This window comes from Abramis brama, assembly GCF_963993115.1.
Source record: "Abramis brama genome assembly, chromosome: 9".
Classification (NCBI taxonomy): domain Eukaryota; kingdom Metazoa; phylum Chordata; class Actinopteri; order Cypriniformes; family Leuciscidae; genus Abramis; species Abramis brama.
In genome coordinates, this window is record NC_139971.1 from 30,835,747 (window position 1) to 30,979,925 (window position 144,179).

The 144,179-nt window shown below is 37.1% G+C and overlaps 5 protein-coding genes, 1 long non-coding RNA gene and 1 pseudogene across 13 annotated transcripts; 4 read left to right on the forward strand and 3 right to left on the reverse strand.

The window, feature by feature from the left end:
* Window positions 1-601: 601 nt before the first annotated feature.
* On the forward strand, window positions 602-5,458 carry meak7 (MTOR associated protein, eak-7 homolog). Of its 3 annotated transcripts, none has more exons than XM_084124536.1 (8): window positions 602-740; window positions 932-1,097; window positions 1,818-2,048; window positions 2,761-2,905; window positions 3,460-3,858; window positions 4,626-4,744; window positions 4,827-5,009; window positions 5,117-5,458. In XM_084124536.1, the coding sequence occupies exons 2-8, from the start codon at window positions 936-938 to the stop codon at window positions 5,234-5,236; spliced, it is 1,359 nt and encodes a 452-aa protein (XP_083980662.1). In that variant the 5' UTR covers window positions 602-740; window positions 932-935; the 3' UTR covers window positions 5,237-5,458. The 3 variants fall into 3 exon arrangements, with proteins under 3 accessions (XP_083980662.1, XP_083980664.1, XP_083980663.1); XM_084124538.1 differs by having other exon boundaries at window positions 656-740; window positions 932-1,102; XM_084124537.1 differs by having other exon boundaries at window positions 677-777.
* Window positions 5,459-6,821: 1,363 nt separating this feature from the next.
* plcg2 (phospholipase C, gamma 2) lies at window positions 6,822-28,015 on the forward strand. Of its 3 annotated transcripts, none has more exons than XM_084124534.1 (33): window positions 6,822-7,045; window positions 9,214-9,416; window positions 11,380-11,532; window positions 12,028-12,121; window positions 12,245-12,292; window positions 12,392-12,476; window positions 12,720-12,803; window positions 13,464-13,507; window positions 13,612-13,672; window positions 13,990-14,091; window positions 14,178-14,296; window positions 14,390-14,475; window positions 14,652-14,769; window positions 15,595-15,763; window positions 15,861-15,956; window positions 16,067-16,150; window positions 16,249-16,430; window positions 17,593-17,793; window positions 17,958-18,077; window positions 19,444-19,624; window positions 21,283-21,351; window positions 21,688-21,797; window positions 22,526-22,616; window positions 22,766-22,832; window positions 22,927-23,093; window positions 23,385-23,487; window positions 23,985-24,188; window positions 24,954-25,093; window positions 25,221-25,332; window positions 25,750-25,929; window positions 26,036-26,124; window positions 26,628-26,791; window positions 26,897-28,015. In XM_084124534.1, the coding sequence occupies exons 2-33, from the start codon at window positions 9,233-9,235 to the stop codon at window positions 26,943-26,945; spliced, it is 3,756 nt and encodes a 1,251-aa protein (XP_083980660.1). In that variant the 5' UTR covers window positions 6,822-7,045; window positions 9,214-9,232; the 3' UTR covers window positions 26,946-28,015. The 3 variants fall into 3 exon arrangements, with proteins under 3 accessions (XP_083980660.1, XP_083980661.1, XP_083980659.1); XM_084124535.1 differs by lacking the exon at window positions 6,822-7,045 and adding an exon at window positions 7,228-7,615 and having other exon boundaries at window positions 26,628-26,809; XM_084124533.1 differs by lacking the exon at window positions 6,822-7,045 and adding an exon at window positions 7,228-7,615.
* A 2,347-nt stretch (window positions 28,016-30,362) lies between these two features.
* On the forward strand, window positions 30,363-45,996 carry LOC311089401 (1-phosphatidylinositol 4,5-bisphosphate phosphodiesterase gamma-2). Of its 3 annotated transcripts, XM_084124070.1 has the most exons (32): window positions 30,363-30,442; window positions 30,546-30,743; window positions 31,323-31,514; window positions 32,345-32,438; window positions 32,558-32,605; window positions 32,696-32,780; window positions 32,941-33,024; window positions 33,227-33,270; window positions 33,404-33,476; window positions 33,826-33,927; window positions 34,027-34,145; window positions 34,239-34,324; window positions 35,110-35,227; window positions 35,324-35,492; window positions 35,678-35,713; window positions 36,120-36,200; window positions 36,321-36,392; window positions 36,487-36,567; window positions 36,696-36,868; window positions 37,419-37,625; window positions 37,759-37,878; window positions 37,975-38,155; window positions 38,245-38,283; window positions 39,982-40,048; window positions 40,210-40,367; window positions 40,555-40,645; window positions 40,839-41,054; window positions 42,546-42,670; window positions 43,032-43,152; window positions 43,241-43,411; window positions 43,797-43,879; window positions 44,648-45,996. In XM_084124070.1, exons 2-32 carry the CDS (start codon window positions 30,560-30,562, stop codon window positions 44,660-44,662), a joined length of 3,435 nt encoding a protein of 1,144 aa, XP_083980196.1. In that variant the 5' UTR covers window positions 30,363-30,442; window positions 30,546-30,559; the 3' UTR covers window positions 44,663-45,996. The 3 variants fall into 3 exon arrangements, with proteins under 3 accessions (XP_083980196.1, XP_083980195.1, XP_083980197.1); XM_084124069.1 differs by lacking the exon at window positions 30,363-30,442 and having other exon boundaries at window positions 30,467-30,743; XM_084124071.1 differs by lacking the exon at window positions 30,363-30,442 and having other exon boundaries at window positions 30,467-30,743; window positions 34,239-34,264.
* cmip (c-Maf inducing protein) lies at window positions 45,063-82,103 on the reverse strand. Its single transcript, XM_084124072.1, has 21 exons — window positions 81,285-82,103; window positions 65,712-65,837; window positions 65,567-65,617; window positions 64,492-64,653; window positions 63,078-63,119; window positions 62,721-62,783; window positions 61,636-61,716; window positions 61,439-61,542; window positions 60,306-60,410; window positions 59,069-59,440; window positions 57,222-57,287; window positions 55,710-55,736; window positions 54,881-54,929; window positions 54,410-54,517; window positions 54,192-54,308; window positions 50,637-50,777; window positions 50,319-50,366; window positions 50,045-50,191; window positions 49,269-49,374; window positions 48,405-48,475; window positions 45,063-47,860 (listed from the first exon to the last, which is right to left on the reverse strand). Exons 1-21 carry the CDS (start codon window positions 81,606-81,608, stop codon window positions 47,807-47,809), a joined length of 2,364 nt encoding a protein of 787 aa, XP_083980198.1. The 5' UTR covers window positions 81,609-82,103; the 3' UTR covers window positions 45,063-47,806.
* Window positions 82,104-90,574: 8,471 nt separating this feature from the next.
* On the reverse strand, window positions 90,575-103,400 carry gan (gigaxonin). Its single transcript, XM_084125017.1, has 12 exons — window positions 103,275-103,400; window positions 102,976-103,167; window positions 102,004-102,118; window positions 100,942-101,292; window positions 99,697-99,917; window positions 99,472-99,593; window positions 98,035-98,147; window positions 94,549-94,701; window positions 94,328-94,464; window positions 92,467-92,601; window positions 92,233-92,342; window positions 90,575-91,292 (listed from the first exon to the last, which is right to left on the reverse strand). Exons 2-12 carry the CDS (start codon window positions 103,164-103,166, stop codon window positions 91,111-91,113), a joined length of 1,830 nt encoding a protein of 609 aa, XP_083981143.1. The 5' UTR covers window position 103,167; window positions 103,275-103,400; the 3' UTR covers window positions 90,575-91,110.
* A 5,806-nt stretch (window positions 103,401-109,206) lies between these two features.
* On the reverse strand, window positions 109,207-113,958 carry LOC311089933. The gene is made up of 4 exons (XR_014607803.1): window positions 113,823-113,958; window positions 113,567-113,676; window positions 113,135-113,224; window positions 109,207-109,532 (listed from the first exon to the last, which is right to left on the reverse strand). It is a non-coding gene; the product is annotated as an uncharacterized lncRNA (long non-coding RNA).
* Window positions 113,959-131,070: 17,112 nt separating this feature from the next.
* Window positions 131,071-139,373, forward strand: LOC311089519 (calcium-responsive transcription factor-like; annotated as a pseudogene). Its single transcript has 9 exons — window positions 131,071-131,157; window positions 131,310-131,430; window positions 131,853-131,937; window positions 134,430-134,619; window positions 135,501-135,621; window positions 135,720-135,885; window positions 136,819-137,061; window positions 139,117-139,228; window positions 139,330-139,373. The product of its transcript is annotated as a calcium-responsive transcription factor-like (transcript).
* The last annotated feature ends 4,806 nt before the right edge of the window (window positions 139,374-144,179 follow it).

The following is a 144,179-nucleotide window of genomic DNA, read 5'->3' on the forward strand; positions in this document are numbered from 1 at the left end:
GTATTATGTTACTGTGTTGTGGTATTACTGTGCTGTAGGTGGATTATTTATTAATTTATTTTTAAAATAAATTGATTTGCTTTAATCAATGTTTTGTTAATTTTATTTAATGCATTTATTTATTGGGTTATTTTTTAGTAAATTTAGTTTATTTATTGTTACATTTTTACACTTTTTATCTTTAGACTTTTCCACAGACCCCATAGGACTCACTTGTGGCCCCTTGGGACTCCCCCTAAACCCAGTTTGAAAACCCCTGATTTAGTAAATTTAACACCAATGTATACTTTGTTCTCTGTGTGGTCTTAAAAACCCTAATGCAAATACTTTTCTATATAGACTAATCACCATTTATTTGTAATTAACAGAAAGTAGGCCTAAATATCACACAAATACTTACAGTACCTAATTGTAAATATTTTTTTTAATAAAATATCATATTAATCTACAAAACTATAACAGATAAACGTAGCTACATCAACACCAAACCATCTGGCGTAACAGTATCCTTTGTTTGTATTTTTTTTTTGTGTGACAAATTCCAACTAATTTTCCAGGAAACCAACTATCACTCTGCGGATGACGCAACCTGATCCAGCCAATCACAGCGCGGTTTGAAGTTTCTCTCCAGTCATTGGTCCTCTGCGCGTGATGTAGTGCAGAACCCGGAAATTATTTTTTGTGTGTGTTTACCGGTGTTTACATCGTGAGTCGAAATGTCAAACTGAACCACTGACCAGGTCTGAATATCTCACTTCAGTTTTTTAGAACTCAAGTGTGCGTTGTATTTCAGAGTTTCCCTTGAGCACTTGTTTCAGTCAGCAGTTTAAACTAAGCATGTTTTTATGAATTCATTTGTGCCTATGACAGTCAGACTAAATTCCATTAATTAATTAATTTAAGTTGACATTCATTCGTGTTTTCCCTTCAGGGTGATGGGGAACACCGACAGTGTTGTAGCGCAGAAACGACTGGCCCGTTTTCGTCCGGATGAAAGACCCGTTATAGAGGGGACATTTGACAGGCTTCATGGAACTGGCTCCTCTGCTTCTTCATCTGGAAAAACGGGGAAGGGTTTATCCCTAGACATGCTGAAGGTAAGGTGAGCAGCTGTGGCACAAGCATTAAACTAGTTCTGTTAAACCTAACATTTTAATTCATTTTAATTATATTTGTGTATGTGCGTGTATACATATTCACCCAAAAATGAAAATTCTGTCATCATTACTCACCCTCAAGTGTTTCTAAACCTGTATGAATTTCTTACTTCTGCTGAACACAAAAGAAGATATTTTGAAGGATGCCAGTAACCAAACAGTTGATGACCCCATTGACTTCCATAGTAATCCCCCCACACAAATACAGATGATAAATACAGTTGATAAATCTATATATATAAACAGAAAATATATATATAAAAAAAACAATAAATTCAAAATATTAATAAAAACTATAACAGTATTTCAGTGTTACTAAAATAACACTGTCTTGAACTGAACGATTGAAAATACATGGAAACCGATTTTTATTAAATTTTCACATATTCCTAAGTCTACCACATAATTACTTACCCATCATTGGGACAATCATAAATTATTGATGTCCAGTTTAATGCTGTCTGAAGTCATTTGTAAGAAGGCTGAACAGTATTGTAGAATATCTAATAATAATCTGCCTAATAATCAATAATGTAATTGTTATGGCTGGTGAACAGATGCAGATCTGACAAACATTTTCTCTTTGGATTGCATGTCTTTACAAACTCAAGATACATTGATTTGAACTTTTTGCTGTTTTTATTTATTTATTTGTTTCAGATGACAATGGGAAAGATGGCATCAGAATCAATGATAAAGAGAGTATTCCATGGCATACACAGCATTGATCCAGAAGTGCCACTGCCCCCTGGTGATGGGGTAAGTCGTGAGCAGTTGGTTATTTTCCTGGCAGATATTCTTAGAGGAACTGCAGAGGAACGTGCACCTTTGGTCTTGGCAATGGCAGAGGGTGCAAAGGCTACTGCTACCACAGCTGAGCAGATCAGAGGTGTAAGTATCACCAAAATCTAATTATATAAAGGGGTTCAGTATTAAGTGTTATGTACTATTATTTTTTTAGTTTTCACTTTAATTTTAGTTTACGTTTTAGTTGTTATGTGCTTTTGTCATTTTTATTAGTTTTTCATATTTATATATTTTTTATATATTATAGATAAAAAATATCTCTATATAGATTTTCATCTCAGTTTAGTTTTAGTAATTTTAGTACTTATTTCATTTAATTGCCAGGGCATATTTTCTCATTTTTGTTGTTTCTAAGTTTTTCAGCTAATAGTTATATAGTTATAATGTGATTTTTGTTTTATTTCAGCTTCATTTCAATAACCAAAGTTGATTTCATTAACACTGTTAAACATAGGCCTGAAAATATAAACCAACTAGGCCCGGTTTCACAGATAGGGCTTAGATTAAGCCAGGATTCGGCCTTAGATCAATTAGGACATTTCTGTAGCTTTTATAAACATGCCTTAGAAAAAAAAACATTACTGGTGTGCATCTTGTGACAAAACAATGGCACTGACATATTTTAAGAAAGATATATCAGTGCAGGATGCTTTCTGTTAAAACAGCTCAAATGTGTATTTTTTGTCTAGGACTAGGCCTAAGCTCATGCCTAAGCTCAATTTAACAATGAAGCATCAATACAATTTCCAAATAATTCTTAATATCTTATTGTGGTAATTTAATGTTTATGAAATAGTTTGTGGAAGACCTGGTTTCAGCGGCAGTGCAGACTCTAGTCCACAGGGGGCATCTGCGAGGTTGGCAACCCGATCGCATGGCTGATGGCCATCAAGGGGTAAAACTGCTGTCAGAACAATTGACCTCTGAATTAAAATCTTCAGGTTTGTATCAGAATCACAGTAAATGCTGTTTTAGATTAAATCCAAATGAAAATTAATGAAGTGTATTTTTAAATAATGTGAATGTGAACCATTTGGATAAATCTCTTAAATAAGAGGTATTCTTTTAGTATTATTTATATACTATTAAAGTATTTATTCATATTTTGATAGCTTTTATTTTTATATTTTACAATTTTATGCTTAGTAATTTTTAATAGCTTTTGTTTTTGCTTAACGCTTTACAATAATTCCATTTGTTAACATCAGTTATCTACATTAGTTAACATGAACTAACAGTGAAAAAATAATTCTAAAGCATTTATTAATTTTAGTTAATGTTAGTTTCAACATCAAAAGTTGTATCTTTTAATATTATTTAATGGACCTGAGCTAACATGAACTAACAATGAACAGCTGTATTTTTATTAACATTAATGTATTAACTAACATTAACTAATGGGACCTTATTGTGAAGTGTTAACTTGTTTTAACTAACAGTTGCAGTGCACAGCAAGAGGATTATGTAATATAATTAGTCCTTATCGCTTCAATAGACCAGAGTACGTGTGACATTCCATGTCTGGAAGACTGGCTTTTCCGGATCCCAGCAATGGCCATGTTCTTGGAGCTTCTGATTGGTGAGGGGCTAGGAGTTGGGTTGCCCTCTCGTCCTCCCCCAACTCTCTTGCCCCTGTGTCGGTACGCTCCCTGGAGTGAACTCCGATGTCTCTTGAATCTACCTCTTCTGATGTTCCTGTCCCCTCAGCTACCAGAGGGACATAGCGCCCCCTGGAGGTTGTTATTCTCTACAAACATACACGGGGAAAGCTTCACCCGATTGGTGGGCAACTGCAAAAGTCGGGGTCCCACTGTCATGTTGGTAAAAGACACTAAAGGCCATATCTTTGGTGGCTTTGCGTCTCAAAGCTGGGAGGTCAAGCCTCAGTTTCAGGGTGAGTTCAGAAGGATTAAACCATATACGATGTTATGCTGTGTTCATGCCATGTTATAATTGTGGTAATTATGAGATGATAACCCGGAGTCGGAGCCATTCACATCCTCGGATTCAAAATTATTTGTTTCTATGGCAACACTATCAGCGCCAAAATGGCTCTGTAGCAGTCAGGTGGTACATCGATCACGCAGTACACAAAGGACAAAGTAAACAAAGGACAGTGTAAAAGTAACCCCATTCCGTGGGAAAACTACTGGCTTGAACTATGGGTGATTTATAGGTTCAAATAGAGCCTGCTTTAACGTCGCTATTTTTTAACTGTTAATGCATTATTGTCATGTTAATTTGCCCTAAATTCAACACAAGAGAGATTTTCTTCACACACAGTATGAGTTGCAGTCTGAAGACGTTTTTCCGCACCATTTTGATTGACAGGATATTATTGGCCCTGATCATCAGCTGCTTTTAAATAGTTGGCCGATACATCGGTGCATCTCTACCAAAAAGGTTCTATATGGGATAAATTCAATAAGGAGAAGTGTCTTAAATGATTACAAAAGTCGCTTCTATATATGAAGTGCCTGACAGAGCCCTTTAAGGTTCTATATAGAACCTTTTTTTTCTAAGAGTGTCAGAGTTTGCAAATTGTAATTACGAGTTCTATGAGGACATGAACGCTTACAAAATCTCGTAATTAGTTAATTCTGACATGGTGTGAACACACCTTTATACATTACAATCAATGTTTTCTTCTTTTTGCTCTAGGCGATTCCAGGAGCTTCCTCTTCTCTATTTCTCCCTACATGCGAGTGTTCACCTGCACAGGCTATAACAATCATTACATGTACCTGAACCAGGGCCAGCAGACCATGCCAAATGGCTTGGTGAGATCAATATTAAACAGTGCTCAAGGCTTTACAACACCATGGAACAAAACAAAATTACATTGTTACTTCTCTTTTTTAGGGTATGGGTGGTCAGCATGGCTATTTCGGCTTGTGGTTGGACTGCGATTTTGGACACGGCCACAGCAGGGCTCGACCACGGTGCACTACATACGGCAGTCCTCAGCTCTCAGGAGACGAGGAATTCAAACTGGACACCGTGGAGATGTGGGGCGTTGGGCAGCCACCTAAAGAACAGGAACAGGTCTGATAATATGCTGAATTTTGTAGTTTTTTGGGTTTGCTTTTTTGATACTAAAAAAGATCAAAATAATTATGCGAAATTGAAATGTTCCTGATCTTGACATTCAGGATGAGAAGAAGAAAAGCATACTAGATGCAGATCCTGAAGTACAGGCCATGATGGAAATGACAGGGAAGACCCTGCACAGCCAAGGCCTCCGAGAACCTGAGGAGGATGAGGGAGAGTGAGGATGGAAAAAAGATGAAGACAACATGAAGATCAAACTAGCAGTGTTTCTTTTAAGTGTTTGGTTTTGTTTGTGTTTTTACACTAATATGAATGATGAAGAAACCACACTGTTAAGAACCACTTATTAAGGTGTTATTACACTGCAGTTTTTATGTGGATATGCAAAATCAAGGAGCTGGTTTCCTGCTTTCTGTGAAATATTAAAATGTGCACACAAAGACGTTTTGATGTTCTGCCTGACTACTGTTTAACACTGAGTATTGACAATGTGTGACTGGATTCTACATTTCTTATCAAATATCTGGACATTATGTGGTTGCATTTTGTCTTGACTGATAACTTTAGTGTCTGTAAACTGAAAGATTAGAAAATGGAAATTATTATTAGTGGTGCTTGTCAATGTTATTGCTCACACTTAAACTTTGGCACGCTACTCCTCACGCACCATTTGTCGTAGACCCATCAATGAGGTGTCAAATCGACCAGTTTATTGAGGAGAGGTGTGCTATGACTTTTATAAGCCATTGGGTGTACGATGTTCGTCCATCGGGCGATAAATCGGCCGAAAAAAGTTCCATAGACTTAACATTAGCAAAAAATTTGAAAGATCATAATCTTTGGATCAGAAGGTCAGAGAGACTTGGGGTTGGGCTCTTTTGACTCGGCCTATCAAGCAGCTTCATAACAACTTCAACTTCATAGCCACGCCCTAGCAGCCAGTTACAGGACCCTAGTTACCATTAAACAACATTAACAAGCAAAATCTCAGCACCAGAACATTGTAGAAACACAGAGTTGGCCTTTTTAAATATCAACCCATAAACTGTATAAGCAAACCCTAGTAACCATAAAGATTACCCTAGAAACCGTACAATCACATGAATAAGCTATATCTCAGCACCAGAATATCGTATGACTAGACATATGGGCTCGTTTGTTTCGGTTGGGAAACCAGTCTGTGAATAGGTGAACCCTAGCAACCGAGTGCCGAGTTTTGCCACTGCAAGCACCACTCACATTTTCTTCAGGAAATGTACATTCAAGTTATTATTATTATTTTCTTCTTATGAATGGTTAAAACCCAGAAAGCACCAAATACATAAATGTAATTCTCAGAATGAAATTGTAAAAGAATCACTATTGATTGACAATAGGAAATTACAAAACCATATTATAATAATGGCAATTAAAAAAAAAAGGAACTTTGTTTCCACAATAATTTGGCATTTGACAGTAAACTGTAACTTTGATAGATGCTGTAAGCATACTGGAGTTTCCAGCATGCATCGCTGTATTAATAAAATGTGCAGATTACTGTTTATTGTTTGCTGCTTTTAGTAATGGCTCTTTTGCAGTCACTCACTGTTTTTAATATTATTAAACAATGAACAATCCTAATAATGTACTATACAACATGGATATTAAATAAGTGAACCACTTTGGTTTTGAGGTCGAAATTACACTTTTTCAAGATGAAGTGGGTTATATATTTACAGTGGGTTACCATGGTAGCCTAATACTTTTTGCATCCAGATGATAAATATGTTACCCAACAGTCTTCTAATCTGATTTTTTTTTTCATGCATTCTTAATGCAAATGAACAGTGGAATGCGCGCGCTGGAAAGTAATGCTATAAGAAAAGAACGTGACTTGAATTCGACATTCTAGGCTACGGAGGCTTTTTCTCATTCGCATGTTTAAAGAAATAAACATGAGAATAAGTCCAATCATTCATTACTCAAACATCAACATAATTTTGGACGACAACATTTTCTTCTGACAGCCAGCGCCCAGCTGCGAGCAACAGGTGCTTTCATTTTCATATCACCTCCTCAAAAGTTTACTTAGAAAGTATGTCCATTTTTATACTTTGCTTTAAGGCATTCCGTTTGCATTTAGAGTCATACATATAGTTTTCACAGAGTAATTAATAGGTTGTTAATGATTATGAACATAAAACACTAAATTAGAAGAACTTCGTGATGTCATGATTACGTCAATACGGGCAACAAGCGACTGAAACACAATCTGAATACACACCGAAATAAACGCTTCTCCAGTATCAGGATATCACGTTTTTTGGCACATTTACACAGGCACAAAGACACAAGTTTGACAGCGTGGTACACACATCGCTATCTCTTCCCTGGGGATTTTGCATAGATATTTTTGCTTCCGGATTTTTTTTTTATTCTCAAAATGTTCTCTTCACTTCCTTGTGTTAAGCGAATAGAGGAACTGACCACATTGTGACTAGACTGATCATAGAGATTTTTTCAATACTGCATTAGGCTATTTTTTATTTTTAAAATGAGAATTAGTTAGACTACAGCAGGCGGTTTTCGAAGTGGTCATTGATTGTCTTCTCTAAACTTGGGTAAGTATTTTTTTAATTTGGATGTTTGGATGTTTACATCACGGAGTATTACAGTAGCTGTTTATGTATGTGTACATTTATTTAAAGGCCTACATTTTTGTTTATGAAAAATACACTGATAAAGTATAAGGCGTTTTCTAAAACTAAATATGAGTTGAAGCTCCTTTAGTTTTCCCATTTATCATCAATGGGAAAATTGTTACTTGAAAATCTGCAAATATTTGCAACAAAATGCACAATAAGTAATGCACAAAATTGTTCTATACATATCCGTGGTCTATAAAAAAAGCTAATTCTGCAAAAGCAGGTGTACGTGCCTCCTCTGCCTCTTGTTGTAAATGATAACACTTACGTATTGTACTTACAGTAAAGACAAACCCAGATGTGGCATATACATTTTCTGACAATGTAGAGTAACAGATCTTCACTTATTCTTATCTTGTTATCATTTGTGTAAAAACTTTTGGTTTGTTAACTGTTTTTTTTATCTTGGTGCTTGTCTTTATATGTTTGGAAAGACAAATAGAATGGTCTCTCTTTCACACATAAGCACAAAATGGAAGAATTGAGGGTGTGAAGGTGATGTACAAAGGTTTCTGAATGGAAACCACATTGAGTTTACTGGGTTAATGATTTACTTTTAAAGAGGGACTTGCTTTGGGACACTTCCACAGTACTCAGCTACTCATTTGCAATGCAAATATTGGCTTCTATGGGGAACGAGACATGAAACATCTATTTTGCTTGCCATGGTTCAACAGTTTGGAAAACTGACTTGTCTCTGAAAGGTGTACTGTTTAGTCACAGATAACTGATGGTGATATTCCTCCTTGGGTTTTGATAATTTCTATTATCAGAGCTGACATGCATGATTGGGAAATTACAGCATTAACATTGTCTTCCTCACAAATTGTACTTCTTTAAACCCAAAACTGTAAAGAGGAATCAATTGTTCTAGCAAAGTTTAATGAGCACTTGTTTCATTTGACAACTTAAAAAGCTTCAGTGAATGTATTTGCTGTTGTCTATGAAACAGTAGCTGTATAATCCATTCAATAACTTCCATGCAATTTCACAACACGATGGATTAATTCAGATACAAGTATTTCAAGATATTCATCACTCATCCTCGTGTCGTCCCAAAAAACTAGTTTCAAAACTTGAATGAATTTCTTTCATCTGCAGAACACAAAAACAATATTTTGAAGAATGTTTCAACCTTTTTTGTCCATGTAATGAAAGTCACTGCAAACCATTGAATGGGCAATGAAAACACTGAGACATTTTTCAAAATATCTTCTTTTGTGTTCCAGAGAAGAAAGTCATACAGGTTTTGAAACAACATGAATTTTTGAAACAACAGCAGAATTTTCATTTCAGTTAATGTTTGATTTGTTCCATGCAGTGTCTTGAAAATTTGAATATCAAATACTCCGTTGTGTTTTGATATTCAAAGTACAGACATTTTCAGCTATATAATTCAGTTGTACAGAAAGCATACCTGCCAAGTATCTACATATGTACCATGAGACTACATGTGTACCTGCTGCCACTCAGATTGCAATAAGTAACCACCTGTGGCCGTTTGTTTTTGCCAGTGTGTGACCAAAGGCAGAGATGGCAGGCCGCACTCAGCAGGGAGACCTGACCGAGTACAAGAAGAGTCTCATTAAGCGGGACTTGGAGATGGGGATAGTGATGACCGTGTACAGACAGAGGATGGAGAGGCTTACCGTGCAGGTCATCATGGAGACGCGACAGGTGGCCTGGACGCGCACCGCCGACAAGACAGAAGGAGTGTGTGAGTACCTTGCCTCAAGTTAATTTCTTGCATTTACACTTACCTTTACATTTAAGCTGTACATTGTTTCTGTATGTGTAAAGAAAATAACCCATGTTTGTTTTACCATTTAAGCTACAGGAACTTTATGATAAATGTTTATTAGTAGTGCTGTAAAATTGATTCATTGCACCCAACAGAAAAGTTTGGAAATATATATATATATATATATATATATATATATATATATATATATATATATATATACACACACACACACACACACACACACACACACACACATAAATAATTAATAATTACATACACAGACACATACGCGCGCACACACACACACACACACACGCACACATATATACATACAAACTTTTTTTATGTTAGATGCGATTCATTTTAATTAATCGATTTGACAGTACTATTTATTAGACAATTAATACTTAATAAGTTATTGTGTGTCTTTGGATGTTACAAATATGTGGCCATATAAAGTGGCTTTAAATTCTATAAAAAAAATCTAGTTTTTTTTTTCATTTAGCAGACAATTTTATCCAAAGCAACATACTGTATAAATGATGATCGTCACAAGCAATTTATCAACAATTTTTGCAGTACACATATTCAAGGAATGCATTTATATTTTAAAGGAATATTTATTTTAAAGTTAAAAGCATGTTAATGTGTTCTTTTTAAATTTGGGTTTAAGTTATTGTTTTACAGAAATGTAAATGAATTACTACTATTCAAAGGTTTGGTGTTGGTTAGATTTTGTAATATTTTTTGTCAAAAAAAAAATCTCGTACGTTCATCAAGGCTGCATTTATTTGATGATTTTTTAAATATATATATATATATATATAAAAATTCTGTGAAGCTAAAATTTCAGCATCATCATTACTCCAGCGTTCTAATATGTAGATTTGGTGCTCAAGAGCTATTTCTTATTATTATCAATTTAGAAAACACAAAATGTTTGTGGAAAACCATGATACATGATAAATAGAAAGTTCAAAAGACCAGTATTTATTTAAAATAGAAATCTTTTGTCACAATGTAAAAGTCTTTATTGTCCTCGCTGAATAAAAGTATCACTTTAAACATAAAAAACTCTTGAGTGTATATCACTAACAATTTTATATAAAAATCCCACAGATAAATTTAATAGTGAGATGAACTGACCATCAACTTCAACATTCCAGGTTGATCTGTTAAATAATAGAGAGCTGATTTCAGACAGTAATCATAGGCTGTCTATAAGTGAGCTACCTCGCTGTCTCCATGGGCAGCAACAATCTAAACTCATATGGCACCATGATCTTGTAGGAGGACACTTTTGGGGGTGTGGCCAGTGAACTGACTGTCTGTTGCCAGTAATTATGGTTGTCTGTGGTGCCATCACACCCGTCTCACCCAATGAAGTGCCACTTCCAGTTTCAACTAATCTTCCTTTTTGTTTCTTTTGTACATGACTCCTTGTGCATTTTATACTGTTCATACTCTTATTTCTGGTTATGACGTAACATGTCTTGTGCCTTGTCATGGTGCTTCTGATATTTACATATATTCATATATTTATATATATAAAAACCATACATTTATATTTAATTCAAAACTCTTCCCAACAGGAATTATCTCTTTATCTCTTCAGATCTGGTCCAGTGATGTTTTAGTATTTTGTTATATACTATTATAGTATTTTTATATATTCTAAATGAGCATTTATTTGTATATGTTTTACATTTTTTTTTGTATTTTTTTTAACGATTTTTATCAAGTTTTTCATCTTATATTTCATTTCAATATATATATATATATATATATATATATATATATATTTTTTTTTTTTTTTCAAGAAACGAAAAAGATTTTTAATAGTTTTACTTTTAGTTAACAATAACAACACTATGATTGCTGTCGGTTGATCTGAATACTGTCAGTATATGTTTATGTTGCAATCTCATTTTTGCAGTGGACCTTTTTGAGATCCGGGAAGTACGACCAGGAAAAAACTCCAAAGAATTTGATCGATTCAAGGACACCAAGGATAAAAATACAGACCCCAACACATGCTTTACCATATTCTATGGCTCTCAGTTTGTTCTCAACACTCTCAGTCTGGGGGGTATGTGTGCTTTTTATATATTACATATTCTAAGTTATAAAACCATATAAAGATAAGGTAGGCAATTTTGAACATGCTAGCAATAGCTAACCTCACAGTGCTCTCCAAAGCCACGCCTCCTCAAAACACATGATTTTATAAGTAAAATGCATTTTGTTAGACACCGTTAGACACAGCAGCGTCTGCAAAAAGTCACGAGATGAGAGATGTTAAATTACCCCATGTCTCAAAGCACATAACATTACAATAATAATGAACATAAACAGCTTACAGAGCTCTAGTTGTACCACCTAGCCTAGCCTGAGGGAGCCACTTCCTTTCTTTCAATATACATTTTAGATTTATTTGATATTTTGATATGTATAGACTGCATTAAAACACATTTTGCTTACCTGAGTTAACGGACATTCCATTATTTGGCTGGTTTAGAAATGACTGTTAAAGGAAGAACTAACTGCATTGTTTTTAGCGCTGATAGTGTTTGCTGTTCCACAGCTGATTCAGTGGACGATGCAGATAAATGGCTGACAGGACTGGAGTTACTCAGACAGGAGACACTGGTGGCTCACACACCAGAGATTATAGAGAGGTACACACACACACACACACACACACACATACACACACACACACAGAGTGTACCTTGTGTATCTATGAACCGTAACCCAAATCATTATGTTTGTTTCATTCTCTGTTTTCCCTCTTACTGTAGTTGGCTGAGGAAACAGATGTACTCGGTTGATCAGACAAAGAAAAATAGGTTCTCCTCTTTCTCTTTCACCTGCTTCTCACCCAGTTTCATTGCAGTTTTTGTCTCACCTCTTTACCCCTCTTTAATGCTTTTTCATGTCTCTCACAGCATTACCTTGAAAGAGCTCAAGTCTCTTTTGCCACAAATGAACTTCAAAGTACCAGGTGGACGTTTTTTGAAGGACAGAATTTCGGTATGAATGATTCATTGTATACACATCATTTTGACGGAAGTGAATGCTTTGCATCATATGGAAAACTTTATGGCAACTGAATTGGAACATTTCCTCTCCTAATGTTTTGCAAATGGTGATCTGTGTTTATCCACAAGTTTTAATATATACATATACTACAGTAAATATATATATATATTTTTTTTTTCAAAGACATGTTTAGTTAATGGCTTTGCACTAAAAATATAAACTTCATAATTTCAGTCAGTGGGAGCAAAGAAAGATGTCCTGGATTTTGAGCAATTTCACAAATTCTACAATCTTCTGATATTTGACAACCAAAAGATGGTAAGAGTGCAGTTTAGTTTTGCTGAATAAAATATGCTTTGGGTGTAATTTTTATATATATATATATATATATATATATATATATATAAATTACACCCAAAGCATATTTAATCAGTAGCATATTTACATTACTGTTCAAAAGTTTGGGGTCGGTAAGATTATTTAAAAAAAAAAAAAACCTCTTATACTCACAAAGGCTGGATTTATTTGATCAAAATACACTAAAAACTGCAATATTGTGAAATGTTATTACAATTTGTAATAACTGTTTTATGTTTTAATATATTTTAAAATGTAATTTATTCCCATGATGGCAAAGCTGAATTTTCAGCATCATTACTCCAGTCATCAGAGTTACATGATCCTTCAGAAATTCTATGCTGATTTAGTGCTCAGGAAACAATTATTATCAATGTTGAAAACAGTTGTGCTGCATGAATTTTTTTTGATTGGCAGATGGCATTATAACCGTAAAACATATATTTTCATTTATTTGAAATGGAAATCTTTTGTAACATTATAAAAGACTTCACTGTCATGACTTAACTGAATAAAAGTATTAACTTCTTCGGGGAAGAACTTTTGGACCCTTAACTTTTGAAATATATATATATATATATGTTACATACTTATGTTGAATGTTGCTTGTCATTTTGTTAGATTCTAGAGGAGTTTAAAAAGGAGTCGTGTGCTTTCATCATGGGGTAAGAAACTGTCCATTATTTTGGTTGAATCAGTTCTTTAAATGTGCATCATGTGGTCATGCTAATGTTCTCATTCTTATTATTTTGTATTTTTTTCTCTTCAGTATCAACGATCTGCCTATTCAACTCTCCGATTTTCAAAGATTCCTTTTATATCAGCAAAGAGTAAGATTGATATGTATTTGTATACTTCCTGCTCATCCATCCATGCATTCAGTTGTTTAAGACTGAAATCAGAATCATATTGTTTATAACATTATATATCATTTATTTTAGCACAGTTTCACAATTAAGTGAACATGGGGTGAATTTTAAATCATTTTAATTTCGCTACTTTAGTTTGTCGACGTGGCATTATCCTGACATTATCACACAGTCAATCTAGCTATATTTATATATTGTATACCTGTCATCTACAGTATATATATTTCATTTAAATTCTATTTGTTTTGTTAAGAAAATTCTGTGAATTTATTTTGTAGGATACATGGGCCAACAATCTGAATCAAGTCAGAGAGCTGATGACTATATTTATCGATGACACCATGAGGAAGACTAATGATCCAGCCTTTACTGTTGAAGAGGTACATCTTATAGAGATCTGTTTACTCTATGTTCATTTATATTTGCAGGTTATGTGTTTATAGAGCTTTTCTCTATATCTTTCTAGTTCCTCAGTTTTCTCTTCTCCAAAGAAAACTCAATTTGGGATGAGAAGTTCTCAGAGATTTGCCCACTGGACATGAACAATCCTCTGTCTCACTACTGGATCAACTCTTCTCACAACACGTCAGTGCTGCTGTTCTTCATGCTCATGACACACATGCCTCCTCGTCATGATGAACTTCCTGTGTTACTTCATGTGTTTTGCTTTTTTCACAGATATTTAACTGGAGATCAACTGCGCAGTGAGTCCTCAACAGAAGCTTATGTGCGCTGCCTGAGGCTCGGCTGCCGCTGTATTGAGTGTCAGTGAACCATACCCTCATTTCTACATAAATACTTTTTAATTCTCTGCTAAACTAATGCAGGTCCCTTTCTGCTTCGCTATTAGAGTATGCATTGATGATAATAATACATTGAAATCTGAAATCAGTGGGAGTCAGTGTGATGACTGTTTTGTTTTTAATTTTTTTTTATTCAGTGGACTGCTGGAATGGTCCAGATGAACCTATTATATACCATGGCTGGACCAGAACCTCCAAGATAAAGTTTAAGGATGTGGTTAAGGCCATCAATGATCATGCTTTTGCAACATCTGAGTTAGTCATCAGCAACACACACATTCACACATTTATTTGGTGACGTTCTTGGGAAATGGGCGAATTTAACAAAACCTTTAAAGAACATGCCTGGGTCATAATGTGTCCCCTATTTAAAAGAAATAAGCAGATATATTTTGCATAAAGACAATTAAGCCTATTTTAAAGATTATTTGCATTGTGACATTATATTTATGACAATAAAACAAACTTTCCCCCTAAATTACTGCTACATGAAAAAAATAAATCATTAAAATATACATTTTAAATGTAAAGTGTTATAAAGCATGGGTAGAATTTGTTGCCTTTTAGTCAGTCACGTTTGACATTACGTCGATACTGACATATTGGGATCTCACTTGGGAGCCCAATCACCGTCGGATAGTAAGAAAACGGGCCAATAAAGATTGGCGAGTGAGATTTGCATGCCAAGGCACTCCCCTGTACATACGGGGATATAAGCTGGCCTACAACTCTTTTGGCCTACAACTCTTCAACAGCTTTTTGCTTTGGAGCCGAGTGGTTGCCTTAACTCGCTCTGCCATTCCTCTTCGCTAGAGAGGAGACATTCTTCCATTGGAGAAAAGCAGTTTTAGCCTCACGACTGCACAGATAAGTGCAGCGATTCCACCCCTGGGTGCTTCAACTTTCCCAGGCCGATGCGAGCGTCGGGCTTGAGAATACTTTCACAATGCACAGACATTTTAATAGTTTTCATTGTCTTCATGCCAAATATAATTATAAAATTATTACACACAGTTTTTGTTTTTTTGGAGATGCACAGAATTTATGAAGAATGTTTATGAACGGGTATACTGTTTGCAGGTATCCTGTGGTGCTGTCCATAGAAGAACACTGTGACATCAAGCAACAGAAAATGATGGCTCAGGTGTTCAAAGATGTTTTCCAGGACAAGCTTCTGATGGAGCCACTGGAACCAGAAGCAGAACAACTGCCATCACCAACCCAACTGAAGGGCAAGATCATCCTCAAGGTAGAAAAGCTTCACTGGATAATCCTGCATCCTTTCAGGTTACAAGCCAATACCAAGCCACAACAATCAATGTTTTGCTACTAACTTTTTCATACAGCACAAGAAACTGAATCTTGATGGGACTTTTGGCAAAAAGGATCTACGCAAAGGAGATAAGCAGGGAGAGCTCTTCATCTGGGATCCAATAGATGAGGTGCCAAAATCCAGTTAACATCATCATGGGCTTGTGTGGTTGTTTCATCTTATTTCAGTTGCCTTAATTGATTATGAGTGTAATTTCTGTGTGACCGTGTCCGTGTGCAGAGATGGTACAAGCACTACTGTGTGATCGAGAACAAGACATTGTATTATGCTGAGGAGAATGATCTAGAGGACGATGTTGGAAAGGTAAATCACTGAGACTCAATTACAGAATGAGATTCACTTTAAAATGCCACAAATTAAGGAAATAAACTGTGTAATTCAAATGTAAAACCTCTCCTCAGTCGCCCCAGGGAGGTACAGAGCTTCATCAGTCAGAGCCCTGGTTTCACGGGCGTATGTCAGAGGGCAGACAGACTGCCGAGCGACTGCTGCAAGAATATTGTGCAGATTCGGGTGGAGTTGACGGAACGTTTTTGGTGCGGGAGAGCGACACCTTCGTCAATGATTGCACCCTCTCATTCTGGTAATGTAGGCCTGTTCTCGTTCTCTTCAAAGAGGGAGGAAAGATTGGTTTTTTATTCCCTATTTTCTCTCTTTTTTATTGTCTTTAATTTAGTCTTTACAAATGGAAGAAACAGGGAAAATGCAGCATATGCAGTTGATATGTGTCATTCCTACTATGCAGTACATTTTCATGTCCCATCATAATGTTAGATAAAATATTAATCTGGCAGTTGTTTAAGACTGAAATCAGAATCATATTATTTATAACATTATATAACATTTATTTTAGCACAGTTTCACATTTAAGTGAACATGGGGTGAATTTTAAATCATTTTAGTTAGTTCGTCCAAAAATGAAAATTCTGTCATAATTTACTCGCCCTCAAGTTATTCCAAACCTTTATGAATTTCTTTCTTCTGCTGAACACAAAAGAAGATATTTTGAAGAATGTCTATAACCAGACAGTTGATGGACCCCATTGACTTGTTTTCCATACATACTATGGAAGTCAATGGGGCCAATCAACTGTTTAGTTTCCAACATTCTTCAAAATATCTTCTTTTGTGTTAAGCAGAAGAAAGAAATTCATGCAGGTTTGCAACAACTTGAGGGTGGGTGAGTAAATTACTGTATGAACTATCATTTTAACTTTAAGTTGACACCTTCTTGTTAGCTAATTCGCAATTAATTTAATTTATGCTTATTAATTTAAATAAGTCATGTATTACAGTCATTTATATTTGTATTGATATTGTACTCAAATTACAGTACTAAAATCAACACAATACAAATACAATATCAATTGTAATCAATACAAAACAAATACAATCAAACAGTTTGAGCATGTCATAATGGCATAAAGTTTTTCATAATGACATCACTGACTCAATGTCTCACTGACCAGTGACTAACTTTAGCACTTTGTTTATCCTGTTAGTTTATTTTTTAGTTTACATTGTGTAAATGATTCATAATTAATACATTTATGTGCCTGATGTTGACCAAAGTATATTTCTGAAAGAAATACCCTTTTATAGAAATACTTCCATTACAATGCATCCATATGGTGCTGCATAACAAGAATGACCCATATTATTCATATTAATTACTTTTTTTCTTTGGTCACAAATATACAGAAATGCACATTTTGCTAAATAAATTCACTGTGTGGTCTTTGCAGGCGCAGCGGACGAGTTCAGCATTGTCGAATCCGTTCCTGCATAGAAGGAGGTCACACTGTCTATTTCCTCACAGAAAACCTGCATTTCCCCAGTGTGTATGCACTCATCCAGTATTACAGGGAAAACCTGCTCCGCTGTCAAGATTTTTACCTGCGCCTCACCGAACTTGTGCCTCGACCAGACCAGCACCTGCGTGAAGGGTTAGTCGATACTTGATGTGCACAAACAACATCATTGGTGTTCACCACATCCCGGCCAGCAGGGCTGTAGAAGACCACGTGGTCAGGCTTGCAGCCTCTCCTAACGCTCACTACAGCGTAGCACTACACGTAGATGTGAAGCTGTATTTTTTTTTTGTCTTCAGGTGGTTTTACAGTAACCTGAGTCGAGGTGAGGCGGAGGACTATCTCATGAGGATCCCTAGAGATGGAGCCTTCCTCATCAGACAGAGAGAAGATTCAGAATCTTACGCCATCACCTTCAGGTGCTGCTCTGTTTTCCATCTCTTCGTTAGCATTGCTTTTTAAGATTGTTTTTCAAAACACGTTACCCCTAGTATTACACTCAAATACTTAAGTTGTCCATCCATTCACATCCCATCATGTGGAGAGATTTGTATTTATATATGCTGTATGTATATGTACTGTATATCAATTCATGTCATTTTATTAAACCAATTAATAGATTTCAGTTATTGATTTAAATACATTATTTAAAAACAACTAATCATTTAATAAAATAATAATTAAAAAAAAAACTTTTTTGATACTTTATTGGGTCACCACTTGATTTCCAATACGAGTCCTGAAGCAAAATGTGCTGTTACTTTTCTAAGACAAAAACAAAAAATCCCATAGACTTGGTTTAGTGTGGATCATGCTTCATGAACCATTTATTATTTAAATTATTTATCATTTATTATTTAAAAACAAGTATTTTAAACCGTTGAAGTGCAGTAAGCAGTGAAAGACGGCTCATTTTGCTGTATGCGCATGCTGTCAGAGAGACTGTTTCTCATCGCTGTCTGAGACGCGCACATAAAAGCTGCTGTTCATAAAGCGCAAGAACTGAACTGAGTGCTTTTTGCCAACTAAATGAGCTTGAACGGTTAAATACACATGCTTATGTGTCAAAGACTTGACCATGTCTTTACAAGTAAACATAGTGATTTATGTCTTAAAGTGACAGGATCCAAATTTACCTGCTGTCATTATTAAAGGGTTAGTTCACCCAAAAATGAAAATTCTGTCAGTAATTACTCACCCTCATGTTGTTCCAACCCCCGTAAGACTTTCGTTCATCTTCGGAACACAAATGAAGATATTTTTGATGAAATCTGAGAGCTGGCTCACTTTTTTATATTTTAAAAGTATCAAAAGCAAAAATAACTATTGTGATATAAATCGTTATCTTGAATTAAAATTACTCATCGTGATATAAGAATTTGTTCATATCGCACACTCTTACAGTCTTTTTGTGATTTATGTGCTGAAAATGAACATCAACATTTGTGAGATTTATTTCAACAGTTTTGAGGTTGAATAAAAACTTTTTTTTGTCACTGCATAATAATGACCTGTGAATTTATGTTGGATATTAAATGTTCTTATGTGTGTTTTTAATGGGAGATTTGTGGATACAGTAATTAATTTAGATTTGTACGGAAATATTTTTTTCTAAATTAACTGTAATTGTTTTAAAAAAATCAACACATCCCAGAAGCTCAATTCATCCAATTCATAGCCTCAAAATTGGGGCAAAAGACCCACAGTAGCACGTTGTTGTTGGTGTTTATATTATTTAATTAAATAATTATTGTAATTCATTGTGGGTTTTATTTGCTGAAACAGAGGTGAAGGGATGGTGAAGCACTGCCGGATACACAAAGAGGGGTCTATGTACGTGCTGGGCACCTCTAGTGAGTTTGAGAGCCTGGTGGAATTGGTGGACTATTTCAAAAAGAAACCGTTATATCGGAAGATCAAACTCCGCTACCCAGTCACACCAGAACTAGTTGATCGCTTCAGTTCGGTAAGAAAAAAATATTGTTTCTTTTGGAATAGAAAATACTTTTTGGTTACTTTATTTTAAGGTGACTGTGTTACAGTGTAAATATAATATTTAACTATATGTACTTACTATTGGGTAAGGATTAGGGTTTGGTTTAGGATTAGTTGCATGTAATTATGCAGAATTTATAGTTATACTATAGTAACTACATGTAACGTGTAACGAGGACACTGTAAAATAAAGTGTTACCCACTTTTTATACAGCCCCATACTGCGGACTGTACTGAGCACTGTGCAGTGATTGTACAACGGTTTTTCTTTGAGTGCATTGTCTGCATACGCTCTTCAAAGTGAACAAGGGCATGTGCACCTCTTCCTTTGCTACGGCCACAGTTTGCATGTCACACTTGCATCCTTTCATCTGTAGTAGCCTAGTTCTTTTGGTCTCTTCTCCTTTTTCCAATCAAAGTTCAGACCAAAAGTTCTGACTTAGTTGAACAAGTATAATATGCACTAAGGTGTCATTGTTTTGTGTAAATGTGTTCAAGGAGACATATAAACTAAAACATGTCTCTTTTTTCACTTCTTGAGGATATGCTAATGTTTCCCCCGCACGCACACACACACACACACACACACACACACGTCGCAAAATCACATTCCTGATGTCACAATTTGAAAGAGCAACCAAACCTGAACAATGACCTCTTATATAGCGAAATATTTTTCACAATTTAAAATGTCTAATTATTATTGAGAACAGATATTTTTGTGGAAACCGTGATAACTGTTTTTCAGGATTTGAAATAGATTTTTTTTTAAACATTATAAATGTCTTTACTGTTACTTTTGATCAATTTAATGCGACCTTGCTGAATGTTTTTCTTTGATCAATCACAATCATGTTCATTATTAATATAATATAATATTATGGAAGCTTGTTTCCACCATGGAATAAAAACTTGTGACTTTTTATCTCACAATTCTGACTTTTTTTTCTCACGATAAGAACGCATGCTATAAAGTCGAGTTATAAAGTTGCGTGATATAAACTCGCAATTGCGTGTTATATTGTCAGAATTGCGAGATATAAACTGTTATGACTTTTTTCTTTTCTGTAAGAATTGCAACTTTATATTGCGCAATTCTGACATAATAACTCACAATTGCGACTTTATATCACGCAATTCTGAGAAAAAAAGTACGAATTGTGAGATAAAAAACTTTTTAATTTTTTATTCCATTGCAGAAACAAGCTTCCATTATTTATATATGGCTGTGTGTGTGTATATATATATATATATATATATATATATATACCAATTAATAAATTTCAATCATTTATTTAAATATTCAGTTTAGTTAAAAACATATATTTATTTTTAAATACATTAATTACAACAAATTACAACATTAAAACAAATATTTATTTACATGAAATGTATTGCTCATTTAATTAAATAACACATAATTCTTTTTTAAAATAAAAATGTTTCAATAAACTTTTGAGTCACCACTTGCTTTCCAATACGGGTGCTGAAGCAAAATCATTTGCGAACCACTGATCTAGAACACAGACTAATCAGACATATAAAATGTGTAGATTATAGATTTTGCTTGGCTTAAGTCTAATGTGCTGGGAAAAATGTCTAAGAAATGCTTTATGTCTTTCTTTTCAGATAACCAAAACTGCTTCACTTTATGATTCTAAACAGTATGTGGAGGCCAACGAGATAGAGCCATCTCTGGTAAGCACTTTGAAGAGCGAACACAGCTCCTGCATGTTAGTATGCACAAGAGGTCATCTCCTGTGGGCTGGGGAGGAAGTGGTGGTGCTGGCTATCTCTTTCTCTCACATAGGAAACTGATCGTCTCGAAAGAGGAAATGCAGCCTGGCTAAAACAGCGATGTCATGTTTAGCCATAAATGCTTCATGTTTCTAGTTCGATGTAATTCACGCTTTCCCTTTAAAGAGAATTTATTTTAGCCTTCGCACTCTTTGAACCACTGAGGTGTTGTGTGGGTTACCTCAGTGCATTTGCAGATCCGTATAGCAAGATTGAACTTATTTTGTTGCGTTGCAGCCCCAGAGCACAGTGAAGGCCCTCTATGACTACAGGGCCATGCGGCCAGATGAACTCACCTTTTACAAGGGCTGTTTGATCCATAATGTGACTAAGGAGGCAAATGGATGGTGAGATTATTTGTATATTATGTCGATAAAATTGCATTGCAAAAAAGCTGTGGCAGTGCCATGATGGAGTGAAGGTATCAAATAATAAAAACCACGAAAATTTGATGAATACCATGGTACTAAATGATTACCACATACATGTACCACAGCATTTACACAAAACTCCAAGGTACGTTCAAAAGTTTGGGGTCGGTAAGATGTGTTTTTAAGATTTTAAGAAGACGTCTCTAATGCTCAACCCAAGACTGCATTTATTGATCAAAAGCATGGTAGAAACAGTAATATTGTTTTTTATTTTTACATGTTAAAATGTAATTTATTCTTGTGAATATAATTTATTAATATCAAGTTCAAAAGAACAGTGTTTATTTGAAATATATATTTTTTGTAACATTATAAATGTCTTTACTGTCACTTTGCTGAATAAAAGTATTACATTCTTTTAAAAAATCTTACCGACCCCAAACTTTTGAATTGAGGTGTACATCAAAGAATACTAATATTTTACCATGGCTCATGTCCATAACACATAGCTGGTATTACCATAGTAAATTGTCCAAAAACCCATGGTACTTTTATTTTATTGTAGCTTTGTGGCACATAGATGCATTATTGCCTTTTTGTGGCAGAAAAAAGATTATCATATCACTCTCTTGTGATTTGAATTGCTTACATTTTGAGAAGTTCACCAACATTTAATTTCCCCGTTTATCTGCTGATGCCTACAGGTGGAAAGGAGACTATGGTGGGAAACTGCAGCACTATTTCCCTTCAAATTATGTAGAAGAAGTGGCCAATACATCTGATGCCAATTACCAGGTAAAGCATATTACAAATGTGGAATTTAACTAAACAGATATGTCCTTTGGTGCTAGTTAGTATAGTATTGTGCATGCTTATTTGCTTACATACATAGAGAACATCTACATCCAATACTCTGAACATCAACATTAGCTGTTCTCTTTCAGCCTGAAGAGGAAAATCCATTAGGTGACTTATGTAAAGGGGTAGTGGACATCTCAAAGTGTACTGTTGGTAAGATGATTTATCTTCAGGGCCATTTAACACCTGTACAGCATGTGGCTTTGTTATGCTCAGACTTATTTTGCACTCATTTCTTCATTTCCAGTTCGCTCAGCCAAGCATAGCAAACCTGTGGTGGTGACGTTGCAGGATAAGGAAAATAAAGAGAACATGATGCCATTTGATTTGGCCACCGAGACCACTGAGGAGCTGTACGAGTGGTATCAGGTGGCCTGGGACATCACACAGAGAGAAGAAAACCGAGAGTTCGAGGTCTGTCTCACTCGCTTAGACTCACACACTCACGTTTGGTTAAGACGTGTCCTAAATAGGGCAAACCGGGGCTAGTTGTCACACGGGGAAGCTGTCACAAGGTTTTGAGTCACTCATTCTATAAATATAGGATTGTTTGTTTGAAGCCAGACAGATGTAGGGGGTGTTTAAATGCTAGGTGTAGCCCTTGAGAGAACATTTCATCTAAAGCATTCTAAGTATCTAGTCAAGTATTTCAAGTATAATGTTGGGCTAGGGTTTATGAATGTTTACAATAATTTCCCATTGCAGAAAATAAAACAGAGGGAGGTCGAGAGCAAAGAAGAGGTGGCCAGCGAGATGTCTGAACTGGTTGTTTACTGCCAGCCTCGCAGTAAAGACAAGGACCGCTTTGGTACAGCTAATTATATAAATATGCATTTATACATATTTACACAAATATGAATACATATGCACTACCATTCAAATGTTTGGGGTCAGTATTTTGTTTTAATGAAATTAACTTTTATTCAGAAAGTATTCATTAAATTAATCAAAAGTGGCAGTGAAGACATTTATTATGTTACAAAAGTTTATTTCAAATAAATGCTGTTTTTTAGTTTCACTGTGTCCACAAAAATATTAAGCAGCACAACTGTTTTTAACATTGATAATAATGAGAAATGTTTCTTGAGCACCAAATCAGCATTTTAGAATGATTTCTATTTTATTAAAATAGAAAACAGTTATTTTAAACTGTAATAATATTTTACAATATTACTGTTTTACTGATTAGACAAATGCAGCTTTTGGTGAGCGTAACAGACTTCTTTTAAAAAACATTGAAAAAAATGACCGACCCCAAACATATATTAACTGTGTGTTAACAATGCGATCACTTATCCCTTTCAGATAATTATACCTACAAAGAGGTTCGCTCCTTTGTAGAAAATAAGGTTCCTTCCAGAAACAAGTCGACTCAATTTATGTTATATAACCGCAAGTCGCTGAGCCGCATCTACCCCAAGGGCCAGAGGGTGGATTCCTCCAACTATGATCCGTATCCTCTGTGGATGTGCGGCTGTCACATGGTGGCACTCAACTTTCAAACTGCTGGTAAGATGAAGTGTGAAGTTGATCAGGTCTGCAAACATATGACCTCACTTTAAGTATACGACCTGTGACCGGCCATTTTTGCTCATGGGCATAAAGAACTTTTTGAGCCTATCACACTAAATCTATTAGTTTGTCAATGCTTTTTGGCAGCATAATGGTGTAGTTATGCCATGCATCTACCAGCAGGGGCAAGAAAACTGCACCACACAAATCAACCAACCCTTGACCTCTTGTGTAAAATAGTAAACAAGGAAGAGAGGAAATTACACAATGAAAGGTTTTATTGAAATTCTAGTTAAAGTTTAAATAAATGTTTGCTTAAATGGGTAGAGTATTAGACGGAAGCAGGGAACATGCAAAATAATGTAAGAATAGTGCGAAGGTTAAACAATTATTTGGTAACACTTTACAAATAAGGTCTCATTTGTTAACATTAGTTAACATGAACTAACAATGAGCAATTCATCTTTGTTAATGCTAGTAAAAATCAAATCGTTCATTGTTCATGTTAGTTTACAAATGTTAACAAATACAAGTTTGGATTTTAAAAATGTAAAGTAAATGTTGAAATTACAATTGACTAAGATTAATAAATGCTGTAGCAATTTTGTTCATTGTTAGTTCATGTTAAACATACTGTATAAACCTTAATGTAAAGACATGGGCTCAAACTGTGAGTGTAAGCACAAGAACAATACAACCTCTTTTAAGTCATTCAATAAAAAAAGAGCATAGCATATATTCAGTATATAAAACTCTCCTCAGATAAGTACATGCAGCTGAACAGCGCTCTCTTCAGTCTGAATGGAGGCACAGGATATGTGCTGCAACCTGAGATGATGCGCAGAGACTCCTATGACCCTCATCAGGAGAAGAAGAATGTCAGATCTACTATCACCATTAGGGTAAGACACGATCTTCATTCAAACAGAATAAAATGAATTTAGTCCGAGTCGGAGAACTGAACAAGAACGGTTTCATTTTAATAAAAGAATTGGAAAAGATTCTTGTTTTTGTTTTTTTGACGCTCAGGTGATAGGAGCGCGACATCTTCCCAAACCAGGGCGAAGCATTGCCAGTCCCTTTGTGGAGATTGAACTGTGTGGCCAAACAGAAGACAACAAAGTCAAGACTACCGTTTGCCGTAAGAAGCAGTCTTATTTTAATATCACTGAGATACTTTTTTAAAAGTTTTTATTCATATTTTGAATTGTTTTACATTTGCATTTCAGATTTAAAGTTTTAGTAATTTTGTTGTGTGTTTTTGTCGCTTATATTAGTTTTTGTTTTAAATATGTGAATAGTTTTTTTATCATTTTCATACTTATTCTTATAGATTTTCTAACTAGAATCTATGTGAACTGCTAACCTGCTAAGCTTTGTATATATATATGTGTGTGTGTGTGTGTGTGTTTAATTTTTTATAAAAATTATTATAGAAATACATTATTATTATATGTGTTACTGTTATTTGTGGACTGCCTTGTAATAGAGTGCACCAGAAGTATTTGTTTTATCTATAGAGATTTTACAAAATAAAAAAAATTAAATATGTCCACAGATGACAATGGACTGAACCCTGTATGGCTCGGGCCAAACTTTCAGCCTTCAGAGGCATTTACTTTCAACGTGTACGACCCAGACCTCACTTTTCTACGTTTTGTGGTCTTTGAGGAGGACATGTTCTCTGACCCCAATTTCCTGGCCCAGGCTACGTTCCCTGTGAAAGGTGTTCGCTCAGGTAAGTCTGTCAACATCATTGCCAAATTAGTTTTTTTTATGAAACATTGTGCAAGTGAATGCAGATTTAAGTTTGAGTACAAGAACTGAACTTGATGCGTTCACAGGGTACAGATCAGTCCCTTTAAAGAATGGATTTAGTGAAAACCTGGAGCTGGCAACTCTATTGGTGTATGTTGATATTCAGCTGGTGGAGGTAAGACACAGCTACATTTTTACATAAGAATTAGGTACTTTTGTTGATGATATAACTGTGACCATGGACCACAAAAACCACAGTCACATGGGTCGATTTTTTTGAAATTGAGATTTATACATCATCTGAAAACTGAATAAATAAGCTTTCCATTGATGTATGGTCTGTTAAGATAATAATCGCCTTTAAAGTTGTCCATATATGTTCGCGATTTTGCTGCATTCACTCACAAAAATATTTCTTTTATATATTTACGGTAGGAAATTTACAAAATATCTTCATGGAACATGATCTTTACTTAATATCCTGATGATTTTTGGCATAAAAGAAAAATCGATCATTTTGACCCATACAATGTATTGTTAGCAATTGCCACAAATATTCCCGTGCTACTTGTGACTGGTTTTGTGGTCCAAGGTCACAATTATAGAATATCTAATTTTGCTTTAATGAGAATACTCTGTAAGTTTAATGGAAATCCCCTGTCTGACTTGTTTCTTCAGAAAGCACAGGAAGAACTCTACTCCTCCTCGAAACAGTTGCAAAAGAAGCAGGCGGAGTTGAGCAATGAGTTCTGCCTCTATGACACTCACTCCAACCTGCAGCGCGCCGCGACTCCTAATCGCCGCGAGGACTTCTCGCAGGAGTTCACTTACTCGGAAAAAAAGTGAGTGCACAAAATTGCGTGAGTGAATTTAAAGACACATCACAGAGTGAATGCGTGAGTGAATTTAAAGAGGATATTCATATCTGTCTATCTTTGTCCATACAGGATAAATAAACAACAGCAAAAAATAAACAACAGCAAGTTCTACTCATGAGGAAAACACGAAGTCTAGTTCCCTCCCGGCCTGGTTCTAATGTTCTTAAGGGTCTCTTCTTCTCCATTCTGCTGCTCTATTACTACTGGTTCCCTAAACAGGCTGCAAAGACAGGAAGTTGCAGCCATCTCACTTTTAATGTCACACTGGAATAAATCAAAAAGTGAATTTTGAGCAATACTCATCTGTAAATGAGAAGATGTTTGACTGAAACTTAGAAGCTGTAAAAAAATTGTGGGCATAAAAACTGCAAGAAGGATTGTTTTTTTTGTGTGTGTGTGTGTGTGTGTGGTAAATGTGAAACTGTTAATCTACTACCTATTGGTTTGTAACTTTTCATTTGTAGCTGTATTAAACTCATCCTTATTGTCTTAACAATTTAAATAACAAGACATGTTATTTATTTGGTTTCTTTCTTGTTTTTAATATGGGTATTAGTAGAGGAAGTTTTAGCATTTGTTTGGATAAGTCAATTCACACTGCACTGACTGACACCGACCAACACGGACAATCACCTGACCAGATTACAGTATGCCACTTCTCAGACATTCCACAACCTGACAAACTTGAACGTTCAATCTGTGAAAACAAGCGCCGACCATTGGAAATCACTGATCTGAAGTGTCAGTTGCCGTTGTTCGCGGGTTCAGTGTGATTTGCCGGTACAGTGTGAATTGGCCTTAAAAGATATAATGTACAGTACGATATTCTTTATTGAAATATAGACCTTATGTAGCCCCGCCCCTTTTCAGCACTGCACTCTTGTGTTCTGTCTTCCGGTTTATATTTCCATGCCATGAAGGTAAGATCTTACGGACTTATGAATGACCCGCTCGTCATCAGCTTCAAACATAATGCTCGTGAGAACTTTCGGTAACTCTACAATAAGTAAATCCAATACACCAGCTAATTGCTTTTAAACTGAAGTTCAGACACAAAACTCTAAAGATGGCAGCAAGCTTGTTTCTCTGGCGCATAAGGTCTGTAAATATTTTTTGCAGCTGTAATGACCGTACATTATCCCAGTTATTACACGGCTACTCACCAAATAAATAAATATGTGCACATGACATATTGTTTTGATTTTCTTTAACTGTATCAAATGTACAATGTACAAAATATTCGGCCTATCAACAAGACAAACACCATAATAATATTACAATAATGTTTAAACCCCTGAAGTCCCCTGAGGTAATTTCTTAAGTATCAAGAATCAGGTATTCCATAGAGCCATGTATTAAAACCTAATAAAACTGAAAAGTGTCAAACAGTTTGACAGACATTTACATTATTCAGCCTCAATGGGAGAATACAACAAAGCTGTCTAGGAAATTGCTTTGTGCAATGAGAACATTACAGTATTGAAAATAGTGTTTGTCTGTGGAGGAATGAGATTGATCAAGATAAAACAACAACAACCCACTTAGCAATTTTGCGTTTAAAAGACTTCTAGCCATCCAAACACAGCCCTGTGGCCAGTTGCATAAACTGTTAAGACTAGTCTTACAAGTTAGTCATCCAATTTTATTCTTTAAGACTGTTAATAACTTTTTAAAGTCAGTAACATAAAAACGTAGATTGGTCTAATTTGACAGCGAACAGTAAGACTGATTACCCCTAACTAACTTCTAGTTGATCATACTAGTTCTTAAGACACAGTCTTAACATAATGGCTATGTTTATGCAACCTATGTCTAGGCTAAAACAAGGCAAAATGTGGGCAGTGAAAATGTAATAAACGTCTAACCATAGCCCAAGAATAGAAGCACAAAGAGCATGTCATAGAAATGAAACCAAACACCTTGTAATCACTAGAAGTGAGCTACTCATAACTGGACTATATCAGGTCTAGTTAACTTAGACTGTGAAATGACGGCTATTGCTTGCTGGGCAAATTTGCTTCCGTTTAAATTTATTTGTACTATATTACCATATAGTGCCGTACAAACCCCCAAAGTGATCTGTGAACTTTAAGGTTTATCAATAATTCGAGTGATTCTATGATTCTAGTTTAGGAGCAGAAACAAACAAAGAAAAACAAAAGTACCAAAACTTTAACATAGATGGATGATTCTTTAACATGTAAAAAAAAAAAAAAAAAAAAAAAATTAAATGGAGCTTTTAATATATGAACAAGTAAAGTTAAAGATTATTATAACTTAAAATATCACGTTTTATTTACTGGTGTAGCGAAAACAAATTTTCAAATGCGGTGATTTTAAGACCTTGAAACCTAAATACCTATAAATGGTATTTTGTGTGTTTAGTGGGAATTTTAAAAACTAATCATGAACTAACATTTATTTTTCTGGGCTAAAATATTAAACCTTTGATTTCTCTTTACAGGCCTAACATTTAACAAACTCTGAAGATATCCTGGTTATACAGTTATGCATTTAATTTTACAATTTAGTTACATGGACACTAACACTAATAATCACAACTGTTTGTCTTTTAGTTAATCATCTCTGTGTATTAAGTTCCTGCTTGTGGTAACGTCTATGTTAGAGGTTGTGCTTTGTTTGTCTGCCTTTTTGGATTGCCAAAGACTTTTGAAACTTGATCATTGATCCTTCAACCTGATCGATATTGAGTAATCAACGATGAAGGCAGTAAAGATTTTAAAACTGAGTTTTCATTTTTTAAACGCTTGAAGGCAAAAAACGGAGAGAAAAAGATGCGTTTTCAAACGAAAACGTATTGATGTGGACAAGGCCTAAGATGAACCAACCCCATGATTTTGATGATTCTAACATCTAAACTTGCTTTGCCGGTAACAGAGGGTGTGGGTGGATGCTGTTTTGCACAAACTGAACCACACTTGACAACTGTTAGTTGAGAAAATTGCACATCAGACATCTCTCACAATCTCTCTCCTTCCAGTAAAATCCACTTCTTTTAACCAATTCTTTTTTTGTTCTTCACCCCCTGGTTTTAAAGCAATGTTTGCGCCACTTACAAATCTTACACGATTTTAAATTTCTGCTTAAAAAGAGAGCTTTCTAAATATTGGTTTGGAGGCCTGCGGTCTCATTAATACGGATGTTTACTTAATATTGCATTTAAATCAATCCACAGGTAACTCAATGAAGATGATTTGGGTATTTATTTTCTCTCATCCTCTGGAAATCTTTGCTTTTCATCATAGGAAATTAGAAAGCAGTTTATGCCATGCACAGGATGTGATTTTTTTCAAGACCTGGTCTGGAGAATAACCAATAGAAATCTTCTTGTTATTTCTCAGTTTGATTTGTGCATTTGAACTGGAAGATAAGTCTGAATATAGGCTACATTACATGAATAATCTAACTTTTAACGCTGTTTTCATAAATATCTTTTTTTTTTTAAGAGTGTAGTTTCTGAAAAGCCTGTGTCGAGAATGATGCAAAAGTGGTTTATGCCACAGGATGTGTTTTTTTCTCAAGACCTGGTTGGACAATAACCACTTGACGTCATCTTGTAATTTTTCAGACTGATTTGTGCACAGAAACTGGAAGGTAAGTGCATCTGGACATAGGCTACATTACATGAATAATCTAACATTTAACACAATATTGCTTTCATAAGTATAAAATATAGATATTTTTAAAACATTATCAGTGTCAGATGCAGTGATGATGGGTGTCAATGAGCGGGATGAGCTAATAGAGGACGAGAGGAGTCGGATTATTGAGCATCTGCAGACAGGTACTGAAATGATGGTGTATCAGCAGAAGGCTGAGAGACTCACTGTCCAGGTCATGATGGAGACCATGCAGGTGGCCTTGATACGCTCCGGCAACAGGATAGTCACAGTGTGTAAGTTTCTTACTTAAATTTAGGCTTGGCACAATGCAGTGTTTAAGCTAAATCATTAAAACAAATGATTGAATCAAACAGAGTAATGCTTTTTAAAATAGCAGTTTTATTATTGTAGAATTACTAAAGTGTTAAAATTAAATTACTTAAGCTCTAATTTCACTAACTCATTTTTCAGAAACCTTATCTCCTGGTTTCACAGACAAGGCTTAAGCATAGTCCCAGACTAAAATACATGTTTGAGCTGAAAGCAACTTGCACTGATATATCTTAAAATATGTCAGTGCCATTGTTTTGTCTCAACCAGTTAAGTTGCACACCAGTTATGTTTTTTTCTTCCCTAAGACATGTTTATAAAAGCTATTATATGTTCAAATTGAACTTTTTAAATGTCCTAATTGAATTTGAATAATTTAGGCCTAATAATGGCTTAATATAAGCCCTGTCTGTGAAAACACGTGATCTTTAAGCTTATATGCAAGCACTGGTATTTAGTTATTAAAAGGAACAATTATAGGCTACTGAGGACAAAATTCACTGAATAATTGCATTATACTATATGTGTTTGTATATTTGCAGTGGACATTTTTGAGCTCAAGGAGGTTCGCCAGTGGAAGACATTCAAGGATTTCCGGCGATTTAACGAGAACAGGGGGAGTTTATTTCGAAGAATCTTTCGGCAGTCTGAAAAAGAGATTCATCAGGACAGCAAAACGTGTTTCACCATCTTCTATGGATCTGAGTTTATTTTAAAGTCACTGATTCTAAAAGGTATGCAAATGTTTCTCACACATTGTAAGTGCACAGCAAAGAGATAGGACTCTTTAAAAAAAAAAAAACCCTTCTATTTAGCAAGGATGCATTAAATTGATCAAAAGTGACAGTAAATACATTTATAATTTATGCTAAATAAATAAATGCTGTTCTTTTTAACTTTGTATTCATTAAATAATCCTAAAAAATATTGTTTTCACAAAATTATTAAGCAACACAACGGTTTTCTAATGAAGTTGGTAGCCTATTTTTGGTTGACCACAGAAGTCTCGCTGGTTAAGCTAGCTAAAAAAAACACAATAAAATGCTGGTAAACAACAGCTTTGCTAGCAAGTTCTCTTACCGGAATGGTCCCCATGGAGTACAGTATGTCTTCAAGTGTACCGTGGGGAACAATCATGATTTGCTTTTTGCAACCGTCTCACCACTTCATTATGATAGTGTTGATGTGCTTATTCTGTGATGATACTCAGCTAACTGTAACAGGGAATGTTCTCAGAACTTTCGCTAGCATTATGGTAAGGTTGGTTCTCTCAAATTTATGAACAAACGTCCTGTAATTAATAAAATATTTGTTCAAAGTTATTTGGTCTTTAATTATGTTTTCATTTATGTATTTAGGCTACATCGTTCATGTAACGTTTTTACCTGAAACGTTAGTTGGATGTTAAAAACCGCCAAACGGTTTTTGAATGTTATTACTGGTTCAGAGAACATTCAAAAGTAACTTTTCCATTATGTTTGCAAAATGATAAAATGGAATGTTCGCATAACCAAAAACATTTTTAAAAGAAGAAAATATTTTGTTGGGCATTTGTCTTCCATAGCTGATTCAGTGGAGGATGCAGAAAAATGGCTGACAGGACTGGAGTTACTCAGACAGGAGACACTGGTGGCTCACTCACCAGAAATTATAGAGAGGTACACACACACACACACACACACACACACACACTTACAGAGAGTGTACCTTATCTATCTATGAACCATAACCCAAATCATTATGTTTGTTTCATTCTCTGTTTTCCCTCTTACTGTAGTTGGCTGAGAAAACAGATGTACTCGGTTGATCAGACAAAGAAAAATAGGTTCTCCTCTTTCTCTTTCACCTGCTTATCCAGTTTCATTGCAGCTTATCACCCAGTCTCACTGTAGTCATCTGTTTCTTTTTCTCACAGCATCACCCTGAAAGAGCTCAAGTCTCTCTTGCCACAAATGAACTTCTTTGTGCCAGGTGGACGTTTTCTGGAGGAAAGATTTGTGGTACAAATAATACTGAAAGCATATCACTGAATTCTACATTTTACGTTAATGCATTCGGCAGCAACTCAAGATGTACATTTTATTTACTCCCTAAAGAGTAGATTTATTTTTTTTGCTTAAAAACACATTCAACATGTAAGTCTGAATGTTGCATTTTCAGGAGGTGGGAGCAAAAGATTATGTCCTGGATTTTCAGCAGTTTAACAAATTCTACAATCTTTTAGTATTTGAAAACCAGAAGATGGTGAGTGCGCAATTACGTTTTGTTTTTGTTTTGTTGTTGTACTTTTTTATTAAATTCTTATTTGATTATCTGTTCCATTTTATATGAATGTTATTTGTATTATTGAATGGAACATTTACTTGTTTTAAACATGATATAAATATTTAAGGGAAGTTAATTGTCAAGGCTAATTTATATTATTATTATTTTAATCATTTATTAGTTGCTAGAAGAGTTTGAAAGGGGGCCTGCCGCTTTCACAATGAGGTAAGTGGTTCAGTTTGGTGCTTTAAATGGGCCATATCATGAGAAATTTAATTTTACTTTTTCTACTATTTAAATAAACAAGTTAATTGTACCATGAGAACCATATTTACTTTTTCTATGTATTTCTCTGCAGTAATACTGATAGGCCTGAATCTTCTGTACTTCCCCTCTATGATTTTCAAAACTTTCTTTTAAATAGACAGAAGGTAAGACTAATGTATATTATCTTTTATCTAGCTAGCCTACTGTGCAAAATGTTTGGGTCAGTAAGATTTTTTTAATGTATTTGAATTAAGCTCACCAAGGCTGTATTTATTTGATATTGTGAATACTGTGAAATATTAAATATTATAATTTAAAATAACAGTTTTCTATTTTTATATATTTTAAAATGTATTTTATTCCTTTGATTACAAAGCTGAATTTTCAGCATCATTACTCCAGTCTTCAGTGTCACATGATCCTTCAGTAATCCTATTGATTTGGTGCTCAAGAAACATGTTGAAAATTAATATTTCATTAAAAATGAGCTCTACTTTTTTTTTCTGTCTGTAGGAGGACTGGGCCAAAGATTTTAATAAGGTACAAGAGTTGATGACCATCTTCATCGATGACACCATGAGGAAGTCCAATAACCCAAAGATTACTGCTGGAGAGGTACAGGCTACAGAGATCTGTTTAGTTTGACTTCCTCACACCAAATAAATCTTTTTCTGCACCTAAACAAATCAATGCAATTTCTCTCTGTCTTTCTAGTTCCTCAGTTTTCTCTTCTCCAAAGAAAACTCAATTTGGGATGAGAAGTTCTCAGAGATTTGCCCACTCGACATGAACAATCCTCTGTCTCACTACTGGATCTACTCTTCTCACAACACGTCAGTGCTGCTGTTCTTCATGCTCATGACACACATGCCTCCTCGTCATGATGAACTTCCTGTGTTACTTCATGTGTTTTGCTTTTTTCACAGATATTTAACTGGAGATCAACTGCGCAGTGAGTCCTCAACAGAAGCTTATGTGCGCAGCCTGAGGCTCGGCTGCCGCTGTATTGAGCGTCAGTGTGTTTCTCAGACATTTTCTTCTAAACTTTATATTTGTATTCCAGTTTTGCTTCATATGCATGTAAGGATTAATGTTGAATAATACAATTTTAGTGGTACCAAGATTTTTAGTTGTTTGGAAACTTTAATATTGTATGGTTATAATCAGTGTTGAGGAAAGTTACTTTTAAAAGTAATGTATCACAATATTGCAAAAATAAACTAATTACGTTACTTATTTACTTTTTATAGAAAGTAATTACTTTTGCGTTACTTTTACTCACCTGGCTGAGGCTCGTTCTCTTCTAGCCCTTGCAGTTGTTTTTTACTTAGAAATGCTTTTTTGCAAGTGTTTAACGCAGTAAACAAAGCCTATATTACATACATTTACATTTTCTTTTAAAAACACATTTAGAATATTATTATTTTCTGACCACTTGGAATATTTCCTGACCCCTAGAGCTATGTGTACCATACTAATGATCTCTTAACATTAAAGGGATATTTCACCCACAATCTCACCCTTGAGATTTGAGGTTGTTCCAAACCTGTATGAGTTTCTTTCTTCTGTTGAACACAAAAGATGTTATTCTAAAGAATGTTGGTAATCAAACAGTTGACGGTAGCCATTGACTTCCATAGTAGGAAAAAATACTATGGAAGTCAATGGCTACCGTCAACTGTTTGATTACGTAATGCATATTACTTGTAATGTGTTACCTCCAAAACTGGTTAAAATTAATATTGTTTTATATCAGGCCCTATGTTATGTTATGTTTTTTTTGTGTGTTTAATGCAGTGGACTGCTGGAGTGGTCCAGATGAACCTGTCATCTACCATGGTCGGACCATGACCTCCAAGATAAAATTTAAGGATGCGGTGGAGGCCATCAATGATCATGCTTTCATAACATCTGAGTTAGTCATCAACAACAACAAAACACATTCAATGACATTGTCACTGTGCATTGTAAATGTAACATTCAACACTCTTATTTGAATTCCTTTTGGCAGGTATCCTGTGGTGCTGTCCATAGAAGAACACTGTGACATCAGGCAACAGAAAATGATGGCTCAGATGTTAAGAGATGTTTTCCAGGACAAGCTTCTGACCGAGCCACTGGATCCAGAGGCACAACATCTACCCTCACCAAACCAGCTGAAGGGCAAGATCATCATCAAGGTAGAAAAAACCTTCAGATTTGTCCGTTCATGTGGTTGAACCAACTTTATTAAAAGGAAAAACTGCTTCAGTTTCCAATGTAACATGATTCATGAAGATTTCAGTGTCATGACAGACTGAGAATATCATTTTTTTAGTTTCATCATTGTTACAGTGCATGATTATCTATTTATTCTCTCCAACAGCACCAAAAAATAAAAGAGAGCGATCACACTGATAAGGTATCTACAAAACACGACACCCTCCCAAATAGAGCTCTGAATGAAAGCAGCTGCTTATCTCATCCATGTAAAAACCAACCTAATGTTTAAACTACATCCAGCTCTGATTTGTTTTTCAAAGCTAATATTCAGTAGATGAACTTGCAAACTTAATTAAATAATCCTAGTCACCTTGGTGATTTACAGTATTTTTGTGTATACACTGATGCACACTGTCGTTGTATGTGGGTGTGACAGAAAATGGAAAGATCAAACTGATTACACATTAGAACGGATCTCATTTAATGTCTTTCCTCTTTCCAGCATATATCTAACTGAATAAATGCACATTTATGCGCATGAGTGTTTTTTGCATTCGTTTTTTAACATACAGTATGTCATATGTAATTTTATTTGCTCTGAACAGCTGGAGGAAGAAAAGGGAAATGCGGCTGTGAAAAGAAAATTAGACAGCTTCAAGAAAATTGGAAACGCTTACAGAGAGAAGGTGCATATGTTTTAAACATCTTTATTTGTATTTTCCGTTAAACCATTTTAAAAATAAGTGTCAAAAGAACTGAATGAGGTTTTACTGGGCGGTTTTTCATATTTTCACATTTCAACGCAGATAAGAAATGCTAAAGAAAACAGTGTAGTGGAGAAGGAAGGCGAGCTTTGCATCTGGGATTCAATAGATAAGGTGTTTTCAATTAATTTAAATGCAATCTGCTTTTTTTGCTGTCCCTTATTCATAGTCAGATAATTCATAATATCTATATTTTTTTCTAATGTAGAGGTTTTACAAGCATGACTGTGTGATCTTGGATAATAAGCTGTACTATTCAGAAGAGAAGTGGGAGGAAGACAGTACTGAGGTATGGGAAGAAGATTACAATCATTGTCTTTGTAAAGACCAATCAGTTCAACTCCTGTTAAAAAACAAGCCACTTTGAGAAATTGTTCACTCATGAACTCTTTTTTTGCTGTTGTTGGAAACATTCAGGACGGTTCAGACCTGTACCAGTCAGAGACCTGGTTTCATGGACGGCTGGCCGGGGGCAGAACAACCGCTGAAAAACTCCTGTGTGATTTCTGTAAAGGGAAGGATGGAAAAGATGGAACGTTTCTGGTGCGAGAGAGTGACACATTCATCAGAACCTACAGTATCTCCCTCTGGTACTCTGCACATCCTTTCATTACTCTTATGCTTTTTTTAAAATTTATTTTTAAAAGGTTTAAAGCTGGGTCCTAATTGCATTTTTAAGTTCTATATATATATATATATATATATAATATATACATACAGTGGGGAATATATATATATATATATATATATATATATATATATATATACAGTATATATATATATATATATATATATATATATATATATATATATATAATATATACATACAGTGGGGAATATATATATATATATATATATATATATATATATATATATATATATATATATACAGTATATATATATATATATACAGTATATATATATATATATATATATATATATATTCATTATAGACTACCATAAAAATTATAGACCCTTAATTTCTTTGTAAGTGGGCAACTTACAAAATCAGCAGGGGATCAAACAATTATTTTCCCCACTGTATACTGTTAAAATGTTCCTTAGACTGATAATTTTCACAAAGAGAAATAATGCAAATAGAAAATGTTGAAATAATAATATACTGTATGCTCTCTATAGGACGAGTGGGAGAATTCGGCACTACAGAATCTTCTGGTCCTCAGAAAATGGTCACACGTCCTTCTTCTTGACAAACAAGCAGTGTTTTCCAAGTATGTGTGCCTTGATCGAGCATTATAGACGAAATCTGATTGAGTATGATGGATTCAACTTGTGTCTTACGAGATTCCTACCTCGGCTCAATTATGTGTCTCACCACCAAATGGGGTAAGAAGAAAACATGAATTTCAAATTAGATCTTTAAAACACTTATTCATACACAGAAATTTCAATGACATAACCTTTTTTTGTCACGGAAACTAGTAGAAACATCTGGAGATGTTTGTGTTGTTGTCTTTAGGTGGTTTTACAGTAACCTGAGTCGAGCCGAAGCAGAAGACTATCTTCTGAGGATCCCTGGAGATGGAGCCTTCCTCATCAGACAGAGAGAAGAGCCTGACTCCTTTGCACTTTCAATCAGGTTCCTTAGTTGTTTTCCTTTTTATTTCCTTACTATCCTCATAGAAACTTACTTTTTTTCTCTGTATGTATCTTAATTTGTTTATTTGTTACTCAGAGTTGAAGGGGATATCAAGCACTATCTGATATACAAATACAACAACAAGTATGTGCTGGCAGACGCCTACGAGTTTTTTAGCCTTGAAGACATGGTCAGGTGTTTCCGTGAGCATGTTTTTCAAGACAAGATAAAACTACGCTACCCTGTAACACCACAATTAGTGGAGCGCTTCTATATGGTGAGAGAAGAGCCACAGAGCCACTTCATATTTCTATAGGAGATACAACAATTGTGACCATATACAAACTGTAACTTTTTCCTTTGCAGGAGGATCTCTCAACATATGATAGTGAGCTGTACAGTGAGGTATGTTTGGCCCTAAAAAGTATTTGGAAACTTATAATAAGTTTATAATATCCTACATTTTAAGGGTATCTTAAAATGTAGGATAGTATAACCTTATACATACTAAAATAATTAAATAATTGATATTGAGTATATTAATTAATATGATATATTTATTATATTTCTAAAATAATTATATTATATAAAATAAAATTATATATATAGTACCTGTCAAAAACATGTTTGGAAACATTACATGTTTTGAAAGAAGACTCTTATGCTAACCAAGGCTACATTTATTGCATCAAAAATAAATTAAAATCATCAATATTGTGAAATAAGATTACAATTTAAAATAATTTTCTATTTAATTTTTTATTTATTTTATTACTTATTCCTGTGACCATTTTTATCATCATTACACCAGTCTTCAGTGTCACATAATCTGTCACGTACTGCTCTGAGACAAGGTTGAGGATCCAAATGCAGTTTTATTGAAAGGGTAATCGTAGTCGAAAACAGGCAAGAGGTCAGAGCACAGTAAATCAGTCCAATCAAATCCAGAGGGTGAGACAGGAACGGGAAAACCAGGAAACAGGCAGATATCAAAAACCAGGAACATGGAAAACAGTGGAGTGTAAACAACTAACAATCTATCAAACACCATATAAACAAACAGTCAGGGGGCGGAGAAATACATAACTGAACTAATTGACAGAACACAGACAAAGACAGAAATCAAAACAGACTGACAATATGACATGATCCTTCAGAAATCATTCCAAAATGCTGCTTACCTACTCAAGAAACATTTATTTTTATTACTATTATCATTATTATTATTATTTTTTACTGCTAAACATTTTTGTGGAAACAATGATACCATTCAAACATTGGGGTAAGATTAAAAACAGAAAGAAATTAATACTTTAGTCATCAAAGATGCATTACACTGATCAAAAGTGACAGTGAAGATGTTTAATATTACAGAAGATTTCTATTTAGTAAATGCTTTAATAAATTTAATAAATACATTTAATAAATGCAAACTTTCTATTAATCAAAAAAGCCTGAAAAAGTATCAACATTTCCACAAAAATTAAGCAGTACATCTGTTTTCACCATTGATAATAATAAAAATAAGAAATGCTTTTTGAGCACCAAATCAGCATATTAGAATGATTTCTGAAGGATCAGGTGACACTGAATTCAGCTTTGCATCACAGGAATAAATTACATTTTAAATATATATTCAAATAGAAAACAGTTATTTTAATTTGTAATAATATTTCACAATATTTTACTGTATTTTTGAGAAAATAAATGCAGCATTGGGGAGCAAAAGAGACTTATTTCAAAACCATATATTTTTTTAAATGTTTTCAAACTTTTCACAGTTAAATGTAAAATGTATGTATGTAAATGTAGTATTAACATATTATTGAGTAAAATATTATTATTTGAGAAACTTTACATACATAATCAATTATTTAAATCAATTATTTTTAATATTATTAGGCATCTGACATGCATTTACTAAAAATAATTGATTAAAATCATTGCATCTATTTAATGTGAATTTATATAAGTAACATTATATACTTGTATACTTATATACTTGTATAAAATATATTTATTTACAAAGTATTCAAATACAAATGTATGTAGGCTACTGTATACATATTTATATATTTGAATTGAGCTCAGTGATTGTTTCAGATCGCTGAAGACAATCCCTTAGGTGTGCAATGTAAAGGTGTGGTGGACATCTTGAAGTGTAATGTTGGTAAGAGTTTCTTTGTCACCTGTGTGAATTGATTGTACACACACACACTTTGCTTAGTTGTGACTTGCATAAAAAAACTCACCAATTCTCATCAGATACTGTATGGTTAACAAAATATAAATTAAGACTCTTTCTTGTTGATTTTAATGGGTTCTCCTCAGCTCGCAAAGCCAAATATGCCAGACACCTCGTGGTGACCCTAATGAACAAGGAGAATTTGAGGCAAACCGAGTTCACGTGTGAGATCTTGGAGGAGGTGGACGAATGGTACCAGGTGATTCTCAACATCATCCAAAGAGAGCAGAGTTTGGAGAAAGCGGTTTGTATATCTGTCTTTCACAAAAGATGCCACACAAACTCACATTCATGTTTCTGTTTTTGTGCTTGATTATGAAATATAGTGTACTGTATTTTTCTGCATATATTTATATAGTTTTGATGACTGATAAGTCCTGTGAATAATAGAATATCTGTGCTGACAATATCTTCCTTGCTTCTCAAAATAGAGAATATCAGAAATGGAGTCCAAAACCAACATAGCTATTGAGATGTCAGACATGGTGGTGTACTGTCAATCTGTCAAAAAGAACACATCTGGTATGTAATTTCCAGAACATTGCATGAGCGAAACATGACAAACAAACTACAATGAAAAGCATCTGTACTGTATCAAACACATCAACATTAAGCAAAACAATTTCAAGGCCACATTTAAAACATTCCAGAAATGTTTTGAGGTGAGTGAACCGGACATTTCCTTTCATTTATTATTCCATTCTGCACTTTTAAGACCTCTTAGAAGAATGCAACTACAAAGAGGTTCGCTCCGTCAAGGATAACATGATTCCAAAAGAGGGGAATGAAAGTGGCATCATTCTGGAGTATAACCGCACAGCTCTCACCCGTGTGTATCCCTCCGGAACACGAGTTGATTCTTCCAACTTTGACCCTTGTCCTTCATGGAAATTAGGCTGCCAAATGGTGGCTCTCAACTTACAAACTAGTGGTACGTGAAAGAAGAGAGAGAGAGAAAGAAAAAAGTTATGCTTACCAAGGCTGCATTTATTTGTCCAAAAAAACAGTAATATTGTGAAATATTATTACTATTTAAAATAAATGTTTTCTATTTTAATATATGTTAAAATGTCATTAATTCATGTGATGGCAAAGCTGATTTTTAAGTAGCCATTTCTCCAGTCCTCAGTGTCACATGATTCTTCAGAAATTATTCCAATAGCCTATGTTGATTTGTTGGTGAAGAAAACGTTCTTATTATTATCAATGTTGAAAACAGTTGTGCTGCTTAATATTTGATAATAATACGTGATATATTTGCAGGATTCTTTGATGAATAGAAAGGTCAAAAGCACATTGTTTATTTAAAATATATTTTTTGGAACATTCTAAATGTCTTTGCTGTCACGTTTGATAAATTATTGTATTCTTGCCGAATTAAATGTATTAATTTCTTTAAAAAATTATATATATACTATATACATATATACTATATATATAAAAAATTGATGTGTGTGTATATATAACATGAATGTGTTTGTGGCTCTTCTTATCCGCTTCCAGTTATTTTAGCTGTACAAAAACAGTCCCTTATGCTGCTTGATATTGCAAATGGCTACTTGTTATATTATTTTAATTTATAATCGTAATCATAAACATATTATTTTGTAGCGCACATTTTTTAAACATCTACAGCATTTTGTTGTTTCTTCCAGTTATTTACCTGTAGCGGCAAAATAATCGGAAGTCTCCCCACACTCACAGAAATAGTTTACTTCCGCTTTGAAAAGATGGATACAATGAAAGTGAATGGGTATAGAAGCCCACGATCTCCAAAAATGCAAAAACAATGAAAGTAACAAAAGTAACTCAACTGAATCATGCACAGTTTCCAATGTTCATACATTGATGTGGGAGTAACAAACGTCGGTACTCCAGGGGGCGATAGAGGGCTATGTTAACAATTCTGTTTTGGAAAGAATGAAAGGCATAGTTCACTCAAAAATGAAAACTGTGTCATCATTTACTCACCGTCATGTTGATCCAAACCTACATGATTTTATTTATTCTATTTAACAGAAGAAGATTTTTTTTAAGAATGTTGGTTACCAGTTTTTCCCACTATGCAAGTCAATGGCTATCCTCAACTATCTGGTTACCGACATTCTTCAAATATCTTCTTTTGTGTTCAACAGAAGAAAGAAACTCATACAGGTTTGGAACAACATGAGGGCGAGTAAATGATGACAGTTTTAATTTTTGGATGAACTATCCCTTAACCACATGTGGTATTATTACTCATTATTCAGCTAGCTATAAACGTCTTGACTTTCCTGTAAGATTAATGTGAAGTTATTGCTCCACCATGACTGTACTTGACCTTAGAAGAAGAGTTTACACTAATGTCTGCTCTATGATTGTTAAACTTCAGAACCGGTTCCTATAAATGTGTCTAATAAATCTGAATGGCGTCTCTCTTCAGATAAGTTCATGCAGATGAACAGTGCTCTCTTCAGTCTGAATGGAGGCACAGGTTACGTGCTTAAACCAGTGTGGATTCGAAATCCAACCAAGAAGAAGCCTCCTAAACAAAACATCCAAATCAGAGTAAATAACCATGTTGATTCAGTATGAAGTTTTATCGAGTTCTAGAATGATGGCTGATGATACCATGTAATTTTAAAGGGCTACTGTAGTTCCAACAAAAATGAAAATTCTGTCATCAGTTACTCACCCTCGTGTTCTTCCAAACCCAGACTTTTGTTCATCTTCAGTCATATCTTTATTTGTGTTTTGATGATGAGCGAAAGTCTTCTGGGTTTGGAACGACATTAGGGCGATGAATTATTGACAGAATTTTCATTTTTGGTTGAATGATCCCTTTAAAGGAATAGGAAAGACATCATCATTTGCTAACCTTATGTCTTTCCAAAATTTTCTAAATGTAATTTTCTTTGGTTCCCCTCAGGTGATAGCAGCCAGGCATCTGCCCAATCCAGATCACATCATCAGTCCTTTTGTGCAGGTTGAGCTGTGGCCGTACACTGGAAGTCAAGCAGATGACTACAGTTTCAAGACTACTATATTAAGTAAGGAAGTGGAAAAGAGAGTTCTTGAGAAAAAAATTTGTTTTAGATTACAGTAGTGTTGTTGAATGTTGGTACTGTACCTTTACAGAGGATAATGGACTGAATCCAGTGTGGCTGGGCCCGATGAATCCACCAAAATGCTTTAAAGTAGATGAGCCGGACCTGGCCTTCCTGCGCTTTGTGGTTTTTGAGGAGGACACATTTTCTGATGCTAAGTTTCTTGCACATGCCACTTTTCCTTTCAGAGGTATTCGCTCAGGTAAATCCACCCAATGGATTTGATTTGAGCCACCAATATGCCTTGTAAATATTTCATTCTTTTAGTGAACTGACTATAGATATATAATTCAAGCATTTTGAGCATTTATCTTCCAGACTTCTAAGGGGCCGTTTACACGACACTGTTTTCAATTAAATACTGAAAACTTTTTTGGCCGTTCATTTACACGACAACAGCGTTTTCGGAAACCATTTTTGAAAATGGTGACGTCAAGCGCATGCGTATTATGTGTTCAGTGGGTTATGTGAATTAGGAGCATTGATTTTATTGCCTTTCTTTCGTAATATTGAGGCTCTTTATTTACAGTCTCCAAAGGTCTCCGAGCTGTTGGATTTCACTTCTGCTATTTTTGTCTTTTTATTAGGGTATCGGTCTGTCCCACTGAAGAACGGGTTTAATGAAAACCTAGAGCTTGCATCTCTTCTGGTGCATGTACAGCAGTTTGAGGTGAGAAACACACACAAACTGATTTCTTTCTCTTAGGGCCTCATTTATAAAACGTGCAGATTTGATCTTAGGGTGTGCGTACGCTTAAATCCACGCCAACGTTCATATTTATAAAAACGGTCTTTGACGTCACGCCAGAGTCCAAGCAGACGTACACACTTTTCCTTGTGGCAGTGTCGGTGTACTGCAGGTATTTGAAAATCGAAGCAATTCTTGCCGCTTGCCGTTCTCAAGTAAAGGATTTGGATGTTGACTGGTGCTTTCATATGTTAATGACAGTTTTCCATTTATTGTATGTGAACAGTGATGTTTGCAGCACCCCAAAAAAATAGATACAGCTTCCGAAGACTTTGAAAATAGAGCAGAAGTTATTTATTTAATGCACTAATGCAGGGTGACTGGGCAGACCATGTAAATGTGAGCAGTCATGTTAATGTATTCAGGAGGATTATGTTAGAATAAGCTGTATTACTAGCACCTTGGATTTAATAAAGACATTTTAAGATTAATGAACATTAAAGGGATAGTTCACCCAAAAATTTAAATCCTGCCATTTACTCACCCTCATGTCGTTCCAAACCTGAACGAAAGTCTTGCAGGTTTAGAACGACATGAGGGTGAGTAAATGATGACAACATTTTCATTTTTGGGTGAACTAACCCTTTTTAACCTTGAGCCTGCTGATATAAAAGCAGTAACACCAGTCCAACCTACAATTTTACCACTTCCTCGTTCCAGTCAGTAATTAAAAATCTGTTTTGTCAACAGGTGCAAGGTAAATAGCAAGTCTTTACCACCAGGAAGTAGCCGACCAGTCAATGTAAATATGGACTTGACGGTCACTATGGACTTCATTGGAGAAATATATTTAACTGCTGTGATAAACAAGAATAAGATGTAAATAAACTGTATATCTATTTGTATTACATAAAAAAATATATATATATATATATATATATATATATTTATATATATATGCACATTTGTTCACTGCTCATGTTTTCTGGTTCATAATGATACAGAATTTCCTTTTCTCCCTAATGCATCCTTACATCTCAAAATGACATCACGGTAAAAAACGGGTACATATGTTGGGAATATAAAAAAACCCAATTTTTTCAAACAAATGGCTAAACTAGTGAATGTAAAGGTAAAATGCATCAATAAAAAAAGCTTTGAAAGCTTTCTATTTGAAACATATTCACAGACAGTTTATTTTGATTGAAACTGGTTCACATATTAGGCTTATTTTCCTGTTGAAGGTTGTGTGTTCTCATTACAACAGCCACAGAGCAGCAGCAGCAACCCAGCTGTAGATAGAAGCAGAAAACACAGAAGAAATAAGGGCAGCAGTTCTATCTGCAAAAAAACTCCAGGAGTCATGGATAATGTAGTTCATTCTGTATGTACACGCCTGTGCCGCAGGGGCCGCGAGGACCCCAGCCACATCATATTAAGACTCAGTCTCAATTCAACATTACAAAAAGCACTTTTCAAAGAAAAGAAGAAAAATAAAAGCTGAAATTAATGAGACATTATATGTTGATAAGGAGACATTGGAAACACAGATAGCACAGTGAGCTCCACAGGATATTACAAATTAATCAGGAAACAGTTGACTGAAGTATAAACTGGATTTCCACCCCAATAGATTAGCCATCAGTTCAAAGCGATGGCTTCTTTTTTAACAAAATGAAGGCTGGGGGAAACCCAGCCCCCCTAATCCTTCCCCGCACAGAGAAAAATGGTCCACTGTTTGGACTGAAGACCATTACAAAGTGTCAGTCACATTACCACGGCTTGAGTTTCAGCAGTGCACAGAATGGCACAGTTTCTAGCCACTCACGAACGCACCTTATTAACACACATTCCCAATATAATCCATCGGTTTACTCCATGCACGTAAACTCTGTCCATCTTTCACTTTTAGAAACACGTATTGATCCATATGGTAAGTGGTTGAAGGGGGCTAGTGCTTTTACCCTTTATATTTAAATCCGTATGATCAAATTGCAACATGCAAAAAGAGAATTAAACATACAAAAGAAACAAAACAGGCAACAAAAATGGATTAAACATATCATACAGTCTAATAAAAAAAAAAGAAATAAAAAAAAGACCTGAACGCAATGACAGTACACTTGGCCTGGGGGCGGGAAGGGGAACAAAATTAGGTGACCATATGCACGCACGCATCTCAAAAAGTGAAGGCAACAAAGAGTCTCCCAAAAACACGAGAGAAAGAGAAATGGGAAATTATATACACTCATATGTACATTATACAGTATGCAAGATGGCAGGTGCCCAGTACTGAACGCCCCCCTCTGGACGGCATCTACATCTGTGTGAAATCGAATGCGCACACACCAAGCAGGACCTACAAAAACCGCTACTTTCAAGTCCGGCCACATGGACGGGGCAGCGACTCTATCTAGATATAGTTTAAAGTGGGAGTGGAGACAGACACGCCTTTGTAAACATGAAAAACTCGAGTTAGGACGGCAAATTGATTGTTTTATTTCTGACCGTCTTCATGAGATAATTTTTTTTTTTTACTACAAGATCTGTCTCATTTCTCTACAAGTCAAGATATTGTATGTAACTTATTACAGTGGTCATAAACTATACGTTCGCAGAGACGTTAATCAAAACAAAGCGAGAAAATGAAATATAAAAAGGTTAAACTGCATAACATCGCACAAATCTTGGCTCGATTTGATATAAATATGAGGAACATTGTCAACCGTTGTGGCAGGACACTCTTTGTGGACTCCTATTGACCACTAGAGGCAAAGTCTACAGAGAATAATAAAGCCTATTAATCTGTTTAAAAGTCCATAATGTTTCTATGTACAACTTAACTGACTTTCCTCAGAGTTGCTAGGTGATGCAATCTTTTACAGAAAATGTTTTAGGCACCATCTTGGTTCAGTACGTTTGACAAAAGTACTTAATAAAAGAAAAAAAGGACCAGAAGGGGGGGAGGGGGCTCATAAATACAAAGTAGTCCCAGACTACTTCCTGGACGACGTTCTCTTAAATATGGGTGTGAAATTAAAATTACACTGTACAATGTGGCTAAAAAAGGAGAGATAAGAAAAAAGGAAAAGAAAATGACAAACAAAAACTTTTTTTTTTTGAGAGAGAGAGAGAGAGAAGCCCCTGAAATGTTTGCATTAAAAATGGGGATACGTCGATTTTCTTTACAAACACACATATGAAAGCAGTGTATGGAAAAATATGCTTATTCAAGTTGATAAAAAATGATTTTCAGAGCGATAGAGATATAGAGATGAACATGTCAAGAAGTGAACATCGTTAACAGACACATTATACACAAAAAATCTCTGTGAGGATGCAAAAATGACAGATTTTGATCCGACAGGACCAAGCACACATGTAACAAGAGCGGGAAAAGAAAACGAAAAAACGATGTGGAAATTGGCTTTCCACAAAGGAGGTGATATCAAAACTGTACTGGAATGTGGCTCTGAATATTCAGGCCTTCACCAGACGCTGGTACCACAGGGGAATTGGCTCCAGGTGGTTCAAGGAGAAAGGGAGAAATCAACTGTGTCTTCTATGGGGACAAAAAAAGAGACGCCAGTTATAGGTTAAAACGAGGGACATGGTTCCTCTGAGGGGGTTTGAGATAAAGGCGAGAACGAGATAAAGTCCCCAGGCGATGTCGCTAGAAAGGTTCCTGTGCTGTCTGATGATGTCACGGGACATATTCTTGCATTGTGATGCCGCTACAAAGAGCGTCCTCAGATTCGGATGAGACACTAGATGATTCTTAAACGTTTATGATATCATAAGAAGGTCCTTGTCGTTTGAATGATGTTCCTATAAATACAGTCCTCGTTTCTTGATTATGTTGATGTGTCAGCGATTTCCTGTGTCTATAAACCTCCTCGAGCATTGTGTTCACCACGCCTCTGTGTAGCGAACGTCCACTTCCTTTAGATTGGGTAGTTTCGCCTGTGGGTAGGACCGGAGAGAGAGGTTTAGATATCGAGACGCTTAATGCGACATTCCAGACAGGAACATAGTTTTGGCCCAGATCCGGCCCACATCTAGTACACGTGGATTTCCACAGGTACCGGATCTGGGCCGACACCATGTTGCTGTCAGGGATGTTCCTGGTTCAACATGCTTTGTCGTTCCTGGAAAACATTCCTATCTGCCCATCATTCTCTGATTTTAGGGTCAAGTGTACAATTGATTGATCTATTGTTGAACCAGGTTTTACTTGTGTAAATCACATTGTGCACATAGGCAATAAAAAATCGGCTGCATGATAAGACTTAAAGGTGAATGTGTAATTTATGCACCATTAGTGTCACCAAATGGAATTGGGAAAGTAGAGACTGTCTGTGCTGGTTGTAATGCTCAAACAAATGGATGTTTTGAAAGCACCACAGAATCACAGTATTTAGATTTTTTTGGGGAAATAAACATTACTGATTAAAGTTTAGGGTCGGTAAGATTTTATGTTTTTGAAAGAAGACATCAAGCCTCTTACCTTCAGGTCCTCATAGGTGTCTGCAGTGAGTTTAGTACTGTTCATATTCAGGCTGCACAGGCTTTTCATAGCTGCAAGGTAAAGTTGAAATAAGTTAGTTGTCCTACATGTTAACTAATATAAACCATAAATGTGTCAGGAGTCCGGACACACACTAAAGGCTCTTTACAATCAAACATTTTTTGTTTTCTGCATTTGTTAAATGGATAGTTCAGCAAAAAAATGTAAATGCTGTCATTTACTCGGATGCTTAGACGCATACAACAAAAATAGATGATGGTTTATGTGTCTACGCAAAAAAAGAAAAGAAAAAAAAAAGCTGGGTAAAGTTTGGGTAAAGTGAAAGGACCTGACTGAAATTTGAAAGCTGATGATCTTCTTCTATTAAATCTCATTTGTACTTGCGGTCAAATTGTGGCCAGGCATAACAGCATGTCTGAAAACCCACTGGTTCTTGTGCGCATTACGTGACGTGGCAAAATTAAAAACACGACAGCAAATGACATTTGAGATCTACGGCAGAGAGGAAAATTATCTGCGAACAATGACTGTGGTTTCAGAAGACTTGGACTAGCGTGCATGAGTCACATTTTATGATACTTTGGAGCTTGACGTTATAAATCACCATCCACTTCTGCAACTATATATGAAAAACAGAAGCTCGGACATTGTGTTCTTATTTTTTTCTTAAGAAAGTAAGTCATACTGGTCTGGAATGACATGAGGGCAAGTAATTCATGACAGGATTTTCATTTTTTTTAATGATTTTGGACACCTTTTGGACTCTTCAGTTCAGCAGCAGCTGTTTTTTAACAGTTCAGAATGAAGGTAGCTGGATATAAGGTGTGTGTAATGCGCTCTTACAGCTGAGGGAGAGCAGGCCAGCGTCCGTGACTGGAGTCTCACACAAGTTCAGAACCTGCAGACAGGCCAGATGCTCTGAGAGCAGACGGAGCCCTGCATCTCCAAACTGAAAAAGAAAAAACGAGTCAATAAATGTTTGAGAACGTAACAAAAAAAGTATACTTTTATTCAGCAAGGACACAGTAAATTGAACAAAGGTGACAGTATTATAATACTGATCATCATAATAATTTGTAACATTATAATCCTAACAGTCATGGCCGGATATACCTTATTTTGTGACATTGTGACAATTTTTGGGCAGCCCCAATACCCCTACAAACTTGTATGGTCAGATACTTGTATGAGTCATTATATTATTAACATTCTAATAATTCATCAAAGAATCCTGACCAAAATGTATCATCGTTTCCACAAAAATATTAGGCAGCACAATTGTTTTCAACATTGAGAATAATAAGAAATGTTTCTTCAGCAGCAAATCAACATATTAGAATGATTTCTGAAGGATCGTGTGACTGAAGAAGACTGGAGTAATGGCTACAGAAAATTCAGCTTCATCACAGAAATAGTTTTTACTGTTTTTTGAACAAATAAATGTAGCCTTGGTGTGCATAAGAGACTTCTGAACTGTATTTACAAAGCATTGGGATAGTGCTTCCTGATTCTAAACTCACACAGCTCCTTGTTCAAGAGCACATTTGCTAGACTGTTATATAATAGTGGAGATTCTCTGGAACTATTGGACTGTGGAATGAGCAGAAGTAAACAGAGACCTGGGTGGACCACAGGTTGAGCTGTTTGAGGGATGGCAGTTTGATGAGCTGTTCGGCGCAGGCACTGGTGACGTTGGTGAACGCCAAGCTGAGGTTCTCCAGATTGCCGAAGGAACCGGAGCTCAGCAGACGAGCCAAGTCAGCATCCTATTGTAAAAAATACGAGGGGAAAAAAGCCTTGAGAAAGAATTTATGGTACTGTCTTTCACTAAGAAAACAACAGCATGGATGCAAGCACAAACACGCATTGTAATTTACACAAACACACACTCACCGTAGATTTAGAGGGCAGAGTGAGTCGAGTAGGACCTCCTTTTCTTTGCTAAACAGAGAGAAAGATATTACTAGTTCTGCAGTTTTCAGTTCAAACAACAGGTGGCGCTTGAGAGTCAGCACTATATACGTAGGAAGTTCGTAAATGGGTCACTTCTGTCTTTCTGTTAATGGGAGCACTGCGTTAAACCAACAGTCAGAGCTCGGCCTGTGAAGGCAGCAATGACTGCTCAATGACTGGGCCACTGTGTTATCGAAATCTGCACGTGGCGGTGAAAATATCTCGGTGTTGATTTGTGAAATTGGTTTGTGCACTCACCAGTTCTTTAAGCTCCCTCTGCCTGTCGCACAGCTGCTCGTACATGCGCAGACCGACCTGGGTGCTCTCCAGGGTGGAGATGATTTGTAGCTGAGTGTCCTTGTTCTCTATGATGTTATACTCCAGCATCAAACACAAGATCTGCACGGCAGAAACACAGGGATGAATGTTTTATCCTACATGCACTACTCTTCACAGATAATGTAGTGAGCTGCCTTGCTGTCAACTTGGAAAGGATCTGATCCATTTCAGGGGCAACAACCCTTAACGGCCACTTTCCAGAAACCATGTGCTGCAGAAACTGTTCCTAATGTGACACACTTGTCTAAAGGTCTAAAACTTCAGAGAAATTTTGCAGGCAAAAAGGTATTTTGTCTAATGTCAATACCGTTGCAGTGTATGTATCATAGAAGTCACTTTGTTGGGCAACACAACACACAAATTTGTGTGAACCAGTTGCGAAATCCACGCAGGGAAATGTTTCGCCAAAAATCTCACTCAAAGTTCCCAATTGTGTGGATTCCTACTGAAACAACTGGATTTCACTCGCGAAAATTTGTAAAGCGACGGTAAATGTGACCGCACCCTATCGCTTGCCGTTGATTCCAGTGGAATTTGACGTCTGAACGTTGTTAAACTAGCAAAGTTAAACTTAACTCTAATAAACATAGCGCAAACAAATATCGGATGAAACTGTAAAATATCAGCTGATGTTTAAATTAGACTTTAATCATTGCAATGCATTCTGGGATTGCCAAATACACAAGGGATACATGCAATGTTGTGTTCCTGGATACATCGTTGGCCACAATGTAATCAGAGTGTCGACTAACTGGTCCACTTTACTGTTTATTCTGGTCTAGAACTGCCAACTTAAGACTTTAAAGCCACACCGCGGACTTTGTGACCTAAAGAGTTGACGCATACGAGTTATTTTAAATGATTCCTCAGGCCAATATACAGCGTTTGACACTATTAATGCTCCGAGCGGGGCTGCCCTCTTGAAATACCGCCTATGTAAGTTTGGAGAAGACGGACCGTCGTTGGCCAGGTCATGTGACCTGGAGAACGTATCGCTTTACGGCCATCACGTGACCATAGGCTCTGATATACTCATGGAGCAGACTTTTGCGACAGTGCTGCGGCGCTTGTGGCCTCTAGGGGCGCTAGACGTGAAAGTTACAGGTCTAGCGCCCCTAGCGCCCGCAAAAGTTCCGCGGTGTGGCTTTAAGTGATCAATTACCGTTTATTTTGTTTTTTTCCCATGTTGTTTATGGGCGAGCTTAACTGAAATAGATCATACTACAACAACAGATGGCTGAGGGAAAAAACACACAACTGCAACAGTTTACGCAAAAAAACAGGAAAAAAGCAAAAGCAAAAATGTGCTTAAAATTTCTGTCTGCATTAAAATATAGATTATTTAAAGCAGAATATACAATTCTGCACATCTTGTTTACTAAGCCTAGTTGTTATTTCTTCCTCAGAAGCATTCATTAGTACCTTGTAAACACAACTTTGTTTCTCAGGAAGTTGCATAATGCTTGCCAATCAGATAAAACCGGTCAGTGAACAGACTGTGGGCAATCTTTGGTCATGTCCTTTAAAGCCGAGACTAGAAAAACTGTGTCCAAAATCAGCCTTTAAATAAGGTACAGCCCAGGGTTCTCAAGTCTCATGCATTGGCCGTGAGACACGCAATTCAACCAGTTCACACGACCCATAAATTTTCACGCCACTCCATGTATTTCTCACGCTGAAAAGGCAATGCCAACCAAGTTGTCCTGCAAGCTTTATATATAACGTTGTGTACGAGGCGCACGCACCATACGTTCGTTACTAGGTAACCAACAACATCGCGCGAACGCGCTGGGTTTGTGCTGGTGTAATGCATTGGTCAAAAAAAGTCAGCGTTAGTTTTTTTTTTTCTGACAGACCAGCCCAAACACGTAGATCAGCGGCCCATTGGTTTTTTCTTGATTGACACTGGGCTGGCCCAATCACAACTTTAAACGAGTGAGTGAGCGTGCAGCAGTGTCAGTGTGTATCTGTCAAAATAGTCAGCGAGATGGAGAAGAAACGCAAGGAATGTGCAGAGAAATAGCGTGAAACAATAGAAACAGGCCCTTAAAGCAGACACTGTAAACTGTGTCAAAATATACAGTATGTTTTCTGACCTTCATCAGCTCCAGCGGCAGATGATGATAGTGAGGAGGATCAGGAGAGATATGAGAAAGTGTAGAGTCTGCGGTAAGCAGAACTACTTTCAAAACACTTAGGCTATGTCATGAGTGTAGGAACCCATAACCCAGTTACAGATTATTTCCACATCTGCATAGTTGACGATTACCGCAATTCACTAGAAATTTAATGAGAGGCGTTTGTAAACTACGGTGGCCGAGAGGATGCCAGGGCCAGGGCCGATTTTTTGTCCCAGACGGGCCCACTATATGATCATTGGGGGGGCGGGGATAGGCAGGGGCGGGGCTCCATTAGGGCTCCTCCCCTAACCGCATGTGATCTCACTCCAAGCTTTTGATAAAACTTGAGAACCCTGGTACAGCCATTTGTAGTGGAGTCCGAAACCATAGTGGACGTTATCGAGTGCACTCATTTAATCCTATAATGCACCCCGAACCCCCCCCAGAAGGACAGAGGTCCACCCACCACAGTTTTACCAAAAATCCTGTAAGAAACACGGGTATTGCTATGCCAATGCAGCTTATAGCTTGTTTTTTGGATTCATCACTGTGGAGTATAGTTCAACTGTATTAATAAATGTCAAATTTTTACTTATTTCATCTGTTAACTCTCACTTGTTCCTATACTCACTCATTACATGGCATTAGTGGTTTTAAGGAATAGGAGATGGTATGCATATATTTAAGGGTGTGCAAAGATGGGTGGTGTTTATGATCATATAGTGGGCCAGTCTGGGCCAAAATGCCAGGGCCGATTTTTTGTCCCAGACGGGCCCACTATATGATCATTGGGGGGGCGGGGCTCCATTAGGGCTCCTCCCCTAACCGCATGTGATCTCACTCCAAGCTTTTGATAAAACTTGAGAACCCTGGTACAGCCATTTGTAGTGGAGTCCGAAACCATAGTGGACGTTATCGAGTGCACTCATTTAATCCTATAATGCACCGCAACAACAAGTGTACAAATGATGTACACTCAACAGCAAGAAAATACCCATAATGCACTGTGAGGGTTGTGCTGAACAGATTTTACTACTGTAGCTGCCGGCTTGCTAAGTTTTAATTCATTATTAAACAGCAATCAGAAACTATGTAAAAGCGGCTGCCCTTCAGGCTTCGAATTCGCTCGCTCGTTTTTATTCACTCCTTCAAGTGGACTATATTAGTGGAGTAAAATAGGGAATAGTGAATGAGGTTATAGGAGGCGATTTCAAACACAGCTTAGGTTTTAGATGCTAGCAGTCTACTGTTTTTGAGGAGCCTTTGGGTTGAACCGTTCATGATGCCAAAAATGTGTTACGTAGGTGGGTACCTTAATTCATTTCATCTCAAAGCAACAGTTAGTGATTTGTACCTCCACCATGGTCTGGTTCCCCCGCAGGGCCAAGAGCATGCAGGGTCCAAGTTTATTTTCAGCCAGCGACAGTAGAAATTTCTTCGTCTTGTAGCAGGAGCCCATGAGGATGTGGACCTGTGAGGACGAACAACATCAAACCATTAAAGTAGATATAGCGGCAGGACAAAGACTAAACTAAATGAGACATCTCGTATTTCAAACAAACACTTTCATACCATGCTAGCAAACAACTCTCCGTCATCGTCGCAAGCTACGCCTCCTGGACTGTAGAGCTGGAACCACCCGTCTTTACCAGAGCGCACGCTGAGCAAACAGGAGTGGACCTGTGAGAGACACACACACACACACATGCATTTACAAACCATTACTAAGCCTATAGTGGAAATATTAAGTACACTGTAAAAAAATATTACTATGATTATTTATCACAACTTAAAATTCAATATTAGAATAAGAAATAATGTATTGTTTCAACTTAAAAAATGTTTGTGCTTGACTTAAAATATTAAGTGCAGTTAACTTTAGTTTAGTTTAATTAAATTGGATATATCAGTATTTCGGTTATCTAAACACTTTTTAAGTTGTTATATCTAATTGCAGCAACATTTCTTTTTACAGTGTAAGCATTCGACTGAACCTGTAAACTAAACAACACCCTTTCTGCAAACAGCAGTTTCCTGTCTCACCTCTTGTCTGGGATCTTCAGCAAACCTCTGAATGACATATTTCAGCTCTCTGTTACAAAAATAAAAAACAGCAGATCTGTTAGATGACAAAAATTGCCGAAAACAATTATAACAAACCTGTATTACTTTTTCTCAACAACAGATTGCCCTTTCCCATGCAAATACAATGAAAAAGGACCGGAAGCTTCAAAAAGATGCAAAAGCACCATAAATGTATAATAAAAATGGGTTAATTTTAAAAAGAGCTAGTGAGGATGTCAAAATTTTCAGTGAATAATGACAAAGTGTGTTCCTCAAAAGCTGTAGTATGGATTCAGAAATATTTTATGGTGCATTTGTGTTGTTTAGATTTTGACAAACTCAACATGACTGAGCAGGACACTTTTAAAAACATCTTTTGTTTTCCACAGAAGAAAGAAAGTCATGCAGGTTTGAAACGAAATAAGGGTGAGAAAATGATGACTGAATTTTTATTTTTGTATAAACCATCCCATTAAGTATCATAATGACTCAAACCCCTAAAGGAATGAATTAAAAAAATTTAAATTCCATCATCATTTACTCACCCTCATGTTGTTCCAAACCTGTGTTACTTTTTTTTTTCTCCAGTGGAACATTACGGAAGATATTTTGAAGAACTTTTTGAAGAAAAAAGTCATACAGGTTTGGAACGACATGAAGGCGAGTGTTTTCATTTTTGAGTGAACTATCCATTTAACAAACCAGATTGCTAGTCACTGACATTTCATATCTTAAATCCTTATTTAAGCATCTCTCTAAATAGTTCTGTATACAGTAGGAGGGTAATGTCACTTATAATGTCACTTACTTTGTAAATTTGGCATGTGCGAGGGCCCTGGAGAGGAGAGAGCAAAAAGAGAAAAACATTGACTTGACTCGGGTACACAAAAAGAGAGGGTGTCGTCATTCAACATAATTACACAAGTTGCTTTCTGAGTCTACATGTAGGCGTGCTTGCCTTAACACGCACAGTGATACAATTTCAAGTCATCTAAAGTGTTGTGCATGTGTGTCTGGGAGGACTTCATCAAATGTTTTGCATGTGAGCTCTGGGATGCTGTTGTGTTCTAATGAAGGCTGAAAGCTCGGCGTGGCGTACGAGCGCAGGTGAGCCCCCCACCTGTGGCAACTGCAGGGCTCTGCAGAAGACCTGTAATGATGTGCTCTGTCCTGCAGGGCCAATTACAGGAGCCACAAAGGACCCGAAACGCCTCACCCAATACCCACAATCCCACTGCAGAGCCCTGCTGTGGCTCGCCCACGTCAGTACTCTCCCCTGCACGTACACAGAGAGCCCCTGGTATCGTTATGTAGGCTACACATTCAAAACATGAATTCATATTGTACATACACTTACCGTCCAAAACTTTGAGGTCGAGACGTTTTTAAGTTTTTTTAACGAAGAAAAAAAGGCTGCATTCATTTACCCAAAAATACAGTTAAAATAGCAATATTGTGAAATACGGTTACAATGTAAAATAGATGGTTTCTTTTTTGAATTGTCATTTATTTCTGTTATTTCTGTGGCAAAGCTGAATTCAGCAGTTCATGATAATTTCTTTTCAGGATTCTTTGAGGATTATAATGTATTCCTCAGAAGCATTCATTAGTACCTTGTAAACACAACATTGTTTCTCAGGAAGTTACATATTGCTTATGCTTGCCAATCAGATAAAACCGGTCAGTGAACAGACTGTGGGCGATCTTTGGTCATGTCCTTTAAAGCCGAGACTAGAAAAACTGTGTCCAAAATCAGCCTTTAAATAGGGTACAGCCATTTGTAGTGGAGTCCGAAACCATAGTGGATGTTATTTAATCATTTATTTGAAATGCATCCTTGTTAATTAAAACAATAATAAAAAAAAAATAATAATAAAATGCTTACTGACCCCAAACTTTTGAACAGTTGCATAGGTGTTCTTTGGAGCATAAAAAACAAATTCGTATTAAAATTTTTAATCAATACAGATGCTTTTCAACTTTTCTTCATCTTTTTGAGTGTCAGATGATGCAGTCTTGATCAGACTGGCTAAAATGTGCTCATTAGTTGCTGTTACTGCGGGCCTATAGAGTAATTTAATCAAATTCTGATCCAATTCGCCACTGCAATGGTGTGTAAAAAACAAGTTCTACAGTAAATAGAAACATAAACGCGATGGGAGTGGAGCTAAATTGCAGCAGCTATAATTGTTTTCAGCATTATCTATTCAATTTCAATTTCTAATTGTGTGGCCCTAGTTAAGAGTTAAAACAGACATCATGCAACCAATTACAAAGAAAGCAACTGTGAACAGGATGGGAAGGGAGTAAATGCCCTTACTCTTTCGGGAAGGGGATGGGTTGAAGCAGGCTGGCCAGTGCTGGTCTCCAGTCATCGTAGTCCGATCTGCAGAGAGAAAAGGCCAGAGGAGAAATTAGAGATTCAGAGGCAGGAAGAGCGAGAAGTGGAGAAAATAAGAACCTTATGTAAGATTGGCCAGTAAAAGCTGAAACCTCTTTGGCCCTGCTGTGATCTGCAACCGGATGGTTCATAATAAAATCAGATAAAGGAGGTAAAGGCTAAAAATGGATTCCGTTCAATGAATCTGTTATAAATATGCAGACAGGTTTATGGTCACTCCTCCCTGTGATTATAGTGGAGTCTGCTTTTTTATATACCGAAATGATAATTTATACACCACGTGGGACGATTAGCAGTGTTAAAGAGTAACTAACTAAAAGTAGCATTGCTACACTACATTTTTCAGTGCAAGCTGTTTTTAAAATAGCGTATGTTTTACTGTAAGCTAAGAGTTTACACAATAGGTAGTTGTGCGCTGAGGCTACGCCGCCTTTAACGTGGAAATGTTCTGCGGTTCCTTTCTTCAGTTTAGTCCATCAAGGTCAGATGCGAGTAAAACATGAACATACTATCTGCTTTATAGAAGAAATTGAAGCTGTAATTCTAATTGAAAGCGATACTAGCAATGCTTCTTCATGTTTAATACTGTAAAGCTGCTTGCTTTATAGCAATACATTGTATAAAGTGTTATATAAATAAACGTGACATAACATGACTGGAGTGTCGAATTACAGAGCTTCAGATCAGGTGCTTTCTTAACTGCTGTTTTCTCACCGCTGTCATTTTTGTTGCATGTTTATTTTGTTATTAAGAGGAAAGCGCGGAGCACAGATTTACAGATTCATCCAAATGGCGCTCTCAGAAGCTTTGGCAGCACTGGGATGTTCGCTTCCAATACTCATTGTCCGTAGAATAGACAGACAATACCAGCTGCGCTTTCTCGCTCTCCCATCTCTCAGACGGTGAGTTACACACAAACCCGCCTCCCCTCACTCCCTCGTTTCATTTGTTCTGGATGAATATAGTTGGTGTTACAGGGCTTGATTTTCAGCGTGGGATTGTGCATAATTTTACTCATTCCCGCAGATTTTGTGCTTACACCCAAAGTGCACACATCTAAAGCTGCCTCCGTATTAAATAGAGTACTTTTTTGCGCTTAAACAGTCAAATACACACAAAATAATGCTTGTGTGCGAGTATCCTCATTAACACAGTCAGTTGTGTTTTAAGTGAAGGTACGTACAGAGTTGAGAAACGCATCTGTAATAGTATAATGAATCCGTGCGTCAGTTCTTAAAGGTGACAGCAGCCTAATATACCAGCTGCCAAATTATGAGATAGTAGTAAAAATATCTACATAGCAGGTTTTCCCCATGGTATCGATATCAAAATTGTGGTCAGTGAAAATACTGAGTGACTAGTAACTTCGGAAAACCACCAGCTACAGTGGCTGGTGAGCAAAAAAGTTAAAAAGTCAAGCCCTGTCTATATATAAATCATAATAATCTAATCATTATCTAAATGTGATCATGCCCCAAAAAGCTTCAATGTAGTAGCTCCTTGTTAGTAACTTGTAGTGTAGCTAACTGGTAGATGGTAGTTTAACTTCATTAAATTACCAATAGAATGTACTTTGGCAAGCTCATCAATCAGAATAAAATAAATTTAGCATTATTTATTTGAGGTCCTGTGATGAGGCCATTTACCTCTACCATGTGAGCAGGTTTGACAGCCATTACTGCCTAGAGTAACATCTTAAGACTGGACGGACACATGTATAATTAGAGCGGAAAAACAAAACAAAGATCCAGTGACGGCATACTTACAGCATCTTGAGGATGAGGGCGAAACAGCCCAGCACTCTGTCGGCGTGGGCAGGCAGCTGAATGGACAGGGCATTGAGCGCAGGGCTGACCAGCAGACAGTCGATCAGGTTGGGCTCGCTGTCGCCCTCAGCAGGGGCCTTGCGCAGTGTGTTAGCGGTGTTGTTGTTGCGCTCCAGCTCTACTAGGATCTCGCTGGAATTGACGATGGAAGGTGGGGGTGAAAGGGGCAGGGCAGGGGGGGGAGACAGGGTGGTGGTCAGGGGTGGCGTGGGCGGCTCAGGCCGCAGCAGCCGCAAAGGCATGGGCGGTTTTCTCTCACTTTGCTGCTGACAACCATTTCGGATTTCCTTGAGACTGGGAGAGTTGTCCCGACTAACAGAAAGAGAAAGAAAAAGATAAGACATAAACCACTTTCCATGAATTAAACTATTTTTTGTATTATATACACACTACTGTTAAGGTTTGGTAAGATTTTCTTAATTTTTCTTAAGGAAGCCTCTAATTCTACCTAGAAAACCTCTGGTTGACAGTCAACATTTTCTAAAGGTCAATCACCATTCACTTACCATTAGTTAAAAAAAAAAAAAAAAACCTTTAATAAATTTGAATGTAATATTATTATTATAGAGTATTAGGCCCTTTCCATGGAAATTGCCATATTTGCATGCAGTCATACACAAATCACCAGGTGTTTAATTTGCTATACAGCCACTGTATTTGACTTTATTTGACTAACAAGTAACTATTGGACATCTGATTCTGGAAGAACAAATGAAACTTTGACATGAACTTTACAGTAGTTACAGAAATTTGTCGAAAGACCATTGGAGAGTGAAAGAGAGAACAGATAGCAACAAAAAAACAGAGATGGGGCAGTGCAAGGAAGCCTGGGGAGTGAGCTTTGACATGTCTCACTCTCTTGAGTAATTGTGAATCATGGAAACTTTTGAAAATAGTTCCTTATTCCTCTCAGGTGGGTGCACGCGACACAGAGGCTCAAAGTGACGACACAAACAGGACAGCTGAGACCAAAAATGTCACTACAGCCATGTCGTTGTTTGACAGACCAATAAAAGCAGTTGGAAATGACAGCGCGAGTATTTTAAGACGATTTAAGAACGGCACATACAATTTGGTGCCATTGAGACGGCAATTATGATTCAGAGAAATGTTTTGAGCACAGGTCCCAGGGGTACATCACATCTCATGGGTTGGAAAACCAGTGAATCGGACGCACCTGTTGATGAACTCTTCGTAGCAAGAGTAGATGGCAGCAAGGCACACCGCCACGAGATTGGGGAGAACCCGAGGATGAGGGCACTGTCCGGTGGGACCGTGCATGCTGTAATAAAACATGTAAGAAAAGGTCAGGTTAGTACAGCTCCTGTGTTCAAACGCACACAAAATGACAGCTAAAAGAAAACAAAGCTGTAACAGGAAGTAAGCGCAGGGCTTGGTCCTAAACAGACCATTAAAATGACACAGTCTGATAGATAAAAGGACGTTACAGTTTGTGTAAATATGAAGGCCTGTTCTTTGTACGTCAGTGAGGGGGAGTCAGGATAAGGTAACATTGTGTCCTAACAAGATTCCAAGCTTTTATCGCTTGCCGCATTGCATCGGGTAAGGTCACGTTTTCTGAACTACAGTTTTGCCTGCAGTAGGCTTGCTGCAATAGTCTGTGTTACCGGTGTTACACGGTGTTCAGCCGCAACACCGGTTACATCACTTGCCCCCCCTGTAGTTTAGATTTTTTTTTTTTATAGTAATAAAAATTACTTAGTTCAGTTAGAGAACAGACACTACAATTAAAATGTCTGCTCGATGCAGCAATAGCCAAATGAGAGTCGCAGCACAGATCAGCAGCAGGAGACCGACTTAATTTATCAGGTGACGAGAGTCACTAGCTGACTGACAAGACGATGGCGAAAGATTTGGTTTCAAAGCGAAATGTAAAAGCACCTATTTGCAATATTTGGGATTTAAACACAATTATAAAAGGGAAGCTGCAATGCGTTAGTTGTGTTTTTCATTAAGAATAATAATGAACCCACCATTCAAGCAATAGCCACCCCAGAATTGCTGCTAATTCGTCCGCATGTGAGCGAATTCATAATGGTGCGTGAGCAGAGCTAGTGTTTTCAGTTAATTCCTATGGAAGTTGATCTTAACCGTACACAGTTTATTTTTGCTTAATTAGCGAGGTGAAAAAGATGGAAAAACTCCAACGTCTCCCAGATCTCCTCCCCAATATTACCGGTGTTGTCAAATGGCGATTAACTGGTGGGGAAATTCTCTCACCGTCACATCCCTAGCCTGCAGGAAAAGTGATTTGTGTTTGTATAAGGGAGGAAAAAAAACGTCACCCACCTGTGAATGAACTTCTTGACCACTTCCATGCCAGCGTTTAGTTCATTCAGAGCCAAAATATACTCCTGAGTAAAGAGACGGAGTCTGGGGCATTTCCCAAAGTCCTGGATCGAGAAGAAAAGACCAGGAGAGTCAGTCAATGATGGTGCGGTGACGCGTGAATTCGAAAGCACATCTGGCGTAGTGCGCACACCCACCATGTTGTGTTTGAGGATTCTCTGAACCACAGGAGTGAACACTTCAATCACCACCATCGACCGAGGACGCTCCCTACAGTGCTGCATAGAGGAACACAATAAAAACCAATCTCGATTAATATATATATTATTCTTAATCATCAGAATCATTTAAAAAATGACTTGGTAAAGTGTTGATATCAGACGATATCATTATAATATGTGACCCTGGACCACAAAACCAGTCACATGGGTACATTTTTTTGAAATTGAGATTTATACATCATCTGGATAAATAAGCTTTCCATTGTTTTTTTAGGATAGGACAATATTTGGCTGAGATACAACTGTTTGAAAATCTGGAATCAGAGGGTGCAAAAATAACGAAACATTGAGAAAAAACGGCTTTAAAGTTGGCCAAGTTGGCCGATTTACTCACAAAAATAAATGTTTTATATATTTACGGTAGGAAATTTACAAAATATCTTCATGGAACATGATCTTTCCTTAATATCTTAATGATTTTTGGCATAAAAGAAAAATCAATCATTTTGACCCATACAATGTATTGTTGGCTTTTGCAACAAATATACCTGTGCGACTTGTGACTGGTTTTGTGATCCAGGGTCACATATGCTAATTTGCTGCTCAAGAAACATTTCTTATTACTATCAATGCTGAAAACAGTTGTGCTGCTTAATGTTTTTGTGGAAACCATGCTACTTTTTTCCCAGAATGAAAAGTGCAAAAGAACAGCATTTATTTGAATTTTTTTTTTTTTTTTTTACATTCTAAATATATTTATGGTCATTTAGGGTCATCACTTTTGATACATTTTATGTGTTCTTGGTAAGTATTAATTTCTTTCCAAAATAAAAATTGTTACAAATATTGATAATGCCAAATCCTAGTGGGTAAAATACTTAATACTTAACAAAATTAATGGTACTTTATGACTGTTTTCTCTTTTAATTGAAATGTATTGAACAAGCCATAAGATTTTAAACAGTAAAAAAATGAAAGATTAAAAAATAAACTACTATTTCAGGTTTACAATACTGAACTCATCTGTTCCCCTGAAGAATAGCCAGAATCATCACATTTACCTTGCAGAAGAATTCACACAGGTCGGGGGGAGGGTGGTTATTCTCCAGCAGGGGTGCGATGGCCTACAGACAGATTCTAACCATTAGTCACCTTCCCCACAGACATGTAGAGTCTTGTTTCTTTTCATCCACATTTACAGGAACTGCATAACCTTCAGAGGCTAGTCCAGCACATCTGTGCATGCATGTCTTGTTTCTATGGCAGTACACTACATTTTCAAATTAATTTTATTCTAGAGCAGATTTCACTGAGCCTTAAGACACATCACGTAACCCTGCCTTCGTTAGAAATGGAGTTTAACACTCATGTGTGAATGTCTTTTCATATTTTCTTTATAAAGAAGCAGTCCCACTCACCACAATGATGTTCTCATGGTCCTGAGCGCTGAGGTTAGTGTTCTGGGAAGGAAATGACATGAATGCACTGTTGAGAACTCATCGGCCAGTGATATCACGGCTAAGTGACTCAAAAACCAGCAATCCCTATTTTTAAAATGTTAATGCCTTCTTGGGAAAGCCTGTGTGATATCTATTTTTAGATCTTTTAAAACGTTTTTTTTTTACATAAATGCTTGGTATATGGGATATTAAAAGACTTAATATTAATCTGCTAATCAAAGTACAGATGCAGTCAATGTTTTCATTTCTGCAAACACTCCGAGGAAAAGGAGATCTTCGTTTTGGAGCAGTTGTGTATTGTTGCCATGTAAAAAAAAAGGCTCAATTAACCACAGCTACAAGGGCAACCACAGTAACTTAACCTGAATATACTGAAGACTCAAAATGAGTGGCAACTAGCACCTCAATTTACAGATGACACTCATAACCAGAAAGGAAAGCAGAATGCTGCTCGAGTTCTAAAAGAAAGATGCCAGCTATACTTTAAGGAGAAACTGGCTGAACGATCAAACATTTGACAAATCTGATGTCTTCAAACAGAAAAGGGACTCTTAAATGCACAAAAAAGTTATTTTAGGGTAGCTATCTAATCACTTATAGCCCTAAATTAGGAGCCAACTTCACAGTTTATATGGTATTCTGTTCCCTACATGTGGTTGGCTCTGTCAAATTTGTGAAAAATGTCTTCACTGTCACTTCAGATTAATTTAATGTGTCCTTGCAGAAAGAAATGGTTAATTTATTTAAAGAAACCTCACTGATCCCAAATGTTTATAGTATAATGTATCTGTTATCAAAAGTACAGTGTTTCAGTTTTTGAAGAATTTTTTTTATGTAAAATTATATATAGAAAATAACCATGTATAAAACAACTAAATATTGTACAAATAAAAGGTATTTCTCATTTGGCAATTTTCTCTTCAAATTTCATAATTTAATTGTAATTGTAAACAAAAATATAAAATTTTATTTCAGCAAAAATCACATCTGACCAATCTGATCTCCTCAATAAGAAAAGTGACTAACAAATGCACGCACATTTTTCTTTTTAGAGTTCAGGGTTGCTAACTTGTCACTTAAATTAAGAGGACCTCTGTCAATATAAATCTGTTTTGTTGCCTGTTTAGTTGGTGAAATTTGTAAATACAATCTCTTAAAAAAGTAATAGCTCACTTATCAATAAGATGCATTATTTGAAGTATCATTATCAATGACATGTGTTACACATCAAAATTTTGGGCAGACATACGAGCAATAATAGTGATGCATGCCTTAGCAAGCACAATTAAATAGAGAAACACTCAGTTCTACCTAAATCTATAATGAATCTTACCTCACCAGTTAGACAGGCATGTAAACGTGTGTGACGTACCTCAGCAAGCAGGGTGGAGATAATGTGCAGTGGTGACTGATGGATGGATTCGTCCTGCAGGGGTGAGGTGAGGGCCATGTCCACCAGGGCCCTGATCTCCTTCAGAACCACGTCCCAGCGGCTCGGGTTATTCAGAACCTTACGGTACTTGTAGATCTTTTTCTGCATATGAATCAGATAACCCAGATTACACACACCTACCTTATAACAATGCGACCAACAGTTATGAAACCAGGACACATTTTACCGCCATAACGCAACAGTGGTTATATACTACATTACAGCGTGAAGTATGTTGTGAATTTACCCAGAAATGAGCTGTGATATTCAGGTTTGGGGATTCAGGTTTAAGATTTAAGTTCTTATTTTGTTCCATTTTATTGGCCTTGTGTATGGATGATTTTTCAACAACAAGCATTTAAAAAAAAATTAAAAATTAAAACACACTTTTCGCACTCTCACTACCAGTTAAATTTGTCTACTAGTATTTGTTTTACTAGCAATGTCCAAAAGTATCTAGCAATGTAGTAGAAATAAATGGACTTTTTAAATTCTTGAACATTTCCACCACATCTAAAAATATGTGTTGGTGGCAGTGCAGAAGAACAATAGAGACATATACATTCACTCACACACATTATATTATATTTTATTTTATAATAATAATAATAATAATAATAATAGCAAAAGTAGAAAATTATAAAAATTATTTCTCACAATAATATTCAAATGGTTAATGACCATTTAATTTTTCCTTCCAAAAACGATTAAGTGTGGAAATATTTCTTTGTCTTGCTAAGACTAAGTGATATTTGTTGTTTCCTTTACATATCACGCCTCATATTTCATATCAATCATGCTCTTATTAAGTGACAAGTATTAACTTTTGATAAATCTTTATCGGGGCAAAATTGTTCACAGTGGAATTGAAGCCACAACAGAGGTACTGAATATGTAATTAAGTAGTGGAAGAAACACCCACATACGTACCTCAGATACTCTCGCTAAAACCATGCAAAATGTCCTTACACCAATGCTTTTTGCAAATCTAGCCTTCCTAGACGTGTTACCTTACCTTCCACTGTATAGAGTGAAACCACTGGTCGCGCAGATAGCTGTTAGCAGCCTGTGAGTGCACACAAACATTCACAAAATGAGTCAGAGCGTAATCGCAACATGAGTGTGTGTGAGAATTGAAACCGTGAGGGGGCTGGAGATACCTGCAGGAGGACCGTCCCTCCAGGGAAGCTTAGCTGGACACAGTATTTGGGGGCATTGTCCCAGGACAACAGCTGCAGGTCCTCTATAGTGCTGTAAGACAGAGGGGCCTCCATGTATCCTGTGGGCTACAGAGACAGGAAGAGACACGTTCATATTTGCAGAAAACTTTCAGTGCTTTAACACCTCTCAAGGCGAACTTGAAGAAACCTTAAAGAAAGCTCTACAGATAACGTCATGGAAGGGTGGTTGTAGGGCTGCTCTATTATGGAAAAAATCATAATCACGATTATTTTGGTCAGTATTGAAATCACGATTATGTAACACGATTATTTCACATGACTTTGGGAACGTGTTGCATTTATTAAAAAGACACGGTAACACTTTACAATAATGTTAATTAGTTAACAGTTAATGTATTAACTAACATGAACTAACAATGAGAAATACATTTGTTACAGTATTTATTAATCTTTTTTATTGTTAGTTAATAAAAATACAGCTGTTCATTGTTTGTTCATGTTAGTTCACAGTGCATTAACTAATGTTAACAAATACAACCATTAATTTTAATAACGTATTAGTAAATGGTGAAATTAATATTAACTAAGATTAGTAAATGCTGTAGAAGTATTGTTCATTATTAGTTAATCTTAACAAAGGTAGTTAACTAATGCTAATTAATGAACCTTATTGTAAAGTGTTACCAAAGACACCTTTCATCAATTCTTAAAAAATCGAAATTTGAACATTTATTGTACTTTTTGAACTATTAAAATAAATAATATATAACAGATAATACTTCAATGAGTATTTTAATAATTCCCGCAGGTCTACCACTTATAATGCGGGAAATTCCCCCGCAAACATTGATTCACTTTAGCATGTAGATTGTATGAGTATCCTAAATGAATCCACACAGACTATAAAATCAAATCAATCATTTTAAAACTTTCTCCAAGACGCAATTTCACAAACCGCGTGAGTGTTCAGCGGTGCTGCGTCTTCTCTCTCTCTCTGTCTCTCAAAATGCGCTGGACAAGGCAAGCGTCGAACCTACACATTCGCGTTTAGGAGTCGGCTCGGGACATGATGGAATTGTCACTTGTACAATCGGACCAGCATTGCATCGTAACTAAAGTTTATCATTTTCACTTCTTTTTAAGTTTTATCAGTTTAAACATTCAAGCTGAGAGAGTTTATGGCATCGGGAGGGGCGGACGTGCGCGTCATTCAGAACAAAAGACAAAATAAGAGCGTTCTTTCAAAACAGAACATGGCAAAATAATCGTTTTTACTCGATTATACTATTTTGGTGATCGTTGGGAGCGAAATTCAATTAATTGCACAGCCCTATGTGGTTGTATAATGTATTACTTTGCATAGAATATGGCTGTGCGGTATGACGGTATATATCGTTACCACGGTAGAAAATGTCAACCCTAACAGATTTTTTTATTCCGTGATACCGCGACATGTAAATAAGTGGGCGTGGTTAACTCGCATGCATGATACACTGAGATTTGTCAGAGAAACATGGAGAAAGCAGATCAAGAGGATCCACAAAGGAATTACGTTTTCTAAAGGGTTGTTGTTAACGTGATATTTTCGGGGGAAAGGCGCAGCAGTCAACTAGAGCAGTGCAGCACCCGTATACAGTTTAGAGGAGTGCACGATCGCAACGGGGAAAGCATGAAGCTTACTTGACAACAACAGTTAATATGTCAATATCGTTACGGATAGAAATAACCTTAAATAATGTATAGTTATCTGCATCTTTCTGTCTCTTTATGTATAGTTACTTTTTAAACACGAAACTCGCATTTAGCATGACACGCGAGCGGTTGCCGTGGTAATGAACAACCTGCTTGTTAAAGCAAATGTATAATCCTGTATCTGAGGCAAAATTACTAAATATGCAGCGCGAGTTATATATTTCTAACTCCAAACAATTTGCCACTGAAACAGCTGATAAAATCTTGCACCGATTCAATGCGTGATTACAACTTGTCACTCAAATTAACCGATCGCATTTTACTGATGCAAAAGACGCGCGCGTGCACACGCACTGAGGGAGCAGGGTGTGTCGGTGTTCACCGAGCTATGTAAAATAATGACGCAGTTACAAGGTGTGTATAATTTACACTACTTAGTCAACACTAACAGTAGCTGCTGTTCGGTTTTCATACTATACTGTTCTCCTAGTCACTTCTAAACTTGATGAACTTGACACTTCTGAACCTCTCTTGATTAAAGCTTTAGGTGACGGGTTGCCAGATATCGCAAAAATAACCAACCAAGCCAATTTATTATGAATAGAATAATTCAATATAAAATATTCAGATATTATAAACTGATTGATGAAGTAAAGCAATAACATGAGATTGAAAAATTATTCAGAAACACTTTATTTAAAGTTGAATTGCTATGAGTTGTATTTAATATCAACCAGTTGGGGGCAGTTCATCTAAAAGTTGATGAGAGTGTTTTGTTTACTATATTTACCTATAAAAAATAGTTTACCAAATAAATAATTTACCAAATAAAAGAAAAAGAAAATTCAAACAAAGTGAAGTACTTTTCATTTCTAAAGTATTTGGGTTTATTTATTATACAAAGCCCCTTTTGTCGATTTTTCGAGAATAACTACATATATAAATAACCATATCGTGAAATATATCATTACCGTGAAATAAAATTAGTCATACCGTGAAACAGAATTTTGGTCATACCGCCCACCCCTAGCATAGAATATCAAATGTTAATAATATGATGATTGCCCTTTGAATGTCACGCTACACCTTCGAAGTTGCATTGTACAACTCTTGACGTACAAATATTTGAGGCAAAGTCCCCCACATAATGACTGTTTCAAACTGCTTCAAAGGTCAGTAGCAAACTTGGTTGAAGTTGAAATTGTTTGAACTTGGAGTTTTGTGTTGCTAGTCACAATGCACAGCCTACATTATGGATTTCAGCATGGCAGGGTTATCATTCTTGTTTTATTTGTATGTATAAAATGACATTGCGAATCTCACAAATGAGAATAACACAAAACTGCAGAAATGAATACAGATTTCATACTTCTACACAAGTTGAAACTATTTGAATTTGGAGTTTGGCTGCATTGGGATTTTTTTCTGCGAAGTAGCATGCAACTTTGAAGAAATTTGATGTTGCATCTTCTTATCTATGCCAGTGGACATAGATTGTGGACAACAGATTATGAACAACTCTTTATACATCTGGTTCTCCATATGGGCCACAAATTTACAGAGAATTTAAGGTTCCCCTTCTTAACAATCTTCATTTGAATTTTGTCACACGCGGGCCAGTTCATTTCTCAGTTCCACTCCTGACTGAAGTGTTGGTGATCACATGACCTCAAATGTCAACAGGCTGTTCCCAATCTCCTTCCCTCTACAATAGCACACTGCAGCTCTTCCTTTATTAGCCGCCCTCCCTTCTTTGCAGCCCGGCAACAGGCTCTTCCATTATTAGCGCCACCCTCCCTCGGCTTCTTTGCACAAACAGGCTATTGCTTTATTTGCGCTGCTCTCCCTCTAGACTCGAACCAAACCACAGTTCCTGTATTTGTGTCAGCCACCCAGTTCAAGCAGAGCAAACAAGCTGTTCCTTTCTTTGACTCATTCTCTCTGCGTCTCTCGCTCGCTCAAACAAACAGGCAGCTCGTCTCCGTATAACCGAATAAAACAGGCCTGTCTTTTATTTACATCCCCCACTCTTAGGTGATAGAGCAACTGGCTGTTCTGCAATAGAGGTCCTGCTCCCTCTGTTGCAGATTCAAGAGGGCCGATTTCTCTTCCTTTTAAAGGGTCGGTGTGAAAAGTATCTATTGAATGATATCTCATTTTCCAAGAAATCAATCAAAAAATCTGCTAGCAGGATTGTGTTGGGTGGAATACGTGAAGCAAAACAAGTGGCCAGAGATGGGAGAAACACAGAAAACTACTGGTCTACTTATCTCTCATAAAATCAGGTTAAATAAGTCACCACAGGGTTTTTTATATATATATACACATACACATACATAAAAGGCTGTCATATCTACAATATCCTGTATGACAAAGTGCCGGCAACTTGCGGTGAGCTTGATGTTCTATCTGCTTATCTTTGTCACTGTCCTTTCCTCTCTCTCTCTCTCTCTCTCGCTATCTGTCCTCCTTTCCACATCTCTGTTCCAAGAAGTCCTCTGATTCTTCTTCCTTCGTCTCATTCAGCCAGTTTTTCATGGTGCAATTCTTCTTTAAGGAGGACTTCAATAGCTCTCCTCTCACCATTGCTATGTTGCCATGGAAACAAAGAGATGAAATAGAGACATATGTTTTTTTTTTTTTTTTGTTACCAGGGAGATCCAGATGGAAAATGATGGGGAGAAAAACATCAGTGTGTTCAGGTGGCGTCTCTATAACTGACAAACTGATCTTGGAGATCTTAGTTTACTTATTAGATCATTTATTTGCTTATTTATTTACTTGTTACTTTTTCTTTACTCATTTAATTATTTCCTTTGTGTACCTGACTCAGAATATTCCATTTATTAGGCCTATGGCTGTTGTGTTGTTAATAAAGCATTAAAAACCGAAGAGTATTTCAACATGTCAGCGGGAAACTTACGAACACATAGTATCCTCTCATTTTACAGATGCAGCATTTTGACTGTAGTTCTGCACGAGATGAGAACACATTTGTGTAATATCTTGGGTCAAGAAAGAGCGTTTGAGATAAATTTCCTCCTTCCTATAGCTGCCGCGAAAAGCTTGCTTTATCACGTGCATATGCGCACTTCAATAAGCCCAAAAGAAGAAGGTTAATGTGTTTACATGGCGGGAGAAATCGGGGTAAGGGGTGTCAATCTGTTTATGCTTAAGCCGTTAAGGAAAACGGGTTAACGCGTTTACATGACCACATGAATTGTCGATTTAAGCATAATCGGGTTAATAAAAAGCACATGTGCATTTAAACACACTCACTTAATTCCCTGAAAGTAAAAGTAAAAGCAAAAACTGACCAAACTGTCGCTGCCTTAACGGCGCATTCTCTCAGAGATGACGAGATGTAGCATATCTACCTCAACAAGCTGATAACGGTAGCCTATATCAACTATCTTAAGTCACTGGCTTAAATGTGGACCATACATTAATGACACTGAAAAAATTAGAAGAATCAATATTATTATTATTAGAATAATCTGTAATTGTTATTAGTGTCATTAAATGTTTTGTTTATGTGCTATGGTAACAAAACAAAATGCTGACGAACCAAGATGCCGTTTTCAACTTAAACAACAACTGTATAAGAATGATGCGTCTCTTTTATAACAAGCACTCTTGACAATTTGTGAATAGATCACCTCGCAATTCAATTTTGATGTGGGATGTAGTTTTGTAGTCAGTTATGTGGTGATGTCGTTATGAAATTAGGGAAGGCAAATGAATTGTAGGTCCTAATATTAATTTAATAATTTTAATTTAATAAATTAATGTGAAAACAAGCCAATTATTGAATTTAATGAGGTATTTATGAAGTCAATATTCTCTCTCTATATATATATATATATATATATATAAAAAACCATCTCTAAGTCTTTAATTAAATTGCATTAGCCTATAGGCTAATCACATATATTTTGGCCATCTTGCTTTCTAGTAATCAACATCAGACATTTAAAAACCAATAATAGTTGACTTGACCACTAATGTATATATGTAATACAATATGCCATGCTATGTTGTGACTACAGTCGCGGACAAATGTGTTGCTAGGCACACCATATCATGGATTTTAGCATGGCAGGACCACGAAAAATGGTTAGTTCATCCAAAAAATTGTATTCTGCATTTACTCTCATGTTGTTTTCGCACATCACGCAAGCATTTAAACTTGCGTGTTTATTACATTATGTGCGTCGTTGTAAATCTGTTCATCATATAAGCCATCGTGTCTCTTCAGAAGACTTTGGATTAGACCACTCGATTGATAATTTTTTTTTTTTACCATGCCTTAATAACATTCTTTTGATCTTTTACGTTTTAGAGGAATGGACTTTAAATGGAGGGACAGAAATCGCTCAAGTTTCATAAAAAATATCCCCATTTGTGTTTGGAAATTGAATGTAATCTTATAGGTTTGAAACGACATGAGGGTGAGTACATGATGACAATTGACATTTTTGGGTGAATTATACCTTATAAATACAGTAAGCTGAGCCTTGGATAAAACTAACTAAATCGCAAATTAGGGCTGCACAATATATCAAAATTATTGAAATATTGCGATATGCATATCGCAACGGCTTGCAATAACGGGTCATGAACAAAAGAAAAAGGGAAATATCCCTCACTGCTCTTGGCTGAATAACTTTTGTAGCTTTAATAAGAATCAGTATAGGCCTGTCGCGATAGTCAATAAATCAATGAATCGCACGGTAAAAAAAATTAGCTCGATAATTTTTCCGGCCGCGATAATTCCAATTTGCATGCTTGTTTATTTTCCTCGTCTCTCTCTCTCTCTACCAAATAGACCGGATGACCACTCTCGGTTCCTTAGCGTATAGTAGAAGTGAACTCTCTTGTCAGTTGCATGGTCTTTGTGTGGGGAGGCGGCGCCGCGGCGCTTGTCAGTCACATGGTCTTTGTATGGGAAAGCGCCGGCGGGACTGCTTGCAGCGACTGCCGGGAGAGAGAGAAGACGCTAGTTGTGAGTTGGAGGGGAAAAAGAAAAAGATGGAATTGGTTTCAAACCCAAACGCGACAGCGAGCTCGATCTCATGAAAATGCGTATCTATACCACGAATGTTATTTCTCGTGCCATTTATACGCCAAAAATAGTTTTTGCGTGCATATGATACGCACTTTATGGCGTGTAATACGCACGCACTCCTTACCCCTAATCCTAACCAAGTATTTTCAGTGCGTAGCATATACACGCAATAAAGCGCGTCTCCGTCTTCCCGACAGTAAATTACACAATCACTCGGGCGTTTGTTTAGTCGACAAAGTAACAGGAGGACAGTAGCCTAGAAATCTAGATGCACCCTAGCGGCAGCAAAATGTATTTCGCAGCCAGGTGGGTCTAGCAACTCTCAATAGACCTTCTAGCTGCAAAAACCTAAATTGGGTCAGGCCAATCACGTTGTGTATAGAGTAGGCGGGGGCGGGCTTAACATATGACGACAGAGTTGCGACGGCTGCCACTTGAAAACAAAGAATGACGGCTGCTGATGGAGAACAACGGTCTTTCGAATCGGCTTTGGCCGCGACTCTGGAGGACTTGGAGTTAAGTTTTTCTTTGAGAAAAGAGCAAAGAACGGCACTTAAGTCATTCTTAAAAAAAGGAAGATGTGTTCGTCGTTTTGCCGGCCAGATATGGCAAAAGTTGAATCTATCAACTAAGTTCCGCTGTTGGGAAAACGCTCTGGTTGGTTTAAGCGCTGTCCTATTGCGTGCAGAGGGAATTTGAAAGACAGCCGTTTATCCCGCCCCTCGGATTAAACCGCGTCTATGGTGAGTTTCCAGACCTAACATCTTGATGTAGGTCTGGCTTGCCAGGCTAGGAGGACAGTGCAAAATGCTGTGGTATCCTGTTGAGGCTTTTTTTTATTTGTTTACAAAGGTCCTAACCGGCAGTTTTGCCTGTTATGGAATGCATCACTATTTATGTCTGAGCCTAATGTTTAATATTTTTTGAAGTGCAATTTTGTTTACATTAGGCTTGGCACGATAGTCGGTGTTACCGGTGTTACACGGTGTTCAGTCGCAACACCGGTTTCATCACTTGCCCACCGCAGCACCGCAAAAAATTTTTTTTAACGCAATTACACAGTATCCGTATTTTCTGTCACCACTTGACTAGCGTTGTATGATCACGCTCAACCATTCAAGCGCGACAAAACAAGAGACCGCGCTGTAAGTCCTGCCTATTACACACGCACGCACGCACACACGGAAAAGACGCGCGTCAGTATCGAATTCTCTTTTCGGCCTTGAACAAAACATAACACACACACAAATTATGCCAAAATGTCCATTTTGTCGAGTGTCCTCATAAGAGCAAATTATTTAAATAATATCATAAATGAATGTTGAGATTTGTGAGAAAATGGGACGCGTGTCAGATGGAGTGTCATTAATGTTAATCAAAGAACAAAGGTAATAAGTAAATTACTCACTCAGACCCGGCGACAGGAGGATTAGTATACCGGTAGCCTAATAATCATGAATGCACTCTCTTGTGTGTATGAATTAATCTTTTAACACATCTCCGGCAAACGGCTTCTTCACGCAAAAGAAAAACTCTTCATAAAGCGCAGTGAAACTCGTGTGGCATTTCCTGATGGAACGAGGTTGTTCGTTAACTTCATTTTATACGTGCAATTCACACGAGCTCTAAACGAATGCGAGACTGCTGCGATTAGTCAAACTTTATTAATGAAACAAAATCAGAGTGAATAGTTTCTTTAATGTATTTTTTATTTTATTTTTTACCGGTTGGCCGGTCACACGGCTTTCATAGTTTTCAGTTAGGTTAGTGCGGAGACCAGGGCCGGGTTTCCCGATAACGATGCATCTTAGCTCTTAAGAGCGTTCTCTATGTGCAAGGTTACGCGTTCGTGCTACTTAGAAGTCGCTGTCCATTCGCGAAGTGCTGAAATATAACCTAAATAGAGGACACTGACAACGCGCTGAAAGACAGGACCGAGCAGGTAATATTTAATATGAAACAAAGTCTCAACTTTCAAATTTGGTCAGTCAAACAAAAATAAAATACGCCTACCGTTTTTTGGCTCTTTAATGTGTCGTGACAGATTGCCTCAGTTAAAGCCAAAGCCAAATCCACCGAAGTTAATCAATAACTCTTCTGACTGCTTTGTCGCACAAAAATTGTGGAATTTGATTGGTCAGATCGCATGTCAATCAAACTCAATACGAATGATGAATTGACGCCATGTAAAAAAAAATTACATCACTCTAACACCCCCCACCCCCACGATGAAACCGGTAATACCGGTGTTGTCATAAGTCGATTAACCGGTGGGAGAATATTATCACCGTCACATCTCTAGTTTACATCCATTTTATTTATTGTTTTTGGTATTTATTCAAGTGAATTTTTTTGTTAACAGACACTGAGAGTCCAATGCTTTTGCTTTTATTGTTGCTTTTTATTGCTTTTATTGTTTTTTGTTGTTTTGTTCATTTTTTGTGGATATTTAAAATGTTTTTCCGTTTTCAATGTTTAATATTCTTAAGAAATAAAAGTTTATAGATCTTTGAAAAGGTGTACCTGCATTATTATGCCATTATCATTATATTAGATGAAAATGGTCTCGAACGACAATATTATCGTTTATTGCAATAATTTCTTGGACAATTTATCGTCCAGCAAAATTTGTTATCGTGACAGGCCTAAATCAGTATATATTTAATTTAGTTAAAACTAAGCAGTGTTTTATTTTTACATTTGATTATTCAGTTTCTGTTGTTAAATCAACCTAATGTTCCTCAAACCCTAAAGCCCATGGTTTACACTGATGCTAAAATAACACTTCTTATGCTACAGTAAAACTCTGCTGTTCACTGTCAGAAGTTGTAGGTATGTTTTCTTGTCACAAAAAGAATATGAAACAAGAATAATTTTAAATATATTTTAAAGATAATTTTAGTTTATTATACACACTTTAAGCATTATCGTATCGCATATCGCATTATTTAGGCTAATGAGTTATCGCATATCGCACTTTTCTTCAATATCGTGCAGCCCTATCGCAAATCATATCGTTTACATCAACGATACATAGTCACATTTTTACATCACGATATCTCGATACAACGATGTATCATTACACCCCTAATTCTAATATTGGGTGCACAAGAAACATTTCTCATCATCATCAATATTCAATACAAACAAACAAAAACATGGATAGTCAATGTCCAAGTAAAAAAAAAAAAAAAAAAAAACCCTCATAAAAGGTCAACGGTGCTTTTGTAAAACTGTTGCAAATGCAAATTTTGTGTAAATAGACATTTTTTTACAGCATGGGCATGTAAAAACTGCGACAATGTGCTCTCTCCCAAAGTAAACATGGCTTCTTCCAGTTAAACTCTTCACCCATGATATATTAACAGCAAACCATGGCAGGCCAGGAGGAGGAAGCCAATGCAAGCCAAGAAAAAAGAAAAGAAAAAAAGTCTCCAACCAGTAAAGCCAACTGTACAAGTTTACTTATTCTAGTTCCTGTGCATCTAAAAACACCAAAAGCAAAAGAGAAACTCAGTTACTGTACAGACGGGTACGACTGCATGCCTATGGACTCTATCCAACACTAAAATCCCAAAGACAGCTGGCTTCAATAACGCCATATATGTAAATCTAGCGCACACATTTGCATCCAGATATGTGGTCTGCACATGTGGCACTTAGACTTGCATTATGCTTAAAAACAAAAACACGTCTCTTGTGAAATCTAGTCCAAAGAAATTCTCAGTATGATGCAAATGACTGTGGCATGCAAAGTACAATGCATTAGCCAAAATAAAGTTAAAGTGAAATATCTATTCTAAACCAGCTTTGGCTGTTATTCCACCATGCGTCAATCTAGGGAGTACTAGGAACAAACCATTTTTTTTTTTTTGGTGGGCCGAACGGGCTGAATTTTAGGATACCGTCATCCATTCATGCGTCAGCCTAACCACAAATTTGATGAACTGAGATGGTTTATGCGACAAAAGGAAACTTGACGGCGAGTGTCTACATTACGGATGTGGCAACGTCAGTTCTGTTTTAAAACCTCAACAGCCAGCAGCTGAGCAGAAAAAAAAGCTCACACATAATAGGCAGAACTGATTATCATATGATACATCTAATTGCACGCTACATAAGTAATAGTCAAACCCTTTGTTTACTCTGAGGGTCTCTGCTGGATCTGCACCTATAAACCCAATGCAGTCAGAGTGAAATTTTGTTTTCATGCAGTACAACAGATTAGGGATGTGACGGTGAGGAAATTCTCCCACCGGTTAATCGACGTGTGACAACACCGGTAATTCTGGTATCACCGGGGGTGGGGGAAGGTGCTCTGGGAGACGGAGTTTTTCCCTCTTTTGCACCTCGCTTTTACATGTAAAAAAAAAAAATAATAATTCTAATTAAGCGAAAAATAAAATGCATTGTAAGCTCAACTTCCACAGGAATGAATTGAAAACACTTGCTCTGCTCACACACCATTTTTCTTTCCCTTTCGAATTAGAGGCAGCTCGGGGACGGCTATTGCTTGAATGGTGGGTTCATATTATTCTTAATGAAAAACACAACTAACCCTTTGCAGGTTATTTATTTTTAAATGAATGTTGCTCTTTTGAACTTTCTATTCATCAAAGAATCCAACAAAAACTAAAAATAAATATATCAATATTCACAAATATTAAGCAGCACAACTGTTTTCAACATTGATAAAAAAAGAGAAAATTTCTTGGGCACCAAATCAGCATATTATAATGAACTCTGAAGGATCATATGACTGGAAAATTCAGCTTTGCCATCACAGGAATAAACGACATTGTAAAATATATTACGATGCAAAAAATAAATAAATTGTAATAATATTTCACAATATAACTGGTTTTCTTTTCTACATTTTTGTTCAAATAAATGCAGACTTGGTGAGCACAACAGACATTTTACAACCCCCAAACTTGTAGGCTATATTAAGCAAAACTTTATCAAAGTTGTTCCAAGTCCTCACTACACCAATATGACACTGTTAGCAAAAAACAGAGTTAAAAATGTTGGGAATCCCATTCCAAGATGCCTTCAAACTGCCCTGAAGCTGATCATGTGGACGGCCACAGACAAAGCCGCATACATTGCGTCTTGCACTCTCAAATGCAAATATCTCCAAAATATTTCATCAACCAACCGGTTCCATCCATCCATCCTAACAGCAACAATAATGAAAGATGTCTACGATATCAAGACACAAACAACTCAGTACATGCAAAACAATAAACCCTGCCAGTGTTTGAAAATGTCCTCCTAATGGCTTTTCTGTGCTACAAAAACAAAGCCAGCTCCTACATCTCAATTACAGAGCATATCTGGATGGTAGCCGAAGGGATCTCAGGGAGCCACAATAGTTTATGTGCCCAGTCATCACCATAGCTCTGTTTGTTTACAGCAGAAAGCCCAACAGTACCGTTTAAATGGTTTGTTATAAGTGTAACTTGTTTATTTCCCCTGACCTGTTCATATTTAGCTGAACTCATCACAACCAGACTTGTTCAGCTTTAGTCATCAGCTTTGCTCAAAATGCGGTTTGATGCGAGTTTGTTAACATGTCCTCAAGCTGAACTGAGACAACCAGAATAGCATTTCAAATGTACCGTACCCAGGTGTTCAGCATCTAACCCGATCCCGAAAGGTCTCACCTAGCTGTGCAATGTTTATTCAAAGGATGTGTTATGGTCTATACGGGCTGTTGTCTCATCTGGTATTTCATCTAATTAACAGGATCTAACTTGAACAGCAACTATACCCTGCTTCACAAACAAAATGGTGTGCTTGAGGGCATCGGCATAAATGTGCCTTTAGAGGTAGGGCTTTTGATGTCTTTTTAACAAATGAGTGACAGGAAGTATTTATAATGGCATGCTGCTACGCAAATATGATTTAGACTCCGAGAGCTTAGAGACAGGGGTGAGTCACATCTTTCATATCTTCTAGTGAGATCATTTTCCATGCAGATGACTACACTTATCGAAAATGAGCTATCAAAATGCCAAATGTTTAGTCTTTGCTTAACACAGGAGTTCTCGAGAAAACAGTGGGAAAAAGTCGGCATCTTCACGGAAAATAATGCACTTATCATCAAACAGGCGTCATGTGCTACATCTACGAGGCAGAAGCGAGGTCAAGTATTTTAAGAACATCTGAGCGAGATAATGTAATTTCAACCCAAATGACACCCTGGCACGGTTTGTGCAGGATAAACACCAGGTGAGGAACCCAAACCATCAAAATCAAACAATTTATATGCTTAACATCAACAATAAGGCCTTTCTGCAGATATACTGACCCCTTTCTGAAGCACAATGGTTCGATGCACACTAGAATCACAAACAGGCTAGACTTTGCCAAAAGAGAACATTAGCCACAGACAACTACCTCCATTAGCTACGGTCAACTGAACACGGGTCACTAGCTAAACATCTATTAGAGACCTTGAAACTAGGAGAAAACCAATACTGAGTGACAGGACTGTCAAAGTACAAAAAGTATCCTAACTTTTTTTCTCTCTTTTTTTCTTTTTTTTTTTACACATGACTCTCTGCAAAATGGGCAAACATAAACATACGGTCTGTGTTTGGCTTGGGTTAATCTCAGCTAGCCTCAGAAATCCCAAGGGCCTCTCAGTGTCAGCGGCCGAGCTTCATCCGACAGTCGGACTGTTGTTAAACAAGCAATCTAATTCATTTCTGAAGCATTCATTTCAGGAAGAAGTCAACGGCTAATTTGATCATTTCAGAACGATGAAATATAGCTGTAAAATTTAAACCTTTAATTTAATCAGCCATTTGATGATGGCTCCAATGAGCAGGCTGTCAGGATGTCCTGAACTAAGAGACTCTACGAGATTTCATTGGCACATCTGAGATATGATTTACTCATCTGAAAAAGGCAGAGGGTAAAAAATGACTGTCCTCTCCACATGCGCAATTTCTTATGTTTTCGCTTAAAAAAAAAAAAAAAAAAAGTAACTGCCATCGAGTGGATTCCCAGAAATCTCCCGGGTGGGTAAATCCATTGTGACCGTGACACTACTTTTCCATTGACAAGCCTCTTGAGCAGCAATTAAGATGTATGCAGTTATGTTTTCAAATATCTATAAGCATCAGATCATTAGGTTTAAAATCAGCAGAGACCAAACAAACATTAGCAAGAGAAATAACAAGAATAACATACAGTTCATCATCCAGTTCATCATCTTCTCCGCTGACAATAATTCAATTCTGAAACATTTAAGTGTATATCTAGGCATCTCTACACCGCTTTATTTGACAAAACTGAACAGCTCATGTGATGCAGCTGAGGATCATGCACCTGCAAAAGGATCACATATTATTTTAGTAACTCTGCTGACCTAAAAACAAAAACAAACTTGTCCTGCATACAGGACATAGCTCCAAATCCTTCAAGAAGAATAAAAAATCTCCTCTAGTCAGGGGTTTCAATTGTAATAAAGTGTTTGAACATTGTAATAAAATTAATTTTCCTGATAAAAGTCGTTCTGAAGAGAGTCATGGGGTGGGGGTCTTTAACGTATGAAAACCTACTGTTGACCAGTGATCATCTAAATTGCCTTTATTTATGATTAATTCTCCAATACACTGGCCTCTGATCATGGTATTTGGAAATGACAAGTCATTTCTTAAATTATAACTTGCATGACTTTAACAATGAATAGCTGCCACCAACTTTTACTGTTTGTTTTTATAGCCAACCCACCTTCTCCTGGATATCAACAAACATGGGAATTCAGATTGCAATGGAAATAAAAAGTTGTGCGTCAATCATGTTACCATCAAAACACCCCTACATGAAATGATGTAGAATTACTAAAATAAACAAACTGTCATAATCTCATCATCCTTCCCATGACGTGAACTCTTTAAAAGGCAAGTGTTCTTTTGATCTCTTTGTATGATTTTGAAATTAGATTTTTAGAATTGAAAACATCTATAGAAATATCAGGTGGATTAAATTTTCATTCTAAACACACCTTCGTTTTCTAAAAACACCTTATAGTGGTATGACCTTATTTTTAATATATATTTTAAAATGTTTGATTTAGCTGAGGTGGAGGTTTACTCTTACTTTTCTTAAAGATGTTTACTTTAAAAACATATTTTCAAATTAAATAGGCACACATGTCATGGAATGACCCCCATCAAATGACAAATCACATTATAAACCCGGAAAACAACGAAGAGGAAGCTGTTAAGTTGTTGTTATGACGTCACGGTGTTTCCAGATCTATTTCGAAATACATCCGCTGAATAAGAAACATTTTTTCGAGGACTTGTTTGATTAAAAGTTTCCTTAAATTAACAATTTTCTAGAAACGATGTTGTTTTTGCCATGCTGTTGGATAGTATGCTAAAACAGAATTATTTGTTAATGTAATATTGGTTTCGCGTACATGCCATTCATAAATTAAAATGTATGCAAAAACATACAAAAACTTATTTTCTTTTTTAAAGACATATTCCTTACCTAAATAAAGGGGGGACACACAATCTAACAAACCCATCCACCTAATTTGACAGAATTCATTTTTATTTTAATTAATGTACTGAGGTAGTAAACTATATTATAAAACTGTATTTTGGTTTACTGCTGGTCTCAGAATTACCATTATGCAAGTAGCCTACAATATTTTATGCACTCACTACTTTAGCTATATATTGAGTAGAACATGTATACAATCTTGAGCACAATATGAAACAGTTTCAAATATGGCCATTAAAACGCAAGCCCTGCAGAGAGGTTCTTACCGTGGCAGAGACCAGGCTGCTGTCCGTCAAGGTGAGGTGGTGTGGCTCCCACCTCCGTAAAAATTTGGAGGTGAGGATCTTACTGAGGAAGGTCCGAGGATGTCTGACCACGCACACCTGGATGTCCCCCTCCTGGAGCAATTTGTATCTCATGCCGCTGCTGCTGTGTAAAAGGCTCCTCTTGCTGCAGGGCCCCGCTTTGTGATTATTATTCCCCTCCGGCTGCGGCGCGGACATTTCCCCCAGCAGAGGCTTGCTCTCTTCGAACGGGTAAAAATGATTGTTGTGTAGCTCATTTCCCCCACCGCTCCCGTTAAAATCCATGATTCCCCTCAGCGAAAATCGACGGCGTTGGATCAGATCAGGTGGCTGTCTTTTGATTTCGAGGCCGAATAATGGTCGTTCGCGTGTTTGGCATATAGAGGCTCACGCGATTCACCGTGATTCGACCTCAACAGTGGTACGGAAAAGACAAGGGTCGGTGACGGCGAGGATTGAAGCCATGAAAGCCCTTTAAGATGAGGAAGGTTCGTTAAAGTATAATGTCTTTCCTTTGCGCGACGCAAGCTATTCAATATGTTCGGGCCATTGCCGTATCCATTCCGCCTCTCTCCACTGCATATTATTCCAGTCTTCCCGCACCAAATATGAAACAATAACCAGGTACAAGATCCACAACGTGTTCAATTCGCCGTATTTTATTTGTTCTTCAGATGCTCGGAGTCATGGTTCCCTTTTCTGTCTTTTTTTTCCTCCCTATCTCGGTGGAGGAACCGAGTGCTTCGACAGGGCTGTGTGTGGATTGGTCCGGGCTCGTTCATGTGATACCGGAGTGACGTCAATGGGGAGGCGAACGGATGCGCGTTTCTGTTTGATAGGGAGCGCGCACTTCCCTTCTCTCGCGCAAAATGGAGAAAATAAAAGGGGAGGGGGGAGGGGGGAGGGGGTATGGCAGCCCGTTTTAACAATGATTTCTTACAACTAGCTAGTATCGATTTTACGTTGCAAATACTTTAATTACTGGTATGCAATTCAATTATTAATGGTAGCCTACCTTTTTAATTTCACTACTATTTCAACTATATAGGCCTGCTAGAACTCCAATAGTGGTTAGTTGTTCAATTATTTAATTAATTAATTTATTTACTGCATGTTAGTACTTATTTCTTTGTTACTGCTCACTATCCCAAAAGTGACAAACTATACCATTGTTGTAAACAAATTGCAAATCTTTGCAATTTTATGGGGATCTTCAGATTGTCTAATGAATATGAATACACTTTAAAAATGCTGGGTTATTTTGACCAAATTTGGGTTATTAATTGTTATTAATCAGTGTGTGCCAACTGCCAATACCACTTTGCCTAGAGTAGATATAGAGATAGAGAACTTTACAAATGTGCAGCGAGGAACGTGTTTGTTTAAAACTGGACTGGTGGCATGGTGAGCGGGAACTGAAACTGAAAAGGCGGCTCCTAAAATGAGCATATCAGTGCTCGCTGCGCTTATGACAGGAATATATGTAGCAAAAAAAGAAGAAATCTAATCGAAGAGGAGAAGAGAGAACTTTGAAACTGACTGCAGTGAGGAAGATGTTCTTCTTAAACTAGAGTGTTTTCACTCTAGCGGGGTCTGATGAGAGGGAACTGAACAAGGTGGAATATGGCACTTGAGAGGAGTACTTTTAAACGGAGAGAGTAAAATCGCTACAATAGTTGATTCCCAACTTTTGGTGTTTATTACAGGCTTTAAATCTGTGTTTCTTAGCTGCACAGTGCACTCAGTCTGATGGTTTGGGCTGTAGCATTAGTGTGTTTGTTTGTGGGAGAAAAAATAAATATGGTAAAATTTGTTCTTAAATATAAAAAATGTAGACCGCAATTTCGTTTCACCTTATATAGGCCGTATAACTGTTGAGTTTTTCATTCTTTTCTGCACCTTTTCTCACTCATACATGTACAGTACACGTTGTTTTTACTCTTTTTGTCCGTCCCTGGATGTTCATGCTTATTAATAAATGTTCCTTTTGATTATTACAGTTGCCTGTGTTCTTACTGTAGTAATTTTACATGTATTTTTTAATGTCCAACCATACAATTTTAGGTTAATTTTAACCCAGCAATATAGTAATGTTCAAAAACAGAGTTAAATAAGACAGCCCAGCATGATGGGTGAAACATTTAACCTGACCCAATGCTGGATTTCCAGAAATTTTAACCCATTATTTATTAGACTGTAACTAGTAAAAATAAAATATATCCGTAAAAAATCTGTATAAATATATATTACACCGTAGTGATTCAGGATAAGACAAAATACGGTTTGGAAAACGGATTTATGATGTACTCGCTTATTATATAAATTAAGTAAATTTTGAGCACAAAAAAGTAATGGACTGCAGCTTTAATGTAAAAGAATAAATATTAAAACAGCTTGCCATAGAGGACACGGGGTTTATGTCATACTGTTATTTTCTGTACACATTCATTCTGTAAGGCTTCTTTGTTGCTGAAGATGAGCCATCTGTGCTGTGGTTCACAAGCTTTCGTAATATATAACCAGTTCAACTGAATAAAAAAATGATTTTGGGGGGGATGGGCAACCCATAAAAAGTCACCTAAATGTTTTTTTTTTTTTTTTTTTGTCTGATTGTTTCAAAGAATAAGACATCAAATATATGGGAAAGCTGATTCCAGATATCTTCTGGAAATTCGAAAAATATCTTCTATATTGGTATTCAAAATGTGTTACATGCTTTTTAAATGGCTTTTCAGGAGTCTTGTTTAAACTGCACAAATAAAACAATTAAAATAGAAAAGGAAACATACCAAAAAAAAAAAAATCAAAGCATTGTTTCTGCCAACATAAATTGTAGTTAATTAATTGTATAAAATGTATAAACATAAAATATATGTGACAACTTGCCCCGACCTGACCAAAAAACATTTTAAACTTTTGGTTTAAATCTTTATTTTATAGTTCAAAATACCGTAATGCAGTGGTGTATTCTCTTGTATACTCAAAAAAAGAAAAAAAAAGAAAAAAGATATTAGTCTGGAGAAGATTGGAAAAGAATTCCCAAAATGTGTCATAATTTAGAATAGTCTTGAAAGTAATTGAGCTTGAAACTATGCAAAATTACGCCGTTTAAAATTCCCCTTGTGTTGCAGTTCACAGCCCTCCGTCCGACTTTTGTTTGACTTAAAGAGCAATGTCTGAAAATAAATAGGCCCACATTTGGTCATTTGAGTTAGATATTTATTCAACTGGGACACTACTTCTGACCGCTCGCTCTCATTCCGCATTAAGTGCACAAGATTTCTTGGGAGGCCGAAGCAAGCAGGGCCACCCGTACTCTAAACAAAGGCTCAGTCACAAAAAACGAACACTCCCCCGCCTCTGACAACATTGTTATTGTGCTTGTAATCTTTCCTAACGCATTAGTGACAACATATTTGATCAGAATGAGCAGTGCGGAGCAGATGACCAAAACCAACAGAGATAGTGTTTGTTCATGCACTTCCAAATTCAAGTGGTAAAATCCTTCACTAAAACGCACCAGTGCTCAGATGCAAACAGACTTATGAAACGGCCTTTTGTATCAGCAAGTTAAAGGGAAGTGAGATTCTTATCTGCACTCTCATTCTGAGACTACAGTGCTCTAGCGCAATCTTTTTTTTTATCAACCCTCTAGTATTTTTGGGGGGGTTTAATTTAGACCAAAACAAATTAGCATTTTGAATTTTTTTAATATTTTTTATTTAATCTGAATGGTATGGAATTTGGTGACTTTTGTGGCACTTGCTATGTGAATCTGCCTACTGTCAATGGATTTTAAATACTTTTACTCCATTTCTGTCTTAAATACACAATATTTTTTATAAGTGGAAATGTACGTTTCTGGTAGAATGTCCCAAACAATTCATTACTTCAATGAGCTCATTGTTTCTGCCTTAAATTGGACAGTTATCTCTGATAATAACCTCTCATGCAATTTCTGTAAAGCTGCTTTGAACCGATGTGTATAGTGAAAAGCGCTATTCAAATGAATGCGAACTGAAAATACTGCATTAATTGAAAAATAGCATAAAATGTATTTTATTTTTTACATTCCATAATTTATGTGAATATTGTTTAGTAGTCTGAAATACAAAATATTAAAGAAAATCATTATTGAAATGAAATACAGTACATTAATTTCATCAAAATATAAACATAGATCTCCAAGTGAACAATACGTCATCATTTACCCACGCCAGTCCAAGACTGTAAGAGATTCTTTCCTAGGAATATCCTAGTCAGTCTTTTCCATAGTAAAATTTCACGCTTTTATTATATTCAAAAAACGTAAATGGAACATTCTTAAGAAATTCACTTTCAATGGAAATTAGGACAGTCAAACGGGTTTGGACAAAACACCCTCCATTCCTGATGACATATTTGTTGAGGGTGGGACTGTCATATCTTACACTGTGTTGATGTATGAAAATTGTACGGTCTGTGAAGTCAGTGCAGATAATGAGATCACCACCTCAAGGATTGATACCAGCCTGATTAATCCCACATTCACACACTACCCTGACAACTTTGTTCCATGTATGGTTACTGGGATGAAGGCATCACATCCCTGCTGGGAATATGTGGTAACGTTGTACTGTGTAAGCAACCAAAATGATGAGTAAGAAAGGCAAACTGCATCACTTGACTTCCACAATCAAATGAGCATGCATACCTCCTGACCAGCCTCTCGACGAGGAAGTGAATCAGGCCGAACAGATCATACGAAGTCATTCACAAATCAAAACGAATGTAGAGGAGGAAGTCTTCTGTTTATGGTGTGAGTGAATATGGTGGGTTGATATAAGAGGTGTCAGAATGTGGAAATCATAAATCTTACAGACTTGCATTCAAATGAGTTTTGCATGCACCCCAAATATAATCTGGCCATCACATTCGCATTCCTCAATCTGACCAATGGATTTCGAAAAGTCGCTTGTTTGGACCCTATATGCAACACTCGGTCACATGCTGTAAACTTAAGCTGAAAGTGAAACAGCTGTCTGTGGTTGTTTGTTTCTTTGATGATGTGGCCTTTACAGGAAACCCCTCTTGTATGCAAGGAACTTTTTTCAGTCTATGTAGTGGATTTTGTAAAAAAGTCTTTCACTTCATGCAAAATCTTTAGTTATAACCATTAGTTATAATCAAAAGTAATCAAAAGTTACAACCATTAAGTACCATGGATTTTCAAGCACATTTTCCCCACAAATATGCCTCATTTTACACCCTCATTATCCTCATTAAATATTTTCATCTGAATAATTACATAATGTGCAGATTAATTAATCAAATTAATTGCACATCAAATTTGGCTGAGAAACAACCCCCAAAAGATAAAGTCATTATTGTGTTAAATGAGAAAAGCATCAAATAGACATAGAATTTTTTTATTTGATTCAACATAGAATTTATTACACAAACTTTTAGGCTCCAACAGCCATGATTTGTTTTCGGAAGCTGCATCTGAATTGTCTAAAGATCTCTGAAAAATCTAAAGGTATATTTACAGATGTTTATTGCAGCTCAGAAGTGGCATGAATGCATTTATACTGGAATTACAATTGCATAAATAATGCCATGAGATTATTGGGTTTTAAACGAGTATGAAAGAGATAAAATAATTTCTCCCAAAAATGAAAATTCTTACTCTCCCTCATGTCGATTCAAATTTATATGACTTTCTTCTGTGGAACACAAAAGTAGATAATTTGAGAAATATTACAGTATTAAGAATCGGATGAGATGTGTTTAACTATCATAAAGATAATGTCATAATTCAAAAAAATAAAAATATCCAAAATAGACCCAAAATAATTTTCTAAAAAATAAATAAATAAATAAATATATATATACAGTATATATACAGTATATATATATACAGTATATATATATATATATACATATATATATACATATATATATATATATATACATACATATATATATATATACATACATATATATATACATACATACATATATATATACATACATACATATATATATACATACATATATATATATACATACATGTATATATATATACATACATACATACATACATATATATATATATATATATATATATATATATATATATTGGGGTGAAATGCGACCTGGACATGTTGTTGACATCGTTTATGAATTTTGTCAACTAAAGTGGAGCACACATATTATTGATACACTATTATAGTTTTTGTTAATATTTTGAATTATATTTTCTGTTCATTTTTAGTAATTTCCTTGTGCGTTTTTGAGTTTTCTACATTTTATTAAGTTTATCACTAAAAAAATTCATTACTTGAAATAATGAATGAATTCAATGAATGAATTACAGTATATATTTGAACTGTAAATAAAATAAAATATATAAAAATGCAAACTTATTTTATTTCAGTTCATATTTATTTTATTTCAAGTAATGAAAATGTTTTTTTTTAAATTATTATTATTATTTTAGTTAGCAAGTGTTCAATGTTGATTTTATATGTCTAGAAATCGACACCTGCCCTTTTTCATATATTTTGCAGTCCTAGGTCACAAAGGACTTTAGGATGTCCAGCAAGACCCAGCATGCCTATCTCAGCAGCACTAGCTACCCATCAGTGTCACAGTCACAAGACCTCTGGTTAAATTTAAGTCCTGTCATGTGAGCGGCCCAGTTTGAGTGATTTTACCCCATCCTGTTTATCTTCAGTAATCCTGTTAATCCAATGCCTGCCTGTACTGTTTATTCATACACACGAGACCAAACATGTTCATAGACACAACTTATGATGGCACCCATTACACCACTAAAAAAATCCACTTTGGTAACATACCAGAGTTATGCAACAATCAAGACTTGCTTACAAGAGACTAAATTCCCGGCCGTGTTTCAGTTTTACGAGACGTTATTATTACTTGTGTACTGAGTGAACGGGTGCTATGCTCACTCAAATACCAACCGTCACATTCACCTTCTTGATGGAATGCCTCTTGCTAATTTTTAATCTGTATAACTGAGAGGAATCAATACTAAATACAGGAAGAAGTAGAAAAAACAGAATGTTACTGTTCAAAGTAATGTGTCAATGTGAGAGTTGGTGTGAAAGAAGTGCATTGCATTTAAGCCATACAGCATGCATGAGTGAATGACAAACATTTCAACTCAAAATCAAAAGGAAAAAAATAGTATTATAAATAGTATTTTTTTTATTTTTTTATTTCTATTATCAAATTATGATGTATACTTGTTTAATGCAAAAAAAAAAAGTCTATTGGCATTGTGTCATTATTTTCATGCCATTTCTCTTGCTTGCATTGCTACACATTCTTTGGTTGTTTTGACAAGACTTTGAATTTAAAAAGATCTCTTACTTATAGATGAACAAAAGTTTTTAAATTGACTTTAACTGGACCAAATTAGTTAAGCTAACTTGAAAAGTTGAGTGCGATAGGGTGCCTTGTTTTTTTCAAGTTGGCACAACTTGTTTTTTTTTAGTTGTCTTGACAAGAAATTTATCTTCAGAATAATACAATAATCTTCCGAAGATTACCTGGTACTCATTAGACGAACAAAAGTATTTAAGTTGAGTTGAGTTAATTTAAAAAGTTGAATGCGATAGGTTGCCTTATTTTTTTAAGTTAGCTCAACTTTATTTTTTTATAGTGTAGAAATTCTCATTACTGCCTCCAGACATTTTACATAGTTTATGTATTTATTTTTTGTAGAAATTTTCATTCTCGAATGTGATTCTCACTGTAATTTTCACTCGATTGTACAAAAAAAACGAAACAAAAAAAAACTGAAAATGTAAATAATTTAAAATTTTGCATATAATGCGAATTTGTTTAAAATTAAATTGTGACATTTCATAATTAAATAATTATATATACTGTACTGAATATATATATATATATATATATATATATATATAGTACTGAATATATATATATATATCACATTTTTGATACATTTAAATTCCCTCTTCCATTTCATGCTTTTTAAAAACCACATAAAAGAAACAACACAGACTTCTGCAAGAGATTTTATTACGAGGCAGATTTCAACATTACTGTACTTTAGAGACAAATTTAAGCCTGACTCGCACTCCAAAACATCACAAAAATTGTGTGAAAATTCCATAGTGAAAATGTCCCTTTTATACCAGAACACCAATTTGCATAAACATTATGCAACATTTTATTAATCACAACGTTCTGGCAGACACCAAGTGTTTTAGTGTTTTGTGCAACTGGAGTCATGACAATGTTTATAGTTAAGTGAGTGGGTTGACCGTTTTCATGAGCATGTATTGTGTGTGAAATCTTGGCAAGGAACACACATTACATATCATGCATAGTTGGTATATTCTGCATTCTGCAAGTACAGTTTTATATTAGTTGTCAATAACAACAGCACGTTTTGTGATAATACAGAAAGAACAACTTACACAAACAATGTTGTTCAGTGAACATCTTCAATCTAGTGAGCAGTGACCACATTGGTGCAGACACCACAACTTGGTCCTGTAAATATTTTGTTTCATCTATATTTCTCTTTCTCATAAATTTGGACCAATGTTAGAGTCTAGTGTGTGAAAGTCTGGTATTTATTCCTGCTATTGGTGTGCATTTCTATGGTGGTGAATATGCAATGTTCGTCCCTTCAATTAGAACAGACAGCAGCAGCTGAATCATGCACAGAACAAATGGGGTCACCAGATGCCAAAACCATCCACACTGACAGGAAAGCCAGTTCAGAGGTCATTCACAAAATACATCTCGCCACATAAGGGTGAGACCAGCAACTTGCATCTATTTCTGACATGCTGTGGTGTTTTGAGTCCCTGGATACAAGACCAACGGCAAAATGTGATCAGTAGACAGGAAGACCATCACACATAAAAAGGCAAAGATCCATCCACCTTCAGGTTTTACTTCGACAATAAACCGCGTATGAATTAGTCTAAAATGTAAACTTGTGATATTCTTGTCCAAGAACCTCCGATCAGAAAACACGTCTTAGTTTGCATATTAACTAAGGCTAACTTTTGAGACTAATGAAATGTTTAACGGCATTTATTGAACTAATTTAACATTAAATTTACTAAATTCATCCTGGACAAGGTTAATAAAGAGGCCTTTAAAGAAAGAAGACATTTAGCAAATATATGCAGGAAGATATATATATATATATATATATATATATATATATATACATACACAGTATATGATTTTTTTTTATTGTGTGTGGATTTTTTTATATTATTGTGTGTGTGTGTATTTATATATATCTAAAAATGATAAATATATGCACATAAAAGGCAAATTAAAAATTCGATATTAATCTAATTAACGGCAAAAGAATGAGATTAATCACTCTGAAAGGTCTAATATTAAGACTTATATTGTTTGAATAATCTAACACATGATTGTACAGTAGCTACACAGACACTTACATTAGCAACATAATTGTGCTTGATACTAACATACCACTAGCCCTGATTAGTTCTTGATTTGTTCCCTTACTTACTGAACCCACATTTAAAACGGTATAAAATAGGCAATTTTGACCTCCTTCACCAATGTTCAAAAATGTTTGCGTCAAATAACAAGCTACAACAACTGCCAGGTAAAACACATCGTAAACTATTCAAATGAAGCAGGTAAAATAGTGAGCAGGTCCCATCTAATGTAACAACATATCCTGTGATTAGGATCCCCTGCATCCTCCTTCCTCCAGACCAGCAGATGAGGGAGGAGTGGTGAGGATGCCGGTTGTTTATGTGGCTGGAACCCGGATCTGGAACTGTCCCTGATGGAGCTGCAGGCGGAACAGCTTACAGTTGGCGATGCGTAGGGCGGCACAGCTGATCTTACTCAGATCAGAGGGCATGAGGGGTCTGGTGGAGTGCCAGGTACCCGTACTTCTGCGGAACTCCCGGACATAGTCAAAATTGGAGCCTGCAAACAAAATATTGCTCTAATAACATTTTTGTCACGTTTTATTGTGTGTGGAGCATTATAACTTAACAAGCAAGTACAACTGCAAATTTGTTCAATTTAAGCAGTTGATATCAATACCCTGGTTATAAAAAGATTCATTTAATTTGACTCATCATTCAGTAGTATTCCCAGAAATCAAACAAGTGGCACTTTGTATTGTAATACAATACATTGCTATATTATTATCATGTTTTTTTTTAAATACTTCTGTTAATAATTGTTTTATAATAAAACTATTTAATTTTAAAAGTGTATTATATACAGTAATTTGCTGTAATTGTTGAATAAAGTGTGTTTTTGATTATCATTGATTCATCGAATTCGTCATTTAAAACAGTGTTATTTTAGTATAATTGAGATACTATTATAGGTTATATTATTATTTTTTAAATAATTTTTATACATTTATTTTTATTTTTATATATACCTATATAGTTTGTATTTCGGTTTTAGTTTTAGTTATTTTAGAACATCAAGTTAAACTAAATGAAAATGAGAAATGTTTCCTTGGCAACTCGCTGAAATAAAAAAAATATATATTTTAATGTTTTTTATGGTTTTAGTTTTAACTCTAATAAGCCTGATTCAAAAAATCATGCCTTCTTAATGACATTAATAGTTTTGTGTACATAACTACTTAATCAAAAGGTTAGCTTGACTTAATTTACCTACCTATAATACATTAGTTGCTTGTAACTTTTCAAAGTAGCTTGTGCTTACTGATTTTTGGCCCTTGAAATGTTAAAAAGTTCAAATATGCAGTGGTTGTAGCTTGAATAAAGAGGTTATCACAGTACCATTTTTTGACCTTCTCAAGGACTGAATTTGAAGATATCTGAATAAAAAAGACGTTCTTAGATAGAGGATAAAGTGCGATTATAAGTCCTTATCAGCTTACCAGTGTCAAGTTCTCCAACCACATATATACTGGCACCGATGGGAACGGCTCCATACACAAAAGATGATGTGGCTTGTATGCAGAGGCTTTGGTCATCTAAGAGCACCCACCTGAGGGCAAAGGAGGACACGCATGAGCATACACATTTCCTTCCATTTTCACATTTATTTGTATAGCGCTTTTCACAATACATATTGGTCCTGCTCTGTATGAGTGTTGCATTGAAGAGCTCACCTTTTTAGCTCATCATGGAAGAACTCAGACTTGCAGATGGTCATCTGACTGGACTCGGGATTGTCGGCGTCTCTGTTCCGCACGCCACCAAAAACGTAGAGCTCTTGTCCAATGCCACATGCTACTGCCCCAAATCTGAGGAAAACCCAGTTTAAAATTACTGCAATTTTTAGCAGACATGTTCTCAACAAAGAATAGTGCACAAATCACACCGTCAATTAACAAAGATACGTAAAAGATACATTGCGCTAAGAATATAGCTCAGTGCAAACTGCTCACAAAGGCTGCATTTATTTGATCAAAATACAGTATAAACAGAAATATTGTGAAATATTATTAAAACTTTAAATAACTATTTTCTATTGTAAGATATTTCATAATGATATGTATTCTTGTGATGGGAAATCTAAATTTTCAGCAGTCATTCATCCAGTCTTCAGAAATCATTCTAATATGCTGATTCGGTATTCAAAAAACATTTCTTATTATTAACACTGTTGAAAACAGTTGTGCTTCTTAATATTATTGCAGAAACAGTGATTTTTTCAGGATTCTTTGATGAATGGTAAGCTCAAAAGAACAGTATTATTTTGTAAATTTTTTGTAAAATTGCAATGTCTTTACTGCCACTTTTGATCAGTTGAATGCATCCCTCCAGAATAAAAGTATTAATTTCTTATTTTTAAAAAAAATATATCTTACTGACTGACCCCAATGGGTTCCCAATTGCGACAAGATAAAATCAAACTCTATTGAAATCAATTGTGAATCATGTGTTCTTTTCTACATGCAGAGTTACTGCCAATGCAGAGTCCCAAATCAGTTACTTATGAGGTTTCGTGACAGTTCGGATGCTGCCTTTAAAGGCACTAGGAAGCCCATTAGGTTGTGTAACAGAGAACAGAGCTATAGACAAAGTTATACTCCAAACAAGACAAGAACACCAAGAAAAATGACTATTTATGTTCCCCCAGATGGTGATCAAGTGTTCCCAGTTATATGGGTTAGACTGATAGGTCCCTTGACTACTATTGTACTAAAGACACATCTGTAAGACATCACAGATCGTAGGGCGTCTCTCAGTTTCCATAGTTGTTAGACCCTTATGAAGATGTGCTGCCTTTGCATTTTAAAATGTAATCTGTTTAACTTATGACATTTCTCTGCGTCATACACAGGATGGGAAACACATTCTCTAAATTCACATCTACAAAGCATACTGCTTTGAGCATCCAGTATTTGCGCATATTGAACGCAAGTTATGCTGAATGATATTTCTGCCGTTTCTGCTTTTCCAGTTTCTGCTTTTTGAAAACCTGGTTACCTAAATGTAATAAAATTACATCACCCTCTTTTACAGTTGAAATAATGTTTTGTAACAAATTGCTAGGGCACAGAGAAACACTTGCTGTTATATAAAAATACAGACCCTTACACAAAATGTTAAAGTGGTCATGACATGAGAAATCACATTTGCCTTGATCTTTTGACATATAAGAGGTCTTTGTACCATGAAAACATCCCTTAAGTTTCATAGCTTAAAAAGTCCCCCTCATTATAAATAATTTATTTAATCAAATTCCAAAAACTGCTCATTTTAATATTGCAGGATCTTTGACGTCACAAGTGCAAATACATTTGCATATGACTGGCTCTAGATGACAATCTGCACGGATAAATCATTTATAATAAATGTGGCAATATTCCATAAAAAACAGTTAATTTTGATTTCATAGTGACTTTTGATCATGAATACAACTATTGCCATACTACATGAACAGACTAATAAGCAAGTGTTTGTAAGTTGCTTTGGAAAGCATTTTCTGATAGATAATAGTAAACATCCTTGTGTACACATTACCTCCTCTCCTTAAGAGGGCAGACTGTTGTCCACTGTTGGGTTTTGGGGTCGTAGCACTCCACAGAGTCATAAATCTTCCCGTACGATCCGCCACCCATCACGTACAGTCTCTTTTTCATGGTGGCACAGCTACCAAACTGAAGAACAGAGAGGCAAAAGTATGAGAAACATGAGTATTGCAGTGTGTGGATTCGTGCAATAAAAAAGGAGCTAAATCTCACCTTGCGCACTGTGGTCATTTTTGGTTGTGTTCTCCAGATGTTACAATGGGGGTCAAACACCTCCATCGTGAGAAGGACCTCAGTGTCCTCGTTCTCTCCACCCAAAACATAGATCATCCCATCCAGCTCCGCCATGGCGAAGTGCTGTCTGGCCTGGGCAGACGAGAAAATACAATATTACAATACTGACACCTAGTGGTTCCTTGTAAGAACGGCATCATAATGATCTTTCAATTCACAGGGTTCCTACACATTTTCCATTTCAAAATTCCAAACTCAAATTTCCATATCTCCTTCCAAACTATTTTTAGACCATATTTAACATAAATAGTTCACATAGCATTGTTTAAGGTAAATAGTACAGTCATCTGTAAATATTTGTATTTTCTGTTTTTCATTGTTTTCTCAAAGTGATAACATGAGCTTGCATGATGAGAAGAAACCTAAAAAGCTTTATAACCTGCATATATTCACCTCTGACGCATGACTTTGATACTGTAAATGTGGTTTGATGTTGCACAATCACCAAACAGCACAGTACCATCTGATTTAGATGATCGTTTGCTCCTATACAGTGAGGAAAATAAGTATTTGAACACCCTGCTATTTTGCAAGTTCTCCCACTTGGAAATCATGGAGGGGTCTGAAATTGTCATCGTAGGTGCATGTCCATTGTGAGAGACATAATCAAAAAAAAAAAATCCAGAAAGCACAATATATGATTTTTTAACTATTTATTTGTATGATACAGCTGCAAATAAGTATTTGAACACCTGTCAATCAGCTAGAATTCTGACCCTCAAAGACCTGTTAGTCTGCCTTCAAAATGTCCACCTCCACTCCATTTATTATCCTAAATTAGATGCACCTGTTTGAGGTCGTTAGCTGCATAAAGACACCTGTCCACCCCATACAATCAGTAAGAATCCAACTACTAACATGGCCAAGACCAAAGAGCTGTCCAAAGACACTAGAGACAAAATTGTACACCTCCACAAGGCTGGAAAGGGCTACAGGGAAATTGCCAAGCAGCTTGGTGAAAAAAAGGTCCACTGTTGGAGCAATCGTTAGAAAATGGAAGAAGCTAAACATGACTGTCAATCTCCCTCGGACTGGGGCTCCATGCAAGATCTCACCTCGTGGGGTCTCAATGATCCTAAGAAAGGTGAGAAATCAGCCCAGAACTACACGGGAGGAGCTGGTCAATGACCTGAAAAGAGCTGGGACCACCGTTTCCAAGGTTACTGTTGGTAATACACTAAGACGTCATGGTTTGAAATCATGCATGGCACGGAAGGTTCCCCTGCTTAAACCAGCACATGTCAAGGCCCGTCTTAAGTTTGCCAATGACCATTTGGATGATCCAGAGGAGTCATGGGAGAAAGTCATGTGGTCAGATGAGACCAAAATATAACTTTTTGGTCATAATTCCACTAAACGTCCCAATCCCAAGAACACCATCCCTACTGTGAAGCATGGGGGTGGTAGCATCATACTTTGGGGGTGTTTTTCTGCACATGGGACAGGGCGACTGCACTGTATTAAGGAGAGGATGACCGGGGCCATGTATTGCGAGATTTTGGGGAACAACCTCCTTCCCTCAGTTAGAGCATTGAAGATGGGTCGAGGCTGGGTCTTCCAACATGACAATGACCCGAAGCACACAGCCAGGATAACCAAGGAGTGGCTCTGTAAGAAGCATATCAAGGTTCTGGCGTGGTCTAGCCAGTCTCCAGACCTAAACCCAATAGAGAATCTTTGGAGGGAGCTCAAACTCCGTGTTTCTCAGCGACAGCCCAGAAACCTGACTGATCTAGAGAAGATCTGTGTGGAGGAGTGGGCCAAAATCCCTCCTGCAGTGTGTGCAAACCTGGTGAAAAACGACAGGAAACGTTTGACCTCTGTAATTGCAAACAAAGGCTACTGTACCAAATATTAAAATTGATTTTCTCAGGTGTTCAAATACTTATTTGCAGCTGTATCATACAAATAAATAGTTAAAAAATCATACATTGTGATTTCTGGATTTTTTTTTTAGATTATGTCTCTCACAGTGGACATGCACCTACGATGACAATTTCAGACCCCTCCATGATTTCTAAGTGGGAGAACTTGCAAAATAGCAGGGTGTTCAAGTACTTATTTTCCTCACTGTATCTGTTGCTGGTCAGTCAGTCATGTTCGACAATCAAACAATCACTAAAATTTTACCATGAAAGCACTCTACTTGTAGGGCTGGGTCTTGACAAATTTCACAATTTGATTTAGATTCTCAAGCATGCGTTTCAATTCAATTCCGATTTCGATTAAATTCCATTCAATATTGATTTATAGCGCTATGTATCAAGTACAGTACATGGCAAATTCTACTAAAAAAAAAAAATTCTATATACTATACAGGGAACCACAGTTGGTACATTACTATATTATTACAGGTTGTAGTGGTTTTCCAAAGTTATAGCATTTTTACTGGCCACAATTTTGACGTCGATACCATGGGGAAAAACTGCCATATAGATATTTTAAATATTATCTCATAATTTGGCAGCAGATATATTAGGCTGCTGTAACTTTAAGACCTGATGCACGGATCCATTATACTGTTACACATGCTCTTTCTTTCTCAACTGTTTACTTTGTTTGAAAGCTGAGACTTTGTTTCATATCAAAAGTAACAAAGCTCAAAGCTTATTGCGATTTATTGGATAGGAGGCGCTACAAAGTTTAGTTTGACTAAAATCAATTCTTTGGATTTAAGAATTGATATTGGTTCATAAAACTGAGAATAGATTAAAATAGAGAAATTTATATTTTTAAGCCTGTGTGATAGGCCAACATTTATTTTTTAGACATTTTAGAAAACTGAATAGGGTCAATAGTCTGGAAACACAAATATTTTTCACACTTTTTTTCCATACTTTAATTTAAGGCAGAAACAATGAGCTCATCGAAGTAAAGAATACACGTTGTTAACAAATTATTAGGATATAGAGAAAAATTAAGCATTGGTGCATGTTTCAAGACGTGACTATATAGAGCATTTTCAACCAGCTGAAATCAGTAAACAGGTTCCTTTATTTAAATTGAATATTTATCTTTAAATATCTGAAATAAACTATGCTGGTTAATTTACTAGTCCAACAGTAGCATTGCCATTCAAATTTCCCCATTTACCTCCATTTACCAGACACTGTTATCCACAGCGACTTGCAAATGAGGAACATCACAAGCAATGCCATTGCTTTTTCATTGCCCTTTGTTTTTTTTAATCACTTACATAATTCACAATGCTTCATAGGATAAGTAATTCATTCAGAAAAGTATGTAAATAGTAAAAACATGTCTTAAGATTTAATTCTGTTGTGCGCCGTACCTTTTTTGAATGGAAGAACACACTCTAAATGAGCCTAATACAGGGTTTCCATAAGACCAACTTATGGAACCCACCAACTAGTCAATAATGGAGCATATCACTAAGAGGAATACCTGCATCATTGGTGGGATTTGGGTCCAGCTGTTGGTCTCTGGGTCATATTTCTCTCCACTGCTCAAGACAGTTTTATTCTCATTCATTCCTCCTACTGCAAACAGGAACCCCTCTGTTTGGACAGGCAGACTATCAGTTAATTATTTATAAGTACTAACAGTGATTATAAATGTAAGTAATAGAAGCATAATAATCCTCGGGATGAACTCTGCGCAACAAGTCAGAACTCAGTCATATGAAGTCTAATACAATTTTTGGAAAATGCTAAGGAGAGCATATGATGGATTTATATTGCTGTGGATGCACTAAACACAAGGCACAAGGGTGTTCTACATCTTTTCCAGACTGTATGCTACAACAAATAGCAGACGGAATCAGGAACATTTAAGCTATGGGGTTAATTTCATCTGTATAAGTTAATGACTGAAAATGAAGGGGTTGGCATGATTTTTTAAAAGAAGTCTCTTATGCTGACCAAGACTGCTTTTAATTGATCAAAAATACAGTAAAAAACCTGTGATTTCAAAGCTGAATTTCCAGCAGCCATTACTCCAGAGTCTTCAGTGTCACATGATCCTTCAAAATTCATTCAAAAACATTTCTTATTATTATCAATTTTGAAACAGTTTGTGCTGCTTAATATATGTGACCCTGGATCACAAAACCAGTCACATGTCGCACGGGTATATTTGTGGCAATAGCCAACAATACATTGTATGGGTCGAAATGATCGATTTTTCTTTTATGCCAAAAATCATTAGGATAATAAGTAAAGATCATGTTCCATGAAGATATTTTGTAAATTTCCTACCGTAAATATATAAAACATTTATTTTTGTGAGTGAATGCAGCACAATCGCGAACATAAATGGACAACTTTAAAGGCGATTTTCTCAATATTTCAATTTTTTTGCACCCTCAGATTCCAGATGTTCAATAGTTGTATCTCTGCCAAATATTGTCCTATCCTAACAAACCATACATCAATGGAAAGATTATGTATTCAGCTTTCATATGATGTATAAATCTCAATTTCATAAAATTGACCCATGTGACTGGTTTTGCCATCCAGGGTCACATATTTGTGAAAACAGTGATGCATTTTTCTGATGAACAGAAAGTAAAACAAAACAGCATTTATTTGATGTATCCATATAAATGTCTTTACTGTCACTTTTGGTCAATTTAATGCATCCCTGCTGAAAAGTATCACTTTATTTAAATAAATAAATAAACAAACAAATAAATAAATAAATAAAATTACCACTGACCCCAAACTTTTAAATAGTAATATATATCACAGGAATATTTTGTTTATGATTGTGTCATTATTCATAATCATAAGTCTTAGAGTTCAAATAACTAAAACTAAATAACTAAACAAATAACAGAAGAGTGTAAGCTCTATTGCCTCACAACGCTGAGCTAGTACAAACCTGCTGACACAACCCCGTGACCAATTCGCCTCTCATTCATTGGCTTCAGGTCAATCCAGAGCTGCCTGTTTCGGTCATAAAGTGGACACATGCAGCGAGCCGCTGCCGTGGGCGTCCGAGAGCTACATCAGAAACACAAAGGAATTCAGGGGAAAAACTTCTTACAGACCTATCCTTGCATAATCTCATGATTTAGTTTTATTTTTTAAGCATGTTCATACTCACGCCCTCTCCTCACCGCCTACTGTGACGATACACTCGGAGTAGCCACGGGGTTTAAATGCAGCAAGCAGCGCCTCCCCGTGCTGCATTGCTCCTCGCAGCGAGTCCATACAACAATTCCTTATGACCTCCCTCATCAGGGAGTCTCCGAGCATCTGCTCCTGGAGGTAGCACTGGTCCAGGCCTTGAACCCAGACGGCAGACATCACTTCTTTCATGTGAACCTGGAAAAAAAAAGGCATCCTAATTAAACAGGACTGAATAAAAACAAAGAAACAAACAAATAATAGCATTCAAAAGTTAATACATACAATAAATTAATACTTTTATTCAGCAAGGATGTATTTAAATAAATTGATCAAAAATTACAATACATTTTTTTATAATGCTACAAAACATTTTTATTTCAAATAAATAGGGATGCACGATATATCGGCCACCATATCGGTATCGGTCGATATATGTAAATTTTTTATGTTATCGTTATCGGCCCAATAAGAAAATTTGGCCGATATATTAAAGCCGAAAAATAATGGATTATTTCCTTTAGCTGAGACACTTCAGATGCGCGCTGTTCGCCATGATGGTTTTAAATTGCTTGAAATATGATTGGAATCACTGCATGTTCAAGAGCAGTGCAAGTCTGTCATATCTGCTACATAAAAGAACATCATTATAATTGTGTGCTTGGGACATGGCTTTAAATGGTGAGACTTTTGTTTTTGTAATCAGGCTCTCAAAAATTATATAAAAATTTGGAAATTAGATATATCGGCCAATATGTCGGTTATCGGCATTCAAATATATATTTTCATATCGGTGAATCCCTACAAATAAATGCTGTATGTTTATTAAAAATATACTTTTATATTCGATTTATCATCGGTATTCCGGTCTAAATGTATTAATTAATTTATTCATTATTTTTAATCATAATGAGATTATTTCTAATCACAAATATATAATATCTCGCCATTTAACAGCACATTTAGTTCACAAACAACTGACAATCATGACCTAAATTTGATTCTCATTTACAATAATAAATCCATAAATTCGGCATTAGTAACTTACTTTCCACAATATACATACATATATATATATATATATATATATGGGTATATATGTGTATATATGTGTGTGTATATAATAATAATAATATGAAATTATAATTAATTAATTATTTATGTATAATGTTTGTCTATGCCTGTGCATATGGAACTCTCCAGAAACAACTGTTCCACTCACTCGCCGAGCTTCAATGTCATGGTCGAGCCAGCGGACCACGGCCTCCAGCACGTGCTTTTCATTCCCCACGTTGAGCTTCTCTATTGACAGCAGCTCACACAGGCGATCGGGCGGCTGCTCCAGGAACTCCTCCGTGTTGGCCACGTCTCGAAAATGCGTCTGCAGGAACTCTGTGGCCACGTGGTAGACGTGGTGCAGGCAGTAATGCAAAGAGAAGACCCGGATGCCGATGCAATTCTCTGCAGTAATGCAGCTTTCCAGGAACTGACAGCACAGAGATTTAAGATCAGTGAGGAGAAGAAGATCAGCAGCCTGGACCACATCCTGGATAGTGTCTTCACTTAGAGTAATCTAGAAAAGAGAAATGTGTTGACAACAATCTCAACAATCTGCCAGCTAGAGAAGCATTGACAATATGACAATGGAAATCCAATAGTTTGTGACATACATTCATAATTCATATACAGTTTTCCCACAGCTTTTAACTAATAAATAGTGTTAATTTTGTCAGCTATTTTTTTTGTGTTAGTCTTAGTCCCGTGTCAAAGTTACTTTTTAGCTTTTATCATATTTAGTCAACCTACAGCATCCAGTATTGTGTGTAGTCAAGTTTTAGTTGTCTAAAAGTCTGGGAAATTTGGTCTTGTTTTAGTCAATGAAAATGTTGTCATATAAGTTAAGGTGTATAATGGTTACACTGATGATCACAAATATGTCACTTGACATTTGGCAACCCTAAGCATGAAAGCTCATAGAGGCTTTTATTTCCTTAAAATATTATTTCTGCACTTTTTCGTTGAAGAAAATATAGAGATTTTAAGTTTTTATTTCATTTTTAACTACATTTTATTCTTGCTTTTTTTTCATCAACAACATTGCATGTCGATCTTGTCACAGTAATAAGTGTGTAATGCTGTTGTTGTCTTGTCTTAATCATGAAAATATTTTAAGTTTTTAAGTTTTAATAAGACTTTTCCAGGCCTAGAAATCCTAATTGTAAAAGTCCAGGTATTTAATGACTGCGGGAACATGCATTAAGTATAAGTAAAGTAATATAATTACCTCCCCACTGAAAACGTAGTCCAATATCTGCCTCATGGTCGTGATCGAGATCCCTTGCAACTCGATTTTGTATACAGATCCATCCTCCTTTGGTGGGTTGTAATTTAATTTGGTCCTGCAAACATGTAGCAACATGAGTTCATTCACTGTGTATCTAATAAAAGGACAGACTTAATATCTTGGAGAGTTGCACTCACATCAAATGCCCTACAGCGTTTTTACAAACTTTCCAGTTTTGGCTGATTTGGTTTTACATATTGTGAACTATTTGCTTATATTAAAATGCTCTTTTGTACATGACAGAATTTTTTTTACTTTTGTAACAGAACTGTCAACGGACAAAAAAAAGTGGATCCAATAAGAGAAAAGGGACCTCGAAAAAATGGCTTCAAATGAAAAGTTCACGAATCAAATAATTCATGCATCTCAAAGTTCATATTAGCATAGTGATATTAGCATTGATATACCATTATTGTTTTTGTTAATATTTTGAATTAGATTTTACTTTTTTGTTTTAATTTTTCGTTATTTTAGTACTAATGAATAATGGCACGTTCATAAAATCACATGGATGTTCTAAGAAAAGCTACAAAAAATAAATAATACTAAACAACCCTTTTTATCATTCTTTTGTGGTGATTTTGTGTCCTTCTGGGTGTTTAGTCGCCAGTCATTGTCAATGCATAAAAAAGACTGACCTGGACATTCATCAAAATCTCCCCTTTCAAGTTCAGCAGAAGTCTTACTTGAAATGTTGAAATGAGGGTGTGTAAATTACTTTTCTTTTCTGTTTTTTGGGTGAACTATTGCTTTAATTGACCCAAGCAACAGGCAAGGTGGGGCTGTGTGGCACACCCATATGACACATTGCTCAAGGGTCTGCTACATGTCTGAGCAAACATACCAGTTCTACTGATCTGATCTGATCTCATTTCATGCAAATGTATCCTAGTTTCAAGCATATTCTCATACCTGATGTATGGGCTAGCAGCAGCCAGAATGTTTTTCTGAACAGGAATCTGTTCACCTTCCAAAACCAGCACTGCATCTTGAAAACAATCATCTTGTCTTAAAGACCGAAGGGCCCTTAGAAGCTTTTGGGAGTGTTGAGGGTCTGACACCACTGATCCAGCATCAGCTCCAGCTGTTTTAGGGTCGGACATGCTGTTGGAACAGACAGACAGATGATCAGTTAACATAACAACAACAACAACATGGTTCACCCTCGTCTTATATAAACAGAATTTCAGGTTTAAATCATTCAAACTCACTCCAGTGTATTTGACTTAAACTTGTTCTTTATGCTCACGGTAACTTCAGCTGCTCATTGTGTGTCAGAGGACCGTACACTGCAGAAAAACAATTCAGCAGGTTGGTGACGCTTCGTGACGATACCAGGAAGCGCGATTTAATTTTTCATAATAAAAGCTTTCCTCGCCCCCACAAAATTCTACTTTTTTTAAAAAAAATAGAACACTATTAGAGTATTTATTTAGGAAAACTTTATGAACTGTCCTATAAATATGGGAATATAATTACAGTATAAAAGATTATATAATATTACACCAAATTATTCATTTTAGAATTTAACTTTAAGAAATATTTAAGATCATAATTTATATATTCATATCATTCAACAACTTTCAAAGCATTAAAAAACTATAAATGCTGTTTAATTTTGTATGTTATATATAACTGTGACTACCAGTGATAGTACGCGCTCTGACCATCCAATCAAAGGACTTGAAAATGCCGACGTTATTGTACGCCTGCTAGATGGCCCCGCTGCAGTCAAATCGAAATCTGATTGGCTGATTAAGTCTGACTGATTTATCTGATTGGTTAAAGCAACGTTTCATTGAATTTACAGGCGCCCAGTATGGGATGAATATAGTATCAAAATGATTAACACGTGCAAGCACTATAATGTACGGTGACCAGGAGGGGACATGTTCGGTTCACTTATTTTTTGTCGTGGCCACAACATATAAACTCGTGGGAACGTGATATTAAGTCGTGGGAACGTCATAATATCTTGTGGGAACGTCATATTAAGTCGTGGCCACGAGATCATTTTGTTGAGGTAACGACATCATTATGTCGTGGCCACGCGATTACGGTGACCGGGAGGGGACATGTTCGGTTCACTTATTTTTGTCGTGGCCACAACATATAAACTCGTGGGAACGTGATATTAACTCGTGGGAACGTCATAATATCTCGTGGGAACGTCATATTATGTCGTGACCACGAGATCATTTTGTTGAGGTAACAACATCATTATGTCGTGGCCACGCGATGCAAAGTCGTAGCCTCGAGATCATATGTTGAGGGAACGATATATTTTTCTCATGGCCACGACTTCATATTTTGAGAGAACGACATCGATTTGTCGTGGCCACGAGTTATGTTGAGGGAACCACAGCAGCCAATACTGTAACCGTACCATAGCAGACTGGGCTACAGCAGAGATGGAGATGACAGAAGAAATAACATTTTACTTTAAATTAGGAATGTCATATAAAGATATAGTGCGGTCTTTGGCATTAAGACATGGGTACGTTATAAGTGAAAGACACATGAAGCGCATTCTTAGACTTTTTTGTCGCACGCATATTTAGGGACCGTCTCAAAATTACATGCGACATTGGCATAAACGTTTCTAACTTCAATAGCATTTGAAGACAATGATTTACAGTCATAAAACCAACTGTACATTGTTCACCCAGGTCTCATGTATGATGCACACCTTTTAGATTTTTGATATTTATGACAATAAACTGCTAAATCATATGCAAATATTGCTATGTATTTCACTACTGTATGGGATCATATACAGAATATGACAATATTTAAAGCTCAATAGCATTTGAAGACAATGATTTACAGTCATAAAACCAACTGTACATTGTTCATATAGGTCTCATGTATGATGCACACCTTTAATATTTTTGATATTTATGACAGTAAACTGCTAAATCATATGCAAATAATGCTATGTATTTCACTACTGTGTGGGATCATATACAAAATATGACAATATTTAAAGCTCAATAGCATTTGAAGACAGTGACTTACAGTCATAAAACCAACTGTACATTGTTCATCTAGGTGTCAGGTATGTGACAGTAGTGAAATATATAGCAATATTTGCATATGATTTAGCAGTTTATTGTCATAAATATCAAAAATCTAAAAGGTGTGCATCATACATGAGACCTGGGTGAACAATGTACAGTTGGTTTTATGACTGTAAATCATTGTCTTCAAATGCTATTGAAGTTAGAAACGTTTATGCCAACTTCGCATGTAATTTTGAGACGGTCCCTATGCGACTATCGAACGTCCAACGTCAAACCAACTTCATGCCAGTGCAAAAGTGCGACAAAAAGCCCATCCAATTAAGAATGCCAAAGACCGCACTATATCTTTTTATGACATTCCTAATTTAAAGTAAAATGTTATTTCTTCTGTCATCTCCATCTCTGCTGTAGCCCAGTCTATGCTATGGTACGGTTACAGTATTGGCTGCTGTGGCTCCCTCAACTCGTGGCCACGACAAATAGATGTCGTTCTCTCAAAATATGAAGTCGTGGCCACGAGAAAAATATATCGTTCCCTCAACATATGATCTCGAGGCTACGACTTTGCATCGCGTGGCCGTCGACATAATGATGTCGTTACCTCAACAAAATGATCTCGTGGCCACGACTTAATATGACGTTCCCACGAGATATTATGACGTTCCCACGAGTTAATATCACGTTCCCACGAGTTTATATGTTGTGGCCACGACAAAAATAAGTGAACGAACATGTCCCCACCCGGTCACCGTAAAAATGTTATTTCTTCTGTCATCTCCATCTCTGCTGTAGCCCAGTCTATGCTATGGTACGGTTACAGTATTGGCCGCTGTGGCTCCCTCAACTCGTGGCCACGACAAATGATGTCGTTCTCTCAAAATATGAAGTCGTGGCCACGAGAAAAATATATCGTTCACTCAACATATGATCTCGAGGCTACGACTTTGCATCGCGTGGCCACGACTTATAATCACGTTCCCACGACTTAATATGACGTTCCCACAAGATATTATGACGTTCCCACGACTTAATATCACGTTCCCACGAGTTTATATGTTTTGGCCACGACAAAAATAAGTGAACCGAACATGTCCCCTCCCGGTCACCGTAGGTTCAAGTACGCCCACAAGCCGTGCGAGTTATTCGTGTATTGCATGTTTGACTGGTGGTTATGTTGCCCGCATACCGCCTCCCATGGCCGAAACTGGTATTACGACACGTGTCGGGCCGTGGCTAATAATGCTAATGCTAATTCAGGTTGATATCTCTGCAGCACTATAACTTGTCATTATTTTAATGACATCATCGCCCTTATTTCTTCTCATTCTTTTGATGCGTGTAGCTCATTTTTTGGATATTTTTACCTCAATTCTGACACATGGCACCTTTAACAGAGGAAATTGAGTCTCACTTTTTTTATTTATTCACACACACACACACAAATTGGATTCAAATAAAAAAATTGGAGTTGGCTAACATTAGTAATGTCAACAGAGCACAAACAATTAGCCTAAGTATATGAACTTATTTTAACTAAGTTAACAGTGCATCATTTTTTACAGTGAGACATGAAGAAGCAGCATGAAAGTTCTTTGATTCTTTATTTTCTACTCATTAATTCCACACAGCTTCAATAAAGGTTCAGCACATAAGCACAAATGAGTACACTGGTGTTTCCATGGGTGTGTGGTCTAAAGCAAAGCATATAATAATATAAATCAATATATAACATAACAGAAACACAATTCAATAGGCTAACTAAACAGATGCATACAATGAGATGTAGCAGAAACACTTTCATGAACAATAAAGCAACATCATTTGAATACATGAACACAAATCAATCACTACTTCTATGTAAAGCTTCCTTAAACAAGGAATATCAACCAACATAATAAACTGATTTCATCAAACAGTTAACATGAGCTGAAGTACATAAACCAACTTGGTACTATAAGCACACATCAAACGTGAGGAAAGCATGCATGAGTCTGTTTGCTACACTCACTCACTCACTCCCTCCATGCGGAGGTATTTTCTAATACTGAATGCCCCCTGCTGGAGATTGGCGGAGCAGCGTCTTAACGTGCTTTGACAGCGCGCTCTGTTTTTAGCTCAGTTTTTAGTTTTTATGTGGTCCTCCTGGACTCAAAAAACTGTAGCATATAAATTGCAATTAATTAACCTTTATTTATCCAGGCAAGCCACTAAAGAACAAGATCTTATTTTCGACAACAGCCTGGCAGGAGAGTTAAAATCTCCTGAAAGTCGAACAAACATATTTATTACAATATTATTACTGATATTTGTTTGAGAGGGGCACTTTTGATTAATTTTGGGGAAAAATGAATGCACAGCTAGCCGTGGATTATCCCTTACATATAAGTTTATAAAGATATACATTTTCTGTCAAAACAACAGCAGTTATCTTTGCGAGTTTCATTCAAAAAAAAACATTTGAAAAAATCCCTTGGCAAATGGCCAACGCGCGTCACTTCTTGTGACGTCACAGTAGGAGTGGCAAATGGCCAACGCGCGTCACTACTTGTTGTGACGTCACAGTAGGAGTGGCAAATGGCCAACGCGCGTCACTACTTGTGACGTCACAGTAGGAGTCGCCTATGGAACTCTGCTCAGGTTTTGAGTAGTTCAGCCAACATTTGTATGTGGGGCCCATATGGGTATGAAATGGGCTGAAAAATGGGCCCCATGTAGGATTGTCCGCGGGTTCCATAATGGCCCCATGTTAATTGCCCAGATGGATTTCATGTAGGATTGCACTTGGTACTAGGTGGGACCCAAGTGGGCAAAATGCACAAGACCCACCTCGGTCCCAGCTTTAACCCAGTAGACATTTGTACATGGGGCCCATGTGGGTTCGAAATGGGCTGAAAAATGGGCTCTGTATGGGATTGTCCGCGGGTTCCATAATGGCCCCATGTGAATTGCCCAGATGGATTTCATGTAGGATTGCACTTGGTACTAGGTGGGACCCAAGTGGGCAAAATGCACAAGACCCACCTCGGTCCCAGCTTTAACCCAGTAGACATTTGTACATGGGGCCCATGTGGGTTCGAAATGGGCTGAAAAATGGGCTCTGTATGGGATTGTCCGCGGGTTCCATAATGGCCCCATGTGAATTGCCCAGATGGATTTCATGTAGGATTGCACTTGGTACAAGGTGGGACCCAAGTGGGCAAAATGCACAAGACCCACCTCGGTCCCAGCTTTAACCCAGTAGACATTTGTACATGGGGCCCATGTGGGTTCGAAATGGGTTGAAAAATGGGCTCTGTATGGGATTGTCCGCGGGTTCCATAATGGCCCCATGTGAATTGCCCAGATGGATTTCATGTAGGATTGCACTTGGTACTAGGTGGGACCCAAGTGGGCAAAATGCACAAGACCCACCTCGGTCCCAGCTTTAACCCAGTAGACATTTGTACATGGGGCCCATGTGGGTTTGAAATGGGCTGAAAAATGGGCTCTGTGTGGGATTGTCCGCGGTTTCCATAATGGCCCCATGTTAATTGCCCAGATGGATTTCATATAGGATTGCACTTTGTACTAGGTGGGACCCAAGTGGGCAAAATGCACAAGACCCAACTCGGTCCCAGCTTAACCCCGCCGACATTTGTGTACGGGGCCCATGTGGGTTTGAAATAGGCTGAAAAATGGGCTCTGTATGGGATTGTCCGTGGGTTCCATAATGGCCCCATACCAACTGCCCATATGGATTTCATATAGGATGGCACTTACAAAAAGGTGGGCCCTAACTGGGCTACATGCACAAGACCCTTCTTGGTCCCAGCTTTAGTTTTTTTGTGGGTACTACAAGGTTACTACATGGGCCGAAATACAGGCTGTAAGTGGGTTTGTCTATGGGTTCCATGTTGGCCCCAGCAACTTACTCATTTAGGATTTATGCAGGATTTCACAGGGCTTTAGGTGGGGCCCAACTAGGAATCATATGCATGTGGCCCAACTAGGGATCATCTGGGTTCCATCTAAATGAATAGCAACACCACACAAACAAGTTTTAAAGCATTAGAGCACACAGTGAGATTGAAATCTTTTCAAATTAAAATTTTATTGAAATTACCCATCATATTATGCTATATTCTGAAATTCCAGAGACAATATTTAAAGAAGCAGATTTATGTCAGATTAAAGAGTATCTCTTTAAAGTTATATACCTAATTGTTAAAATACATACTTTTAACCTGTATTTGACCCAGTCTATACTGAACGCTTTGAACATTTGAAAAGGAAATAAATTGGGGACAGTTAGAAGAAGCAGCAACTATACATGTATCAGTACAGCTTACACTGCAAACAGTCATTTGTGCATTCTGGACACTGTCCTCCATCTCTTGTCTCAGACTTTTTTTTAAAGTTCCCTCTTAGTTTCTTGCCAGTTGATCTGAGCAGTCTTCTTAAGAGCCTCTGCAAAACAAATTAGTTTTTTTTATAGATTATGATTTTAGAGAAATCATGTTACTTACACAATACCTTATGAAAGAATAACAACTTTTACTCAGGATAAAAAAACAAAAACAGCATTAAACTTCAATTGGAATAGTCATGGTATTGGAATGTCACTGGAAGGGCATTTGGGAAATTTAACAGAGAATTACTGTTTATTTATTCAGACTATTCCGATTTAATTTTGTATTAATAAAACCAGTTTATAAAGTATGAATATGCGATGTGTTTGAAAGCATCAAATCATTCATTGATACAAGTACACCATTAAAAACTCAGTCCATGATAGAATGGGCCGATGAAATGATGCATAATTAAAGTATTTTGATTATTTTTTTATTGCTAATGATTTACGATTGCTTTTAAAGTAGAAATACAAAAATATTATTCTTTGTGTCTTTGGAAAATAATTGAGGTGATCACAGGTGTGGATGATTCATAAATTTCCAGGATGGCTCAACTTAAGAGTCATAGTTTTAATAAACAAGTTAGAATTAAGTCGAAATGAGAATCCTGATTCTTTCAGTGTTTCAGACAGAGATCACGATTCTGAACAGATAAAATAACAACATAACATGTAATTTACTAGAGGTTCTGACAAATGTTAATTCCTGCAGTCGATTTAAAATGTTTAATCTGAATGAAAAAAAAGGTTTGAATGAATAATTAAATGACTAAAATACGTGTTTCATTACTGGATGAATCAGTGTTTTTGAACGAATCTCTAGAATGAATGATTAAAGTTTCAAGTGTAAAGTTTCTTGCAAAAGTTGATTTACTCTATTTTGATTGCTACTGTTGACAGTGTTTATATCTGAACTATAAACTTATTTCAGTACTTGAATTACGAGCTGATGTTGTTGTAATATTATTTAAGAATATAATAAATTACTGTTGTGTCAATCTAAAATGATCTTCCCACTCATCATTCTGTGAAGTGGTGCAGGACAACTTTGTCCAACAAGTGCTTGTTTCGGACTCTCATCTGCAGATACCTTTTTTTTTTTACGGCTTGATTAATATAAGCAGCACGGCAAGGCTTTTTGTAGTTCGCGTCTCCTAATAAGGACCTGAAATAGGTAAATATAAGTCTGCTTTTTAAAACAACAGAGGATGGTTAGTTTGTGACAACAGCAGGAAACTGCATATTACGTTTACATCAAAAGATTAAATAAAATTTGAAGCTTGTGACTTATAAATGCACATCAACCCGATGACTTAGCATTCATGTAAAAACTATGTTCAGATTAATCAATCAGAATGATTTCATTTTCAGAATGACTTTAATTTGTGTGTGTGTGTGTGTGTGTGTGTGAGGCGCGATCGAACAGTGTAAACATAAAAACATACTAGATAATTTTGTTTATACAGGACATTCAAACTGCAAAGTGTTTAAGTTACTGTAAAATTTAAAGGAAAACAAATATATTAATCTGAAATGTAGCAAATTAATTTTTTATTTAATTGTAGCAATTACCAAACATATATCAAGGTCTTTTTGTCTTTTTATTAATTTAATTAATAAACTAATTATATAAAACTATTGTCAGTGCTCTACAAATAAACTGTTTTTTTTTGCCTTTACTTTATTAATAAAACTTATTTAAAAAATACAAGGCTTAAGCAATTTATTTTCCTTTGGTGGTACAGCCTGAGACATGCACAAGCCTTCTGCATTTTTGTTTTGCTTTTCCCTCCATTGTAACAAACTTGTACCGAACTGTGATGTCTGAACCGAACCGTGACTTCTGTGTACCATTCCTCTGTTCTGTATATTTCTGATATGTAGAGAAACATTACACTTAATTCAGAATCCTAACTACACAAAGTATAGAAGTAGTTCACTTTACAAATTAAAATTAGCCCATGATTCACTCATCCTAGGTGTGTATTACTTTCTTCTTTTAGACGAATACAATCGAAGTTATATTAATAAACACACTGATGCTTCCAAGCTGCATAATGGCAGTGGATTGCAACCATTGCAACCATCAGATTAAAGCTCCAAAAAGTGCATCTACCCATTATACAGGGTGGGCCATTTATATGGATACACCGTAATAACATGGGAATGGTTGGTGATATTAAAGTCCTGTTTGTGGCACATTAGTATATGTGAGGGGGCAAACTCCTCAAGATGGGTGGTGACCATGGTGGCCATTTAGAAGTCGGCCATCTTGGATACAACTTTTGTTTTTTCAATAGGAAGAGGGCCATGTGACACATCAAACTTATTGGTAATGTCACAAGAAAAACAATGGTGTGCTTTCTCCTGCGGTGTTGCTATCAGTGTGTGAAGAGTGGGAGAACAGGGTTGCATTGACAATCCGACACAATGGGCAGCACATTGAACACATTTTATAAGTGGTCAGAAACTTGTAAATAACTCATGAACGAATAAAGTTACGTTGAAACCAAGCACACCATTGTTTTTCTTGTGACATTACCAATAAGTTTGATGTGTCACATGGCCCTCTTCATATTGAAAAAACAAAAGTTGTGCCACAAACAGGACTTTAATATCACCAACCATTCCCATGTTATTACGGTGTATCCATATAAATGGCCCACCCTGTATAAGAACTCTACGTGGCTCCGGGGGGTTAATAAAGGCCTTCTGAAGCTGCGACGCCATGGCGATGGCGATGGCGACGCCATGAGTTTGTGTAAAAAAATATTCATATTTAAAACTTTATAAAGTAAAACAACTAGCTTCCGGGCAAACAAAAATACAGATTCCACTTAAAGGAGAACTCCGGTCAATTTTAACATTGAGCTCATTTTTTTGTACATTTGGAGTGCTGTCAATACAGAGAACAACGACAACCTACACCGCCTACACCGTGTTATCCTCTTTTTAAAATTTGAACCCTATTGACTTCAATAGGGCAAGTTTTAAACCTGCTTTTAGCCTCTTAACATCCTTGATGTGTCATTACAAGTGCACAGCCAATGTGAGTGATTCCTTCAGCGTGAACACAAGTGAATTTGACTGCAGTAGATGTGAAAGATATGAATAAAAATTATGTTTATTCAGCCAGCGCTCATACTGTATTTATTTCCTGTTTTCGGTCGAAGTCCATAGTAATCGATAGTCGAGTTCACGCGCTTGATCATAGGTACTAAACCTATGCGCGTGAATTCGACATTCGATTACTATATATATTATATATATATTTACGCTACCCCATGATGCACTACGCTACTTCTGACGTCATAAGTTGCGTAAGTTGCGCTTTATACACAAGTAGACTGTGTATGGCTGGAAGCTAGTTATTTTACTTTATAAAGTTTTAAATATGGATACTTTTGGAAACTCATGGCCTTGCTCCAGAAGGACTTTATTAACCCAACCCCATAGTTAATATAACTCCAATTGTATTCATCTGAAAGTCATATACACTAACGGTGGATTGAGGGTGAGTAAATCATGGGGTCATTTTAATTTTAGTGAAAATTACTACTACTCTACGTCAATTATGTAAAATCTAATTTTGTAAATTTGAATAAATTAAGTAAATTCAAAACACCTCACACATAACAAAAGGTTAATGGATTCATACCAGAAGTGACAGTGCAATCCCTCACCAAATTGCCAGTACTCATCTGGATCCTTGGTCAATCTGGGGTTGGGTGGAGTGGGCTGAAAAGTCCTTAAAAAGAAAGATTTAATTTGTACCATTCCTTTAAACAATATTAAACAAAGCTTATTTAAATTGTACCAACATTTGCCATTATTAAACATTCGGAACAAATGGTCCCCAATAGCTCCCTGGGTGCCGCAGCAAAAACGTCAGCCCACTGCTCCGGGTGTGTGTTCAGTGTGTGTGTGTGTGTGTTCAATACTCACTGAACACACACACACACTGTGAACACACACCCAGAGCAGTGGGCAGCCGTTTTTGCACATACATGTCACGTCACATCACACAATTGTAGCTTTGAAAAAAGCAAATTGGTACACCAAAATCAAACAGACCATCTAATAATTTTACCCGGCGCCACATTTATCCTGCTATGACACGTCTGAGGGTCTTTCCCTTGATGCTCTTCAGTGAACTAAATAAAGGACTGATGATGGTGACATGTTCTCCTTTCTTTGTCACTTTAGAGGAAGAAAGACAAAAGGATAAAAAGTTACTCAGATTTGTCACTGGTAGATGGAATGACTTTTGATGATGAGAATAGCCTAATACTTTTAACTATAAATCCCAATGTAAGGTTTAGAAGCAATGGTTAAAATTGACTTGCATCTTACTGAAGTTGATAATCGTGGTGGATTTGTCTCTCCGTTGGGTGCCTGTTCACCCCAAAAAATCTTCTTCCAATGCTTGAGATATATCCATATGTAAATGACTGTTTTATCAGTCACTTTACTCATTCGGATGCTCCTTCCCGAGAAAAAAAAAATTTAAATAAGAAAATTATATTTAAATATATTTAAAACACATTTACTTCATTCTTATTATACTTCAAATCCATTAACATATTTATTGACACATCTCCTAAGACTTATATTTAATTTATAATTAAACTTTATTTGGAGCCTTTCTTTAGTACACAATGCACATTTTTTAATATTACGACAACATTTTAAAAAATATATAACCATTAATAAAGTGTACCTAAAGTACACTTGCAATAGTTTCACTTTAACACAATCAAATACACTTAACCTCAGCACGACTTCCAGATAACTAAAGTGCATTAAATACAACATTTTTTGTTCTTATTGACTTTAAGTATATATTTTAGGATACCAAAGTACAATTGCAGGGTATTTATATTAAGTACATGTATGTAAATGCTTTGCAGTAAACTTAGCATAAAATAAATGTTTCAAATATATTTTCGTATTATTTTTTTTTTTCCATTAGGGTTTTCATGTGTTTGAGTTTTAAACTAGCTGACAACATTGACATCAGAGGCTTCAACGTTAAATAAGTGCATACGCTAATTGTGATTAGTATCTTACTGTAAACAAATCAATGGTACACACACAGTCACACACACAGCTGCAGGTTGTAGTACGTCCGTTTATCCGTGAAAGTTAACTTACAAAGAACATTTCTGGGAAGTTAATGAACTCCATTAACACACGATTGGTTTACCTGCATTATATTCTACCATGAACTATATTAACATTCTTATCCGCTTATTTTAATGTAATACCTAAACGTTTAAATCTGTATTATTAATTAATCTCTATTTTTCTAAAATTATAGTGGATAGGACATGAATACGAAGCCTAACTTTACGTAATAGAGACTGAAAAATGTTCTCTTACCTGATATCGCCAAAATCATTTTGGCAAAATGTTTGCACGACTCACACATCCAGACCGACCTTCCTCTGTGTTCACATATCAGCTTCTGTTCTCCTCCGTTTACATGTCACAACGCAAATTAGTTTAAAATAATAATTTAACAGGCATAAGGAAAGACCGAGTAATCTTGCCGAGCAGTAGCACACACATGTCGTCATCATCAATACAAACTGACGTATTTTCAAACTTGACCAGTAAAAAGGCGCGCACGGTTGTCATTGGCCAGTTACGTAGATGGCAGTCATATTAACCAATCATAATCAAAGAAGGTAAAAACAACCAATAGCAATTGTTTCAGCTGATAATGGAAAATATTACTTTTTTTTTCTTGTTTTTTTTAAAGAAATGTGTGTTCAGTTTTATTTGTAGACTATGTTATTTAAGTAGTTGGTCAAATAGTGTTTTGATGACAGTGTGAATAAAAATGCAATCCTGCATGGTAAGCTTTAGGCAAACATAAAATTGTCCAAACAAACAAAATCACACAAAGCAAAAAAGTTTCTGCTGCACTTCTCTGTTGAGATTGAAATTATATCCATTATTATTATTATTGTTAATAATATGATTATATTTTAACATAAATTTAGATTTTTGAAGTGGTGTTTGGATCAAAATATTATACAATGCTAAAATAACAAAATAATAATTAGAAATAATTATAATTCAAAGATGTATTCCTTGAAGACATGACATTGATTCAACATACAGATTTTGAAAAAAAAAAAAAAAAAAAAAAAAACTAACCTAAACCTAACCCTAACCCTAACCCAACAACTGACATTATTTCAACCGTATTTCAACTTTGAGGGTCAGTCATGTGCCAACTATGACTGAAAATAAAAGTCTGTACTGTTGGCCTCAAAAGAAAACTGAACTCAAAACACAATATGCTAAATGAATGAAACTGCACTTTATTCTGTACTCCTGTATATGATACAAATATGATTTGTGAATTTAAATTGGATTTTCCCTTCAAACCATGAATTTCCATTCTATCTTTCTTTACTTGGGATATTTCATCATCTGAACTGATGTGCCCCTTACAATAATCAAAACCCTAACCCTAACCCCAATATTCAATCTCTAGAATTACATTGTCACTAACCGACTGACCAGAAAACTCTGGAGTATCTCAATTGAATAAGGGCATATGGCTGTTGCTAGGGGTTTGATTTCTTCTACCCATCTCTAAGCCTTTATAATTCCATTATTTAGATAGATTTTGATAGACAGAATTTGATAACTTCTGTAACCCGTTCTTCATATTGTACAGTGACCATTTTCTGGATATTTTGAACCATTTGTATATATTTTTTTGAAATAACTATATGGAGATAAGCATTTTGCAGTAACTCACAAAATAAGACCACTAAAAAATTGACACTTTGAATATTTAGTGTCATGGGTTGGAACTAATGTCTGCTGAACACCAACACTCCAGGACTGGATTTGAAGAGACATGGCCTATACTGTAACCACATACACTATATTGCCAAAAGTATTGGGACACCCCTCCAAATAATTGAATTTGGGTGTTTCAATCAATTCCGTGGCCACAGTTGTATAAAATCAAGCACTAAGCAGACGCTTCTACAAATTTTGTGAAAGAATAGGTCGCTCTCAGGAGCTCAGTGAATTCAGTGAGTTCAAGCGTGGTACCAGGTTTCCAATTGTGTAATAAGTCCACTTGTGAAATTTCCTCACTACTAAATATTCCGCAGTCAGCTGTTAGTGGTATTATGAAAGATTATAAATTACACATATACTGCATATAATTGTTTTAATGATTGTACAGATATGTTGTTTACAAGTGTATAGTTTATGATGCAATTTACAGATGCACAATTTATATTTACTCCATAATTCATTATATTCACAATTATACTTGTATGTATTGCTCCATTCAGGGTCCATATAGAGATTACCTATGTGGCTACCACCATAAGACTGATTGTGTTTGCTCATGACACATATATGGTTTATCAAAGTGGGTCCCATATGTTTTTCCCATTCATAACCCATATAGAGATTACCTATGTGGGAACTACCTTGGGCCCATGTAGGCAGCCTATATAGGACTGATTGTGTTTGCTCATGTCTGACCCATATGGTTTATTAAAGTGGGCCCCACATATTTTCCCCATCCATAACCCATATAGACATTACCTATGTGGGTACCAACTTGGGCCCATGTAGGCAGCCTATATGGGACTGGTTGTGTTTGCCCATGTCTGACCCATATGGTTTATTAAAGTGGGCCCCACATATTTTCCCCATCCATAACCCATATAGACATTACCTATGTGGGTACCAACTTGGGCCCATGTAGGCAGCCTATATGGGACTGGTTGTGTTTGCCCATGTCTGACACATATTGTTTTGGCCAATTGGGCGCTATATGTATTTCCCCATTCATAACCCATATAGAGATTACCTATGTGGGTACCACCTTGGGCCCATGTAGGCAGCCTATATAGGACTGGTTGTGTTTGCTCATGTCTGACCCATATGGTTTATTAAAGTGGACCCCATATGTTTTTCCCATTCATAACCCATATAGAGATTACCTATGTGGGAACTACCTTGGGCCCATGTAGGCAGCCTATATAGGACTGATTGTGTTTGCCCATGTTTGACACATATGGTTTATCAAAGTGGGTCCCATATGTTTTTCCCATTCATAAACCATATAGAGATTACCTATGTGGGAACTACCTTGGGCCCATGTAGGCAGCCTATATGGGACTGATTGTGTTTGCCCATGTCTGACGCATATAGTTTATCAAAGTGGGTCCCATATGTTTTTCCCATTCATAAACCATATAGAGATTACCTATGTGGGTACTACCTTGGGCCCATGTAGGCAGCCTATATGGGACTGATTGTGTTCGCCCATGTCTGACACATATAGTTTCACCAAGCGGGCGCCATATGTATTTCCCCATTCAGGGCCCATATAGAGATTACCTATGTGGGAACTACCTTGGGCCCATGTAGACAGCCTATATAGGACTGATTGTGTTTGCCCATGTTTGACACATATGGTTTATCAAAGTGGGTCCCATATGTTTTTCCCATTCATAAACCATATAGAGATTACCTATGTGGGAACTACCTTGGGCCCATGTAGACAGCCTATATAGGACTGATTGTGTTTGCCCATGTTTGACACATATGGTTTATCAAAGTGGGTCCCATATGTTTTTCCCATTCATAAACCATATAGAGATTACCTATGTGGGACCTACCTTGGGCCCATGTAGGCAGCCTATATAGGACTGATTGTGTTTGCCCATGTTTGACACATATGGTTTATCAAAGTGGGTCCCATATGTTTTTCCCATTCATAAACCATATAGAGATTACCTATGTGGGATCTACCTTGGGCCCATGTAGGCAGCCTATATAGGACTGATTGTGTTTGCCCATGTCTGACCCATATGGTTTATTAAAGTGAGCCCCACATATTTTCCCCATTCATAACCCATATAGAGATTACCTATGTGGGTACCACCTTGGGCCCATGTAGGCAGCCTATAAAGGACTGCTTGTGTTTGCTCATGTCTGACCCATATGGTTTATCAAAGTGGACCCCATATGTTTTCCCATTTATAACCCATATAGAGATTATCTATGTGGGTACCACTTTGGGCCCATGTAGGCAGCCTATATAGGACTGGTTGTGTTTGCCCATGTCTGACCCAAATGGTTTATCAAAGTGGACCCCATATGTTTTTCCCATTCATAACCCATATAGAGATTACCTATGTGGGTACCACTTTGGGCTCATGTTGGCAGTTTATATAAGACTGATTGTGTTTGCCATGTCTGACACATATGGTTTATCAAAGTGGGCCCCATATGTATTTCCCCCATTCATAACCCATATAGAGATTACCTATGTGGCTACCACCATAAGACTGATTGTGTTTGCTCATGACACATATATGGTTTATCAAAGTGGGTCCCATATGTTTTTCCCATTCATAACCCATATAGAGATTACCTATGTGGGAACTACCTTGGGCCCATGTAGGCAGCCTATATAGGACTGATTGTGTTTGCTCATGTCTGACCCATATGGTTTATTAAAGTGGGCCCCACATATTTTCCCCATCCATAACCCATATAGACATTACCTATGTGGGTACCAACTTGGGCCCATGTAGGCAGCCTATATGGGACTGGTTGTGTTTGCCCATGTCTGACCCATATGGTTTATTAAAGAGGGCCCCACATATTTTCCCCATCCATAACCCATATAGACATTACCTATGTGGGTACCAACTTGGGCCCATGTAGGCAGCCTATATGGGACTGGTTGTGTTTGCCCATGTCTGACACATATTGTTTTGGCCAATTGGGCGCTATATGTATTTCCCCATTCATAACCCATATAGAGATTACCTATGTGGGTACCACCTTGGGCCCATGTAGGCAGCCTATATAGGACTGGTTGTGTTTGCTCATGTCTGACCCATATGGTTTATTAAAGTGGACCCCATATGTTTTTCCCATTCATAACCCATATAGAGATTACCTATGTGGGAACTACCTTGGGCCCATGTAGGCAGCCTATATAGGACTGATTGTGTTTGCCCATGTTTGACACATATGGTTTATCAAAGTGGGTCCCATATGTTTTTCCCATTCATAAACCATATAGAGATTACCTATGTGGGTACCAACTTGGGCCCATGTAGGCAGCCTATATGGGACTGATTGTGTTCGCCCATGTCTGACCCATATGGTTTATCAAAGTGGGTCCCATATGTTTTTCCCATTCATAAACCATATAGAGATTACCTATGTGGGAACTACCTTGGGCCCATGTAGGCAGCCTATATGGGACTGATTGTGTTTGCCCATGTCTGACGCATATAGTTTATCAAAGTGGGTCCCATATGTTTTTCCCATTCATAAACCATATAGAGATTACCTATGTGGGTACTACCTTGGGCCCATGTAGGCAGCCTATATGGGACTGATTGTGTTCGCCCATGTCTGACACATATAGTTTCACCAAGCGGGCGCCATATGTATTTCCCCATTCAGGGCCCATATAGAGATTACCTATGTGGGAACTACCTTGGGCCCATGTAGGCAGCCTATATAGGACTGATTGTGTTTGCCCATGTTTGACACATATGGTTTATCAAAGTGGGTCCCATATGTTTTTCCCATTCATAAACCATATAGAGATTACCTATGTGGGATCTACCTTGGGCCCATGTAGGCAGCCTATATAGGACTGATTGTGTTTGCCCATGTCTGACCCATATGGTTTATTAAAGTGAGCCCCACATATTTTCCCCATTCATAACCCATATAGAGATTACCTATGTGGGTACCACCTTGGGCCCATGTAGGCAGCCTATAAAGGACTGCTTGTGTTTGCTCATGTCTGACCCATATGGTTTATCAAAGTGGACCCCATATGTTTTCCCATTTATAACCCATATAGAGATTATCTATGTGGGTACCACTTTGGGCCCATGTAGGCAGCCTATATAGGACTGGTTGTGTTTGCCCATGTCTGACCCAAATGGTTTATCAAAGTGGACCCCATATGTTTTTCCCATTCATAACCCATATAGAGATTACCTATGTGGGTACCACTTTGGGCTCATGTTGGCAGTTTATATAAGACTGATTGTGTTTGCCATGTCTGACACATATGGTTTATCAAAGTGGGCCCCATATGTATTTCCCCCATTCATAACCCATATAGAGATTACCTATGTGGGTACCACCTTGGGCCCATGTAGGCAGCCTATATAGGACTGATTGTGTTTGCTCATGTCTGACCCATATTGTTTATCAAAGTGGGCCCCATATATTTTCCCCATTCATAACCCATATAGAGATTACCTATGTGGGTTCCACCTTGGGCCCATGTAGGCAGCCTATATAGGACTGATTGTGTTTGCCCATGTCTGACCCATATGGTTTATCAAAGTGGGCCCCATATGTTTACCCCATTCATAACCCATATAAAGATTATCTATGTGGGTCCTACCTTGGGCCCATGTAGGCAGCCTATATGGGATTTATTGTGTTTGCCCATGTCTGACCCATATGGTTTATCAAAGTGGGCCCCATATGTTTACCCCATTCATAACCCATATAAAGATTATCTATGTGGGTCCTACCTTGGGCCCATGTAGGCAGCCTATATGGGATTTATTGTGTTTGCCCATGTCTAACCCATTTGATAAACCCAAATGGGCCCCATTTTTGTTTCCCATTTTGAACCCATGCACTACTTTTCCCATTAGTGACCCAACTAGGACCCACATGGGGAGCCCACCTGTTTTTGCCCATGTGGGACCTACTTAGCTGACCCAAGTGGGCCCCAGATAAGATGCCCATTTTGGGACCATACCCACTTGGTACCCACGTAGCCCAAGCATAAACCATGTGGGGCCCACATATACATGTTGGCTAGTACAAACGATCTGATCTGAATAGTATTTTTTGTTATATCTGTGGTGAAAAATTGCTCAAATTGTTTTATATCTCTCGCTCTGTGTTTTATCTCTTGATTTTTAGTATTTCATTCGATCTGTGAACTTTGTGTACGTTCAGTGAACTTGTGATAAGTTAGTGACAGAACATCAGACAGACATCTGGAGCAATGGGTCAGTGCAAATCTCAAAATGCTGCTGCATCTATGTCACCAAGGCCTGTCCCAGAGAGAGTAGAGAAGAAGAAGAAAGGGAGGTTCTTTAGATAGGCTTTGTCTAAGAAATCCAAGAAAACTTCCACCGAAGCCCAACAGAGTCAGTGCAGAAATGACAGCAGCCAACAGCCTGAGAGATGCTCTGATGGTGAAGCTGAACAGAACAGCGACACTGAACACAACTTAGTGTACAGCAGGCACAGCTGTGTGTCTTCTCTCTCCTGTGCGCAGGATGATGATAAAGACATTCCCAGGCAAGAGCAAAGGGACATCAGCTCACACAACAGCAGTGCTTCTCTGACTGTGCCATCTATGATTGAGGAAAACAACACAGTGCACAGCAGGCACAGCTGTGTGTCTTCTCTCTCCTGTGCGCAGGATGATGATAAAGACATTCCCAGGCAAGAGCAAAGGGACATCAGCTCACACAACAGCAGTGCTTCTCTGACTGTGCCATCTATGATTGAGGAGAGCAACAACTCAGCTTCGACATCGGATGACATTTCTTGGAAGAATGAGGATGAAATGATCCATATAAGTTCAAAGGGAAAGACAGGTCAGTTTATATAACAAGCCCCAACATGACTCATAAAATGTGCAAAAAGTACCTCAGTTTTAACATCTTTTTCTGGACATTGTCTTTATTATCCAAATGAAAATGTGAACTGAGGATTGATTTTGGTTGTTTGAGGCACCACAATAATGTGTCCATTTTACAGCTATCTTTAATCTGCATTTTTTTTTTTGTGGTTTATACTGTAAATTTAGTATGTCCCTCTTTTATTTAACAGGGGACATCTTGCAGCACTATAAAATCATGAAAAAGCTGGGTTATGGGTCATATGCAACTGTCTACGAAGGGATCCGTTTGTCTGGTTCACAAAAGGTAGTTTTTTTGCACTCTTGGAAGTTGGAATTTAAATTCATTAAAAGTTACATCAAGGTTAATTACTGGAATCATGTGACCTCTACACATATAGTTAATTAACTGTAAAACATTCTAACAAAAAAAATCTTATTTTTTCTTTCCCCTGGAGAACAGGTGGCACTGAAATATGTGCTGAAGAGAGAAGACATGAAAAACGTCCGTGTTGTAAGTAGGCAATTCCTCTCTTCGTTTTATTTCTCTCAGAGTACACAGTCACATTAATAATAGGACATTTTAACAAAATGCAGTCAAAAAAGGACCATTGTCATTAGCACATGAACTTTTGAACCAAGCAGCTTTCTGTTAGTCAGCACGGTTAATTCGCGTGACTTTACCCTCACGCAAAAATTCCCATTAAAATGACTACATTTTGCCCTGAAATTTTTTGCCGGTCGACAGTAAAGGTGACCGAAACTTTAGTAACTATTTCCAGTATTTCAGTTACTTAACTCTTCAAACCTATACTTACCCAAATGCTGAACATAATTCTGTAGTAATTCATTTAAATTAAACCATGTCCCCTAATTATCTCACTTTTGTATAACTATTATCTCTCCTGTAGGGTCTATTTGGCAAATCCCTTCCACAAGAGATCGCTATGATGGTTCTTATGAACAAAGGTCCAAGTGTTCCTCAAATAATAAAGCTGCTGGACTGGTACGAGACACCAGATGAATATATACTGGTCTTAGAGCGGCCCACGCCATGTGAAGATCTGAGGCGGTTTTTCCTGCAAAATGACAGCATATTCAAGGAATCGACGGTACAAGCCGTGATGCATCAGGTTGTCACTGCTGCAAGAACATGCACTGAGAGGGGTGTCTTCCACAGCGACATCAAGCTGGAAAACCTGCTCATCAACCCAAACACCTTGCAGGTCAAATTAATAGACTTCGGTAGTAGCAGACGCTTGAAGAAGTCTTCCTATTCGAAATTCTGTGGTACGTGTTATTCCACAAATCTATGGTGAATAAATCGACAAAAAGCTATGGAAATACAAATTCATTGCAATGGACGAAATCTTGTTCTTTCTTCCAGGCACAAGAGTTTATACTCCCCCTGAGTGGGTCGACCATCAAAGGTATCATGGCAAGCCTGCAGCAGTGTATTCCTTAGGCGTACTGATGTTCAAGATGCTGTCCGGGAAGTATCCTGGCGAGAACCTCCCTCAGATGTTTGATGAGCCCTGGTACACAGAAGACATTTCCAAAGGTGAGAGCATGTGGACGCCTGGACGGGTCATACAGGAACTTTTATTACTGCTTAAAATAATATGATCAGTTACACAAAGTATAACACTTACAATAATAATTGGACATCTCTCCCCTCTTCACAGAATGCAGAGATCTGATCTCTTCATGCATGGAAAGGGATCCAGCCAAGAGGATTAATATGGAAAAGATCCTCCTCCACGACTGGTTCCAGGTATCGATCCTCACCTAAAAATGTTTGGAAATAAGATACCGTCATGAGAGGAAGAACGAGAAACAAAAGAAACCCAGAGAGTAGGTAAAGAAAAAAACGCATGTGCCTAAAAGAAAAAAGGTAAGGAAAGCAGTGGTGTAGTCTACGTGATACGCAGGTATACGCCGTATACCCACTAGAAAAGGCCAAGGATTTCCGTATACCCACTTAAATCGTGAGGATGCGTAACAACTTCGTTTTGTGTCAGAACTTTCACTTTCATTCATAAATTCACCCCGTCTGTGTTTGCGAAGCGACACCGAATCGCGGAATCCAGTCACAAATGGAGCTTGCTAAGCAGAACGTCACCGAATTTGGCTATTTTTGAATGAATAAATCAAAAGTAGGGCTGTACAATGAATCAAATCTCGATATGGACTAGTGTCTGTGAATATTAAAGTTAAAAGAGACTGCAATTGTTCTACGCGTCTCTGGGAATGAATGAGCGCTCAATGTGTGCTCCACTACACACACACACACACACACACACACACACACGTGATCACGCTCGTGGTGTTTTCAGCGTTTCACTGTATTGAGACATGAGCTACTACATGTGCACTTCATCGCAGAGCTGCTATGAGAGTCACTTCACGAGAATTTCATAGAAACTGTAATGTCTTTACGACAACCTGTCAAAATAAAAGTTCGGTATAACTTGAAGAAATTATAACAGAAATATATTACTATTGCACAGTAGAGTATACTTCAAGTAGGCCTAATAATAATAATAATAATAATAATAATAATAGTTTATTAAAACACACAGAAACTCAAATGTCTACAACCCACCAAAGTGTGTATATATATATATATATATATATATATATATATATATATATATATATATATATATATATATATATATATATATATATATATATATATATATATATAATAAAAGTATATTACAGTATACTCACTACAAAAAACTAGACTACACCACTGAAGGAAAGGAAGTATATACAGTGAGGAAAATAAGTATTTGAACACCCTGCTATTTTGCAAGTTCTCCCACTTGGAAATCATGGAGGGGTCTGAAATTGTCATCGTAGGTGCATGTCCACTGTGAAAGACATAATCTAAAAAAAAAATCCAGAAATCACAATATATGATTTAACTATTTATTTGTATGATACAGCTGCAAATAAGTATTTGAACACCTGTCTATCAGCTAGAATTCTGACCCTCAAAGACCTGTTAGTCTGCCTTTAAAATGTCCACCTCCACTCCATTTATTATCCTAAATTAGATGCACCTATTTGAGGTCGTTAGCTGCATAAAGACACCTGTCCACCCCATACAATCAGTAAGAATCCAACTACTAACATGGCCAAGACCAAAGAGCTGTCCAAAGACACTAGAGACAAAATTGTACACCTCCACAAGGCTGGAAAGGGCTACGGGGAAATTGCCAAGCATCTTGGTGAAAAAAGGTCCACTGTTGGAGCAATCATTAGAAAATGGAAGAAGCTAAACATGACTGTCAATCTCCCTCGGACTGGGGCTCCATGCAAGATCTCACCTCGTGGGGTCTCAATGATCCTAAGAAAGGTGAGAAATCAGCCCAGAACTGCACGGGAGGAGCTGGTCAATGACCTGAAAAGAGCTGGGACCACCGTTTCCAAGGTTACTGTTGGTAATACACTAAGACGTCATGGTTTGAAATCATGCATGGCACGGAAGGTTCCCCTGCTTAAACCAGCACATGTCAAGGCCCGTCTTAAGTTTGCCAGTGACCATTTGGATGATCCAGAGGAGTCATGGGAGAAAGTCATGTGGTCAGATGAGACCAAAATAGAACTTTTTGGTCATAATTCCACTAAACGTGTTTGGAGGAAGAAGAATGATGAGTACCATCCCAAGAACACCATCCCTACTGTGAAGGGGGTGTTTTTCTGCACATGGGACAGGGCGACTGCACTGTATTAAGGAGAGGATGACCGGGGCCATGTATTGCAAGATTTTGGGGAACAACCTCCTTCCCTCAGTTAGAGCATTGAAGATGGGTCGAGGCTGGGTCTTCCAACATGACAATGACCCGAAGCACACAGCCAGGATAACCAAGGAGTGGCTCTGTAAGAAGCATATCAAGGTTCTGGCGTGGCCTAGCCAGTCTCCAGACCTAAACCCAATAGAGAATCTTTGGAGGGAGCTCAAACTCCGTGTTTCTCAGCGACAGCCCAGAAACCTGACTGATCTAGAGAAGATCTGTGTGGAGGAGTGGGCTAAAATCCCTCCTGCAGTGTGTGCAAACCTGGTGAAAAACTACACCTAAACGTTTGACCTCTGTAATTGCAAACAAAGGCTACTGTACCAAATATTAACATTGATTTTCTCAGGTGTTCAAATACTTATTTGCAGCTGTATCATACAAATAAATAGTTAAAAAATCCTACATTGTGATTTCTGGATTTTTTTGTTTGTTTATGTCTCTCACAGTGGACATGCACCTACGATGACAATTTCAGACCCCTCCATGATTTCTAAGTGGGAGAACTTGCAAAATAGCAGGGTGTTCAAATACTTATTTTCCTCACTGTATGTGTATATATCCATAGATGCAATCACAGGTCAAAGCACAGCTTACATGCACATGCAAATGAAGAAAAATATATTTATTTAAAAATATATATTTTTATTTATAATTAACTGTTATATAATTCAAAGCAGCTATTACATGTTACATGCTTCTTTTAAAAGTATTTATAATTATATTTTAGCAATATGTAAGGCTCAAGGAAGGAGGCGGCAGGAACCGTCAAACGTTCAACAAACTTTAATCCAAAAGTAAACAGACAACAAAACGTAAGTAAGCCCCTAACGGACAAGTGAGGTGAGTAGGATCAGTCAACAAACACGGTAAGTCATGTCATCTTCTCCTCTTATTGTTACTTGCACCTCATGTAACATGTTTAGCATATCCTTCTATGTCAGCACAGGATTTACATGTGATAAATGCAGGGAGATAGTAAAGCTGACTGTGCCATCTATGACTGAGGAGAACATCAACTCAGTGTACAGCAAAGACATTCCCAGGCAAGAGCAAAGGGGCATCAGCAGGTGAGAGCGTGTGGACGGGTCATACAGCAACTTTTATTACTGCTTAAAATAATATGATCAGTTACACAAAGTATGGACATCTCTCCCCTCTTCACAGAATGCAGAGATCTGATCTCTTCATGCATGGAAAGGGATCCAGCCAAGCGGATTAATATGGAAAAGATCCTCCTCCACGACTGGTTCCAGGTATCGATCCTCACCTAAAAATGTTTGGAAATAAGATACCGTCATGAGAGGAAGAACGAGAAACAAAAGAAACCCAGAGAGTAGGTAAAGAAAAAGCCCATGCAGCAGGGCAATTGGGTGACGGTGAGATGCTATAGTCGCGGGACAAAACACTGCTCTTCCGTTCCGATTACAACATTAAACAGGTTCTACCTACTCAGTGAAACACCCACTGAGAATCCTGTTGAATGTGCCCTACTTATTGGCGATTCTATTACACAGAACGTGAAAATAGAGACACCAGCCACCATAGTCACATGTTTGCCGGGAGCCAGAACGCCTGACATCAAAGCAAATTTAAAAGTGCTGGCTAATGCTAATCGTAAATTCGCTAAGATTACTATTCACGTCGGTACAAATGATGTTCGACTCCGCCAGTCGGAGATCACCAAAATTAATATTAAAGAGGTGTGTGAACTTGCAAGTACGATGTCAGGCACTGTAATTTGTGTAGCACCAGTATATCTAAATTACGCCATATGCTCTCATTGACAAATGCAGAACAATTAGTTCATGCGTTCATGACCTCAAGGCTAGATTATTGTAATACTCTACTGGGTGGTTGCCCTGCACGCTTAATAAACAAACTACAGCTAGTTCAAAATGCAGCAGCTCGAGTTCTTACCAGAACCAGGAAGTATGACCATATTAGCCCGGTTCTGTCAACACTGCATTGGCTCCCAATAAAACATCATCTAAATTTTAAAATATTGCTGATTACTTACAAAGCACTAAATGGTTTAGCTCCGCAGTACTTGAGCATGCTCTTAACACATTATAGTCCTTCACGTCTATTGCGATCTCAAAATTCTGGCCAGTTGATAATACCTAGAATATCAAAATCGACTGTTGGCGGTAGATCCTTCTATTTAGCACCAAAACTTTGGAACAGTCTTCCTACCATTGTCCGGGAAGCAGACACACTCTGTCAGTTCAAAGCTAGACTAAAAACACATCTCTTTGACCTAGCATACATATAACACATTATAGACTTCTATAATTCAATGTTAGGCTGCATAGATCAGGTCAGCCGGAACCGGGAACACTTCCCATAAATCCTGATGTACTCGTTACATCATAAGAAGAATGGCATCTACGCTAATTTTAGTGTTTTTGTTTATCCCGAGGTTTTCCCGCAGCCTGCCGGATCCAGACCGTATCCAGATCTGATGAAGGACCTGCGCCTGGACCCATAGCGGGGTGCTGAAGTGGCAACTAGTTTCTCCTTATGGAGGATCCCTTTACCACTCTACAGATAAAGCGTTGTCGGGAAAATTCGGTTCGCATATCTACCCCGAAGTGACACAAATCTGTATCAAAATTGTTAAAGGGGTCATATAATGCCATTTTTGTACAAGCTAATATGATTCGTTAGGGTCTAAATTAAAAGTTTGTAATATACTTTAATTAAAAATTCTCATTAGTATTGTAAGAAAACACTAATTTTCCCTGGTCAAAAACAGCTCTGTTTTCAGCATGCCGTTTAAGTGCATGTGTCTTTAAATGATAATGAGCTTTGCTCACCCCGCCCCTCTGTTCTGTGCGTACACCGTTTGTAACTAACCATAACGCGTTGTTCATTATAAACGTGGGATTATGAATTATATTGAGGACGTCGTACATAGAAAACATGCCGTAATGTACCCTGAGTGTAAACAGCCGCATTCATCGTGAAGCGTGCAAACGATTTGCAAAGATTAATATAAATATTAATATAAAGGTTAATAAAACGTTACTCACTTCAGTTATTCTGGAGGTGCAGCAGGAACACGAATAGTTGGTACCGATCCTGTTTTCAGGAGCTGCTTCTTAGCAAACCAGCTTTATAGCGTTACCGACCCTCGTTTGTAAAGAAGTCTGGTGAAATGATTCGCGCAAACATGAAAGCATTGACGTTGATCGTGGGGAATATTCCCTTCGAAAACAAACTCAGCCACTGCGTCTTCAGCGGTTCGGATTTAGGAACATCAAATTGACTGCTGTGTTCGTTATTACACCCAAGAACAGAACACCATAATCGCTTGGAAGCCATTCTGCTCATAGACAGTGCTCCAGCATATCAACAATGACCGCGCCGGTCCGCACGGACTATGATTGACAGCTCGCTCACGAGCGAGGGCGGGTCTGTGTTGAAACACTGCTGTCAATCAACAATCGTGGGAGGGGTGTCGATTTTGTGACGTCACACGGTCGAACGGCTTGATTTGAGAGAGGGGAAAACATAAGGAGATTAAAGAAAAACCACTGGATGGATTTTATCATTTTATGATGGTTGTGTACAGGCACTGCCAACACACATTTCAGTACAATCAACTTGTAAAAGTGCATGTACCATTATATGACCCCTTTAAGGCCAGACAAGTAGTTTAAGGCTTGGTTTGTAGGGAATTACAAACCTGCGCACATATATTCAAACGCACATACCAATAGACTGAACTCGTAATACGCATGTGCACGCCATCAGCGTTCGCACAGGTTTTGCGTTTAAAGTCTGTGTAGAGTTTCCTGTTAAAGCGGTGTTGTGTTAGCAGCCCCTAAGTTAATAACTAACGATCGTTGCAACCGAAGTGAATCAAATTAACTTTAGCTGGAAAATAACTTTATTCAAGAACTGCTATAAAGCCAAAACAATCTCTGTTACTTTAAACTAAACTTGTATCTCTGTAAAGCCGCTTTGGAACAATCTACATTGTTAAAAGCGCTATATAAATGAAGATGACTTGACTATACACACACACACTCACTGGACACTTTATTAGGTACACCTGTTCAACTGCTTGTTAAAGGGATATTTTACAGCTGGAAAGATGAATGTGTATTTAAATTGGGTCATTTATGCAGTAGAAATGTGAAATTATTTTAGAAGTTTGTGCCTTCTAGAGAAAGAAAAGCCAGAAAATTTATTTTTGGCTCATGTGGATGAAAGACAGCAACTCCCAGAATGCACTTGCTTCGCTGCCCTACGAGGCCACTCCCAAGCCACGCCTACTGGTTACAGAGGGCAGTGTCGAAAGAAATGATACAACTAGGCTACTAGTTGACTCGAAACTGAAAAGACGCCGTTTTATCGTGAGATCCCACCCCCTATGGGCGGGTTGAAAACATGTGGATCTAGCTCTGGCCAAAAAAAGTCTCAGATGACGCAAAATTACGGTTACGATTCTTGCATCATCTGAGTTTTTTTTTTCCAGACACATAATACAGAAATCTCTCGTCTCAGGAGGACATGAGGGAGGGAAGCATGGTCTTTCGAAAATACTACCGGGTTTTTACTGATAGCTTAATGCTAACTCTTAATGCAAATATCTAACTCTAGCAACTCAATGGATTTAGGCATGTAGACATGGTCACAATCTGGTGAAGTTCAAAATGAGCATCAGAATGGAGAAGAAAGGTGATTTAAGTAACTTTAAACGCGGCATGGTTGTTGGTGCCAGACGGGCTGGTCTGAGTAATTCAGAAACTACTGATCTAGGCTACTGGTATTTTCACACAACCACCTGTAGGGTTTACAGAGAATGGTCATAAAAAGTAAGTATATCCAGTGAGCGGCATAGAGCAGTTCTATGGGTGAAAATGCCAGAGGTCAGAGGAGAATGACCAGACTGGTTCAAGCTGAAAGAAAGGCAACAGAAACTTAAATAACCACTCATCACAACCAAGGTCTGCAGAAGAGCATCTCTGAATGCATGTAATGGTGTGGGGGTATTTTCTTAGCACACTTTGGGTCCCTTAGTACCAAGTGAGTATTGTTGCTGACCATGTCCATTCCTTTATTACCACAGTGCACCCATCTTCTGATGGATACTTCCAGCAGGATAATGCACAATGTCACAAAGCTCAAATCATCTCAGATCATCAGTTCACTACACTCAAATGTCCTCTAATAAAGTGGCTGGTGAGTGTGTGTGTATGTGTATGCATATATAATAGAGTAGTTAACATCTAATAATGAAGAAATGAAATAGAACTAATAAAATAAACAGAAAATGAAAAGAACAATGAAGAAAATTGGTTGCTGTCCGGTTCTGCCATTTCTTTCTTTTCTAGGAATCTTTGTGGAGAAAAGACAGCAGTCAATCATCACATCCACAAAAGACAATGATGGCACCCATAGTTTATCTGCACTAGCGGCTCAGAATGTCACTGGTATTAAAATTCAGAAAAAAGGGTCAGTAAACCTTGTTTGCACATCATTATATCTGTCACATTCTGTATCTAATCTGAAAGATGAACTTTCCTATTGTGTTTGTTGCTTTTTATTACCATTTTTTTTATTATAAACTACATGATTTTTTTTTTAACAGCTGATTTGTTTTAAATGTTGAAAAACACTTATTTGAACACAGATTTTACAAGTCTTGCACAAATATGGAGCTGGAAAATATGTACTGTATTAGTAAAAAGCATTCATATGCATATGGAATGGGTTGACAAACAAACTACCCAATTAAACTCCTGTTCTGGCTAAATTTATCCCTTGCTTGAACAACAAGTTCAAGCAAGGGATACTGCTTCACTGCCTATTCCTGGAGTTTAAGTGTACCTTAAATTATTGACAGTTTTACTTAAGTGTTTTCTCACTTCTTTCAGTTCACCTGATGTATTTGAGCCCCCAGTGAAGCCATTACCACCAGGGGCACCAAACTGGGCTCTAAGACTGTGTAGCAGACTTCAAGTGGTAACCACAGGACACCATGGAAACACGACCACACAACGACTGAAGTGATGATACTCGGGGTTGTTTATTCACCTTAAACAGAGTAGTGAGGCACAATAGAGCTCGGGATCGTTGCGTCACGCCGCAATGCATTGTGGGAATCACGGTACGGAAGTAGATGTACTGTATAGTAGCGTATAGTAGGCAGTAGGTAACGTTGATCATTTGGTCATTAATTTAGGTTATTTTTTGGAAAATGGTTCAGTATTGCTGTATTGTGAACTGCTGTAATCGGTCTCATGATCGACAGGGCAAACGCCTCATAAATCATATTAGTTTTCCCTATATGGCTTGGGTCGCCGCTGGTCGTCAACCGGACGAAAACAGTGGATTATTGCACGTATAACAAATAACTCCTGAAGTGTAACAAACCCACATAGACAAGCTTCGTAGCTCACAGAATCTGACAAGTGTGTGTGTGTGTGTGTGTGTGTGTGTGTCACCACTGATGCTTGGTTCACGGTGCGAACGATTGTTTTCTCCGCGTTTACTTTGTAGATCTGTCACCACTGATGCTTGGTTCACGGTGCGAACGATTGTTTTCTCCGCGTTTACTTTGTAGATCTGCAGATCTTGCACTCATCCATTTGTGAACTGCAAGTGAGCCCCCAGTGACAGGTTCTACTTTTCTAAAAGTGTCTACTTTTAAACAAACAATTCAAAACGAAAGAAAACAGACAGCTCTCTGCTTATGCAAGTTAATCCGTATGCAATTTGCATTTCTCTCTGGCGCGTTCACTTAACTTACAGCGAAGATCGCCAATCAGCATCGTCAACCTCATCTTTGCAGCCGACTGTGACAAAAAAAAACCCCATTTGTTTATTAAACAATTAAAATGTGTGTGTGAATGTTGTTGCCGAGGGCACAGGAAATTGTAAATCCGGCTCTGGATCGGAGGTGTAAGCGCCTCACTCCACAGACCAGGTAGGAAAATATCAGGGAAACTGAGGCTTGGTATTAGCCTACTCCAGACTTTATTCATAGGGATCGATTCGCCTATAATCTAATTTGTTTTTTAAGTAGCGTTGTTTGGCTTCATTATTAAGTTTGTAAGTATACGGTATAGCCAACTTTTTTTGTCACGGCCCATAACTTTTTCTCTTTCTTTCTCGGTGCCGGTGGAGACCAGTCGGCTATGCTATTACTTTATTCCGAACGCTTCTGCGTTGCCTCTAAAATGGCCGCCGTTACCCACAATGCATCATTCCATAACGTCTACGCCCGAGCTCTATTAGGGACATAGCAGAAGGCCTACTCTCTCATTCCTCCGCTTCCCCGTCTGCATACACCATGCGTCTGAGCCCGAACGCTTTAACAAAAGCATTATATAGCATTTAACATATGTAAATGATGGTGCTGAATTACCCCACATAACAGGACAGCACTCATAGGAAACATAAATGGAAATTAAATAAAACATTTGAGAAGGTTAACATACAAACATGTTATAAATTCAATTAAATGCACATATGAATGTACTTTAAACTGATTGTTGAACTACTGTGTGTATAATAAAGTTCCTTTTTTACACAAACAGTCTCATTGTATGAAAATATACCACAAGGCATTTAGTATGAAATTAGCCCTATATACTGGAGGTACACAACTATCAAGTTAAACTCACACATTACATAGTAAACAGTCAAATAAATGATCACAAATGGAAAAAACATACCTTAAACAGAGTAGTGAGGCACAATTAGGGACATAGCAGAAGGCCTACTCTCTCATTCCTGCATTGAAAGACGCACGTGAAAATGAGGCTCTAACTTTAACACGGTTAAAAGAGCAACTTACAAAGAAAATAATCGAATCACAGTGATACACATTATGACATAACCTCTTAACAGTGTTTTGACATCATAAATAAAGTGATTTCATTACAGAAAATCAGTTAATACAAGACAAATAGGAGAGGGAAAAACTACCTCCGCTTCCCCATCTGCATACACCATGCGTCTGGTCTGAGCGCGAACGCTTAAAGGAGAAGCGATATAATTTCCTTTGGTGTCCCACTAATTAAGGCCCCACATACAACAATTGATAGGAACTCTCGATCGGAACCATTGAAAATAATACATTGAAAACAAGTTTTGCTGAAGTTAACAGTTTATACTACATTTCTTATTACACATAAAAAAATTAAAAAAATAAAACTCAAATGCCTAAATTGACCGGCTACAACTGCGTGGGTGTGAGGTTTGTCCAGCAGAAAATGGATAAATTGAGTTTTTTTTTTTTTTTTTATAACTTTCACTTATAAAAAATTAAATAATAACTTAAGAAAGTAGTGTAATAGGCATGGAAATAGCCTAAATGCATTGTACTTTTTCTATTGTGCGTAGAGCCCTCTGTCAAACAGATCCATTTACAGCAACACAATCTGATGATGTCAAGCTAATGTGGCTTGGTGAATCTTTTTTCTATGTGATTGTTTCACGAGGAACAGAAGATCGGAGAATCGTACCGTGGTTACTGTAACACAGAGGCAGAGCTTGAGGCCGGTCTGCTTCTACACAAGCAGTAGACTCAAGCTGTGTTTGGCACCCGCCAATCACCCTCACCGGCTAAACCTGCCACCAGACTCATGTGGAAATCACAGTATGTGCCCCACGATGGCATTCCCTTTGTTAATGCAGGTAATATGGCCCTTTTTGCTCGTGGGATCTGTGGTACGACTTTATGTGAGATACCCTTATTTAAGTCTTAAAGCTGTTTAGTCATGTAGTCTATATGTTATTTTAATGAGGTTTGACTATAATTCAAAATTGTAATTGTAATCGATGTCTGTAAATTTGGGGACATCTGAATGCTAGTGGTATAATGGCTCACAAAATTAGCAAATGAATCTTTAGCAGATACGATTGAAAGAAAGAAACACTTTTATTCAGTAGGATGCATTAAAGAAATATAAAATGATAGTGAAGGCATTCATAAAGATTAAGCAGCAACATTGGTCAGCTAAATCAGCATTAGAATGAGTTCTTGTCATCACAGGAGTTCAATTTAAATATATTTGAACAGAAGACAGTTAATTTGATCTTTTTTTTGGGGGGGGGGGGGGGGGGGGGGGGCAGACCAAATCATTATGGAATAAAACAATTTAAGAGATAATTGCACAAGCAGTTAAGATATAAACTTGCAATTCTGAGAAAAGTCTGACTTTTATTTATTTTTTCACTGCGAGTTTATATGACACAGTTCTGAGAAAAAAAGTCAGAATTGCGAGATGTAAACTCGCAATTGCATGAAAAAAAAGTCAGAATTGTGAGATAATTACCCTAGTCACGATTACCCTTTTTTATTCTATGGCGTAAACAAGCTTCCATACTAATTTGTCCAGATTTTTGTTCAATCAAGTTGTTTCTAGAATGAAAATGCTTGCAATAGCAAGTTGCATGTCAAGGCTGGACATGCCTTGTTCTTAAGCCTTGATTGAATGCTGTTGTTGCAGATAATGTAATGGTTTTACAATATGCACACAAAGTCATTTTATCTTGATCTTTAATATGGTTTTAAGGGAGCAGAGCCATTGTGATGGAATGCCAGTTTGGTCCACGGAGGAAGGGCGTTCAACCTAAAAAAGGGTCAGAGCAAGAAATTAATCAAAACATACTCTACAAAGCAACCTGCCCTGCCAGGTACACACAACCTACAGTTGGGCCAAGCACAACAGATTTGTTCTGTTTACAGGAAGTTCATTATGAAACCCACACTGTAATATTTGACCATTTTTCAGAATATATATCAAAAAAGTACGAAAATTCCCAGAGTACAAGGTTCCTACAGACCCCAAAGTGGACAAGAAGGTAGTGCGACAAGAGCAGGAGAAAGCCTTCTTCAACCTCAAGAAGAGTTTATGGGATGTTGGAGGCATTGTAAGGTATAAACATCTAGCCATCACAGTCCATCACATGACTGCAAGGTTCACTTCATTCATTTACATTCATGACAGGTATAGACCCCTTTTCAGTTGGTAAACATGGTGACATTTTTTGTGGGCGGAGCTTAGGTGGAGGCAGAACGATCCCTCTGGCCGCTTCACTAACGTTAATGTGCAAGTTTTGTTAGCTTGTTTTTTAACAATGACTGGAGAAAATCCGATTTTATCTTAATGTGCAAGGTCACACACTGTCCAGGACCGCGATTGTTATTTGCAAAAGTTCATTTTAACGGACATTCCAGATTGGCTGACCCGGCATACACGCTCATTCAATGGATGGACGATCTGACAGGATTAACGTTAACGCTAACTTACCTCCGGTTGAGTGGCCTGACTTCTACACCTACCCGATAGAGAAACCGAGGGTAAAGAGAAACTGAGGGCATATACATATTTAGATGCCTATAACTGTACTAAATGGTCACGTACACGACTTGTGTGGTAGCCTACGATCCGCAGTTCTGCCTAGCCAGCGCCAATGCCAGACAGAAGACGACAATGTAAAGAGTGACATTACGGTGCAATTTTAATGATGTGAATATTTTCTAGAAATAAAAATTCCAGATGATTACACTTTCTTACCAGGTTCTTCAAAAAGTAGTCACAATCAATCAAAACAATGTATACAATCATAGATGATTCACCAATAATCACAATAATTTAGAAAACATTATGCGATCAAATTTCAAATTGGAGCCTGTACTCTGACGATTCTTGCACCCAACAACACAACAAGATGACATTTAATAATAATACTAATAATTTAAGCCCCTTATTATGTAGCCGAATCTGTGCTGGTTTGTATTGGCCGCCTCCAGTTTTCCGTTTGTTTTGCCTCCAGCTAACGCTGTGACGTAATTGTGACGTCGGCGCAAAAGGGGTCTATTACACCCAGCTCCCTACAGAGAAAGCCCACCTGTACCATGACGTGGACACTGCAAACCTGCCTCCACTTCCAGAGCAGATCTGCTTTGCAGAGGAAGAACAAAATGAAGAGGAAGAGGAAGAGACAGAGGAGCTGGACAGTGAAGCCATGCAGGATGTCACGTTGCAGGATGGGGCGTCCCTACCCTCTCTACTACACCCGCTCGTGGCAGAGAAGATCTGTGAGTTGGTAGCACAAGGTCATATGTCACAGGTCGGGGTGGGCACTTAAGTGACCGGCCGTCCCCCCTGACTTACACACCACCGTGAGGAGCTGCACCGCAGGACACAGCAGGCGGGACAACAAAAGGTAAGTGCAAAAGTCTCTTTATTTAATTAAAACATCTCTTTAAAACAATTACTGTAGTAGCTTCGAAGTTCGCCTCAACAGGATTGGAGTGGAGGAAGAGGTGGATACGCTCCACAGCTTTAGCGTGCTCTTCACTGGACTCAGACAGAGAATGGAGGGTACGTATAACTCACAGCTTTAGCATGCTCTTCACTGGACTCAGACACAGCGGCGGTTTCTTCATTAGGGCAATCGGGCGACGCACCACCATAGTGTGAAAGGGACTTTTTCAATCACAATCTCATTCAACCACAGAGTTACGCTAGCAGTCACTCACTGTTGTTCTGCCTCTGGATATAGTCCAATCAGCGCCAAGTCAAGTTCTGTGGAGTACCGCCTCTTTTTGGGGGATTTCACTATGGCCGAAAATCGGCGAGAGTGTTCCCATAGACTCACAGGCTGCGTTCGAAACCGCATACTTCCCTACTATTTAGTATGGGAAAAAGAGTAGGCGAGCAAAAAAGTATGTACGAATCCAAAAGAGTAGGCGAGAATAACCTGGGTGACGTACTAATTATCGCGAGATTCGGACTTAAAGAGGCTATATGCGATTTTCTGAAATTTAAACTCGCGACTGACACCTGTGGCCAAAAAACAGAACTACTCTTCCTTTCTGCTCGCTCTCGCAGCGCGCGCTCGTACGTGCACACTTCACAAGTCATGCTGCAAAGAGGTCAACATTATGTTTACAGAGGTAAGAAAAGTCAAATACATATATTGTTTGAGAAACTAAGTTTGTTTGCCGACTAGCGGTGGTGGCAGAGTGATCTGAAACGTTTAACATGAACGTTGACGTCACATCCGCAGACAGCGCGGGAAAAATCCGACCCGACCGAAAATAGGAAAAATAGGATACAGGCTTATAGGTGCACCCACTGTGAGCGGACAAGGTGTCAGTATGCTCATCAGGAGATGTTTGAGTCATAAATGGTAAAATAAAAAGGCTATTGTTACGTTTATTTTGGGGAAAAAGTTGCATATAGCCCCTTTAAGTGCGTTCGAATATGCCTACTTTCCTACTATATAGTAGGCGAAACAGTGAAGGAAGCAGTTCGTTCGAAACATCAGTATTCATAAAAGAGTAGGCGAGAAGTTCCTGGATGGCTTACTGCTTCCGGCCAGATTTTTGAGTGCTCAGCGATGGATACTCTTCTATCCCAGGAGGACGCGGGTGCTTTCAAATGTGAGTAAACACGGTTCCTTGTGTTAAAATTGCATGTGTTGAACTACTGTAGAGTAAACTGTTGAAGTGTTGGAGGTGTAAAGACATTACACAGTATAGTATAGTTGTGATTTTGCTGTAAAAACACATTTTATTATGCAACGTTATATAGCTAACTGGGGAGCTCCAGTAAGGACACGCAAGTCGCGTCTCTAAAGTGGATTTACATAAACCATATACATCTTAAAGACGATTATTTTAAATATCTATTTACATCTGACAGGAAAATCTTCAATAAGTATTGCAGAAGAGCACATCACAACATAAAATAGACATCTGAGTGATGAATGTGTGCTATTATGTAGAACAAATCTATAAAGTAACTAAACATAAGTTATCTATTTTATTTGTCCATTAGTACTGTTGATAAATTGAGGAACATTTATGCTGGATAAAAAGTTAAAACAACCTCAACATGTAAATGTAGTGTTGAGCTCATAAATCACAGAGGTAATGTGAATCTTGTCTGGATGTTACAGGGTCAGATGAACAGATGTGTGTTTATCTGGTGGAGAGTGGCTGATGAAGGCTTTGAGTGAGTATACTACAGAAATGAATAACACAATCTATTTAAATATTTTTGTATACATTTTTGTTTTGAACTTTTTTGAATGTTCCTATTAACTTATTAAAACGTTATTTCAGAGCTTTCAAAACCTCTAGTTTTAAACTTCAAACATTTTAAAATGTTTGGTCAGCTGGTGAGTGTGACCTTGGTGACTAATGCCAGAGCTGAAGGTGGCATCACACAGAGGTTGTTAGAGGACGGACAGGCCATTCCAGTCAAGATTGTGGACCCTGCAAGCATAGGTAAGTACATGGCACCACAGAAATAAAAATAAAAATCTAAATTTAACCAATTAGAATCATGAAAATAACATATAAACCTGTTGTTTGTTCTTATTGTTCAGCTTTGACTCCCTCAGCAGACGACACTTCAGCTTCAGTTAAATAGGAGAGTGGGAAATCTATGGATGTGTCAGCAGTCAGAAATACAACAACGAGAAAAGAAAACAAATGTTCATTTCTGTGACAACAGCGATTGACGATTGAGCTCTTTGACCAATGGAGGACTGATTCATTGTTTCAAGTACAGTATTATGATAACATGAGCTCATGCAATATTGATTTGTATTATTATTTGTTTCCATTTCCCATTATTGCTATTTTAATTTATTACAGTGGCGACTGGAGAAAAAAAAACAATTTCTCAAAAGTATGAATGAGATCAAAATTAAGAATTTAAAGCTAAATGTTTTCTGTTGTTTCTATTTCTGCAGGTATTCCTACCCTTTGAATAGAAGCCTAATGGATCCTTGCGGTGGACTTGTCACAAGTCCCCCTGTGGTGAAATTCAAGTTTTTAATGTTGTTTATATGTCTATGTGGTGTTTTTAATATGCTTTAAGACAAACCATGTGCAAATTCATAAGTCGACACCATTGCTGAGTATTTTCTCCTTAAAACTGCAGTGAACCAAATCGCTGGTGTTTATGATGTCACAAACTACCTTGTAACCAATCAGATCAACATGTGATTGTCAATGAGTGGATCTCTGAGCTGGTTAATTTGCATATTCATAGAACCGGTATACTAAATGAGGCAAGGGTGTAGAGTTACATTCAAGCTATTTTAAGGCATGACAATTTTTTTTTTCAAGGACAAAACAGAAGAACAGTGTCTGTTTATGAAGTTCAGATTACTGTGATAGTGTTTAATTACCTGTGAATAGTAATTGTTGTATTTTAATCATTTTCTCTGCTTGCCTGTATTTACATGAACGTGTGCCTGAAGTTAGAAGATAATTATTTCATATTTATCATACATATACAAGAATGTAAGAAATTATATTAGCATTCCTCTGATTTAATTGGCCGAATGCTTTTACAAAAATGCTGAAGAAAGAATGCAGCCTTTGCTAATATTAAACTGTTTTACCTTGTTCTGTTCGATCGGTTGCTTCCATTGATCCATTGATGACTTCCACAAATAATCAGTTTTTCTTGAATCATGAATTTTCTTCCATTCAGGTACCGCTGATTTTGTTGTCGTTGTAACAAGACAGTGATCTTCTGCCAGGAACATCAGGTCAATCTTCTGCTGTCCAGAATCAGGTGGTTTGTCTTCGTCTTGCATCTCAGCTGAGACCTGTCCACTATGGGTGACCCTAGCAGTAGTTGTGAAGTACCAGTGGCGTAGCTCTCAGCATCACTGATGCACACAAGCCCTCACAGCACATCAAGCTGCAAACCGTGTGAGGGACCCTAACCTTCCCTAACCTGCAGTAACTGCTTAAAAGCAACCGCATATCAACCAACTAGGCTACTCTAAACACCCTGACAACCACATAGCAATGCATGAAAAACCATTCAGAAGAGTCCAGCAACTGCAAAGCAACACGCTAACAACCACGCAAAAAACCTTGGCAAACGCATGTCAACACACAGGAAACCATCCAAAACATCCCAACAACCGTGTAGCAAAACGCTAAAAACCACTTTGAACAACCTATGAACAGCATATCAATGCTTTGACAATCACCAAAAACATCCTGACAACCTCACAACAATGTGCAAAACACCTCTAGAAAATAAAACTTAACGTTACTTATAAAACTCTAAACTTACTCTACAAAATTAAACTTACTCATAAAACTATAAACTTGCTCTGTAACTATATACAGTATTTACATACAGGTCCCGCTGTGTGATACTCCGGGCTCCATGTGACACAGTGATGACTCAGTGTCTGGGCTTCTTTCTTCGGGGTTCCTCAGGCAGGGGCTCTTCACTGATGTCCACGTGGATTCGAGGAGCGAAGCCTCTGGTGGTTGTGGAGAAGCTCTCAGTGATCCGGACACGTCCATCAGGATCCTTCGTCTCCTCCAGTGAAGGGCGGTTGAGTGCCTCCCACAGTCGCTGCTTGATCTTCAGTCCTAGTTTAAGGCTGTTGGGACGCTGCCGACCACTGCGTGTCTTCATCATGGGCTCCACCACAGAGCGGGAGATGTCCTGGTAGGCCTGTATGCTGTAGCCGTGGATGGAGACAGGCTCATCCTGCTGACGCGCGTCCACTGAAGAGACTGAGACTGCTGGATGTCAGGAAGGACAGCAGTGTTCTTCAAGTAGCGTTCTTCCAAACCCGTGGGCCTTTGAGCTTTGGCAGAGATGCAGCTGTAAGTGTGATCTAACCTGTCCAGCGTTACAGCTGCCAGCGTATGGAAATGTATTTAAAATACAAATACAAAATACTGTCTGAAAAAATGTATTCAAATACAGTATTTTGTATTTTGAAAATACACAAAATACATGTGAAATTGGCCATCCAGTGCAGGTATAGGTCACAGTGAATGAAGAAACTACATTGGCCTACTGACTTTTCATTCCTAACCACATCTCTGCCCTTTCTTTCTTTCTTTCTTTCTTTCTTTCTTTCTTTCTTTCTTTCTTTCTTTCTTTCTTTCTTTCTTTCAGTTACAAATAAACTTATGCAAAATAGCAGCCATTTATATACTTACTTCTGGTTACAATGTAGTCTATTACTTGTGCACTGCATGTAAAACTGGGGGAACCTTTTCTGCTATCTAGCAAAGAATATGGATGGGCGATATGACCAAAATCTCAATTTTACTTCACAGTAACAATATCATGGTTTCACAATTCTCAATATCAGTTTTGATTCCACAGCATACACTAAAGGTCAAACTCTTTTGAGTTTTTTTTTTAAAGTTTATTTGTTTCTATAAGTTTATTAAAATTAGAAAGTGTATCTAAAATTTAAAATTAGTATTAAAACTAGATGTACCGCATGGCGGTACAAAATATGACCGCCGCTCAGGCCTGCACTGGCTTTCCACAAAAATAAATGACGTGGAGCAATTTGGCTGTATTGCGTGTTTATGTATATACCTAAAAAAAGTAGTAGTATGTGCATGTCTGTCTGTGTGTGTGTGTATGTGTGTGTGTTTGTGTATGTGTGTGTCTGTGTGTGTCTGTGCGTGTATGTATGCGTGCGTACATGTGTGTGCGCGTGTGTGTTTGTGTGTGTGTGTCTGTGCATGTGGATTTGTATGTGTGTGTATGGGTGTGTGTCTGTGCGTGTGGATGTCAGTGTGTGTGCATGCTTGCGTTTGTTTGTATTCCTGCATGTGTGTGTGTGACAGTTAGGGTTGCCAACTTCAGAAAAGGAAAATGCGGGACAATCGTGGTTATTTATAGGAAAATGAGGGACACTCAAAATATTTGTACTGTATCACACAATGTACGTCATTTCAGTGTCTGCAGTTAAGTTTGTGTTTAAAAGGTTATCAGACATAAACACATTTGTATTGCTTAACCTATTTATGTATTTAATTCTAAAAATAATTTTAATGTCATACATGAAAAAAGTCACATTACAAACAAACCATAGTTCAAAATAACAGCATTTATCTAAAATAGAAAGCTTTTTTAACATTATACACTAGGCTTACAGTTCAAAAGTTTGGGGTTAGTAAGATTATTTTTTGGGAAAAAAAATAAAGAAAGTAATTGCCTACTTTTATTCAGCAAGGATGCATTACATTTATCAAAAGTGACAGTTAAGATAATGTTACAAAAGCTTTCTATGTACTTTCTAAAAGCTTTAAAACATTAATAATAATCAGAATGTTTTTTGAGCATATTATTCCCTCAGGTAGATTACATGTTTTCTTGCGTGGCTGGATGTTAGACTCATGAACAATAATCACGTTGTTTGCATTCGCCAAAATTGATTCGTCAAATCAAAACGTGGACAGTGAAAGGAAATTACCGTTAGCGCGAGACGAGTCCGGCTTGAAGTGGAAGCGACCAGACGGCAGAGGATGTTCGCAAATCAAACAATGATTTGTCTCAAAACAGTGATTAAAAAAAGCTGTGATTGGATGATGACAGGTGTCGGTGATCATTCTCAAGTGTCGTGGTCAGCACTGCTGCTGTTGCTGTTGTATCAGTCAGTGGTTTATCAGCTTGTCAAAAAACGGGACACGGGAGGTCACGCACGGGACAAATAAATTAGGCCCAAAATACGGGACGTCCCGCCTAATTCGGGACAGTTGGCAACCTTAGTGACAGTATCATCCTAAACCAGCAACCCTTCGCTCAACACCACCATCTACAGGCCGATGAGTGTACAGTCACTAAATGTGCACATAAATGAATTTATTTTATACCCCCCCATGGATGAAATTCTACGAAACTTAGCATACCCCCAGAGGATGTCAAGTTAATCATACACATGAAATATGGTGCAGTTCTGAACATCTCAACTGAAGATAGGGGCGATTAAAGCAGAATAATATTGCATTTTCATTTTTTATGGGAGGGGCGCAAATCACAAATGAGTGATTATGGGCTAGGTTGATGTGGGCCCTTAAGAGCAACATACCATAAAAATGTCTTCATCCTCGGTGCCACGGTTCAGGTAGTTATTTAGGAAAAACTGCATTTTTTGGGTTTGGGGGGGCCCAGCGCGGGGGGGGAGTGGCCCCCGGGGACCAAACGAAATTTTTCCGTAAAAGTCTAGTGGGGCTACATGCCCACCAAATTTTATGTTCCCCGGTGTTTCGGTGTCCCTGGTATCGTTGATGAAAAAATTCAGTAGATGACGGGAAAAAAAAAACAAAAAACTTTGACAATCGATTATGGGCTAGGTTGATGTGGGCCCTTAAGACCAACATACCATAAAAATTTCTTCATCCTCGGTGCCACGGTTCAGGTAGTTATTTAGGAAAAACTGAATTT

Excerpts from the sequence above, each read along its gene's own strand:
- plcg2 (XM_084124534.1), top strand. The coding sequence starts at position 9,233 with ATGGCAGGCCGCACTCAGCAGGGAGACCTGACCGAGTACAAGAAGAGT. Across the intron at positions 13,508-13,611 it reads TCGTGTGCTTTCATCATGGG|TATCAACGATCTGCCTATTC; the intron begins GTAAGAAACTGT and ends TTTTCTCTTCAG. Across the intron at positions 14,770-15,594 it reads CATGCTTTTGCAACATCTGA|GTATCCTGTGGTGCTGTCCA; the intron begins GTTAGTCATCAG and ends TACTGTTTGCAG.
- gan (XM_084125017.1), bottom strand. The coding sequence starts at position 103,166 with ATGTCCGACCCTAAAACAGCTGGAGCTGATGCTGGATCAGTGGTGTCA. Across the intron at positions 98,148-99,471 it reads TCACGGGGTTGTGTCAGCAG|AGGGGTTCCTGTTTGCAGTA; the intron begins GTTTGTACTAGC and ends CTGTCCAAACAG. Across the intron at positions 94,702-98,034 it reads AAATCCCACCAATGATGCAG|GCCAGACAGCACTTCGCCAT; the intron begins GTATTCCTCTTA and ends TCGTCTGCCCAG.
- LOC311089401 (XM_084124070.1), top strand. The coding sequence starts at position 30,560 with ATGATGGGTGTCAATGAGCGGGATGAGCTAATAGAGGACGAGAGGAGT. Across the intron at positions 32,606-32,695 it reads GATCAGACAAAGAAAAATAG|CATCACCCTGAAAGAGCTCA; the intron begins GTTCTCCTCTTT and ends TTTTTCTCACAG. Across the intron at positions 37,879-37,974 it reads TCCTTTGCACTTTCAATCAG|AGTTGAAGGGGATATCAAGC; the intron begins GTTCCTTAGTTG and ends TTTGTTACTCAG.
- cmip (XM_084124072.1), bottom strand. The coding sequence starts at position 81,608 with ATGGATTTTAACGGGAGCGGTGGGGGAAATGAGCTACACAACAATCAT. Across the intron at positions 65,838-81,284 it reads GCAGCCTGGTCTCTGCCACG|CCCACAGGATACATGGAGGC; the intron begins GTAAGAACCTCT and ends CTGTCTCTGTAG. Across the intron at positions 49,375-50,044 it reads TCAACCTGTGGTCCACCCAG|TTTGGAGATGCAGGGCTCCG; the intron begins GTCTCTGTTTAC and ends TTTCTTTTTCAG.
- meak7 (XM_084124536.1), top strand. The coding sequence starts at position 936 with ATGGGGAACACCGACAGTGTTGTAGCGCAGAAACGACTGGCCCGTTTT. Across the intron at positions 2,049-2,760 it reads CAGCTGAGCAGATCAGAGGT|TTTGTGGAAGACCTGGTTTC; the intron begins GTAAGTATCACC and ends TTTATGAAATAG. Across the intron at positions 3,859-4,625 it reads GGTCAAGCCTCAGTTTCAGG|GCGATTCCAGGAGCTTCCTC; the intron begins GTGAGTTCAGAA and ends TTTTTGCTCTAG.